At 32.0% G+C, this 144,179-nt stretch overlaps 4 protein-coding genes and 2 long non-coding RNA genes across 6 annotated transcripts; 2 read left to right on the top strand and 4 right to left on the bottom strand.

Annotated features, from left to right (window-relative positions):
* Positions 1–3,586: 3,586 nt before the first annotated feature.
* Positions 3,587–9,628, bottom strand: LOC134682906 (kelch-like protein 24a). Its single transcript, XM_063541819.1, has 3 exons — positions 9,522–9,628; positions 8,297–8,465; positions 3,587–6,110 (listed from the first exon to the last, which is right to left on the bottom strand). The coding sequence occupies exons 2-3, from the start codon at positions 8,462–8,464 to the stop codon at positions 4,560–4,562; spliced, it is 1,719 nt and encodes a 572-aa protein (XP_063397889.1). The 5' UTR covers position 8,465; positions 9,522–9,628; the 3' UTR covers positions 3,587–4,559.
* Positions 9,629–9,979: 351 nt separating this feature from the next.
* Positions 9,980–20,423, top strand: LOC134683886 (uncharacterized). Its single transcript, XR_010101105.1, has 3 exons — positions 9,980–10,135; positions 17,815–17,953; positions 20,340–20,423. It is a non-coding gene; the product is annotated as an uncharacterized LOC134683886 (long non-coding RNA).
* A 7,814-nt stretch (positions 20,424–28,237) lies between these two features.
* Positions 28,238–38,604, bottom strand: LOC134682907 (uncharacterized). Its single transcript, XR_010100929.1, has 4 exons — positions 38,460–38,604; positions 32,488–32,626; positions 29,813–29,862; positions 28,238–28,306 (listed from the first exon to the last, which is right to left on the bottom strand). It is a non-coding gene; the product is annotated as an uncharacterized LOC134682907 (long non-coding RNA).
* A 132-nt stretch (positions 38,605–38,736) lies between these two features.
* On the top strand, positions 38,737–51,868 carry LOC134682908 (isocitrate dehydrogenase [NADP] cytoplasmic-like). The gene is made up of 12 exons (XM_063541820.1): positions 38,737–38,770; positions 38,857–38,896; positions 40,985–41,091; positions 41,898–41,984; positions 42,819–42,979; positions 43,920–44,066; positions 44,334–44,401; positions 44,974–45,042; positions 45,465–45,616; positions 46,822–46,962; positions 47,671–47,833; positions 50,319–51,868. The coding sequence occupies exons 1-12, from the start codon at positions 38,755–38,757 to the stop codon at positions 50,398–50,400; spliced, it is 1,233 nt and encodes a 410-aa protein (XP_063397890.1). The 5' UTR covers positions 38,737–38,754; the 3' UTR covers positions 50,401–51,868.
* An 8,906-nt stretch (positions 51,869–60,774) lies between these two features.
* Positions 60,775–73,649, bottom strand: LOC134682909 (uncharacterized). Its single transcript, XM_063541821.1, has 7 exons — positions 73,523–73,649; positions 70,190–71,505; positions 69,296–69,344; positions 68,305–68,555; positions 67,086–67,231; positions 65,167–65,318; positions 60,775–61,735 (listed from the first exon to the last, which is right to left on the bottom strand). The coding sequence occupies exons 1-7, from the start codon at positions 73,563–73,565 to the stop codon at positions 61,041–61,043; spliced, it is 2,652 nt and encodes an 883-aa protein (XP_063397891.1). The 5' UTR covers positions 73,566–73,649; the 3' UTR covers positions 60,775–61,040.
* Positions 73,650–107,419: 33,770 nt separating this feature from the next.
* LOC134683887 (uncharacterized) lies at positions 107,420–131,443 on the bottom strand. Its single transcript, XM_063543192.1, has 3 exons — positions 131,313–131,443; positions 122,879–123,049; positions 107,420–108,316 (listed from the first exon to the last, which is right to left on the bottom strand). Exons 1-3 carry the CDS (start codon positions 131,419–131,421, stop codon positions 107,685–107,687), a joined length of 912 nt encoding a protein of 303 aa, XP_063399262.1. The 5' UTR covers positions 131,422–131,443; the 3' UTR covers positions 107,420–107,684.
* Between the last annotated feature and the right edge of the window lie 12,736 nt (positions 131,444–144,179).

Raw genomic sequence — 144,179 nt, forward strand, 5'->3', positions numbered from 1 at the left:
TTGTTATTATTAGTTTTATTATAATCATTACAATTCAATCATAGCGTAATGTATAGAAGGGAGATAACCGTGAAAGATCTACAAGTATAAATAGATAACACCTAGTTTTCTTTTTGGTTCCAAGTAACACAAATTTTAAAATACAAGGCCGAAATAAACAAATGACATATCTTTTGATAATTTAAATCAAGATAAACTCTGCAGACATAGCTTCTCTAAGTGACTATATAAAGTATATGCACGACAAACAACGTACCAGAAAATTGAATACATATTGTGCAGGCCTACAACGATACAACACAAGTATATCAATATCTAGAATTTAAAGCATTAAGATACAAAATACATGATATATGTTTTATTTTCAGAAGCGTAATATATAACAGATATATAAACATGTAACATCTAGTCTTCTGTTTCATTTATTATACACATAAATCTTTAAAAATCTATGTCAAAAATCAATAATTGTCATATTTTAAAGAAAAAAACAACTTTACGACAAAAGAGATGATTTTAGATTTTCAATTGTCAACTTTCCTTTTCTTTATAGCAAGATTCCTGCAGCGCCTACGGAGTATATATCTCCCAATTGATACGATATTCCAGTTCTGGATTTTCCTATAATGATTTTCTTGATAGATGGTTGCTGTTCAAAGGAAGCTATCAAACCAAGAGTTCCAGATGGTGAAGTCGAAATCATCCCTTTGTAAATTTTACGGACGCCATGTCTTTTTTCAGCTGTGGCGTTGTCAGTTTATTTCGATTAATAAGTTTGAATATCCCTCTGGTATCTTTCGCACATTTTTTGAAGATACATTCTTATCAGAATACACTCCACATGTGTAGACTCTTACACAGAATAAATTAAATGATAAAAAACGGAGTTTTCTTGAAATGTTTTAAATGTCACAAACGCTAGGTATTTTCATGAAGTTGAATAATATGATTTATATGTTCATATAATAAGAAAGCGTACTCGTGAAATTGGATTTTTCTAGGTCTGTTTGATTTCATAAAATATCTGTTTTTTAAGTTTAACTTTGATTCATTGTTTTTCTTTTTAATAACTGAACACGGCTAAGTCAAGCGTAGTCCATCTTTGGCTCAGGGGTTCAATTGAAGGGCACTACATCCAATGAGGTCAAATTCTTCGTTGGCTAGTTAATAATGCATCAAGTATGCTTCTTAGCTTTTTTTTGAAAAAAATAATCCAAACTGGCTTCTAAAAGCGAATAATTATTTCACTATAGTATATGCGTTTATATTTATATCTCGTAGCTTACACCCCTTTAAATGAATAAACAATATCTTAAACAATTGTTTAATTATGACCACCACAAACTGGATAAATCATTGTACATGAAAATTAACTATATTTGTTTCAAAATTTTGTAATCTCTATATACATACTATTTTGTAGTTATCAAAGGTACCATGCTTATACTTTGATACGCAAGATGCGCTTTCGTCTACATCTGTATATACACAAGATCCATCAGTGACGCAGATCAAAATACTTAGAAAGCCAAACAAGTACAAAGTTTTTGAGGACCCAAAATTCCAAAATGGTGTGCTTAATATAGCCAAGGTAAGCTATGCCTTTGATTAAAACTTCCTTCGTGTTTCGAATACTTCATACTTTAACAATGTAGACTTTGAAAATAAACATGAAAACATAATTCACATTCCTGCGATTTCGCAGATGAGTTTTAGTACGCTAATTTCTGCTGCAAGTGTATCTTTATGAAAACATGCGATATTATTATTAACAAATGGGCAATTGCCACATTTATTCACATTGACTTGATTCAAACGCTCAAATTTAATTTGATATGTTATATATGCTATAATAGTAAACGGCAATGAATAACTAAAAAAGTTTCATAGACAAAAAAATGGGGAATGTGTTCATTAAACAATATCTTAAACAATTGTTAAATTGTGACCACCACAAACTGGATAAATCATTGTACATGAAAATTAACTACTAGTATATTTGTTTCAACATTTTGTAATCTCTATATTCATACTATTTTATAGTTATCAAAGGTACCATGCTTATACTTTGATACGCAAGATGCGAGTTTCGTCTTCATCTGTATATACACAAGATCCATCAGTGACGCAGATCAAAATACTTAGAAAGCCAAACAAGTACAAAGTTTATTGAGGACCCAAAATTCCAAAATGGTGTGCCTAATATAGCCAAGGTAAGCTATGCCTTTGATAAAAACTTCCTTCGTGTTTCGAATACTTCATACTTTAACAATGTAGACTTTGAAAATAAACATGAAAACATAATTCACATTCCTTTTATTTCGCAGATGAGTTTAAGTACGCTAATTTCTGCTGCAAGTGTATCTTTAGGAAAACATGCGATATTACTATTAACAAATGGGCAGTTGCAACATTTGATCACATTGACTTGATTCAACCTCTCAAATTTAATTTCATATGCTATATAAGTTATAATAGTAAATGGCAATGCATAACTACAAAAGCTTCATAGAAAAAAATAAATGGGGAACGTGTTCATTAAACACAGATGAAGCCCCTGCTCGCATATCATATAAAGTTTTAATGGGACATAACTGATGAACGGTAAAAGTGACGCTACCACATGTATACTTGATCTGGGTTTGGTGGTTATAAGTATTGTGTATATTAAGTTTCATAACATTTGGTTGAGGCAAATGTTAGTTAGAGAACAGAATGAAAAAAAATCTTTTATGAGTGGATTCAACAAACATAAATAAAATACCAAAACAATCAAGCAATGAATGAGATCGTTAGATTTGATATATGCCTTTTTGAGCGTCTTTGTTAGATAGTTTTTTTTTATTGTGATTTATAGAATAACTAATGATCGAATAATTAAAAAAAAAAAATATTCAACGAGTGACCGAACAACACATTATTTATTACCAGTGTTGTTCGGTCACGAGTTGAATTTTTTTCGATAATTTTATTAGAAACTGTTATTCCATTGTTTACATTGGCAAATGGCTTTTTTTTCTGAAATTAAAGTAAAAAATGTAAGGAACTATATATATTTTCAAGCATTCACAATTTGTTCTGATCCGACGCCATGACAACGCCTATTATTGTATGACGTTTACTTCAGATATGAAATTATCGCTTTTTATTTCATGGGAAATCAACGTAAACCTTTGCAACCAATGTAATAACAAGATTATAATAACACAATGTTGAGTGCTGTCCCCCTATTTTTGACATTTATATGGAATCTGATACGATTGTCATACAAGTGAAAGGTTAAGCTAGTTATAAAACCAGGTTTAATCTAAAATTTTCTACATAAGAAAATGGCTGTACAAAGTCAGGAATATGACAGTTGTTATCCTTTTTTTCCATTTATGAAGGGGATAACTGTAGAACAGTTTAAGTGACGCCACCAATATCAAACTTGATCTGTATTTTGTGGTCATAAGCATTATTATATAAATATCTTAATATTTGGTTAAAACAAACTAAAGTAAGAGAACTGAAACGAAAAATTCAGCAAGTTTTCCAATTTTAACTAATATAATGTAAAATGCTATGAAATCATATTTGTTGTATGTTATCTATTATGCATAGAACTGAAGCTGATATAAACAACACAAGAAATACAAATTAGGTGCACGAATCAATTACATTTACAATTTGAACAAAAACATGTATAACAAATACGAATATCTCCCACCTTGCCTTGCAGCACCGTCCATTGGTGGCCTTAGCAGTTAAGTTAAATATCCAATACATTGACAATTTATTTTATAAGGAACTTTTTCATGTTGGGGTGTGTCTGATTCTATGGAACCAGACTGTAAATCCAATATATATATGTATATTTGTGTGCAGTTCATTCATGTTCAAACTGAGTTTACGTCCAACAAAAGGTATGCACAATAGTGAAGGGCTCATTTTTCATTTACACTCCGATTTTCTTAACAATCGGTTTGAGAGATCACCCTTAAACTTAAACGTCTTTACTAAAAAAAAAAATTGGAAACATTAATAAATTTTCAGCCCTATTTTGTCACAACCACTTTTGTTAACCAAATGAAAAGCAAGTATAAGTGGTTACTGTTGTGGTTACAGATAGGGTATTTCCCAAACACAAATCGACCCCTAAGGGACTGAATTCCTAAATTTATTCTCTGTCACATTAAGCCAATATATTAGGACCACAATTACTAAAAACGTTGCTCCTAACTATGTATGAAATATTCAGATACAGTATAGACTGCTCATAACTATATGGACGATTGTGCACCACATTTTTAAAAGTGTTCATGCGTTTAAAATATAACATGTAACGGTGTTCTGTGTATAAAAACTGCATAAAAAGAAAAATGAATCGAAAATGGAAAAGGTTTTAAATAGTGGCAACGGGATGCTGTTATGCAACAGCGTATTCGCCTTTGCATCTACATGTGTAATACACACATGTGTCAATTTCAGATCAAGGCATTGAATCTAAGACAGTTTGTTTCAACTCCATCTGAGGTGGGTGTCTCTTTTATTTGCAGATATCATTTAGCATATAATTGTTAAAATGTTGCCATAGTTGTTCCACATTCAGTTGTGAGGTGATCGCGCATCACTATGGCCTTAGTGAAACAAAAGTGGGATACAGAAATTGGTAGTGTTTCTTGCATTGGTATAACAATTTCGGATTTTAGATCATACAGCATCATGTCTTTTCGTGAACTGAACGAAACCTCTCCGCCGCAAATCAAGATCTTGTCCTCAAAACAGCACGCTCCAAATCCTTTCCTATCAAAATTAGTTATCTTCGATATTGGTCGTGTGCTGTCTATTTCGGAACATTTCAAAACGGTTCCATCCTTACAAACAACTATCATCTGCTCTTTGTAGTTGACCGCTTTGGAATTTAGTCGTGCAAAATCTGGTAACTTATACGAAACTGTGTAGCTTTGTTCCGATTCGCAGTTAAAACATTGAATCGCATCGGAAAGTGTGCTTTCGGACAGAAACCCGCCAAATAAATATACTTTCTTTCCAACACAAGTGTGAGCTGGTGATCTAACAGGTTTATTCAATCTAGTTCTACAGCATATCCATGTATTCGTGGCAATATTGAATCTCAAAACACTATTCGTGCACCCCTGGTCGTCCTTACCGCCAAATACGTAGACGTTATCGAAGGCATACATCACGTGATATTGTTTTTCCTTTGGTAAATGTTGAAGCTGATGCCACTCATTCTTTTGGCCATCAAATTTTAAAAAGACAGTTTTCCCGCCAGTTCCTTTATACGGTCCGGGTCCGGAACCACCTGACACATAAATGTCGAGGCCTCTCGAACACATGGCAAAATTATAACCAGGGTCTAATGGCAATGGTTTTAGAGAAAACCAAATCTTTTGTGGAAAACTAAACCCCATAACACTGCAGTTATTTCCACCCTCACTGCCTCCAATTACCATTAATACATCGTCTGCTGGTGTAGAAAACCCACCATCATCTTGCAAATTAGAATTGTGACGCGATCTCAAGTCTTCTATCATTCGCAATATATCATGATTGGTAGAGAATTGTTCAATCTTGATAGCCTCTTCGTATATGTCTTTCGCAGACACTCTAATTTTCATCATAGCCTCGCATAGTTTTGAGAAACATTGAATACGATTTTCGAAATCCGCAACTATCCAGGAAAATGAGACTTGACAAAATAAACCACTTCTATCTACAACATTTATATTATCAGATTCCAAAATAGATATAAGAGTATCAACTGTACCTATTTCATCAAGTTTGGCTTCACTGTTAGCAATTTCGGCAAAATGTTTAAGAATTAAAGATCGTGCTATCTCGGCCAGATCTGCAGTTTCGCCATGATTCTGTGCAACCTGCCAAACATGTACACAGTTAGACTTGTCAGCATGTTTACTTAGAAACTGCTTGCATATCGTATGGAGAGACTTTATTTGCATCATGTGGCCCACATGGAGAAGGATGTCAGCATTACCCATGTTAACCACCCTAGGTTCACCAGTATAAATAAACTTTAACAAATCTGAGCAACTGTCTTCATCTAATAGCATACCATCCAGGGAAACTCGACCAGTTTTTGTTTCCTGAAATAATAAATTGCAAGATTTAATTGGTCATAAAACAGGTCATTTCTCATAAAAAAAATATCAAGTAACTCATAACACAAACATACTATTGATGTATGAACAATAAGATTACCTGATAGTGCTAACAATACAATTGATTTATAAACAAAGTACCTGATAGTGCAACCGAAGCATACCATTGGTGTTTGAACAGAGAACCTGTATGCCAAAAACCACACAATTGCTTTTCTTGACAAAGAACCTGATAGCACAAACAACACCACTGTTTTACCAAAAAATTACCTGATAGCACCAATTGGTTGGCCATCACATTTAAAAACAAAAGCAGTTTCCCCGCTTGTTCTTTTATACGGTCCTAAACCGGAACAACCTGAAACATGCATGTCTAGGCCTTAAGGATAGTGCAAACCATACCATTGATTTATAAACCTACGAGGTACATTATAAAACAACCATCAAACTATATATATACTTTGGACACGAGCACCAATGCAAGGACATTAATTGTCGAAATACGCCTCTAAAGCAGTAAAACTAGAACCGATATTGTTATTACTTTTTTTTTTAAATTACGTTTCTTTATGTCTATGATTCATCCTGGGACTTTTATAAAATGTTTTGAATTATAATAGTCCCAGATGCATCCCAGTGTTAGATGCTATTTTAGCTTTGTAAACATAGTCATTTTCTAATTCCAATAAAACATCGGGTGCACGTGATAGACGCTGTGAATAGTATGTTAATATATTAATTATGTTCCAGATTGAAGTTAAAAAATTATATTCTCAATTATTATAGTATTATGAATGTGAACAATCTGACAATGTCGGTGATCAAAATGATATGCTTGCTACGCTAGAAAATCAAATACAATTATTCTTTTCTTTTTTATTCAATCGGAAACGAATCCTCATCAGTGATTTTTTAACCAGAATCATCATACATGACGTTCAAAAACGCAGCCTCGCCCGATCGAAATGACATAGTAAATAAGAAAGTAACAAAACTGTCTGCTCTTACATGTAATTCTTTGATGGTTATTGGATTACTTATTTGAGCAAAATTTAAGTCCTTAACGACAAACGCGCATTTTTTAAATTATAATTCATTTTTTCTTCATCTGGTCTAAATGAGATGATGGTTGAGTCTTAAAAATGCTCGCCAAACTGGAACTTCAAGACCTACAGTCAGGGCAGAAGCTAATATTTCGCCAGTACAAAGTGGTTGAGGGGCTGGTTTCAGCTATAGAACCCGATATATATTTTAAAAAGCACAACCTAAAAGAACACTTACTGCCCAAGCAATGACAATTATCAGACAATAAATATTGTGGAAAAACAAGTTATGAAAAAAGTGTTTTGAAATTTCAACGAGCAAAACACCATGATATTCAAATTAATTCTCGTAAAAAAACAGTGATCGCGTAGAACAACCTTGAAGGCACTGTAGAGGAGGGTTTGAATGGGGTTAAATGATAAAAGAATAATGCCCTTAAAAAATGAAGATTAGAGAATAACGGGCAAAAAAATTAAGATTAGCGAAAAAAGGGGTTAATTTTTTGAAGATTAAAGAAAAAAGGGGTTAAATTTTTGAAGATTAGAGAAAAAAAAGGTTAAATTTTTGAAGATTAGAGAAAAAAGGGGTGAAAATTAAATGTTTACAGAAGAACAGATCCCCCATCCCCCATCCCCCATCCAGACCATCGTAGAGAGCTTCAAAACTGCTCTCGTGCACGGTCAATAACTCGACGGCGCTCTCTTTCCATCTCTACCGTTGTTATAAAGCCAGTATCGGTACATATAAAGTGTTCACACAGAAACACCTGTTGACAGATACTAAAGGAGCATGCAGACTCTTCCACTGTGACTTCTCGATTATATTAATCTATGTTGAGCAGCTGCAATGTTTGTAATAGTACCTTGTGTTTTATTCCTTTTTATCAAGTGAATAAGCACAGGAAATGGAAATAACATTTATATAGTGAGTCACTCCGATGATGTCATGTAATACCAGGTTTGGGCTTGAATTATGTATACTGAAGTATAAACGACCACATCTTTATTAAGAAGTAGAGAAAACGTTGACAACAGTTTCCTTGTATACAATGAGTGGAGTAAAATTTCAAACTACAGAGACACAAGGAGCAACTGGACGGCATATGTACAAATTGCTTAAATAATTACCTCTAGTCCACTATCAAACATGATTTCAAAGTACTCTGACAGGGCGGCTAAGATGACTCTATGGCACTTGAATTCTCTGCCATTTACGGATATCGTAAAATCGGCATATTTATCATCAATCTTAAGATTCCATAAACCTTTAGCTAAATCTGTACTATACGTCGCCATGCTGAAAGAATAACATACATTGCTAGTACATCTTTATATCAGGGGAAAGGGTGTTCACCTGAGATATATCCACTTCACAACTATCTTATCATATTTTGAATAACAAAACACACAACCTTTAAATAATTTGCAAACAATATACCTATTGCTATCATGGTTACATTAATTCACAGCGAGATAAATATTTTTGACAAATATCTGGAGCATTTACAACAGTACTGGTTTTATTGCATCTGTGAAAAAAAATCAATCGACACCTGCATGCGTCTGTGCATGATTAGTTTCAGACTCTTGATATTTAATCAGCATCACTTTGAAAATTCGTGTATTTTCCCTCAAATTGCTTACACAATTTCTCGCCTTTAACATCTATATATCATGAACATGAAAATAATGCATGTCACACATTACGAAGTAAGTAATTAGTATCAAAATGAATATATCCTATCACCGCGCTTGAGGTTCCGCCTTGACTGAGGACATTGAGCGTACATTGAGTCTACATTTTTTACATCCAGTCGACAGAAGTATGGTTTTAAAGAATTTTGGGCATCCCAAATAATGAATAATTATGTTTCTCTCCTGTCGATATAGAAAAGCTAACAAATTCAAAATAAAGAAATAAAACTAAGTTTACACAAAATTATATACGATATATACTCGATAAACCTGAAACATTGAAAAAATAGTAAAAATTGATATATATTTAAATTATTGAGAAAATATCTCAGTCATTGGAACTAAAATTCTGTGACAATCAATTTTATGTTGGATATTAATTGTCAAACAATTGGCAATCTAAGTAACGAGCAGTCAATAAGTAAATTATTGTACATTTGTTTCAACTGAAAGTGAAAGTAGAATTTCAAAACGAAAGTAAGTACAGTGCACATAATTTCATTGTTGGACATCTGAGACTACTATAACACATGTGTTATAGTAGTCTCTGTGGACATCTAAGAGAAATTTCGTTTAAAACTAACTATTTCAAGGTCATAAAAACAGTAAGAACAAAGCAATAATTAAATAAAAACTTCTTTAAAAGATATACATTTACCTTTTTTGAGTGTTTGTTGATTATTCTTTAGTTATTTCCCTTTGTGTACATTAAGAAATGGGTACACACAGGCTTTCGAGGCATGAGCGTCTTTTTTATGTTCTGTTTTACTAAAGTTTTCAAAATCAAACTTTTATCTTATTTTTATTCAATTCATTTAAAATTACAATTGCATGATATAAATATTTGCTTAACAGCAAATGAAAAATATTTATTTATTCACTACCCTTTTGGCTCCTCTTTTTTTTTGTAGGTCGGATTCGATTCCAGCCAATCACGTCAACGAACACGTAGATCAAAGTTCACATCCTGTCTGCTCACGTTTGACAAGCCGATTCAGTTACATTGAGGTATATAATATACAAGGTTATAGATATTGTAACCCGGACTATAACCTTGTATTTGTGCGCATGCGCGACCGGTACTGGGCGGATCCGGTAATTTCTACTTTCACTTTTTGAAAAAAATCTCCTATGTGGAGATAGATTTGTACGCTTTTATTTACATTAATCTGCGAAAGAAAATACACGTCGTGCTCAGTTGTTGAAGTGGCTTTCTTCCCAGTACTTCAGAGCACACATAACGTCTAAAACGTAAAAAAAACCATGTGAAAGGTTTGCAAAATAATGCATTGTAGCAATGAAAACATACATGATCAACTTTAAATGCAAAATAACATTTAAAACTAGGAAAGGAGGCTAACCCCCCCCCCCCCCCCCCCCCCCTTCTTTTCCTTTTCCAACTAAAAAATGTGATTTGGTTCAAAAGAGTCCGACAATAAATTCTTTTTATGTGTATTTATCATGTCAGTGTGCATAGGAGGTGACCAAATGATTTCTTGCGGCGTCAAGAAAGTCTTAAAAATATTGTTATGGATCGTGCATGTATGAGGGGGGATAGGGCCTTTATCAGGACTCCAGGATCTGGTGTTTTTAGGCTCAGGGTTTCGGGATCTATTAAGAGATACAGGAATTCTTTTTTTGAATTACTAGTACTGGATGTCAGAATTTAGATTTATTTAAATTCGGGATTTCATGTTGAAGGGATCAGGACCCCTCCTACCCCTAGTCATGTATGAGGGTGATACTTGTAATCCCTGGGAAATCGGGAAATCACAAATAACCGTTAGAAAAAATTGGCAAATGACGTTTATAACAGTAATTTTTGGTGCATGACTATAAAAAAGTACACATTCCTTTAGGTGATATCAAAATCAATTAATTTTGACACTGTCTAGAGTGGATAAATATCGTATTGCAAAAGATTATGTGGTGAAATCTGTTTCTCTGTCTTCATGTCGTCACAATGGGAATTTCAGATAATAGCCTGAAAATTTGACGTCATAATCAAATATTGACCAATGAACAACTAAGATCAAACTAACCACACCTAGATTAAATGAAAATAATCATCAGGTCGGGAATGCCATAAAACGAGTTAAAAAAATCTTCATAGTAAAAAAAATATTTATTTTTTATCACCAATGTAAACATATATCACCATTGTATATATATATCACCATTACAAACATCTATCACCAGTGTATATATCTATCATCCTACTGTTTTTATATATATCACCAATATAAATATCTATCACCTCACTTTATTTATCACTACACTATATATTACCAATATATTAAAATCTCGAAACTGAATATATCTAACATCACTCTGTATATTTATCAACACTAAAAATCTATCAACACACTGTATAATAATCACCATTCTGTATCAGTCACCACTTTGTACAACACTGTATATCTCTATCACCATGCTATATATTTATCACCATTCTGTATTAATCACCACTTTTTACAACACTGTATATATCTATCACCATGCTATATATTTATCACCACTCTATAAATCTATCAACATATGTTTATATTTAAAACCGCTGTATATATTTATCACCATTCTGTATTTATCACCACTCTGTAAAAGGCTGTATATATATTCTGTCACCATACTTTATATATCTGTCACCAGACTTAGTATTTCTGTCAATACACTTAACATATCCATCACCACACTTTATATATCAATCACTTGGCTATATATATCTATCACCTGATCTATTTATATATCAATCACCTCACTATATATATCTGCCACCATACTTTATATATATGTCACCACACTTAATATATATGTCACTTCACTATATATATCTGTCACCATACTTTATATATCTGTCACCATACTTTATATATCTGTCATTACACTTAACATATCCTTCACCACACTTTATATATCCATCACCTCACTATATATATCTATCACCTCACTTTATATATCTATCACTACTCTTTATATATCTGTCACCAGACTATATATCTATCCCCACACTTTATATATTCATCACCTCACTATATATCTGTCACCATACTTTATATATATGTCACCAGACTTTATTTATCTGTCACCATACTTTATATATCTGTCACCATACTTTATATATCTGTCACCATACTTTATATATCTGTCATTACACTTAACATATCCATCACCACACTTTATATATCCATCACCTCACTATATATATCTATCACCTCACTTTATATATCTATCACTTCTCTTTATATATCTGTCACCAGACTATATATCTATCCCCACACTTTATATATTCATCACCTCACTATATATCTGTCACCATACTTTATATATATATGTCACCAGACTTTATTTATCTGTCACTATACTTTATATATCTGTCACCATACTTTATATATCTGTCACAATACTTTATATATTCATTGTGTAATCATACGTTTTTTTATTGAGTTAAGTCTGCAAATTGATATTTTATCGTGTGTTTTTCTATGTTGTGATGTTATGCTATTGTTTCAGAAAAAGGGAGAAGGTTTGGATCCATTAAAACGTTTAATCCCGCTGCAAATGTTTGCACCTGTCCTAAGTCAGGAATCTGATGTACAGTAGTTGTCGTTTGTTTATGTAATATATATGTGTTTCTCTTTTCTTGTTTTGTTTATATAGATTAGACCGTTGGTTTTCCCGTTTGAATGGTTTTACACTAGTAATTTTGGGGCCCTTTATAGCTTGTTGTTCGGTGTGAGCCGAGGCTCCGTGTTGAAGGCCGTACTTTAACCTATAATGGTTTACTTTTTAAATTGTTATTTGGATGGAGAGCTGTCTCATTGGCACTCACACCACATCTTCCTATATCTATTTATATATCTGTCACCTCACTATGTATATCCTTCACCACACTTTATATATCTGCCACCTCACTATATATAACTGTCATCAAACTATATATATCTGTCACCAGACTTTATTTATCTGTCACCATACTTTATATATCTGTCAACATACTTTATATATCTGTCACCAGACTTTATTTATCTGTCACCATACTTTATATATCTGTCACCATACTTTATATATCTGTCACCATACATTATATATCTGTCACCATACTTTATATATCTGTCACCACACTTTATATATCTGTCACCTCACTATATATAACTGTCACCTCACTTTATATATCTATCACTATACTTTATATATCTGTCACCAGACTTTATATATCTATCCCCACACTTTATATATCCATCACCTTACTATATATCTGTCACCATACTTTACATATCTGTCACCAGACTTTATATTTTTGTCATTATCAAACCGCAATTTTTATATGTGTGTATGTCAAACAAATTTTGTTGTATAATGGTCTAAAAACAGCACAAACAACAAACAAAAACACCAAAAAAGTGAAAAAGTATATTTAAACAAAACGCATTTAACTAACAGGTCGAACAACTGATGTTCTTTTACCCTGCTGACTGCCATTGGCGATTGTCAAATTAAATTGATCACAAGATGTAACAAAATGGATCTTAATTTAAATTTAATACTAAACAGAAATTTTTTTTGTTAACTTGTGGCCAAGATGTTGTGCTACAAACATATGGTGTCAATATTTCTTTAGTACACCAGATCCGGATTTCGACAATAAATGTCTCTTCAGTGATGTTGGGGATCGAAACGGTATTTGGAAGGCCATTTCAACAGTTCCCTCATTTTTAGAAAAAATACCCTAATTTTTTTAATAACTCTTGAATTTTAAGAGTCAATATAGGATGAACGGATCATATAAACCGGAGGGAAAATATGATACATGCCCAAACAAAAAATATAAAGGAGTCTAAATTGAAAGCTACCTTCAAACCTATGATTGCGTTGGATAAAAACCACAATTTTTATAGGTGTGCATGTCAAACAAATTTCGTTGTAGAAGGGTCTAAAAACAGCACAAACAACATTTTCCAAAAGACCAAAACAGTGAAAAAGTATATTTAAACAAAATGCATTTGACTAACAAGTCGAACAACTGATGTTCTTTAACCCTGCTGACTGCCATTGGCGATTGCCAAATAAAATTGATCACATGATGTAACAAAATGGATCTTAATATAAATATAATACTAAACAGAAAAAAAAATTGTTAACTTGTGGCCAAGATGTTGTGCCACAAACATATGGTGTCAATATTTCCTTAGTACACCAGATCCGGTTTTCGACAATAAATGTCTCTTCAGTGATGTTATGTTTCAAAACGGTACTTGGAAGGCCATATCAACAGTACCCTCATTTTTAGAAAAAGTACCCTCATTTTTTGATAACTCTTGAATTTAAAGAGTCAATATAGGATGAACGGATCATATAAACCAGAGGGAAAATCACTATATATATCAATCACCACACTTTATATGTCTGTCACTAGTCTTTATATATCTGTCACTACACTTTACATGTCCATCACCACACTTTATATATCGATCACCTCACTATATATATCTATCACCTCACTTTATATATCTGTCACCATACTTTATATATCTGTCACTATACTTTATATATCTGTCATAACACTTTATATATCCATCACCTCACTATATATATCTGTCACCATACTTTATATATCTGTCACTATACTTTATATATCTGTCACCATACTTAACATATCTTTCACCAGACTTAATATTTCTGTCAATACACTTAACAAATCCATCACCACACTTTATATATCAATCACCTCACTATATATATCTATAACCTGATCACTTTATAAATCAATCATCTCACTATATATATCTGTCACCATACTTTATATATATGTCACCACACTTTATATATCCATCACCTCACTATATATATCTGTCACCATACTTTATATATCTGTCACTATACTTTAAAAATCTGTTATTACACTTCACATATCCATCACCACACTTTATATATCCATCACCTCACTATATATATATCTATCACCTCACTTTATATATCTATCACTACTCTTTATATATCTGTCACAAGACTATAAATCTATCCCACACTTTATGTATCCATCACCTCACTATATATATGTCACCACACTTTATATATCCATCACCTCACTATATATATCTGTCACCATACTTTATATATCTGTCACTATACTTTAAAAATCTGTTATTACACTTCACATATCCATCACCACACTTTATATATCCATCACCTCACTATATATATATCTATCACCTCACTTTATATATCTATCACTACTCTTTATATATCTGTCACAAGACTATATATCTATCCCACACTTTATATATCAATCACCTCACTATATATATCTGTCACCACACTTAACATATTCATCATCAGACTTTATATATCTGTCACCATACTTTATATATCTGTCACCACACCTTATATAACTGTCACCATACTTTTTATATCTATCACCACACCTTATATATCTGTCACCAGACTTTTTATATCTATCACCATTCTATATATATCTATCACCACACCTTATTTATCCATCACCAGACATTATATATCCATCACGTTACTATATATATATCTCTCACCTCACTTTATATATCTGTCACCATACTTTATATATCTGTCACTATACTTTAAAAATCTGTCATTACACTTCACATATCCATCATCACACTTTATATATCCATCACCTCACTATATATATCTATCACCTCACTTTATATATCTATCACTACTCTTTATATATCTGTCACAAGACTATAAATCTATCCCACACTTTATATATCCATCACCTCACTATATATCTGTCACCATACTTTATATATCCATCACCTCACTATATATATCTGTCACCATACTTAACATATCTTTCACCAGACTTAATATTTCTGTCAATACACTTAACAAATCCATCACCACACTTTATATATCAATCACCTCACTATATATATCTATAACCTGATCACTTTATAAATCAATCATCTCACTATATATATCTGTCACCATACTTTATATATATGTCACCACACTTTATATATCCATCACCTCACTATATATATCTGTCACCATACTTTATATATCTGTCACTATGCTTTAAAAATCAAATCTGTTATTACACTTCACATATCCATCACCACACTTTATATATCCATCACCTCACTATATATATATCTATCACCTCACTTTAAATATCTATCACTACTCTTTATATATCTGTCACAAGACTATAAATCTATCCCACACTTTATTTATCCATCACCTCACTATATATCTGTCACCATACTTTATATATCCATCACCTCACTATATATATCTGCCACCATACTTTATATATCTGTCACCAGACTTTATTTTTTTGTCAATACACTTAACATATCCATCACCACACTTTATATATCAATAACCTCACTATATATATCCATCTCCACACTTTATATGTCTGTCACCAGACTTAATATATCTGTCACCACACTTAACATGTCCATCACCACACTTTATATGTCTGTCACCAGACTTAATATATCTGTCACCACACTTAACATGTCCATCACCACACTTTATATATCAATCACCTCACTATATATATCTGTCACCAGACTTTATATATCCATCACCTTACTGTATATATCTGTCACCAGACTTTATATATCAATCACCTCACTATATATATCTGTCACCACACTTAACATATTCATCATCAGACTTTATATATCTGTCACCATACTTTATATATCTGTCACCACACCTTATATAACTGTCACCATACTTTTTATATCTATCACCACACCTTATATATCTGTCACCAGACTTTTTATATCTATCACCATTCTATATATATATGTCACCACACCTTATATATCCATCACCAGACATTATATATCCATCACGTTACTATATATATATCTATCACCTCACTTTATATATCTATCACTACACTTTATATATCTGTCACCAGACTTTAAATATCTATCCCTACATTTAAAATATCTGTCACCACACTTTATATATCTGTCACCACACTTTATATATCTGTGACCACACCTTATATATCTGTCACCAGACTTTATATATCTATCACCACACTTTATTTATCTGTCACTACACTTTATATATCTGTCACCACACCTTATATATGTCACCAGACTTTCTGTATCTATCACCACACCTTATTTATCTGTCACCACACTTTATTTATCTATCACCACACTTTTTATATCACCAAACCTTATATATATGTCACCATACTTTATATATATATGTCACCCCACTTTATATATCTGTCTCCACACTTTATATAAATTTTCACCTCACTTTTTATATCTGTCACCACACATTATATATACATCACCACACCTTATACACATTACCACACCTTATATATCTATCACCTCACTTAATATATCTTTCACCTTAATTTATATATCTATTTCCTCATTTTATATATATATGACATCCCTGAAAATATTTTTTTTACCTCACTGTTGATAATTTTTCACCATATTTTATATATGTATCCCCTCCACATATGTATCTTTTAACTAAATACACTGCTTAAATCAATCAATCACAACACCATTGATATATATGTCACCACACAGTATGTATATATATATATATCATCCTTTGGTTTATATATCATCACACTGTAATATATCTTTATACTATTCAGTGGATCCTTTACCTCACTGTATATACACATAACCCCAGTCCACACTTATCACCTATCTATATCTATATATCACCATCATATCATATTTATAGTAACACAATGATTATATCTATCATCATTCTTTATCTTTTTTTCACAAGACTGTATACTATAACTTGTTGTATCTCCTATAAGTCAGAGAAATGTACTGGTCATTGTATAATTTACAGTGGAAGGAGATATGCAGATATGCAATGTCCACTGAGATATGTTTGTATAAGCTTGCATACTTATCATGTAGCAATTATCAAATTGATTATTTATATTTGTGTTCTTCTTACAGAAATACCAAACAACATTTTGCAGGGATTTAGAGGTCATTAGTGAAAAAGGAAGAAAGGAAATGGGTACATCTAATTTTAAATGAAATAACAAGAATAGTTGAATAATTAACAACCAAGCAGCACTCAGCAATAGTGATGGTAAAGTATTTTTATAAAATTATACTCAAAAAAAGATATATACAGTGTGGTGGTTTATATATTCCTCCATTGCTACAGTCGCTGCATTCATCACCACACTCTCCATATATATCCCAACAGTCTCAATAGGTACCCCAATACTATGACTATCTATCACTACAGTCTCAATATCTACCCCCATACTATGATTATCTATCACTACAGTCTCAATAGCTATACCCATACTATGATTATCTATCACTACAGTCTCAATAGCTATCCCCATACTATGATTATCTATCACTACACTCTCCATTCAGATGCCAACAGTCATTATGTATATATCATAATAGTCTCTATGTATATATCAGGATAATACAAAAGCTTCCCCTTTACTTTATTTATCAATCACCTCACTTTATATATCAATCACCACACTCTCTATATATATCCCCATACTCTCTATATCTACCCCAAAAGTCTCTCAGTATATCTCCACATAATAAACACCTTAGATTACCTTACATTATTTATCAATCACCTAACTTTATGTATCAATCACCACACTCTATATATATATCCCCAACTCTCTTTATCTGCCTCAAAAGTCTCTCTGTATATATTTCCACACAATAAACAACTATCACCTTACTTTATTTATCAATCACCTCACTTTATGTATCAATCACCATACTCTATATATATATCCCCAACTCTCTTTATCTGCCTCAAAAGTCTCTCTGTATATATCTCCACACAATAAACAACTATCACCTTACTTTATTTTTCAATCACCTCACTTTATATATCAATCACCACACACTCTCTATATATATTCCCATACTTTCCATATCTATCCCCACAGTTTCTATGTTTATGACCACATTATAAACACCTATCACCTTACTTTATTTATCAATCACCTCACTACATATATCAATCACCACATACTCTCTATATATATCTCCATTCTCTCTATATTTACCCAAAATTCTCTATGTATATCTCCACACAATATACCATATCACCTTACTGGAAATACCAATAACCTCACTTTGTAAATCAATTGCTCATTTCATATGTATCACCTCACTCAGAATATCTATCAGTTCACTGTTAATATTTTCACCTCAATTTATACATTATGTCTTTCACACCACTGGGTATATCTCTCAAATGCCTATTTATTCCAACTTGAAAATGGATATGAGTACGATAATAATCCATGTTTCTGTACAGCAATCTGTTTATGTTAATTTAGATTTTAAACTTAAAATGACTCAATGTGACACCTATCATTGTTATTATTTTTTTTCTTCAGAAAAGTGAAAAAAGATTTATGATAGATAGAAAATAGGAGAAAAGGAAAAGGTAATCTTCATTGAAATTTAAAGTATTATACATATGTATGTTAAGAGTTAATTAGCAAAGTATTATACATATGTATGTAAAGAGTTAGGTAGCAAAGTATTATACATATGTATGTAAAGAGTTAGGTAGCAAAGTATTATACATATGTATGTAAAGAGTTAATAAGCAATTAAACAATCCTGGTTGAAATGAAATATTTTAAAAGAAATGTTTTTTAAAGTATAACCGCTCCAACTTGGCATGCAATATTTTATGTAAATATCATGTCAGGTATCTTTTCAATAAAAGTAGCAAATATGATATACTAACTGTGGGTCAATGATAGTGACATTCAAAATGTGTAAACCTTATAAATATATTGTTTCAGTGTTATTGCACTTGTAGCATTGTCTACAGTATACATCTGCTGGCACACACATAATGTATATACCACCACATATTATGTATCAACTGCCACACATTACATAATTATGACCACATATAATATATCTACCGCCACACATAATCAATCAACACACTGTGTACATCTATCACCACATTATGTTTGTCTATCACCACACTATTGTTTATCACCACACTATTGTCTATCACCACACTTTGTTTGTCTATCACCACACTATGTTTGTCTATCACCACACTATGTTTGTCTATCACCACACTGTTTGTCTATCACCACACTATCTTTGTCTATCACCACACTACGTTTGTCTATCACCACACTATGTTTGTCTCTCACCACTCTATTGTTGTCTATCACCACACATTATATTTTAATCATCACAGTTGTAAAGCAAAGAAAAGTAATTACCCAAGAAAAAAATGATTTGAACTTTTCATTTAAATGATTGGTATCACAAATGAATTTTATTTCTATAAGTTTTACATTTTGATATTGTCTTGGGATTCTGCCATTGCAAGGATAAAACACTCCTATGTGTCCTTAGATGGAAAACAAATAACAACTTTTTAGGGCTTTTAAATTTTGTATTGTTTTGAATAATTATTTATCCAACTGAACCATATTGTTATGTTTTAGGTTAAACAAGATTTAGTGCCTGCCACACAATTAAGAAAGAATTAGAGGCAAGAATGTTTACAGAACAGAGGAGATTATTTGTACTCCACTTAGATTTGTGTTTTAGTTATATTCAATTAGTATTAAAGAGTTATGTACAAAAAATCCTGTTATATTATGTTCTTTTAAAAATACTTTATGTCAATTCTCCTTCTCATGCTTGGGGTTCTTTGGTAACATGGGATACTCTTAGTAAAGTGACAAATGCATATCTTTTTTAACCTTTTTCTAACATGTGTATCTGTAACAACTAGTAAATTCAGAAGCAGTTTTAATATACCTTTATACTTGATAACCCTTAAACGTAATGTAGCTCCTAGGAAAGTTAGTGTTTAGTATTCCTTTTATAGGGGAGTCATATTCAGTGCCAAACAATTATTATTGAAGGAGCTATTCCCCTTGGAAATATAAATTATACGAAAAATTGCATGGAAAGCCTTTTCAAATCTACATCTTTCATAGGATTGCTACGAAATTTATATTGAAGGTTTATCTTAGCAATTATTAGGGTTAGATTGAAATTCATTTCAAATCCACTATTTCACCATGAGTAATGTCCCTTGGAAATAAAATTTTTATAGGAAATTGTCTTATACATGTTTTATATCAAATGCACTTTTGGCAATTACAGAATGATTATACATCAGACTAAACTGGATTGATTTTAACCTACTCACTTTCTGAATGTGTTGTCTACACTAATGACATGGTTGGTTTTCTCCTTTTGAACTACATTATACAATATGGTATGTGTTTTGCCATTGTTGAAAGTCTCCATTGGATAGTTATCTTCTTGATAATCATACCACATTTCAAGTTTTTAAGTCCTAAGCATGTGTGAAACAATGTTTAATTGAAAGATTACTTCAAGATTTTCTTCATGTATTAGAATAACACATGATATGGGTATTCTTCCATGACACAAAAAAAGAACATGCAGAGCAAAAAGAATATGCTTGATTTGTATGAAGTAAAATAAAAAATTACAGAGCTCCTAGGAAAAGCAGAAATGGAACGTCCCTGATCAAAGGCAAAATCAAAAGCTCAAACACATCAAACATAATGCATAGGAGGTGAAATAAATAAATACTGAACTCCGAAGAAAATTCAAAAAGGAAAGCAATCAAATGGCAAAATCAAATGATGAAATACATCAAATGAATAAACAACAACGGTTATATTCCTGATGTCGTACCTGCATTCTCAAATGCAGAAAATGGTGGATTTAACCTGGTTTTATAGCGCTGCATGTATTCTTAAGTATTGTCTAATTGTTAGGTACGTGAATGTATTGTCTTTGGTTCTTTAAAGTTATCTGAATGTAAATAGTCTGTGGTTTTTAAAACAGTCTTTGTATTTCTGTGGTTGTAAGATACATCTAGTCTTTTTATTGTCTGTGAATCCCATATACAGTCTGTATATGTTTTGTTTATGGTTATGAGATATAGGCAGTTGGTATTGTTCCGAATTCTAGGAACCAGTTTGTATCAGCCGTGGTTCTCAGTATTTTTTTGTATATTTGTATGTACTGAAACCATTGAAGAATTTACACAGTTAATTAGTTAAAACTTGTTTGTTACTCAAAAGACGTTATTTCATGATTTGGGTAATACTTGGAAATTTATTATAAGGTGAAATATCTAATCCAGAAAGACATTAGTCGAAAGAGTTGATCTTTTCATACTAGCATTGAGAAAATCAAGTCTTAATTATTCAAAGCAAAAAAATCATAAAGGTACCGGTAGATATTTTTAACTTGTTTGTAGTTAATGGAATCTACACGGTCTTTGCTGTCTTTTGATAATACACGTTTGTTCATAACACATGTGCACGAACAAATCTAAGGGTAATTTGGAAAAAAATACAAAAAACTAGTCATGCGTTTTTAACTTTATTTGCCGAACATTGATATACAGTTTTCATGAAGAAAATGTCTTGATAATACACTTTTGTTCACAACACACGAACAAATCTATGGACACTGGCGAAAAATACGAAAAACTACAGTCATGCATTTTAACTTATTTGCCGAACATTAATATACAGTTTTATGGAGAAAATATAAAGCTAAGATGATTTCGTCATAGTTCTTTACACGTATATATGCCGTATTCATCATTTTCCTGAGCTATTATTAGTTGCTGATAATAAATGGCTATTTATAAAAAAAAAAAACTTCTACCATTTGATTGAAAAAGTAGTATAGCGATTCAAAAAGTCACAACTATCAATCGATTTGAAGGGAACATACAGCAGATGCAGTTATTCAAAACCTCGCAGAAGTTAAGCTTAAGAGAGGCGATCGATACCAAAGGGACTTACAAACTGAGAAGTAGAAAATAAAGGGACAACGCCAGAGATAAAAAAGAAAAAGACCAAATCACAAACACAAACAACAGTTTAAAAAAAACATAAAAAACCTAAAGACTTAGCAACACAAACCACACCAAAAATCTTCACTAAACATATCTTTCTCCGTGGGTGGTTTAGAATTATTGAAAAAGACTGATATTTGTTAATAATAGAGATGAAGATAAAAAGATAAACAAAATATATATGTTTTGGAGTACCAACCAGAAGCCGCAAATATCTAGAGGATTTGGTTTTTAACTGAAGATAGTCATTTTATTTAAGCAAATTGTCGACTCTCTCATATACACGGATCGTTGAATGTTCAAGGCATGATTTAAGCTCAGATCTGGTTGTGATATAAAATTACTTAACAGAGGTAACTTGCTATTGAATGAAGATAATTTCACTCTTATGGAATTTAATTAAGTATTACCTCTTCCGACTACCATATTTGTTTGTTACAAAATCATTCGCTGGAACAACTTTTCCACGTTTTCTGAGTACTTGATTTTTTTTATGGTATATATATTGATTGATTCCTGTTGCATAAAATTGAGAATGGAAATGGGGAATGTGTCAAAGAGACAACAACCCGACAAAATAAAAAACAACACCAGAAGGTCACCAACAGGTCTTCAATGTAGCGAGAAATTCCAGCACCCGGAGGCGTCCTTCAGCTGGCCCCTAAACAAATGTATACTAGTCCAGTGATAATGAACGCCATACTAATTTCCAAATCGTACACAAGAAACTAAAATTAAAATACTAGTAATACAAGACTAACAAAGGTCAGACGCTCCTGACTTGGGACAGGCGCAAAAATGCGGCGGGGTTAAACATGTTTGTGAGATCTCAACCCTCCCCTATATCTGTAACCAATGTAGAAAAGTAAACGCATAACAATACGCACATTAAAATTCAGTTCAAGAGAAGTCCGAGTCTGATGTCAGAAGATGTAACCAAAGAAAATAAACAAAATGACAATAATACATAAATAACCACAGACTACTAGCAGTTAACTGACATCCCAGTTCCAGACTTCGATTAAACTGACTGAATGATTATGATTTCATCATATGAACATCAGGCACAATCCTTCCCGTAAGGGGTTTAGTATCATACCATCATAACATATATGAGAAGAACATAAAAAGTAAAATCACAAAAATACTGAACTCAGAGGAAAATCAATTAGTAAAGTCCATAATCACATGGCCATATTCCTGACTTGGTACAGGCATTTTCAATACGTGTCATGCCAACAACTGTTTTTAGAATAAATGGTCAACGCCCAGCGACGAATCTTTCACGCACAGAAGTCAGTAGTAAAATTAGTTAGAAGTTGAACTTGATACGTGTACATTTGTCATGATACATGTGAATAAACTTTAAAAAAAAATATATGAATAAACTTTGTTATTTGTTAAAACATACAAGATACAAGATTTGAAGAAGTTTTCAATATATTTTTCTGTTTGTTTGCATTCAGTTATTCTATCAGTAATCATAGAAATGGAGGTATAGCATTAACACATTTGTTTGACTAAAAATCAATTTAGCGTCTGTCCGATGTTCAGATTTATAACATATTTTACAATGGAATGAAGAAAATATCTTAATTGCTTACAACACTCTGTTAAATGTTTCGATGAATGATGATACTTTAAAAACTATAACCTGTCGATCTTAAATGATCTTGAAGTTTGATGTGCGAACACCAGCTAACATATGATTTACACCTATAATGTTGGACTTTTTCAATACCATGGTGAAAAAGGGTTAAGTACTATATGGACAACTGATATAACTGTCGCATAATTGATTAAAAATTACTCCCCAACTTGGAACAAGTGTACCTGCTATTCAAAAAAGGAACACAGTCTGAAACGGCGTATTAAATTGAAGCAATATCGGTTATTCTGAAGACAAATCCTTTCTTGATTTAAATCAATACGACTGAGAGAACAGCCGTTCGTGTAACTGTATATTAACTACTTAAGATTTAACCTAATTTATATAATAATTGAGATATAAGTCATGCCAAAACGAATTTACCTTAAAGATAACTACAATTATATTTTGAGCTTGCGTATCTGTTAATTTCAGGCTTTTCATGGGAATATAAGTGTTTCTCCAAGTGCATAAAGTATACGCTATAAAAATCTGATAAAAGAATGAGATGCTTAAAGATTATATGGTAAGATGGTTAAGATTATGAGAAGGTATAAATTATTGTAATAAAGGGTTTTCAGAATTTATGGATAAATATTGGCAAGAATGTGTATAAACCGCAAAATCCTTCTCACTATACAAATCCTTAACACTGTGTATCTCTCAAATAAACCTATAATTGTAAAATACGTTCATGCTTCGGTAATGGAACCCACATACAATGCTGACCCAAAAATCTACTACAATATAAATTGCACTACACCATTAGAAAGTTAACATTATGCCAAAAGATTATTTCATTTCGGTTAGGAGTTTTAGAGTAGATGGTGACAATTACAACGAGTAATATAATGAGCAGATACATGTCCTACAAAAGTAAACACAAAGACAACTTGAAGATAAAATTACAGATAAAGAACTAACGATTTACGTTTTGTGGGTGGTGCCAACATAAACGATACGATAGTTTGTGCACATTCACAAATTATGACCATAATCCTGCAATTTGTATTATATCAAATGTACTCAAAGGATTATAGGTGTTGTTTCTCGAATTCAAGCTCATACTGCCTACTGTACAAATTCTGACCATTATCCTGCAATTTGTATTATATCAAATGTACTCAAAGGATTGTAGGTGTTGTTTTTCGAATTCAAGCACATACTGCCTACTGTATAAATGTACATTGATAGATTTCAGTTATACCCAAGTATCTATATAGCTCCTGTAGTCGGTAAACTCCCAACAGTGATCCTTTACAATAAAGGTTATGGTTATCCATGTGAAATTGTTTAACATATAATCCCTTATTATAATGATTTTGTATTATCATTGTGGCATATATCAAACTCATTCGTTCAGTGTATACATTCAAGTTTGTGGTTATATGTCTTTTGATTAAGTTAACCCATTTTAATTCATATTTCATAGTGAGTCTTTCTATGTTGTGATGTAACACTGTTGTTAAGTTAAGGGTTAAGCTTGGTACCTATCAAAAAAAAAAAATTCCGCTGCATTTGTTATTCGCCTGTCCTCATTAGGTACCTGATGTTCAGTGGTTGTTGTTTGTTAACGTGGTTCATAAGTGTTTCTCGTTTTTTCATTTAGATAAATTCGTTTGTGTTCCCATTTGAATGGTTCACACTAATGAGTTTGGGCCCTATATAGCTTGCCGTTCGGTGTGCGCCAAAACTCTGTGTTGAAGCCCGAACTTTGACTTAAACATGTTATAATTGGTTACTCTTCAACTTGGGACTTGAATTGAGATTTGTCTCATATCACATCTTGTTATATCTATATATGAAGGATTGTAGATGTTCCTTCTCAACACTTACATCCTCCTAATTATAAAAAAAAAAGAAGATATGGTATGATTGTCAATGAGACAACTCTCCACAAGAGACCAAATCGACACAGAAAATAACAACTTAAGGTCACCATACTGCCTTCAACTATGAGCACAAACCACAGCTTTATAATTTTCCTGGAAATATTTCATATTTGTTTTTTTATATGTCTTGTAGTTAGTAAAATACAAAATGTGTATGAAGGATGGTAGATTATCTATCTCAAATATGAACGCTTGCAGCCTACTGCATAAAGGTTTATGGAAAGATTTGATCCTTACTAATGTACTTCAGATTTTCTATTTATGAGTTTGACTGTTCCTCTTGTATATTTCGTTCCTCTTTTATATATCTCTTGCAGTTGGGAAAATACCAAAAATGTATGAAGAATTGTAGATTTTTCCTCTCAAATATCAACACTTGCAGCCTACTGTATAAATGTTTGTGGAAAGATTTCATCCTTACCAATGTACCTATATATCCCTTGCAGTTAGTAAAATATCAAATGTGTATGAAGCATTGTAGATGTCCTCAAAGGTTGACACTTGCAGCCTACTGAATAAATTTTCATGGAGAATTTCAACACATACAGCCTACTCTATAAGTGTCTTTTGGATATATTTCACCCTGACTAGAGTACCTATGCATGTCTAACAGTCGATAACATATAAAATGTGCATATAAAAGATTGTAGATGTTCCCTCTGGAATAATCTGAATATTTTCGGAAACCAATGACTCTATTTTATGAGCTTCATATATAATTATTTCAAGATTTTCCAAGTCTCCATATCATAAGACTGTTTACATTTTCTTATCATCATCATAGACACAATATTTATTTCTTGTCAATAAAGAGATGAGGAATTTCATTATATATACAGAAAAGCAATCATATAGGATTGTTGCTGGACAATTGTCACATTGATACAAAGTAAAAGTATTGATTAAATTTTAGAACTTTTATTTTATGAAAATAAAACTTAAGGTAGATCACCAGTATATATTTTTTGAGACAGAATTTTTTTATAATTTGCCAAAATGAAGATTTTACTATGCTCTTTTCAAAAATTTAATAAAAAGTATGGGTCACCGTGCTATTTTTCAAGCTATGAGTCGTTGGAAATTGCCAAAATTTGGTTAGTTTGTTCATGAAAAAACACATTAGTGTGCATAAAAAAAAATCTATGAGATAGAATTTTGAAATAAATTGTGAGAAGAAAGGTTTCATTATATATTTTAAGAAAATAAAAAGAAAACATGGTGTCACCGAACTTGTTTTCTTGCTACAAGTAAATATAAAAAATTTCCCTATTAGCCCAGTATAAATTTTGTACTAAAAGAGTTATCTCCCCTTAAATGGCTCCTTTGAAAAAAATGATTTTAAAACCAAAGAAAATGATATTTGTTAAAATATTTTGTATAATACAATTAATTAACAAGTTTTCTATAAATAGAAAAAACTTCTGACAATTAAATTGCAAATCTGTCTCCAAATTTGCAGATTAAGGCAAACAACTAGACCGATTTTGTACTGGGATTGTACAATCCAAGATGGCGGTATACCATCAATCTACCTTAAATAACATAGAACGAAAGATCCACTAAACTCAATACATTGTACAATTCTAGATATTCCAATATATAAATGCATGAACAACGTATATACATTCTTAACTACACAATAAAACTGTTTTCATTTGATTTTAAACAGCCAGGAATCTGTTTACTTTCACCTTTTAGATATAACATTTTATACATAGAATATAAAATGTATTCCTGTAAATGAATTCTATGTTTGTTACTTTAATGATAACCATTTTCCGAGTAGTAAAAAGTTCATCTTAAATGCATTTTAAATCATTGCACGTCTTCAATATATAAGAACACAGTTCAGTTGTCCTCCACATTGCAGATATTTATCCAAGAACAAATTACAATATTAATTAATTATAACAAAAACACAGATCTTAGCACAGTAAAATAGTCTCCCCTGTTCTGTAAAGAATGCTTGTTCGTATTCTTTCTTAATTGTGAGGCCGGCACTAAATCTTTAACCTACAAAATAATATATGGTTCAGTTGAATAAATAATAAGTCCAATACAATACAGAATTTCAATGCCTCAAACAGTTGTTATTTATTTTCCATCTAAGAATAAAGAGGAGTGTTTCATCAGTGCAAAAACAGAACATAATCCCAAGATTGTATCAAATTGTAAAATTTGTAATGCAGAAATACAATTCTTTTGTGAGACCAATCATTTAAATGAAAAGTTAAAATTATTTTTTTCTTTACTAATGACTTTACACAGAACCATGACTCAAATGATTTACCTTTTTGTTTTATGAAATGACAATGTGAGAGAAAACAAGGCTTCATCATAACTTTTTCTTTTTATCAAGTATTGGTAATAAGAATGTGTTGGTGAATATGTAAACTGTGATGATTAAAATATATAGTGTTGTGATAGACAAACATACTGAAGTGATAGACATACATAGTGTGGTGATAGGTAAACAAAGCATGGTGATAGACAATAGTGTGGTGATAGACAAACATACTCAAGTGATAGACAAACAAAGTGTGGTGATAGACATGGTGACAGACAAACATAGTGTGGTGATAGACAGACTTAGTGTCGTGATAGACATACATAGTGTGGTGATAGAAAAACATAGTGCGGTGAAAGACAATAGTGTGGTAATGGACAACAGTGTGGTGATAGACAAACATAGTGTGGTGAAAGACAATAGTGTGGTGATAGACCACAGTGTGGTGATAGACAAAAATATTGTGGTGATAAATACACAGACTGTGGTGAATGATTTATGTAGTGTGGTGATTAATCATGTGTGGCGGTAGATATATTATATGTGGCCATAATTATACTAGATATATAATATGTGGTGGTATATACGTTATGTGTGTGCCAGCAGAAGTATCATGTAGACCTAGTTACAAGTACAATAACACTGACACAATATATTTTTAAGGTTTACTCATCTTGAATGTTAGAATCTTTGACTGACAGTTAGTATACCATATTTGCTCCTTTTATTGAAAAGATATCTGACATGATATTTACATAAAATATTGAACGATATGTTGGAGCAGCTATTCTTTAAAAATAATTTCTTTTAAATTATTTCATTTCAACCAGGATTGTTTAATTGCTTATTAACTCTTTACATACATATGCATAATACTTTGCTAATTAACTCTTTACATACATATGTATAATACTTTGCTAATTAACTCTTTACATCATGTGTATAATACTTTGCTAATTAACTCTTTACATACATATGTAAAGAGTAAAGTGTTGGTGTTGATATGAATACCAATTATTTGGTAATTTTTTATAAATTTCCTGTTTACACATTTTTTTGGAATTTTGGATCCTTAATACTCTTCAACTTTGTATTTGTTTGGTTTTTAACTGTTTTGATATGAGCGTCACTGATGAGTCTTATGTAGACGAAACTTGCGTCTGGCGTACTAAATTATAATCCTGGTACCTTTGATAACTATGAGTAATACTTTTAATTTCAATGAAGATTACCTTTTCCTTTTCTTCTATGTTCTATCTTTCAAAAATCTAGTTTCATTTTTCTGAAGAAAAAAATAATAACAGTGAGGTGTCACATTGAGTCATTTTAAGTTTAAAATCTAAATAAACATAAACAGATTTCTGTACAAAACGGTGGATTATTATCATGCTCATATCTACTTTTAAAATGATATAAATAGGGCTTTGAAAGATATACCCAGTGGTGTGATAGAAATAAAATATAAATTGAGGTGAAAATATACAGTGAGGTGATTGATCAATAAAGTAAAGGTGTTTAATATGTAGAAATATACATAGAGACTGTTGGGGTCGATATAGAGAGAGGGTTATAGATATAAAGAGTGAGTGGTGATTGATGTATAAAGTGAGGTGATTGATAAATAAAATGAAGTGATAGGTGTTTATGATGTGGTCATTAATATAAAGACTGTGGAGATACATATTGAGAGTATGGGGATATATATATAAAGTGTGTGGTGATTGATATATAAAGTGAGGTGATGGATAGATAAAGTAAGGTGATAGATAGACATGATAGATAAAGTAAGGTGATAGGTATTTATAATGTGGTCATAAACATAGAGACTGTGGGGATACATATCGAGAGTATGGGGATAGATATAGAGAGTGTGTGGTGATTGATACCGGTATATAAAATTAGACAATGGATAAATAAAGAAAAGTGATTGGTGTTTGTTATTTGGTTATAAACATAGAGACTATGGGGTAGATATAGAGAGTTTGGGATAGATATAGAGAGTGTGTGGTGATTGATGTATAAAGTGAGGTGATTGATGTATAAAGTGAGGTGATTGATTAAAAAAAGTAAGGTGGTAGGTTTTTATGATGTGGTCATAAACATAGAGACTGTGGGAATACATATCGAGAGTATGGGGATATATATAGAAAGTGTGTGGTGATTGATATATAAAATTATATGATGGATACATAAAGGAAAGTGATTGGTGTTTGTTATTTGGTCATAAACATAGAGACTATGGGGGTAGATATAGAGAGTTTGGGGATAGATATAGAGAGTGTGTGGTGATTGATGTATAAAGTGAGGTGATTGATTAAAAAAGTAAGGTGGTAGGTGTTTATGATGTGGTTAGAAACATAGAGACTGTGGGAATACATATCGAGAGTATGGGGATATATATAGAAAGTGTGTGGTGATTGATATATAAAGTGAGGTGATGGATAAATAAAGTAAGGTGATAGGTGTTGATAATGTGGTCATAAACATAGAGACTGTGGGTATAGATATTGACAGTGTGGTGAGTGACACAGAGATTATGAGGATATATATAGAGAGTGTGTTGATTGCTATATAAAGTGAGGTTATTGATAATAAAATGTGGTGATAGGTGTTTATTATGTGAAGATATACAGAGAGACTTTTGGGGTAGACAAAAAGAGTGGGGGATAGATATAGAGAGTGTGTGAGTGGTGATTGATATATAAAGTGAGGTGATTGATAAATAAAGTAAGATGATGGGTGTTTATTTTATGGGGATAGATATAAAAAGTGTGTGGTGATTTATATATAAAGTGAGGTGATGGATAAATAAAGTAAAGTGATTGGTGTTTGTTATTTGGTCATAAACATAGAGACTGTGGGATAGATATCCAAAGTATGGGGATAGATATAAAAAGTGTGTGGTGATTAATATATAAACTGAGGTGATTGATAAATAAAGTGAGGTGACAGGTATTTATGATGTGGTCATAAACATAGACTGTTGGGATATACATTGAAAGTTTGGTGATTGATATATAAAGTGAGGTGATTGATAAATGAAGTGAGGTGATATGTGTTTATTATTTGAAGATATACAGATAGACTTTTGGGGTAGATAAAGAGAGTTGGGGATAGATATATAGAGAGTGTGTGTGTGGTGATTGAGAAATAAAGTAAGATGATAGAGGTTTATTGTGTGGAGATATGCAGAGAGATTTTTGGGGCAGATATAGGGAGTTGGGGATATATATATAGAGTGTGGTGATTGATATATACAGTAAGGTTAGTGATAAATAAAGTGAGGTGATAGGTGTTTATTATGGAAACATACACAGATAGACTTTTGGGGTAGATAAAGAGAGTTGGGATAGATGTATAGAGAGTGTGTGTGTGGTGATTGAGAAATAAAGTAAGATGATAGGGGTTTATTGTGTGGAGATATGCAGAGAGACTACTGGGGTAGATATAGAGAGTATGGGGATATATATAGAGAGTGTGGTGATTGATATATAAAGTGAGGTGATTGATAAATAAAGTAAAGGGGAAGCTTTTGTATTATCCTGATATATACATAGAGACTATTATGATATATACATAATGACTGTTGGCATCGGAATGGAGAGTGTAGTGATAGATAATCATAGTATGGGGATAGCTATTGAGACTGTTGTGATAGATAATTATAGTATGGAGATAGCTATTGAGACTGTAGTGATAGATAATCATAGTATGGGGGTAGCTATTGAGACTGTAGTGATAGATAATCATAGTATGGGGGTACCTATTGAGACTGTTGGGATATATATGGAGAGTGTGGTGATGAATACAGGGACTGTAGCAATGGAGGAATATATAAAACTCCACACTATATATATTTTTTTTCAAGTTATCTTTTTTCAAGTATCATTTTCTAAAAATACTTTACCATCACTATAACTGAGTGCTGCTTGGTTGTAAATCATTTAACTATTCTTGTTATTTCATTTAAAATTAGATGTATCCATGTTCTTTCTTTCATTTTCAGCAACGACCTCTAAATCCCTGCAAAATGTCGTTTGGTATTTCTGTAAGAAGAAAAAAAATATAAATAATGAATTTGAGAATCGCTACATGATAAGTATACACGCTTATACAAACATTTTTCAGTAGACATTGCATATCTGCATATCTCCTTTCACAGTAAATTATACATTGACCAGTATATTTCTCTCACTTATAGAATATACAAGTTATAGTATACAGTCTGGTGAAAAATAGATACAGAATGATGATAGATATAATCATTGTGTTACTATAAATATGATAAGATGGTGATAAATAGATATAGATAGGTGATAAGTGTGAAATTAGTTATAGTGGGGTTATGTGTATATACAGTGAGGTAAAGAATACACAGAACAGTATTAAGATATATACAGTGTGATGATATATAAACAAAAGGATAATATAACCAAAAATTTGCAAATTTTTGGTTCTTCCCTCGCCGGGATTCGAACCCATGCTACTGTGATATCGTGACACCAAATCGCCTGCACTGCAGCCGTCCCGCTAGACCACACGACCACCTGGGCTCTCAAATAAAGAGCTTTCAGTGGGCATGTGTTACCTTTCCACGTCAGTTTTAATCTAGCGGCGTACTACAGTACATGATATATAAGGCATGAAGATGTTATTTACAGATCTAACATTGTTGGGTTGATGTTTAGACGAGTTGTATATACATTATGTACACAGCCATGTATCACCATCATTGATAGCGATCCGATGGATACATCTGTTGTAGAGTTGTCACTGACTCAGACGTTCTAATATATATATATATATATAACTCGTCTAAACATCAACCCAACAATGTTAGATCTGTAAATTTGCTTTCGCAAATTTTTGGTTCTTCCCTCGCCGGGATTCGAACCCATGCTACTGTGATATCGTGACACCAAATCGCCTGCACTGCAGCCGTCCATATATATATATATATATATATATATACAACTCGTCTAAACATCAACCCAACAATGTTAGATCTGTAAATTTGCACTGCAGCCGTCCCGCTAGACCACACGACCACCTGGGCTCTCAAAAAAGAGCTTTCGGTGGGCATATGTTACCTTTCCACGTCAGTTTTAATCTAGCGGCGTACTACAGTACATGATATATAAGGCATGAAGATGTGATTGTTTACAGATCAGCTAAATTATCTATAGTAAAGGATCCTACAAATTAATGTAAGATACAGTCACAGAAAATAATTATATTCATAAGTACGTCTATATATATATATATATCAATGGTCTTGTGATTGATTTAAACAGTGCAGTTAGTTAAAAGATACATATGTGGAGGGGATACATATATAAAATATGGTGAAAAAATATCAACAGTGAGGTCAATAAAATATTTTCAGTGATGTCATACATATATAAATGAGGAGAAAGATAAAGGTGAAAGATATATAAAGTGAGATGACAGATATACACATTGTGGTGACAGATACACAGTGTGGTGATATATGTATAAAGTGAGGTGATAGAGATATAAAATGTAGTGAAAGATGTACATTGTATTGATAGATATATTGAATAAGGTGATAGATATATAAACAGAGGTGGTATATTAATAAAATGAGGTCTTACTTATATAGAATGAAGTGATATATATACAAAGTGTGGTGACATATATACAGCGTGTTGATAGATATATGAAGTGTTGTGACATATGATCAGTTAGGTGATAGATGTATAAAGTGTGATGATAGATATATAAAGTGTGATGATAGATTTATAAAGTGTGGTGATAGATATATTTAGTTTGGTGATAAATATATTAAGTGTAGTTACTGTGATAAATATATAAAGTGAGGTGATAGATATATGTAGTGACGTGATGGATATATATAGTGTGATCATGGATACGTTAAGTGTAGTGATAGATATATAAAGTATGGTGACAGATATATAAGGTGTGGTGATAGATATATAAAGTCTGGTGACAGATATATAATGTGTAGTGACAGATGAACAGAATAGTGACAAATGAACAGTGTGGTGATAGATGTATAAAGTTTAGTGACAGATAAATATAAAGTGAGGTGATTTGTTTATGAAGTATGGTGATAGATATATAAAGTGAGGTGATAGATATATAAGATGTGGTGATGTGTATCAGGTGTGGTGATGTGTATAAGGTGTGGTGATGTATATATAATGGGTGATGACAGATATAAAAAGTGTGGTGAAAGATTTATGAAGTATGGTGACAGACATATATGGTGTGGTGACATATATATACAGTATGGTGACACATTTATATAGTGTGGTGATAGATATATAAAGTGTGGTAACAGATAAATAAAGTGGAGTGACAGATACATAAATTGTGGTGATAGATATATAAAAAGTCGTGAAAGATATGTAAAGTGTGGGAATAGATATATAAAGTCTGGTGACATATATATAGAGTGTAGTTAGAGATATATAAAGTGAGGTGATAGATATATATAGTGAGGTGATTGATATATATAGTGTGGTGATGGAGATGTTAAGTGTGGTGACAGATATATAAAGTGTGGTGATAGATATATAAAGTCTAGTGACAGATATATAGAGTGTTGTGACAGATATATAAAGTGAGTAGATAGATATAGATATAGTGGGGCGAGTGATATATAAAGTGTGATCATGAATATGTTAAGTGTAGTGACAGATATATAAATAATGGTACATATATATAAAGTGTGGTGATAGATTTATAAAGTAGTGATAGATATATAAAGTGAGGTGATAGAAAAATATACATTGAGGTGATGGATACATAAAGTGTGGTGATGGATATATATAGTGTGGTCACAGATGTTAAAAGTGTGGTGAAAGATTTATGAAGTGTGGTGGCAGATATATAAAGTGTTGTGACAGATATATAAAATATTGTGACACATATATAAAGTGTGGTGAGATATATAAAGTGTGGTAACAGATAAATAAAGTGTGGTGATAAATATATAAAGTGTGGTAACAGATAAATAAAGTGTGGTGATAGATATATAAAGTCTGGTGACAGGTATATAAGGTTTGATGCAGATACTTAAAGTGTTGTGATAGATATATAAAGCATGGTGACAGATATGCAAAGTGTGGGGATAGATATATAAAGTCTGGTGACAGATATATTAAGTGTAATGATAGATATATAAAGTGAGGTGATAAATATATATTGTGAGGTGATTGATATATGAAGGGTGATGATGGATATGTTAAGTGTGGTGACAGATATATTAAGTGTGGTGATAGATATATAAAGTCTGGTGACAGATATATTGTGTGTTGTGACAGATATATAAAGTGTGGTGACAGATATATAAAGAGCGGTGATAGATATATAAAGTGTGTTGATTGATATATAAAGTGTAATTATAGATATATAAAGAGAGGTGATAGATATTTTTAGTGAGGTGATTGATATATAAAGTGTGGTGATGGATATGTTAAGTGTGGTGACAGATATATAAGGTGTGGTGACAGATATATAAAGTGGGTTGATAGATATACAGTGACATGATGGATATATAAAGTGTGGTGGCAGATATATAAAGTGTGGTGAAAGATATATAAAGTATGGTGATAGATATATAAAGTGTGGTGACAGATATATAAAGTGTGGTGAAAGATATATAAAGTATGGTGATAGATATATAAAGTGTGGTGACAGATATATAAAGTGTGCTGATTGATTTAAAAAGTGTGGTAACAGATATATAAAGTGTGCTGATTGATATATAAAGTGTGGTGACAGATATATAAAGTATGGTGATAGATATATAAAGTGTGGTGATAGATATATAAAGTTTTGTGACAGATATATAAAGTGGTGATAGATATATAAATTGTGGTGATGGATATGTCAAGTGTAATGACAGATATATAAAGTATGGTGATAGATATACAAAGAGTGGTGACAGATATATAAAATGTGGTGACAGATATATAAAGTATGGTGACAGATATATAAAGTGTGCCGACTGATATATAAAGTTTGGTGAAAGATATATAAAGTGTGGTGACAGATATAGAAAGTTCAGTGACAGATATATAAAGTGTGGTGGCAGATATATAAAGTGTGGTGGCAGAATATAAAGTGTGGTGACAGATATATAAAGTAGTGATAGATATATAAAGTGTGGTTATGGATATGTCAAGTGTAATGACAGATATACAAAGTGTGGTGACAGATATATAATGTCTGGTGATAGATATATAAAGTGTGGTGACAGAATATAAAGTGTGGTGACAGATATATATAAAGTGTGGTGACAGATATATATTAAGTGTGGTGACAGATATATAAAGTGTTGTGACGGAGTCTGGTGACATATATATATAAAGTGTGGTGACAGATATATAAAGTGTGGTGACAGATATTATGGTGACAAATATATAAAGTCTGGTGACAGATATATGAAGTGTGGTGACGGATATATAAAATGTGGTGACAGATATAAAAAGTGTGGTGACAGATATATAAAGTCTGGTGACATATATATATAAAGTGTGGTGACAGATATATAAAGTCTGGTGACATAAATATGTATATATATAAAGTGTGGTGACAGATATATAAAGTATGGTGACATATATATAAAGTCTGGTGAAATATATGATAAAGCGTATATAACATGGCAAAATCCGTATCACATGCCGCATCACCCTCGATCAATATCATAAAGTGACAGAAGAGATAAATCAAGTGAGGTCCTAGATATATAGCAATTATCTATCATATTGAATACACCTTAATTATTGGTAATCCTGGCTGACCCGACTGCATAGAACTTATGACGAATACAACAATCATGACAATCATTTTTCCTTTGTGGCTTCAGTTTTTTTTTTATTTCAAAATTTTACTACAACCTGTGTGATATCCAGTTATGGTGGACACATAGTGATAAGGTGCAGTGGCGGATCCAGGGGTGGGTTCAGGGGGGTTGGAACCCCCCTTTTTTTAACGATCAATGCATTGGAATGGTGACTTATAGTTGGACCCCCCTTTTTTAAATGGCTGGTTTCGCCCCTGATAAGATGTATGAAAAATTACCATCAACATCAAACCACTCTCGTTTTACAAGATTTGTTACATTTTTCACCATATAGGTTTCAAGTTTCAAGTCCTAACACAAATCTATCTATCTAGGCTATTATTTGAAATTCCCATTGTGACGACATGAAGACAGAGAAACAGATTTCACCACATAATCTTTTGCAATACGATATTTATCCACTCTTGACAGTGTCAAAATTAATTGATTTTGATATCACCTAAAGGAATGTGTACTTTTTTATAGTCATGCACCAAAAATTACTGTTATAAACGTCATTTGCCAATTTTTTTTAACGGTTATTTGTGATTTCCCGATTTCCCAGGGATTACAAGTATCACCCTCATACATGACCAGGGGTAGGAGGGGTCCTGATCCCTTAAACATGAAATCCCGAATTTAAATAAATTTAAATTCGGACATCCAGTACTAGTAATTCAAAAAAAGAATTCCTGTATCTCTTAATAGATCCCGAAACCCTGAGCCTAAAAACACCAGATCCTGGAGTCCTGATAAAGGCCCTATCCCCCCTCATACATGCACGATCCATAACAATATTTTTAAGACTTTCTTGACGCCGCAAGAAATCATTTGGTCACCTCCTATGCACACTGACATGATAAATACACATAAAAAGAATTTATTGTCGGACTCTTTTGAACCAAATCACATTTTTTAGTTGGAAAAGGAAAAGAAGGGGGGGGGGGGGGGGGGGGGGGTAGCCTCCTTTCCTAGTTTTAAATGTTATTTTGCATTTAAAGTTGATCATGTATGTTTTCATTGCTACAATGCATTATTTTGCATACCTTTCACATGTTTTTTTTACGTTTTAGACGTTATGTGTGCTCTGAAGTACTGGGAAGAGAGCCACTTCAACAACTGAGCACGACGTGTATTTTCTTTCGCAGATAAATGTAAATAAAAGCGTACAAATCTATCTCCACATAGAAGATTTTTTTTCAAAAAGTGAAAGTAGAAATTACCGGATCCGCCCAGTACCGGTCGCGCATGCGCACAAATACAAGGTTACAGTCCGGGTTACAATATCTATAACCTTGTATATTATATACCTCGAGGTAGTTACATTACATATTTCAGAAAATGGGAAAAATTAAAGGTAAAATGGCAAAAAAATTATGAAAAAAAGTGAATTTGCTCATTTATTTTTATGAAGATGCTTCATATCTGCATTTTATTTTACAGGAGGTCCAGTGGTCGAAATGAATGGAGATGAGATGACGCGGTGAGTAGGATACACATATCAGCTGACATAACGAAACAATCTGTTAGGGTTTATTATATAGGACACTGCTTTAACTTGAGGAAAATTTCAATAACGGTGCTGGCATTTTCCCAGTGCCCAGACTTAAAAAAAAACTGATTTTGATTTTAAAAATAAAGTTACACTATAACTGATTTGGGCTTTTTCCATAAAAAGCGACCCCCCCCCCCCCCCCCCCCAAAAAAAAAAATGCTGGCATTTTCAGACTTTTTATGTTCACTATTTTTCTAGTCTTAAATTGGGACAAATTCTTCAAGTAGCTGCAGCTCAATCATCAATGTACATGTACTTATAGATTATCATTGATCGTCTCAACGAGATCGATTTTTTCGCTCGAGCTGGGATGACATAGGCAATGGAGTTAAGATAACCAATGATAATCTGTTTATTGCTATTTTACTTATGACGATGTTTTGTTTTCCATTTCATGTCAATTTCGTAAGCAATGCCACATGCCTGCTTAGTTTCTTGCAATAATTTTCCATCTCAAGCGAGTAGCATGATATATATATGAAAAATTATCTAAAAAAAAGATCAAAGGAAAATTGCACAAATTAGAGATAAAACTAGTTAGCGCTGCTAGAAGACTCAGACTAAAACAAAATAAGACTATAAAATACTCAGCCTACCATTATTTGTATGCAGAAATATATTGAACAAACTCAGACTACCATTTATCATGTTTATAGAAAATTGTGATGCCAATGGACTTTTTTTTACTTTAAAAAAAATACTTTATATAAATTAAACATACATACAAATTTAAGAGAATAGGATAAATATTTTACATCATAATATTAACGTGTGGAATGTGATATTTTTGAATGAGGATAATTACTACTACTTGAAATATTATTGTGATTTTCTCTTTTATTATGTTTATTGGCAAAAGATGTTTTCAAGAATAATTGTCTTGTGTGCGTGTTCATATTGAAGTTGTGCATTATATGTTGGTACCAATTCCATTTTGCTTCATAGATAGATTAGCATAAAAATAAATATGTAGCCTGGTCAGTTCAATAAAAATATATTGATTTCTGATTGAATTCATTACATAAGACTTGAAAATAAAGAAAAACAGCAGTTTTGTTATCACTTGGGTGATTAAATGGATATCAACAGTGCATGTGCCAGTTGTTAGTTTCAATTAAGGTGATTAAAAAGGTGTCAACAATACACATGGCATAAATTGATTTTCGAAATAAAGAAAACAACATCAAGCATCATACTTAACATATTCTGCTAGTAGTCCAAATTTTGTATGGTCCGATTTTGTGAGGCTGATTATGTTATAGGCATCATGGATTCCTAATCAGTATACTCTGGACAGTTTCCAAGAACAAATTCCAATCTGTTCTCAATAAACATCTTAACATTTGAATAAATTCTACAATGTGTATAGTTTGAACCAAAATGTATAGAAAAAAGACAGAAGAAAAAGAAATTACATTGAAATTTATATTTTTGTATGTTAGTCACTGCAAGGATTCCTTGTTCACTGTAAATAGAAATTAGATCCTACGTAGAGGCGGCATTTACATAGTAAAATCAGTGCACGGCATGTAATCATTAGTACAATGATGAGGTGAATTTTCTATCGTAGAGGATCTCACAAGTTAAGGTGGGATGCAGTCATAAAAACAATTATCATGATTATATTATAAGTATGTCTGTTACAGTAGACAAAAGCTGTAAAACTGATTTCATATTTTCATGTACATTGTATGTCTGCCTATTTTATATATATAAAAAAGAAGTCAAGATGTGGTATGATTGCCAATTGATGAGACAACTGTCCACAAGAGACCAAAATGACACACAAATCAACAACTATAGGTCACTGTACACCTTCAACAATGAGCTAAGCTCATACCGCATAGTCAGCTATAAAAGGCCCCAATAAGACAATGTAAAACAATTCAAACGAGAAAACTAACAACCTTATTATCTACACAAGTCTAAAATGAAAACAACATTCAAACCTATGATTGTGTTGGATAAATGTACATGCAATATCTTCATTATTTAGTTTTTTCCTTAAATTTGTAGCATCATCTGGGACTTGATTAAAGAGAAATTGGTCCTACCATTTGTTGACCTTGAACTACATGAATATGACCTAAGTATACAGAACAGAGATGCAACGGATGATCAAGGTACATTTCTTCACTTGTACAAAGTTCTATCTGACAAATGTTTCTCTTTTTGCTGCAGAAAATTTAAGTGACAAAAACTCTGGTACATAATATTTCAATATATATATACATAAAATATGTGAAGACTAGTCAACAGTTTAATTTAGGAAGAAGTGTATTATGAGTGGTTGGTTTGAAAGATAAGTCTTTGATGTCACAGTGATTGTGTACACAATGTAATTATAATTGTTATTTCAGGCAGGGATTGTATTTTATTCATTTAAAGCTGTTTGAGTCTTGTTGCTTACATTTGTAATACCAGGTGTGGATCCAGGGGGGTTCCAGGGTTGGAACTCCCTTTTTGGAAGATCAATGCATTTGAATGGGTTAATTAGTAACTGCTGACCGCCATTGGCGATTGCCAAATAAAATTGATCACAAGATGTAACAAAATGGATCTTAATCATGTTAATATAAATTTAATACTAAACAGAAAACAACAAACTCACAAGTGGCCTTGATGTCATGCCACAAACATGAGGTGTCAATATTTTAGTGTAATATATATATATATATATATATATATATGTACAGGTTCCAGCCCCGGCGCCGGGGAGGAAGTTACGAATCAAATCTACTCTAACATCGTTAGGTTGATTTTATAGGCACTTTATATATATCATGTATATATATCTTTATTTTCATATTTTAGTACCTATCTGTTGTGACTTTTATTTAATTGCATCAATGCAGTAAAAATTAAAAGCCATTGTACAATGGAGTCAGACTTACGAGTATGTTTCACTTATAATTTTTTTTGTTTACAGTGACCATTGATGCTGCTCATGCTATACAGAAATACAATGTAGGAATTAAGTGTGCAACCATTACACCTGATGAGAAAAGAGTGGAGGGTAAGGCATTGATTTAGACTAGTTAGTCATTGTTAGTAGTTATCAATTACAAGAAATTTCATGTTCAAACTCTTTCATTTTATGTTTTTATGCCCAACTTAAGGAAGTTATTGATCTTTACTGTCTGTGTCTGTCCGTCTGTCTGTCCCCCTTTAGCTTATTTGTTTTGGTTGAGGTAGATTTTAATGAAGTTTAAGTCCAATCGACTTGAAACTTAGTTAGTGCACATGTTACCTATGATCATGATATTTCTAATTTAAATGCCAAATTAGAATTTTGACCCCAATTTTATCATTTTATGGTTCACTGAGCATAGAAAACAATAGTGAGAGTAAAGCATCCTTTTACTACGGACTAGTTCTTGTTTGTCCTTGTTAGATGTTTACTTCAACAATATTTGTGTGTTTTGTTTGATGAATGAGCATAATGAATTACCAAAACCAAGGCTAACCTCTGTAGCAGAGGGGGCATTAAGCATGTTAAGGTTTACCCTTGTCCGTCTGTAGATTCCAAAATTGGCTTCCGTTTTCTAACGTGTGTTTGCCTCAACCAAAAGTTATGCAATATATACAGGCTTAATACCACTAAACTCAGATCAAGTACCTCAATTTTTGGGTTACGTCACTTTTATGGTTCTTGAGTTATGTCTGTTTAAAATGTTGTGTAATGCAAGCGGGGGCATCATCAGTCATCTGTTTCCATGGGGACACATTCTCCATTTATTTTTTAGTTGTTTTCTATTGATTCTGGTGATTTGAAAAAATAATGCATATCTACTCTCATAATCTACATAAATTTATTAATATAAGTTAATGTAACTTAATTTTTTTTCAGAGTTTAAATTGAAGAAGATGTGGAAATCTCCAAATGGCACAATACGTAATATTCTTGGAGGTACTGTATTTCGTGAGGCTATCATTTGTAAAAACATACCCAGACTGGTTCCAGGTTGGAAGAAAAGTATTGTTATAGGACGTCATGCTTATGGAGATCAGGTAATCTACGATATCTAGTTTTAAAATTTCATAAAAAGAATATTCAGTTTGTGAATATTTTCATAGGCAAATTTATACAAAAGCTCCAATACCAGCCATTTGAAACTAAAAAAATATGAGATTATGTTATAAAGATTTATGTAACATTTCCTGCATGTTCTGAGGAATAATGATGTCTACATATATACATTAAAGAAATGATGTCTGATTGCCAATGAAACAACAATCAACCAAAGTCAAATTGAAGTGAATTATAGCAACCTAAGGCCACTTAACGCCTGACAAAAAACTACAATGAGCAAAAGCCATACTTCATTGTCTGCTATTAAAGGCGCTGATATGACAATGTGAAACAATTTAAACAAAAAGACAGTTTTATGACAAAACAATAAAAGAAAAAAATTTTGGAAGACACCAACAAACTCTAATCACTCCTGACTTGGAACAGGCACATATAAGAATTTAACAGAATGAAAATGTTCGTGAGCGCTCAACCTTTCCCTTACCTGGGACAGTGTTGTAACCACAGAGTATGAGATTATAGTAAAAAACAGTGTGCAAAGTCTATAAAACAACTAATAAATTAATCATATAAAAATAAAAAGAAATAAGATTGCAAATGAGACAACTCTCCACAAGAGACCAAATGACAGAAATTAACCAATATATATGTTTTCAGTAAGGATTTCAACAATGAGTTAAACCCATATTGTTATCAGCTATAAAACGCCCTGAAATGACATGTTAAACCAATTTGAACTAGAAAACCAACGTCCCATTTTATGTACAAATTATAAATATTAAAACGAAAAACATATACCGTATGATAAACAGCAAGAAACGACTATCACTGAATTACAGGCTCCTGACTTTAAAGAGGCACATAAACAATGTGGTTAGGTTTAACTGATGATGATGATGATGTCTTTTCTGTATTCAGTATAAAGCCACAGATTTTGTTGTACCAGGTGCTGGTAAATTAGAGATGAAGTTCACACCATCTAATGGTGGCGAAGAAATGAAATACACTGTTTTTGATTTCCAAGATGGAGGAGGAGTTGCTATGGGAATGTATAACACAGATAAGGTAAGAAACTGTACACAAGGTCATTATGGCATACAGCAATAGCATTAGACAATGTTGATAATTGTTTCTTATATCTGTGGAGTATACATATTTGGTTAATCATTTACACCCAGTCACGAAAAAGAAAAATGGAGGATGAAAATTATCAAAAATTATTAAAAATTGATGTAGATTGTGCTTTGCTTTTTAAACAGATGAGAGTACACATGTACATTATATTTTAGCTTGAGTGTATCAAATAATCAAGTTTTGATTTGTTTTTTCCAGAGTATAACAGACTTTGCCCATTGTTCCTTCACATTTGCCTTACAGAAAGAATGGCCATTGTATCTAAGGTAAAGTATATAATTAGTTTATTTTATGAAAAAAAATTAAAGCATTTTTTTTTTATAATCGTATGCATCTTATTGGAGAAGAACAGAAGTACAGTTATTGAACACAATAATGCACCAATAAATATAAAATTCAATGTACATATGTATTCAGTAAATTAAGAGAATACATCTAGAGTAAATTAAAATGATGAACAAAGTTCATCTCAAAGATTTTGAAATGTAAAAAAATGTGTTCATAGTTTTGATTGCAAGAACTTTTTTCTTCTTTACAATAATAACTACATGAAAAATACATGGTGTTCCCATATATATTCCTGCAGTTAAATTTTTGAAACTTTGTTCATCCTAATCTTTTCTAGATTGAACTTCATCTGAAACTCGTAAACCCAAACTTTTGAAAGCAAAAAAAAATCAGTATTAACACCTGAATAACATGAATAAGTCTCACAGGATCTATATGACCAAACATTACAAGAATAGCCAGATTCTTATCAAACATTATTTTGATCAAGTAATATTTTATGCTGATGTATAATGCTCTCACTAATATGTTCTTCATTTTATTACTTTAGTACAAAGAATACTATCTTGAAGAAATACGATGGAAGATTTAAAGATATATTCCAGGAAATTTATGACAGGTGAGTAAATATATTCATTTCATGACAACCCCTATTAAAGTCAATTATGCAATTGTCTCCCTTAGCATTGCTGCAGAGGCAAAAAGATTTTTTTTATGTTGGTTAAAAAAGAAAAAAATATATTTGCCTTGACAAATATCCTTCTTCATGTACATGTACTTATGCATTGCAAAATTAACATAGTTGAAAATTTTCTTTAAATGTTTGAACATTTTGAAGATTTTATATTGAAAAATAAATAATTCTTTAGAAGGAGCTATATTTCGAGACAATACTGATTTCATGTATATCCAAGAACAAATATCATGTTTATGCAAAACAAATCTTTTACAAGTGGGAATTATTCATGTTCTTTCAGTATTTTACTATTCCTAGTCTAAAAGAAAAATTATTCATAATTGTGTTATATTTTATCTTGACAGTCAGTATAAGAAAAAGTTTGAAGATAAGAAAATATGGTATGAACACAGACTTATTGATGATATGGTAGCTTATGCCATGAAATCAGAAGGAGGCTTTGTTTGGGCCTGTAAAAATTATGATGGTGACGTTCAATCAGATTCTGTAGCTCAAGGTAGGTTCTATTCTTGTTCTGTTTTCACAAGAAACACAATAATATAAAGTTAAGAATCATTATAATGCATGAAACATTTCTTGTAACAATCGTTTTGATTGGATAATATTACCTATTTCCATGGCATCAATAATCAAAAGATGCTATGAAAATGTACACAAAAATGCAGTGGACGTATAATGGCAGATTTTAAATGTTTGATTTGACATTGTTTTCTGTCAGTTTCATTAAAATCAATTACAATACAGGTAGCTCCTTAATGTATGTATTTGTGCCAAACGGTGCTTTAAAAACCTTGATATGCAAATAAAAGGTCATAACTGTAAACATATTCAAGATGTCACATTTACTATAAATTGAATTCTAATATGACGTCCTTATTACACTTTGTAAACAAAGACGTGTTCTAATGAGCATAAAAAATATGTTTGACACATGCACACGAACTTACTGTGTACATTAATGTTATTTACATCGTTGTCCTTTAAAATGTATACATCTATAAAGCAGCTAGCATAAAATTTTATTATATATTTTTATAAAACAACATATATTTACCCTTCTCGTATTTTTAAACTTATCAAATATGAACATGATGAAATGTAATGCACAGACTCCTCGGGGAGGAAACAGGAAAAGCCAAACATTTTTACGGTATTTTCGTACGCTTCGACCTACAAAATTACTGTATTTGTCCTATTAGAATTGAAATAATTTCTTCGTGTTATGCTCTATGCTTATTTTAACATGGGTAGGCATTATATTTGACCACATTTTACACCTCGCTAACGCTCAGTGTAAAATATCGATAAATATAATGCCTACCCATGTTAAAATGAGCATAGAGCATGACATGAAGGATTTTTTTCTTACATATTTCATAAAAAATCGTAGAGGAATGCACATTCATTCAATTTGATGTTCAGTTAAAATTTTGGTGATAGATCTAGAGTACAATAATTAAATCAACATCAAAAAAGGTATTGGTTGGCCGTATTAGCAATTCTCTACAGTATATTTACAAACAATCCTTGTTAGTTTTCAATTCTTTATAGATTTCAAAGCTAGAAAGTTTTTATTATTGATCAAATTCAACAACACTAACAATTACATGAAAAGTCTATAAATAATTGATAGCAATATGGCAAATATAGTTGTGAACTGTTAAAAACCTATTAATTTACAACCTATTTATTTATTTTCAGGCTTTGGATCCCTTGGAATGATGACCAGTGTATTGATCTGCCCTGATGGTAAATCTATTGAATCAGAAGCTGCCCATGGGACTGTCACTAGACATTACAGATTCCATCAACAGAACAAAGAGACATCAACTAACTCTGTTGGTAAGATCTCAAATGTTTAAAAATAAATCATGATTCTTGCTATGATCTTTTATAAAAATTAAAAGTATTTAAAGATAAGATATTTTATGCATTTTACATGTTATAATACACCAAATTAAAACTTTTAAAATTAACATTATGTGCAGAATTTTCTCACTGTGTTGAAGACCCACTTTGGCCTCACGCTGTTATCTACTCTTTGTTTGGGTCGTTAACTCTTGGACATATTCCCCATTTCCATTCTCAATTTTAATTTTGATAGGAATATTGGAACAATTTCAGTTTTTCTTTCAATAAGTTAAGTAAAAGTTATGTCCCTTGTAGTGTTTAAAACTGGGTATTTGTATTTTGAGTCAAACTACACACATTTGGAAACCTTTCAAGGTAACAAGAGTAAAGAATAACTCTAAATTAGGCCATAAAAAAGAATAGGTTTGTTTGCCTAAACCCTACCTACCCAGAAAAAAGCTGCCTACTCAAAATTTTATTGTCCTGATTTAAAGAAGTTTTTTTTAATCAGATAGGCATGAAGACTAATAAACACACGATTCTTCAATTTCTTTTTTTTTATAAAAATAAAATGCCTACCTACCTACCCACTGTGTCAACCTTTGGGTAGGGTTTGGGAAAACCAAAATATTTTAATTGTGACACCTCAATGTAAAGAAATTAAAAAGATGCAAAGAATTTTTTTTTTTTTTATTCTAGCATCCATATTTGCATGGACAAGAGGATTAGCACATAGAGCTAAAATAGATGAGAATTCTGAGCTGAAGAAATTTGTTGAAAGTTTAGAAGCAGCCTGTGTTGGTGTTATAGAGGCTGGAAAGATGACAAAAGATTTAGCTATCTGTATCAAAGGAATGGACAGGTAAATTCACTAGGAAAATTTCAAATAAACAGGTATAAAGTAGTTACTGTGGATTTATTATTATTCATTTGATACCAATTTTCTTGGGTTTCATGGGTATAAGTGAACCACGAATTACAAATTTTTCTATGGATTTGTGTCCAAAGATTGACAAAACCATGAATCAAATATCCACGAATTTGCAAGTTTTCCTCAATCCAAGAAAATTGATACCCATGAAAACAAATGAATTCACAGTATCTTTTATCTGTGGATTGTACTATTTATAAATAGGGAGATGTGGTTTGAATGCCAATACGCTCACTACCCACATCACCCACCAGAGTTCAAATGAAGTGGATGTAAACAATTATACTAAACTGTACAGCCTTCAATAATATGAAAAAATCACATTACTTTAAGTCAACCATTAAAATCTCTGACAAAAAAAAATTGAAACAATTTTTACAAGAAAACTAACAGCCTAATTTATAACAAATTAATTTCACGAAAAAACAAATATGATAGACATGAACAAACAACAATAACTGAACTATTATAGACCACTCACTTGATACATATAGAATGTATTTGAATTAACCTATTTGCTGCTGTTTCAGAAAAAAATCTCCCTAATTTGTATAATGAGGCAACTGTCCATAGTTTTTGGGAAGCTTTTATTTTACGTTTAAAAAGTCATTAAAATTTGTGTTCAGTGTTTGTAAGCTTTGTTTCTTCTGATATATTCTCCCTTGTCTACTTTTATTTATGTAACAAACATGCACACAGTTACAAAACTTTTCTTATAACTCTATTGCTCTGAGGAGAGGGCATTGAAGTGTTTTAATTAAACATAACTTAAAAAAATACAATTGAACACAACACATAAATATAACATGAAATATTATAGAATTAAACACAGTTTTGCTAGAAGTTATTGGTGTGTAAAATGGGGCGATTAACTCACAAACTATAAAAGTCCAAAGGACTTTTTGGGCATTCAAGTTAAGTTTGTGAGTAAGAGCCACAGTTTACACATCAATAACCTAATGTGTTTAATCCATATAATTCTTTAGCCAAATATTTGCGACTATTTATTCACATGTTGTTATTTACTGGCTACTATGATTATATTCAAATGCACGAGTGACATGTCCTAACTTATGAGTTATGGCCGCCATATTGACTATCTAAAACCCATGAATGTGGGAGCAATGCAACCAAATCTAAAATAAAGTAGTAACTACCTCCAAACATCATTTTAATGAGATATCAGAATTTGAAGCTTACAAGTAATGAAATAGTCTTTTGTTTGAATGTTTTCATTCATACATGTATGACGTTTGGTTTTGAGTGACATAACTTATCCAAATCATTCATGAAATTTCACAGATTTTTTTAAAATCATTGTAATTTTATACATTTTCAAAGCTGTCATGCATTATTGCTTTTTTGTTCTATATTCATAAAAGAGGGATGAAAGATACTAAAGGGACAGTCAAACTCATAAATCTTAAACAAACTGACAACGCCAAGGCTAAAAATGAAAAAGACAAACAGAAAAACAATAGTACACACGACACAACATAGAAAACTAAAGAATAAACAACACGAACCCCACCAAAAACTAGGGGTGATCTCAGGTGCTCCGAAAGGGTAAGCAGATCCTGCTCCACATGTGGCACCCGTCGTGTTGCTTATGTGATTTCAAATCTGGTAAATAGTCTAATTCGGTAGGTCACATTCATAAGAATAGAAACAACTGATATGAATTTGTTTTTCAATGTCAATTTGCTGAAAATCCCAAGATCCCTGCATGCATGTGTATTGTGCATTAATAGATCAGTGAAGGTTACAAAAGTAGATTCGGAACATGGTTTATCGAATTGTAAACCAAGTGAAAAATTCTAATTGACCAAACTTATTCAAGTATTAATAGATATTCAAATCTTATAAGAAATATCAAATATAACACAAATACATCATAAAAAAATGAAATTCTGTATAACCTGTAATAATTATACCCCCGCTTTAAAAAAGAGGGGGTATACTGTTTTACCTCTGTCTGTCCTTCCGTCAGTCAATCCGTCCGTCCCATGAATATTTTTCGTCACATTTTTCTCAGACACTACAATACAAGGATTTCTGAAATAAGGTTTCAGGGTTTATCTTTACCGTGTGATGCGTTTTCAGATTGATCACTTGACAACTTCCTGTTTACTGAACACTTGTATGATTTTACACATGATAGCCAAGTTGAAAATTTTCATCACATTTTTCTCAGGAACTTCAATACTAGGATTTCTGAAATTTGGTTTCAGGATTTATATAAGTCAGCTATACCGTGCGATGCGTTTTCAGATTTATCACTCGACAACTTCCTGTTTACCGAACACTTGCATATTTTTACACTATTTATATTGTCCACATGCGGCGGGGGTATCATCAGTGAGTAGTAGCTCGCAGTTTCACTTGTTCACCAATCACCATGTAATTTATTTTTCAGTGTGGTAAGAAAAGACTACCTAAACACCTTTGAATTCATTGACGCAGTAGCAGAGGATTTACAGAAAAGATTACAGAGTTGACTAGAAGATAGCAAACTTTAGGGACTTACAATTTAAGGGTGATCATTCTAAGTGTTCAAAACATACCATTGTCACTGCCCAATGGCCAAGTAGTCAGACTGACCTTCATTAGACATATTTAAAACTAACACATTCCTGTATTTATTTGACAAAGCTATTCATGCATTTTGCCATGACCTCTTCTTTTAATGGAAAAGCTGTAATCAACCTTTCAAACATTTTTTGCTTTTTATTATTTATAAAAGGGCAGATTTTTTTTTCTATCTGAAATTGTTTCTGGGATGCAATTTCATTTTATAGCATAATCATGTATAAAAGTGTATGCCTGTTTTTCTAGTACTATACATGTTGTTGAAAACACATATTAATGATTTTTAAAGTGTTTTGCAAGTAAAAATAGCAGATATGATTTGTGTGTTACCTGTTTAAAACAGAAACCTTTCTGTTAATGTGATTTAATAAGCATTATTATTGATAGACTTGATTTTAAATGATTATCTATGTTGTGGTATAAATATTATGATTGTTAAGAATGATTGTATACTATTTATCTTTTCTTTAAGATTTTTTTTTAACTTTTAAGTATACATGCTGGAAATTCATGTGATTTATTTTGGGTAGTTACTTTATTATTTAGATGTTTTAATTTTTTTTTAAACTCTTATATGTTTGATACATAAAGCTTTTAAATGGCAGATTTTAAATCAAGCTTTACATATTTTAATATTACTTAACTTAAATTTAAATTTGTAAGAATATTTAGTCATTTTAATTTATCGGATTGCATATTGTAATTTGCTTTTAAAATATGTTGTTGTTATAATTACTTCTTCAGTATTAACCAGATTAATAATATATAAATGAATAATGTGATGAAATTGTGCAATCATGTTCTTTTTAAGATAAATTTATGTAAATCAAAATTGATTGTGTATAAATGGCATTTGTTTGTGTATGTGATTATTTTCTAAAAATTATTAAATGATAACACAGATTTAAATATGTATGGCATTTTTCATATCCTTAATGTCAGAACAAAATAATTATGTTAAAATATTTTTTATGAACTTAGTAATATTTTCATATTAATTGTGTGAATTCTGTTTACAAAAACAAATTATGAACGTAAAACAGACGCTACAACTTCGTTTTTATTCTACAATATTTTCATACTAAAACTATTTTCTTTCATTGAAGGACATTAAATAATTAATTTTGAATGATCCAAGCTTCAGGCTTTCTGTTATTACATGTTTAAAATGAATTAATTGATAAATACTGCAATAAATGATAAAAAATTGCTTTTAAGATATAAGCAGTAAACATGTGTTGTGTTTTTTTTATGGGTGTTTTTGTGTATTATTTGAATTTGTTAATGGTGTGAATGTTTTCATTAGTTATTACAAGGCAATCTTTTCAGTACACTGTGATGATCTAAAAATTATTTTAAAATAAAAGTTTAATTCTATTTTCATTGATTTTTCTATTCATAATGAAGACACAGATCTAGTTTAGGAAGCTTGCTTGTCAGGTTTTGGAATTTTGGTAAGATTTTCGGAATCCTCTGGTTTTATCCATTTGAAAGCCTTAACAAATTTTGCCAGGGGACCCCCATTTTTGTCGAGCCTTCGACTTTAGTCGAAAAAGCGAGACTAAGCGATCCTACTTTCAGTCGTCGTCGGTGTCGTCGTCGGCGGCGTCCACAAATATTCACTCTGTGGTTAAAGTTTTTGAAATTTTAATAACTTTCCTAAACTATACTGGATTTCTACCAAACTTGGACAGAAGCTTGTTTATGATCATAAGATAGTATCCAGAAGTAAATTTTGTAAAAATAAAATTCCATTTTTTCCGTATTTTACTTATAAATGGACTTAGTTTTTTCTGCGGGGAAACATTTCATTCACTCTGTGGTTAAAGTTTTTAGAATTTTTATAACTTTCTTAAACTATCCTTGGTTTGTACCAAACTTGGACAGAAGCTTGTTTATGATCATAAGATAGTATCCAAAGTAAATTTTGTAAAAATAAAATTCCATTTTTTCCGTATTTTACTTATAAATGGACTTAGTTTTTTTCTGAGGGGAAACATTACATTCACTCTGTGGTTAAAGTTTTTAGAATTTTAATAACTTTCTTAAACTATCCTTGGTTTGTACAAAACTTGGACAGAAGCTTGTTTATGATCATAAGATAGCATCCAGAAGTAAATTTTGTAAAAAAAAAAATCCATTTTTTCTTTATTTACTTTTAAATGGACTTAGTTTTTCTGTGGGGAAACATTACATTCACTCTGTGGTTAAAGTTTTTAGAATTTTAATAACTTTCTTAAACTATCCTTGGTTTGTACCAAACTTGGACAGAAGCTTATTTATGATCATAAGATAGTATCCAGAAGTAAATTTTGTAAAAAGATAACTCCATTTTTTCTGTATTTTACTTTAAAATGGACTTAGATTTTCTTCCAGTTAATACTTCATACAGTCTGCAGTTAAAGTTTTCAAAACATTTATTAGATTCATTAACTATCCTAGATTTTTACCAAACTTGGACAGAAGCTTCTTACAATCAAAAGATAGTATCAAGAGGAATATTTTTATTGATTTTTTTCCTAATTTTTGTTGAGCCTGTGATTTACAGCAAAAGTAGGCGAGACACTGGGTTCCGCGTTTTACAAATTTTTCTTTTTATAATTCTTTAACATGTATAATGATAAACTGTCTGTTAAAGTCTTATAAAATTTTAATTACTTTTTAATGGTTTTTGAGGACTTAAACTTGTCAATGATAAAGCTAAGTGAAGTCAAGAGAGAACATTTTCCCGCCAAAATTTCAATGGCTTATATCTCGAAAACAAGCACGGTGACCTATATAATTGTTTTGCTCTTTTGATTCCTTTATTAATCCCCTATCAATATATGCTAGTGTTTTTAAAAGTTAATTACTTTGAAACTGAGAAGCCAGCTCCCTTAAGGTTTCTAACATGAAAAAAATATGACTCTTACTTATATAATAATGTGTCCATAGTACACGGATGCCCGACTTGCACTATCAGTTTCTATGTTCAGTGGACCATGAAATTGGGATAAAAACTTTTATTTGGCATTAATATCAGAAAGATATTAAAGCAAACATGTGTACTAAGTTTCAAGTTGTTCGGACTTCAACTTCAAACTACCTTGATCAAAAACTTTAACGTGAAGCAGGAAAGAAAGCAAACATATGCACAAACGGGCGCACAGATCAGAAAACATAATGCCCCTCTACTTTACTATGTTTAGTGGTATTTAGCATGACATATATATTACTATTCTAATATTCACATGCAGTGATAAAGTCATAATGAATTTGCAACAAACCTCATTTATTCCGACTTGAACATGGGATTAACAAAGGAGAAGGTCCGGTAAGGGCTAATATTGGCCTCAAATTTCAGGTTCATCTAACCAAAGATTTTGGACACTTTTAAACACTTAAGTGTCTATTTCTATTGATTTGATTAGTTTTTGTGAAAGATTTCAACTGATTCTTCCATAAAAAATGCTCTGATTCATGCTTTTGGTTTTTGTCATAAATGGAAGTGTCCACATCTGTGTTCATCCTAAACCTTTCTATATGTTATGTATTATCATGAAATACAACTTACATTTCCATATTATGAATGAACACGAATGCAGTCACTTTCATTTAAGATGGAAACCGTCTAAAAGGAGTAGGTCCGGTAAGGACTGATTTTGGCCTCAAATTTCATGTTCATCTAACAAATGATTTTGTCTTTTATTTTACTCAAGATTCATTTAGGATAAGGTATGTTTTTAATAACAATGCATGATAGATAAGCAATACTGTTATAGTATGCAAATTTTCATTTGGAAGAGTGTCTGTTTTACATCTGTTATATAAGCCATTTCAATTGATATTTAACAGAGCGTCCTTCTATCTTGTAAGTACAACTGTTGCAGGTTAGGGTAAAGGTTGGTGCCTGTTAAAACCTTAGGCGTTTCTTGGTTCTTGTTTTTTTTTTATACGTAAGACTTGGTTTTCCTGTTTGAATGGTTTTAGAATAGTAACTTGTAAATGAGGCCCTTAATATCAAGCTGTTTCAGTGTGATCTCTGTGTTGAAGGCCGTACTTTGAACTATATTGGTTTCCTAATTTTACCCCCGCTTTAAAAAAAGGGGGGGTATACTGTTTTATCTCTGTCTGTCCTTCCTTCAGTCTGTCAGTCCGTCCGTCCCATGAATATTTTTCTTCGCATTTTTCTCAGGAACTACAATACAAGGATTTCTGAAATTTGGTTTCAGGGTTTATCTAAGTCAGCTACACTGTGTGATGCATTTTCAGATTGATCACTCGACAACTTCCTGTTTACCTAACACTTGTATGATTTTACACATGTTCATCAGTGAGTAGTAGCTCGCAGTTTCACTTGTTCACCATGTAATTTAGGGGGGGGGGGGGGTAATCATCAGTGAGCAGTAGCTCGCAGTTTCACTTGTTATTACAAATTATTACTTGGATGGAGAGTTGTCTCATTGACATTCTAACAATAACTTCATTATACAAGTAACCCTGTTTAAAAAGACACTAGCGGTAATAAATTGGACTCAGTTGAAGCTTCACAAGACAACATCAACGATTTTACACCTCATATTTTTGTTGGAATGTGATGAACATATGTGTTCCTGAGAAAAACCATTGACCTGATTTTCAGTGGTTTTTTTTTTTGATAGAAGACTAAATCTTAATCAAATCCTTCATCAAAAGAACCTCACCTAAATGCCAAACAAAATTTGTTCTAGCAATGTGTTTAAACTTCTCAAATGAAAGTTTTCCTGTATATACCATTAATCCATTAGAGTTCATAGATAAAACAGCAGATATAATAGGTATACAGACATGACAGACAGGTTTTAACATTATTAAGGATATAAAAGAAACATAATCCAAATGCTTTGATTCAATATTTTAATAAAATTGTACAGAACAGAAGAGGTTACATTCAATTCTATCAAAAAACCTATAAAAGTAATTTACCAACACATTTGTAGGGAACAAAATTCTTGTACATCAGATAATATAAGCTAGTAAAATTTGATAGGATGCAATGTAACTGATTATAATTAAATCAATAAAAATTTAAATTCTTAACAACAACTTAACAAACATATCAAACATCTGGCATCATGGTTCAGTCAAATACCACATCTGATGTCTGGAAAGAACATACCAGATAATGCACTGATTACTCATTCAATATTGTGATTTCATTTATTTTCGATGGTACATAAACCAACTTTTCTGGGTACAGGAACAAATTGTTTGATAGTTTTCATCATACTAGATAATTTATTTTGTGGTTTTTAAATTTCATCTTTACCTTAGGCTTTTGGAAATGCTTATGTTATTGAACATTTTAAAAAACTTGTGTTTTACCTATGCAAACAGAACAGATGATAAATAAGTTCCCAACGAAGTTATGAATCCATAATAAATATAGATGTGTATTATTATGGTGTGTATAACCAGTTGAAACAATTTAAAGTAAAGTTTTAAAGATAGTCAGATATAATTTTTGAGCTTGATACATGTATAGTTGTGTTATAAATATTCTAATGGTTATATATAATTAGAATCCTTATAACTTTGTTATACGTAGGTATATATATCCATATTAATTAAAAACCTCAACACTCAAATAGTCCTTAATAACCATACTTATAAATTACAACCTGCAGACATAACATTATATAATAATAAATTTGTTTTCACAATTGCATTCATGGTTTAACAATTACATTTTGTGAATCCACTATACTTTGGACTTTATAAAACATAATATCCATTATTGCATTGATGTCATACACAAACATTCTATTCCATAAAGTCTTATCAACATCTTTCAAGATACATTGGACTTTGTGATACATAATGTCCACAATTAAAAAGGTGTCATACACAAACATTCTACTCAATATATATATTCTGAGCTATCATCATCTTTCTGGGAATTCATTTGACTATATCCATAATTGAAGTCTTACACAAACATTCTGCTCAATTAGACAGACCTATCTACATCTTTCAAGGATTACATTGGACTTTAAATACATAATAACCACACTTTTATTGATGACTTACTCAAAGAGTCTGAGCTATATAAATGAGTGCATGAAACTTCATTATAAATAAGCAGAAATGAAAATATTCTTAAGGGTATAGGTTTAAAGGTAAGATGTCTCTTAGTGCCTATTTTTGAATAAAAAACAAACTTGCTTACAATTCAATAACTTCTGCTAATTTTAATTATTACACGTATTTCAAAATAATGCTTATGCGTTCATTTAAAGAGGTAGAGTATAATGAGATAGTTTCCATAATTTCAGCAGATAAACAAAAGTATTATAGTTTTTCTTTAGAATATGTGGCTGGTTTCATCACTATTCATGGGATACTTACTTTCATAGATTTTGTGGCTTGACTTCACTTGTATAAACAGTAAATTATAAAGAGGTTACCCTAGGACAAGGAACATAACTCTAACACATCACTAGAACTCTTGTTCCAACATTTTCATGAATATAGATTGCAAGCTTCTAAGTAAGACAGATTATTTGTCATTTGTTTCACATTCAGTTGAAATGGTTAATTACAAAATTACAAATGCAGTTGAAGAGTAACTCCCTTAACCCAGGTGTTGAAATTCAAACCACAAAATTAGGTAACCACAATAAACATTTTTTCCTCTATCCCCCAAAAATAAATGAGTCTACATCTGCTGTACATTCTATAAAACACAATCACTCGTAACTTTTGAAAACCTTTTATAACATATACCCAACTCTAAATATTATATAACATCTGGGGAAAACCACTTGCTACTTATTTGTTAATCTATCACATTGATAATGAATGGATCTGTGTATTAACCACTGAACTACTCTCCCCCCCTTTTCCCTCCAAAAAAAAAAGGAAAAGAAAGACAAACCATAACATAACAAAATCAAAACAACTTTTATAATATTACCTTGTGTATATGTGGACAAAATAGTATGCATTTAAATTAAACGAAAGTATGAGATAAGCTTCTTTACATAACATTGTGGTTATAACCGTTATAAATATAAACAATTTCATGAAACTATTCTGACAAAAGCCTCCTTTAGATTCACTCTTATTTTAGTCTTGAATGTATTTTTTTCAAATTTAACAGGTGCTGCTTGCATAGCCTTTTAAATTCCTAAAATCTTACTCAAATGCTAATGAAGAAATGTCATAATGAATTAAAATGTTCTAAACTGTTTTTCTGTACTAAAAAAAAAGATATTAATGAAAAAACATGATGAAAAATATAAAATGACATGTACACTGTGCATTATACAAAAAGATTATGTTTCACTTTAACAAAAAGGGAGTTTCTAGGCTAACAATCTTACTGAAGGGCAATACATATACCCCCAAGATCAGATATAGCTGAGAATATTCCTCAAGTTGAAAGACCAAAGATATTGCTATTTTCCTTAGCAACATCAAAGACATTGGCATAGGACATCATTGTGTACCATTGTACTTGTCTGCAAACAACCTTTCTCTATCCAGTCGCTTGAGACAGAAAATATTTACACAAAAAGATCAAAGAAACAATTTGAGAAAATAGTATTATAATGTTCCGTATATATATGAGAAAGAACTGGAAGGTAATGGGATTACTTGATGACTCATATGCAAATATTGAGTAAATTCATTTAGACATGTTCATCCTATTTGAGAAAATGTTTATCAACATAATGTGTATTAGTATTTAAGTTTGTATATTTTTGTGATCCTGCTAGATTCTTAGGGAAAGGACTTACTTAACAAAAAGGACACTTTTGTTCAAAACTGTAAAGTTTCAATAATGAAATCTGTTACATTTTGTCAGTATGTTGATATTCTAATAAAAAATAGTTAGAAACCAAAGTTGACTACTTTTTGGTGTTCAGTACCACCTTCAGTACTATTGCCTTATTGTGGCAGTCAGTTATTATTAGTGGAAGAAGCAGCGATGCGTGGAGAGAACTTAACTGACCTGTAGGAAAATGACAATCATAATCAAGATTGGATTCAAATGTGTCTTTTGTATGCAGGGTACCAATTGACAACCTTGGTGTTGACTGGCTAGTAAAACTGTTAATGAACTACATAAACTACCCTATCACCAAGATCATTAGATCACTAAGATAAAAAAGTAAAAATGTAAATGATAAAATGAGGTTCAACCCTCCGAACATACATGTGTACATGTATATTACAAGCATTATTTCTTTTTATCATGATCTGAATATTAACAATAATGATCATTGTTCAATATTTACCACTTAAAGTCCATGCAACCTCTTGAAATGTAGGTGTAAATCACTCACTTTTCCAACCATATTGGTTTTATATGTAGGTTCCTTTTTATCCTATGGTTTGGGAAAGCTTTTCAGAAAACACAATCTTATACCTGCCAGGACATAACACATACAAACTTTATAGGCAGAATTTATTCCGGAGTTAATGCTAAATACACTGGGTTGACTGTAAAAGCTAATTACAGAATGACCCTTTTCGGCCTTCTCAGACTTCTCTTTTTGACCCCTGAGAACAATAAAGTTATAAAAATTTTTTTAGAAGATAATATATTTTGCACACATTTTCTTATATATATGAGAACAAAAGAATGAAGTGGAACTCTAAAAACTAATAAGTAATAACTAGATTTTTCATCTGCAGAATCATGTGTATATTGATTTTATGGAGATCAGCTGATGGAGAAAGCCAAAGTACAGCAGTGGTGAAATAAGATGACAGGAATCCAGTTTACTGTACTATAAATTGCTAGTGTGTACTGTATTGCTGATGGATTCCTGATATATAATTCTATTTTATGAAACATGTCAGTTGACAACAATACCTTGTGTACACGATACACAGTGACACACATATAGTTATGATATATGATAATCTATGACAAACCTGGTGAAGGGGGATATACAGTGACACACACATAGTGATGATGGTGAAATACTATAACAAGTGGAATGAAATTAAATACATGTATATGTATGGGACTATTTATTGCCCTGAAAGGAAACAAAGTGCAGACTAACTATACAAGAGTGCTGTAATAAAAGCAAAAGATATACATATGGCACCTCATTTAATCTCCTATAACTATCATAATCTTGTACACACTTATTAACTAGCATGATATTTTACCTCTTTTATCAGAATCAAGAGAATTGTAGTATTGTATGACTATCCAATTAGACCAAAACTATTGAAAGTATGTTCAAAAGTATTTATAAAATTTTACTACTATGTGAATTTTTATGAATGTATCTACCTGATCAAAACAGACTGTTGGCCATGTTGTTTCAACAAATAATAGGTGATCATAGGTACATTTGTAATACATAATTTGTAAAAAAAAAAAAAAAGAAAAAATTACAATTTTTGTTTGGCATTGTTGCAAATCCTTTGCATGGTTTAATCCTTTGAGATGCTAATTACAATTGCCATATATATACATTGTATATGTACTAATAAATAAAATTTTGACAAATAGCCAGTTGAGATATATCTTACACAATGTCATATTTACCATGTTTACTATGTACATGTATCACATTTACATCACAATTTATCACATCTTTTAAACTGCATATATACAGCAAACAAAGGTTATTAAACACTTAATAAATATAAACACTGTCAATTCAAAAACTATTGCCAGATTTTTATTATTGCGGTTGGGTGAGTATTGCAATAATTTAAACTCACATTCTCAACTCGATACATATATCTATACATGCTATATGCAGATTTGCATGAAATGACAATAACTGTTTTTTGCATTTTTGTTCATTCTTCAAAAATGGCAATAATAATGCGTACAATAATTTCTGAATTGACAATAATTGAAATAAAGGGAATAATTATCAGCACTACATGTATTATAATCATTTGTACTTGTAATTCTTCATCTTTTTATAAGGAATAACACTAAATATTACTATTGGTTCACGTCATACATTCATAATTGCTGATCTTATTCTCGTTGTTGGCACATATGTATTTCTCACATATTTCTACTGATACTGTACTTATCTATTTCATTCTCTCTCCATTAATAACACCCTATTTCATTACAACAAAAATCCAAAGTACTATAAAATATGTCAAACTGTTTCAAAGAATTGTTTTGTTTTAGTATAGAGAAATTCATTCACTGTTTTTTTTATTATCTTGCACTAAAAATATTTATAATTGAGAAAATATAATCCTTAGGCATAATTTCATATGGGCCTTTTTGACAAATTTTCAGCATCATTAATTCCCCCCCCCCCCCCCCCCCCCCCCCAAAAAAAAAATCATTAACATGATTGATCCTATCAACAAGAGAAAATCGACATTTCTGTACTTTTAAAGATCAACATAAAATATCACTTAACAATAACAAAAGTAACAGTAAAACAATCAAGATATAACTGTGAATGTATCAATAAGTTCGACCTCTTAACTGAATTCATCCTCCTTAAAAAGTACAGGAAATAGTTTCATACACTCACTAACAGTAGTAACATCAATGTGATCGTCATGTGATCTTCTTTACAACCAATCATTCACTCAGTATGTTATACTCTATTAAATACTCAGGATAAGCCTGAGCACTATCAAATATAACAAATATTTTAGGGGAATGAATGTGATCAACACATGAGTCATAGTACCTCCCTGACGGATCGTCTGCAAACAAAGGAGGAGGCTTTCTGTAATTAGCATTTCCACCGGTATATTTTCCAACAAGGACTCGACTGAGAATCATTCTATGCATGGGTTTTTCTTCCTGTATTTCAGGCATGACCATTGGTGGAGGAGCAGGATTTGATTGGTAAACAACTTGTGGTTGACCATATTGTGAATTGACAATAACAGAAGGCGATTGAGAACCAACTGCCCTCTGTCCACTAGCACCATTGTTTTGTGTTGAGACTTGTTGTCCAGCCTGTATGTTGGTGTAAAGTAAACAATTACCCTGGGATGTATTCGATGAAGTACTAGGACGTGTGTATACTCGTAATTGTTGGAAATTTTGTGATGCACTATTATTATTTGGCTGTTGTCCGAATTGTCCTGGTCCTAGGTTCATTGATAGAGGGTTCACCATTATTGGCACCATTAGACCTGTCCCTCCGTGTATATGGAAATGAGCCGGAGGTGGAACGGGCATGAATGGTCTCGGTAATCGATTACGTCGAGTTGGTTTGTCTGTGTACTGATGTGAATAATTGGCATTTACAGCAAAGTAACAACCTGAAAAAGACAAATTTTATTTATTTGGTTTTACAACAAAATATTTGTATCAAAACTTACGTTAAATACTATGCAAAGATGGTTATTACTGTTGAAACATAAATTGGGAATGTGTCAATAGGACACAGATAATTCCCTCGCTTTCCTATTGTATAGAGGAACATAACTTAGGAACAGTAAAAGTGACGCTACCAAAATTTATACTTTATTTGAATTTTTGGTAATAGGTATTGTGTATAAATTTCATAACATTTGAAAAGGCAAACTGATAAAGTAAGAGAAGGAATACTAAAAGTCAAACATTTTTTTTCCATTTATTAAGGGGCATAACTCTAGAACAGTAAATGTGACACTACCAAAAATACAAAATTCAAACTTGATCTGTGTTTTGTGGCAATAGGCAATGTGTAAAAGTTTCGTAATATTGGGTTGAGACAAACTTAAAGTCATAAGAAACGAGCGAGTGGTGAAAAATAATGTTTATCCAATTCTTGAACCAATGCATGTATTTATCATAAACTTAGTCCTCTGTGCACAATTTTATTATTTTTTTATGCAAATATATCTTAAAATCTTCATTTTTTTTTCTCTCTGTTTGTAATGATTTAACAAATATGGCTGCTCATTAAATGCTGTGTTTTGAAGCCGAAGTTTACTGATTGTCACCTTATAGTATAAAACAAATAACAAAAAGCATGGGTATTGAGCACGTGTTAAACATGTATAATCCGATAATTGTTTATTTCAATGACAGATCCATGCGTATTGCGATCACCAAAGTTTTGCGAGGAGTGTCACACTCAGGTCACTATGCATACAACAATTTGTGTCCAGCGAATAATGAAAAATGAGTAAAATTCTTCTAAATGTGGACGAATTAAAGAATTTTCCTCAGAAAAAAATATATGTACATAAGTTGTATAATGAAAACTATCCATTTAGTATTAAAAAAAAAATGCATATTTTTTTTTAATTTGAGGTTTCATATGACTTTAAGTTAGATACAGGTAAATAATAATTCAGAAATTTTTCCATTTATCTTTATAAATGGAAAAATTTCTGAATTATTAGTTTCCGGTAACTAACTTAAAGTCATAACTCTAGAACCTTTATAGTGACTCAACCAACATTCAAATTGATCTGTATTTTGTGGTATAAGCATTATCTATAAGTTTCATAACATTTGGTTGAGACAAGCTTTTGAGAAGGGAAACCAACTTTGGGACGTACATACGTATAGACAGACAAGGGTAAAACTTAATGTCCCCTCCAACACAACAGGAGCATAAAAATATAACAACTATGCTATAACCAGATGCTTCGCAGGGCGTAGCTTTATACGACCGCAGAGGTTGAACCCTGAACGGTTGGGGAAAGTATAGACACAACATTCAAGCTGGATTCCGCTCTAAATTTGGATTGTGATTTAATAGTTGACACAGCATAGGTTTCTGACACAGAATGAATGTGTTCTAATGAACTTAAATTTTTTGTTTTCTCTTAGAGCAATTCACTATGCTGTTGAATATTAATCCTCTCAAAAAAATGTTTGAAGAAATTTTCTTTTTATTTATGAAATTTCAAATGAGAAAAATTGAACCCATTTTTTTAATCACATCCCCCTTTCCCTTTTTCCAAAACTAATCTCAATTAAAATATTCTAATGGAGTTTGCAACAATAACTACTCATTTAAATACATCATAAAATATTAAGATGTAAAAAAAACTGCTTGTTATCACTGAATGGTAAAGATTATTTAAATTTATCAGTTGGTAGTATAAAGTGAATATACATTGTATATTGTATATAACAAAGATTTAAGTTGATTCTGGACAAAGAAAGATAACTCCAATCAAAAAAAAATTTGCTATTTCACAAAATTGTGAAATTAGATATTTCTTAATCTTGCAATAAGATATTTCTTGCTTACTATTCTGGACAAAGAAAGATAACTCTAATTAAAAAAAAATTTGCTATTTCACAATATTGTGAAATTAGATATTTCTTGCCATTGCACAATACTGTGCAATTGAAAAGACTTGCTATTGCACAATACTTAATATAATAATTTTTGATCCTGATTAGGACCAACTTGAAAACTGGGCCCATAATCAAAAATCTAAGTACATGTTTAGATTCAGCATATCAAAGAGGCCCAAGAATTTATTTTTTGTTAAAATCAAACTTAGTTTAATTTTGGACCCTTTGGACCTTCTTAATGTAGGCCATTTTGAAAATGGGACCAAAAATGAAGAATCTACTTACACAGTTAGATTTAGAACCCCATTTATTAAATTTTTGATGAAATCAAATAAAGTTTAATTTTGGACCCAGATTTGGACCAACTTGAAAACTGGGCCAATAATCAAGAATCTAAGTACATTTTTAGATTCAACATATCAAAGAACCCAACCGATTCATTTTTTGTCAAAATCAAACTAAGTTTAATTTTGGACCCTTTGGACCTTAATGTAGACCAATTTGAAAACATGACCAAAAGTTAAGAATCTACATACACAGTTAGATTCGGCATATCAAAGAACCCCACTTATTCAATTTTGATGAAATCAAACAAAGTTTAATTTTGGACCCTTTGGGCCCCTCTTTCCTAAACTGTTGGGACCAAAATCCCAAAATCAATACCAACCTTCCTTTTATGGTCATAAACCTTGTGTTTAAATTTCATAGATTTCTATTTACTTATACTCACGCTATGGTGCGAAAACCAAGAAAAATGCTTATTTGGGTCCCTTTTTGGCCCCTAATTCCTAACCTGTTGGGACCTAAACTCCCAAAATCAATACCAATCTTCCTTTTGTGGTCATAAACATTGTGTTTGAATTTCATTGATTTCTATTTACTTAACCTAAAGTTATTGTGCAAAAACCAAGAATAATGCTTATTTGGGCCCTTTTTTGGCCCCTAATTCCTAAACTGTTGAAACCATAACTCCCAAAATCAATCTCAACCTTTCTTTTGTGGTCATAAACCTTGTGTCAAAATTTCATAGATTTCTATTAACTTAAACTAAAGTTATAGTGCGAAAACCAAGAAAATGCTTATTTGGGCCCTTTTTGGCCCCTAATTCCTAAAATGTTGGGACCAAAACTCCCAAAATCAATACCAACCTTCCTTTTATGGTCATAAACCTTGTGTTTAAATTTCATAGATTTCTATTCACTTTTACTAAAGTTAGAGTGCGAAAACTAAAAGTATTCGGACGACGACGACGACGACGACGACGAAGACGACGACGACAACGCCAACGTGATAGCAATATACGACGAAAATTTTTTCAAAATTTGCGGTCGTATAAAAATGGAGATACAATTGTTCAATCTTGAAGACAGTTCTGTTCAAGATTCATAAAAGATTCAGCATGGTCAGAATTGGTTAATATTAAAAATTGATTATCTTATATTAATTTCACCTTGACCATAGACTGTTCCATTCTTTCCACAGACTCTCCAATCAAATCCTTTCTTACATATGGATTCAACAATTGCTGCTTGAGTGCCATGGAACAGTTTTCTTTCTTCAACATCAATCCCATCATTCTCTTGAATCATTTCAGATCTTTTTCTACAAAGAAAAAGTTATTAACTATTAAAAACAAATATATTCAGTGTTTTTAAGAAAATCAAATATTTTCTAATTCATGACAATGACATGTGTAAATTTTATCCTTTTAACTGAATATACCAGTTCTCTGACAAAGAAACTACCAGACAGGCCTCCAGAAATCTGTATCCAATATTTTTCTTACTATTTTGTGTTTACCTTTTATACCCAACATGAGCTTCAATAATGAATTCAGAGTGAAATTAGAACCATTTTCAAAGAAGAATGGTAATTTATCGAAATTTTACGAACAACAGATTTTTCTAAATATACATTTGATAGGATAATATGAATCATAGCTGTTTCTGTTTTCTGACCAAAAGTCTGAAGTGTTTCAATGAATCGCAGTAAGACTGGCAGATTTAGATTAAAGCCAGTTTGCTTCAATGAGGGGGAGATCAGCCTATTAATTGCATAAATTCCTAAATTGCTCTTCATTATTGATTTTTTTTAAATAGATATAGGAAGATGTGGTGTGAGTGCCAATGAGACAACTCTCCATCCAAATAACATGCTTTAATATGAACACAAATGTGTCATTTAAGGAGGCTCGAGGGTATAAAAATTTCAGAAAAAAATTAAACATTTGTTTTTCATTACAAATTTAATTTGTTACCTTTTGTAGTTGTTACTTTATCATATGGTACAAAAATCATTCAAAACAATCAATTCGTGTTGGCCCCAGATGACTTTTAAGATGTATACATCATTGAAAAAGTTCCAAATTATCTCCCTTTGGTGGAAAAATACCATTTTTTGGCTTTAAAATTGAAATATCTTTTTCAACTCATCGGTGACCTATATTTTTTAATATAATTCCCATATAAGCTGTACTTAAACTAAATTATAGTAAAATTTGAGCAATTTTTGTAATAAATTTCTTTTTTTATTTCGATATTAACTTTATTTCTTCTATTACTTCAACAGAAAAATTCCACTTTTACAAAAATGTATGCTTCTCTCGAAGGCAGATTGTGAGCGCAAATGAACGGTGACCCCACTTTTTTATTTTATTTTTCTATTAACTTTAAGATAAAGTTCATTTATAGAAAAATATAGAGAAATCCTATATAAATGATTTAGACCCGCGAACCCCCTTAACAATATTTACTGATGATTGTGCAGCACAACCAGTGACAAAGAACTTGAAATTGGTTATATGAATTAATTTATACTTCAATTAAAGATTTCTTGCTGTTGTGCAATACACTGTGCCGTTGCACAATACTTACATGACTTAGTAAATCTGTTGTCATACTTAAAACAAATAAAGTTAAATTTCTTCTCAATGTCATATTTGAAATTTACAAAAATTAATAGGGAGATTACATCAATAACTATAAATAGTTCACCAATTTTCATGAGAACTGCTGAAAGCATTTTTAAGTTATTGCCCCAAAAATGGAAAATCCACCTTTTTTTTAATGAATAAAACCCCATTAATCAGAAATGTAAAATTATTAAATTCTAATTTATAAACAATTCACCAAAGTTTCCTGAGAACTGCTGAAAGTATTTGCTAGTTATTGTCGGAAAACTGGAAAATCCCCTTTTTTTTGTAACTCAGAAACGCAAAATGAAAAATTTATTAAAATAAAAAAGAAGCTGACATGTCTATAGAATGATAGATATAAACAGTTCACCCAAATTTCTTGTAAGTTGTTGCTTTTGGGTTAATGTCAGAAAACTGGAAAATCTATCCAGTTATCAAACAAAATAATTACTTACACATTAAAAAATTGCCAGAGTATAGGGTTTTGAATTCTGGAAACTTTACAAATATCAGCTAAGGGGAATTTCATTGATTCATGGAACTTAAATACCACATCTACATATTCTGGAGATTCAGGTTCCAAGGCAATTAAATCATGTGTCTGTAAATAGAAATAAAGAAACAATCAATAAATGCCATGCATGTACCAGTGTCAATAAACATTTAGTTGCATGCCTTGTAATGCAAGTATAAATTTATCTTAAATGCAGTTTCACTTTTTCTCTATCTTTCTTTGTCATGATCAAGAACCAGCACAAAGAGGGATAACTCCATTTGGTCAATTTTACTTGTCTCTGTTTTCCTGTTTCATTTTGAAAGTTTTGTTTACATGAAGATACAAAACAAATACTGTGTTTAAATTCAAGGTATCCCAAACTCTGTCTGACCGACAAAATGCCAGGCAAAAAGTCATTAGGTCAGACAGAACTTTTAAGATTTTTGATTGAATATAGAGTAGAAAAGTTCAAATTTCTACTTCGGTCAGACAAACTCTAAAACAGATTGGAACAGACTGTAAATTCAGATATTATTTTGTTGTGATCCAGAAAAACATTTATTTCTTAATCTGTAAGACTAATAAGATATAACATAACCAAATTCAATGAAAACAGGGATTTCTCCATATTTTTCAAGTTATGAGGTGAAATTGGTTGATTTTCTGTAAAATGAGAGTGACAAGCTTCTACTTGGTACTGTATTACTCCGAAGTCAGGAAACCTAAGATGATAATCTCAACCACTTTGGTGTGAGCCCTACCTTTATATTGCCTTACCAAATTTACAATGGCCAACACAATAACAAGTTAGTTATGAAAGAAATCATCCAGTAAGAGCTCATTTAGAGATTTTATAAGTTCAGCTTATCATGCTTATTGTGCCCCAAAAGCATGTTACCCAATCACTCTTTTTTTTAATTTTTTTTGTGTGATATAAATAGTAAGCTCTGAATTTAAAGACTGATAAATGTATTGTCTAGCATTGCTAATGTTATCCATTTCCTATTTTCATTAAAATGAAAACAGTTAAGCAGTCTTCATTGAAAACTTTTTAATCCACAAGCTACGAAAATTTTAGTTGAATTCTGTTGGCTTGTAGAGCAGAATTTCAAATCCAAAAGCAATTTTACAAGCCTGGGCTTGTGGTCCTGTGCTAGGGGTGACAACGTGGATCATACCTTTTTCCTGTCCATAACAGTCCAGTTGTCAGGTAGATCTTTATTTCTCTCCAGTTTATTGTCAGCTGTACAGCCTGTGGACCTATTTTCTGGCACAGACGGTACTTCTTGTGAGTTAATATTGTGTCCACTGTCCTCTGATGATGAGGCATTCTTAAGTATCATATTAGCAATATAGTCTATATAATCATCATCAAGTTTTGTCTCTAATATATCTACAACCATCTTTGGTAAAGACTGATTCAATTCACCTGAGAAAAAAAGAACATGCCACAATGTGCATTCTTTAAAATGTTTATTGATTAAATTAAAAAACTTATAAGCATGATAAGACATCCTATTTATAAAATTAATATTCAATGATAAATAATACATTTCAATTCCAAATCAACCATTAAGCATAAAAAGATTCTTTCAAATTTTTAATTGGAGGCTATAATTGATAAGGTGGTGGGAATGTGGCTCCAATTATTGCCTTTTAACATAAAACAATATTTCAGCTCTTTGCAGTAAATCTAGTTTTCAAACTTTTTTATTTGTTATATGTCATTGTATGTGGCAAACTTAAGTTAGAATTCAGCAATTTTTCAATTTATAAAGGGGCATAACTCTAGCACAGTAAAAATGACAACACCAAAATTCAAATCTGTTTTTGTGGTATTAAGCATTTTATATAAGTTTCATAACATTTGATCGATGCAAACTATAGTTAGAGAACAGGTACACACTTTGGGACCAATGGACTGACGGAAGGATGTACAGACTGACAGGGTAAAACTTAACGCCCCCTCCACTACCATGACTTTGGCAGGCTTGCAAGGGCTTTCCAAATATGATGTGACAATGTAAAATCTTAAATTCATTTTGAAAGAAAGTTGAACAAATTCATGCAAAGATTCTTCTCACTTTGTTTTATAATATTGTATCGTACATTTTCATATCTTTCTACATTATTTAGAAAGAAACATGTATGATATTGGTGCATACATACCAATTGGAAAGTAACTGTTACAGCCAGGTTTCAGACAATGTAAAGTTTCCTGAAAAAAAACATTAAAAGGAGTTATTTATTTACAAATCTTTACATCATATATATATGATGCACATCCACATCAATTTATTTTAAAACTTGTAAACAAATTACACATTGTTAAATGCAAATAACATTTAATTTAACAAGAATTTATTTTCAAGTGTTTATCATGTTTATAGCTGATTGTTCCTAACATGACACATGATGAAGCAGGATCTGTTAAATGATTACAATAATCATGATAATGGATTCATGTTTATATAAATGTCAGAATACTCTTTTTGCATAATATACAATGTGCATGTACAACTGGTAAACTGTAGTTTCATCAGAACTATTTCATGTATTTGTATTAGAGTGATGTCATGTTTTTATTATGTTTTTAAACTAAATAAAATCATGTTGTCTTTATACATGTAATACATTTATGTATAAATTGGTATAGACAGATAAAGGTGGACTGAATTCCTATTCTTTTTGACTATGTGTACTACTGACCATGAACATTTAAAAAGTTATAATATGATCTTAAAAACACAATTTTTTTTGTTTTAATTTTACACTTTCACATTCGTTTTCATGATATTCAAATTCATGAAATACATTTTGTACATAATTTTACTAATCATGAAGACTTCCAAAAAATTCTTTTGTTTATTTAGTCTACTTTCACTTTCTAATTACATGAAATATATATAATTAAAACATTTATGTAACAAAATGAGAGGTTCCAATACATGCAAGTCCTATATCATGTATATAAAAGGTGGATTCCAATCATATGTCCCCATACAAAAGCATTTATTATATTAAACAAAAAGAGGGGTTCCTTATATTTAAAAAATGACCTACTTTTGCTTTTCCTGTCAATACAACCTTGACCTTTTCTTCAAGACATGTGGTACAAGAAGGATGGCCTTGAAGACAACGTGACAGTTTAAGACCGAGCAGAGACATCTGACATTGACTACATTTCTCACTTCCCCAGGATGAGGATTGCGTCTCTTCACTACTCTGGTGATAAAGATATCGGGTTTGTTTCTTTGGAGGCAGTATTTTATCATCAGATTTTGATTTGAGATTTTGTTCAGATAATGTTCGTTTGATTCCAACAGCTGGAGGTGATGTCTTTAATTCTTGGTCCCCAGATGATGTAGTTTTACACAATTTTGAATGTGATGACAAAGAATTGTTTGAACTATTAAGAAAATCAAGATCCTGGAGTAATTCATCACAAATATCAGTCACTGTTTTGTTGGGTGAGGATGAAAACGATGGATTACAATTAACGGAATTTGTCCCTGATGTTGAAAGATTTGATTGACTTGCATGGTCTGACGGGTTCCAAATCCCTTGTTGACTTTGCATTTTATCATGTGACTCTTTCAAAGTCAATGTTTGCTGATAATGCACACTATTGCATATTGTTTGTTGGGCCATAGATTGTGTTGATTGATCATTATTTTGATGCTGAGTTTGTTGTGGGCCTGCACTTGTCATAGAACTATATACTGACTGAGTGCAGTCTTGTTTGATCTGGTAACTTGACACTGAATCAATTGGTTGTAATGTTTGGTTATAAGATTTTAAAACTCTTATCTGACTAGGCAGTTTTTTTCTTCCCTGTGTAGAATTTCCAGTAGATAAAATATCTGATATATTGAAAGACTGTGGTTTAGAGCAACAGTTTGATGGTTGTGTTTGGTCAGAGTTGTATAGTCTTGGCATTGACAGTATACTTCCACCATTGTCTGGTCCTTTTATAGCGAATGGATCGTCGCTACCAGTATCTTCGTCATCATCATCATCTTCATCGTAATCGTCTTCTGAGGATCCTTCTTCTGAACTGTCAGTGATGTCATCATATTTTGCTTTAGATGACAAATCCAGTGGAGCATGATCAATGGCTGACATTGAAGAATTTGTGTTTGAACATGGTGTCTGATCAACCGAAGGTGGTGTTGGATTGTCAGTTAAACGTAAAGTCAAATCTAAATTTGATGAAATACTCAGGCTGCGATTAAAACTTGTGTCACATGGTTTACTTTCAGACTTGATATTCTCTGCAGAAGGTTTCTCTTCTTCCTTAACATGTATTGTTTCTGAGACAAATATGATGTCTAAGTCTTCGTTTCTCTCTTCACGTAGAATCTCAACATCACTATCATCTACAAAATTTATAAAAATAATATATAATTATCAGGATGGTAAAAATTGGTTTGACTAGCTGTAACTTTTTAGTTTATTAAATCGTAAATTGACATTCTCAAAACAATTTTGAGATCTACAGTTGTTAATTTCTGTGTCATTTTGGTCTCTTGTGGACGGTTGTCTCATTGGCAATCATACCACATCTTCTTTTTTAAACAATGTACACAATATATGCTAATGCAAAATGGCATCATGCTGCGTTTTTCTATTGCATGATCCCATACTTGATTGGATGTCATAAATGTGCTGATTGAATGGTGATTGCAGAGACCTTGTACCCTGTAGAAGAATTGAAAAATAGACATTGATGACTTTTTCATATTCTATAATATTTTTTCTCTTTACATGCTTTATGAAATACATTTTTGTGTACAATGGTGTTATTAAAGATCCATTTTGAAACATTATTTCTGTCAAAAATTCTCAATATCCAATTTATCAACTTCAACATGTTCAAGGACCCATAACTCATGTATCTCATCATACTCATGAACAGTAAAAGTGAAAATTGTTGATATCCTTTGGACCAAACAACCTTCATTATTTTAATCAAATCAACATATTAAAATTTGAACTGTTGCCAGCTTGTCCTACTGCCATACTTCACTCAATTATTTAAACAAAATTATTTTCTGCTACAAATGTATTAAGTGACAGTATCATATATTTGACAAAATGAAATGAAAATATCTGTTTAAACATGTATGTTAAAGGGAATGTATTTATTCATCATGTTAATATCTAACATGTCTAAAGATCCCCCAAAAAATTGACACATAGGCCATGGAATGTGTGGAACTATCATCACTTTTAAATATATATAGTAGGTTTAAATTATTGGAGATATATAGGAAGTCTAACTGGTTAATTAAGATAAGATCTTTTTTTACCCTGTTGCTTGGTAATCTTAGCAGTACCATTCATTTATTTTCATAACTTTTCTCAATACCTTCACATGTTTACTTTTAAATTGGCGGAATTTATTTTGGTGAATTTGTTCTATCTGCAAAAATAAGCGAAAATTTACAACCTGCAATACGGTATATCATGATGTATGACCAGGTGAAGGGATGACACTTACATGTCTAAGTGTAGTGTACAAGGATCTCGGACACAGGGTTTACGAGTGAAAGACAAAGAGCTTATACATAGTACATAATGTAGTGGACCTGTGAGCTGCTTAAATGGATGGTTGTAGATTTGGTTGACTTAGGGAAGACTTTCTTTGACTCAGTCAGTTAGATCCAGAGTTTGTGAGAGTTTAAATCCCCCAGGTATACATACTATATAAAAAGAAGATGTGGTATGATTGCCAATGAGACAACTATCCACAAAATACCAAAATGACACAGACATTAACAACTATAGGTCACTGTACGGCCTTCAACAATGAGCAAAGCCCATATCACATAGTCAACTGTCTATGTATAGTCCGAAATTACTCTGAAGTTCAACGGCTGTTTTGCCAGACAAGCTGGGCCACGGTTTGTCTGGCAAAACAGCCGTTGGACGTCAGAGTAATCTCGGACTATCCATGTAATTTCACAATACATGTAACGAAAATCTGTGAAATACAAATTAATTTGGTATTTGATTAAATCAGAATTTAGTACAATTGAAACGTTCTCCTTACCAATCAATGAAATCATTGTTGAAAAATTATTAGTATCAGCTGATTACTCCTTCCCTTGTTTCAGGTTTTTGGGCAAATTGCACAATGGATGAAAGGGTTATCAGTGAACTGGTGACTAGTTTACAAGTGTTATTATTCCTCGGGTATGTCTAAAACCAATGAGAGGAAACTGAATGAGGTCCAAGACTCAAATGTTGGACGTCATTCACACTAATTGATCAGTTATTGTTTATTTTCATTTCCTCGCACGAGTTGACATCAAGAGATAAATCGCAAAAATGACCATCCCTTCACCACTATTATCTTGAAACTTACTTGTTTAAAACCTGATATTTACTTACTGTCTGAATCAATTAATATAGGGGTGTCTATTGAGGAAGTCATAATGTTCCCCTATGTAATAAAACCCCAAATATTTTGGATTTTTTCTTCCGAGAAAATTCAATCATTTTACAGGAAGTTAGTTATATCACGTGATACCTATGACATACTTGGCGGTCGTTACAAATACCGAAATACCAAACATTCGACAGTTTTCAATATGTTTTATCGGCTGTTTCGACAATGGTAATGGTAATGCATAAAGTTTAGGCCTACTATAACCATGCATTTTAGTAGTTTCAGATTCAATGAAACATCTTTGTCCAGTTACATACATATGATACACTACTGTAGTGAACAAATAAACCTGGCTATCAGCCTTATTATAATTCTTACTATTGAAATCCTTGGATATCATTGTTGAAGGCCGTACAGTGACCTATAGTTGTTAATGTCTGTGTCATTTTGGTATTTTGTGGATAGTTGTCTCATTGGCAATCATACCACATCTTCTTTTTATATAGTATGTATACCTGGGGGATTTAAACTCTCACAATTACGATGCGGCATATAAAAGCTGTACAAAAATCATTAATGAATTTGAACAAGTGAAATGATATTTCAATTTAAGCAGCTGTTTGATTCAATTGTGTCAAGATAAGCTAAGAATCATTGCTGATGATATTTTCACTTGCAAGTGAATAATTCGACATCATCATTGAATCCGTATTCATGTGACCATCGATCCGAGCCTTTAATTAAACCCCTTAGCTAGCGATGGTTTACGTATAAACTAGGCGTGTTCATGTATTAAAAAGGAAAATAATGTCAACATTGAAAGTGAAACAATATTGCCAACTCGACTATTTCCTTCGTTAAAATAGCAAAATAAACGGAAGAAAAATATTGACCATTTTGTATATGTTCGTGTTATATGGGACACGTGCATGGAGGTCATAAAATAATATGTTTAAATCAAATATTTAACTATTATGAATGGGTGTCGTACGTAGGAGGTCCACCGGAGTTTTAAGCGAGGATTTCTTGGCATTTACGGTAAACCACTTGGTGAAGGCTGATTGTAACATAATACGGCATTTTTCCTTTCAAGTTTTTACGTGATAATCTGCTTAATAGTTCGGTTTTTGAAAACCCATGGTTTAATATAAAGATTTACATGTATATGTTATTCCATGAAAAAGAATCATGACGTACTTTGTTTTTACAACTTCATGACACACACAGAGTATACAAGACACTACATACGAAGAACTTGACCGTGTTATCACGCAGGACGAAATTTTGAAATGTATTTCCAAATTGAAACGTGGGAAAAGTCATGGAATTGACGAAATTTTGAACGAAATGTTTATTGAATATAAGGATGTGCTGATTCCGTTCTTAGAGGAAATGTTCAACAGGGTATTGTCTTCTGGTTACTTTCCGACAACATGGACAGTTGCGATACGTGTTCCAGTTTTTAAAAAAGGCGATTCGTCTGATCCTGTAAACTATCGCGGCATAAGTTTGGTTAGTAATTCGGCCAAATTGTTCACGTCCATTATGAATATGAGATTATTACTTTGGTACGATACCTATGACATTATAACTGATGCACAGTTTGGATTTCGTCCGGGCAGCAGTACAGTTGATGCGATGTTTAGTTTATTAACTGTCATTCAGAAAACACTCTCCAGTAAGAATCGTTTGTATTGCTGTTTTGTAGACTACAACCAGGCGTTCGATACAATATGTAGACTGAGTTTATGGTTGAAATTGTCAAAAATTGGTATAACAGGGAAACTTTTATCATTACTAAAATCAATGTATTCAAATGTAAAATCATGTGTACGAATTGATGGTTTTTATTCAGAGCAGTTCACGAGTACAGTAGGCTTAATGCAAGGGGAAGTACTCTCTCCAATCCTTTTTTCATTGTACTTGAACGATTTTGAAATGGAATTTTTAAATAACGGTAATGTACCGTATGAAATACAAGAATTGTCTCTATTTTTGCTTATGTGTGCCGATGATATGATACTATGTTCTGATTCTGTAAAAGGTTTACAAGATATGTTGGACACACTTTTATTGTACACTAAAAAAATGGGGTTTAACTGTGAACAATGCTAAAACAAAAATTATGGTATTTAGAAATGGTGGTAATGTGAGGGTTGAAGAAAAGTGGTATTTTGATGGTCGTGTTATTGACATTGTTGATGAATTTTGTTATTTAGGTTTTCTGTTGAATTATAACGGAAAATTTTTGAAAACTCAAAAACAATTAGCTGAGCAAGGCAGGAAAACTGTATTTGCCTTGAAATCAAAAGTGTCATTTCATATTTGAATGTTTTTACGTACCTTAATTTGTTTGATACATATATAAGTAGTATTTTATGCTATGGCAGTGAGATATGGGGCTTTCATAAAGCTCCGGATATTGAAAAAGTTCAGTTAGATTTTTGCAAAAATATTTTAGGTGTCAAACAATGTACAACGAATGTAATGGTGTATTATGAACTTGGTAGATTTCCTTTGATATATTATAGATTGTATAATATTATAAGATACTGGTTTAAACTTTTATCAACTAATAATTTTATTCTTCAAAATTGTTACAAAGAGCAGGTACGGAATCAATGTAATAACAGAAATAGTTGGATTTATCAACTGAAGTATTTATTGTTTAATTTGGGTCTGAATGACTTCTGGTATAACCAAGATAATTTAGTTGTAAATGACACTAAGTATTTTAAGTATTTTGTCAAAACTAGAATATTTGATCAAGCTTATCAATATTTGAATCAATTACTGGATGGCTCGCCAAAGTGTTTTTTTTTATATCAATACTGTGTAAATAATGTTCGTTTACAATTTTACCTTACTAAACATGTGAATTTTAGAGTGTATCTAACTAGAATAAGATTGTCTTCACATAACTTATTTGTTGAAATAGTACGATATCACGGGGTTAATAGATCAGAAAGAAAATGCACTCTCTGTACTTTAAATACGATAGAAGACGAGTTTCATTTTATTTTACAGTGTGATTGTTATAATGAAATTAGGAGGCAGTATATTAAGCCATATTATTATAAGCGTCCATCGTCATTTAAGCTTATACAGTTGTTTGGCACAGAAAATGTAAAAGACATATGTAACCTTTGTAAATATCTTTTCCATGCATTTAAACGTAGAACAGACATGTTATAAGTTACCAATACTTAATATAGATTATTACTCTTCTCGGATGTATTCATTTATCAGTTATGTATGTTTTGTGTCTTTATTTCTGATATATTGTATTTGCATATATATTATATTTGTACTGATGAGCATCATTTGCTCAAAGTAATAAAGAATTGAATTGAATTGAATGTAGATTGGCGGAGCTTGGACTATGGTTTAATCTGATATTTTTTTTTAATGCTGAACCATGATTGAAACTCCACCTCTTTGTTACGCCTGATTGACAGTTTAATAGTGAATGCACGAGGACAAGGATTTTGTTTTGTTTCACAATAGGATTTCTTCTTACTGGGAATTCTCAGGCTGACTTCATAAATTTCATTGGGGAACAGTTTTTTTCTAAAGATTTTTTTCTAACAAAAAAGAGCAGGAATATTTTGTTCTAAACATTCCCAGACCCCGATAAAAAATCAAATGGTATGTGCCTAAATGGGAACCCGAGTCGTTTTTAAATTCAGAAAAAATAACTTTTTATCATGTCTGATGTATCGTATTCCCAACTGGATCGATTTCTTCGTGCGTGAGCTTAGCAGTGGGCTAAACGCCACTCCGTCTGTTTTGTAATAGTTAAAATAACATCACTAGGCCACTTTTGAATGATGTTAAAAAACGTATATACCACGCCTGCGGTTTCGTGGTTTAAAATATATATATGTTAACTCGTAAAAGCCTGGTATATATAATACTTGGATATACAAAAAATATAAAGTGAAAACGACGAGTAATTTTTTTATCATCTACAATATGAAAAAAAAACTGAACTAGACACATCAATTGCACGTGGTTGCTATCTATTTATATCTATATTTATGTTTATATTGGATATTATGACCGTTGGCAGTCTGCAATAATTAATTAAATGGCGTGTAGACTGAAATATTTTTAGTACACTAACATGCAGCAACAGACCCTGTGAATATATATTTAGCGAAGCCAGATTTGTTTAAATTGTCCAAAAAAATGATTGTTCCAAACAAACCCATGAAGCAATCGCCTCTATGACTCTCCGCTCAAAACTATACACAGAGACACACGTTAGCAGATTTCAAATATCCGCAGGCTGAGCAACGACAGTTAGAACCATTCCAGGACTGAAGCAAACTCTTAAAATGAGAAAAAAATATTTTCAGTCCTGAAATGGGTTTTGCAAGCTATTGCAGAATGAAACGGTGCATATATCTGAATGATCTCTTATCGTATATAGAGGGGGTAAGAGGGGTCCTAATCCCGAAATCCCGGGCATAAAAACATGAAATCCCGAAATTTAAATCCCGGTATCCCGAAATTCGAAAAATGAATTCCTCGATCCCGAAAGGACCAATCCCGAAATCCTGAGCTTAAAAACACCCGATCCCGGAGTCCCGGGTATAAAGATAATACCCCCCTTTATATACGAGCGAGTATTTACCTCAATAGTATGTTCAGAATGTTTATAGACCTAAAATTACATGTTTAGTCCTTTAGATTGACTAAGTAATTCAAACACGCTGTAAGACTAAAGCAGGGGCGGATCAAGCCATTAAAAAAGGGGGTCCCCAACTTGGGTTAAAAAAGGGGTTGCAATCATATGTCCCCATTAAAATACATGAATCGTGTAAAAAGGGAGATTCCAACCTCCGGAACCCTCCCCATGATCAGACACTGTAAAGTGCCATTTTCCTAATTCTTTTCACCTGCAGAGTTATATATATACCTTTGCCACATCTATACAAAACGGGGTGCTCCCTTCTATACCGTTTCTTATACATTAGAATTAGTGTCTGTGGAGAAGTGGCACGCTTTAGAAAACAAAAGTTAAAGTTATACTTAATATAAAAAATATGTTAATCAGTAACTGCATACTTGTGCTTAAAAACAAATAATGCAATTCAGGTGAAATCATAATTCCGCAATAAAATATTGTTAATATTATGTGTGAAAAAATTGAATTAAAGTTATGTCCAATATTATCACTAAGGTTACCGGAACATAGTTATTCTATGCACTGATAACCTTTCATATAGTTCGGCCAAATAATTCAGGAAGAGATGACTTCACTATATATTGAGGTGAAAAGACTTAGAAAATTATTAGTTTAAAGTTCTAAGTCTGAGAAAAATATTATTCATCAAGAATCTGATGTTCATTAGTTTTCGTTTGTAGATGTAGTTAATAAGTATTTCTCGTTTTCCCATTTGAATGGTTTTACACTAGTTCTGTTTGGGACTAGTGCCTTTATAGCTGGCTGTTCGGTGTGAGCTCCGTGTTGAATATCGTTTTTTGACCTAATGGTTTACTTTTACAAATTGCGACTTGGATGATAATGTTGTCTCATTGGCACTCATACCACATCATCTTATATATATATATATATATATGGCATATTCTCTTGTAAATTGTGATATATGAAAAAAAAACTACCATACTTGGTGGCCTTGTGCTGTTTTCGGCTCTTTAGTCGGGATACGTTATCTCTTTGACGCATTCCCCGATTCCATTTTCAATCTTAATGTCTTTTTAATGACACAACTATAAGTCATATTGTTTAAAAAATATATATGCACAAGGATCTCTATATTATTTTAAATACATAAGAATTATTAATATGCATATTGTAACTTATATTGAAATTGTTTCAAATTTGAGGCATCATACCTGCATTTCCTTTACCTAAGTCAGCAGTGCGGATGGAGTGAAAACACATTTAGAATGAAAAAAAAAATGATTATAAAATATCGACGAGTAGAAAGACAAACTGCAAAGTAGAACCAAATTGCCAACTTTTTAAATAAAAAAACTTATATCACCTTATGGGAGCGACACCGGATGTTCACTACTAGCTGAAGAGAAGAGAGGTTGTGAAATGTTGATATCACAGAGGAAAAAAATCAATGTTTATTTATGCATTTGTTATAAGAATGAAAATGTTCGGGCCAAATGTCGGGTTCATTTCGACATAATTACTACAACAGATTTGACATACTCCATTTATTGGCTTTCTTCGATTTGTTTAAAACTATCAAGATTTTTTTTCGAAATCAAAATGGGCCATCTGAAAAGTTGATATTGACATGTTTTGTCCAAGCATTCTAAGGCAAATCTTTGATTTCTGTTGTCTATCGGGTTATTCTCTGTCAGAGGATATATATAGACTCTTACATTGATACCATCGAGATAGTTAAATTATCAATTTTAAAGTCCGAGCCGCCTCGGCGAGGACTTTAAAATTTATAATTTAACTATCGAGATTGGATAAATCCGATAATCCACGAGTAACTATGTAAGAATCTGTTTCTCTAATGATTAAAATGCATATTCTTTTTTTGTTAACCGAAAATCCCCTCGAGTGCCTTTCACATTGCACGAAGTTGTCAATTTCATTAACACCTGTTAGCATATTTTGATTCCTTCAGTTAGATTAAAAGGTCATGACCCTTAAAATCATCCAATGATCTTTTGAGATCACCAGCAACCACACGTTGATTAAATTTTTTTATACTATGGGTTCGGAAAGGGATAAATTTCCATAGAATTAGAGAAAATTATATAACAGAATGGTCCTGGAAAGGACTCGCATGATGATAATGTTCATGTGTGCTTGTTTTGATTGAAAATTGATGCAAAATGTTTTAGGCAACTTGAAATAGTATTTACCACCATTTAACAAAAGTGTGAATACAGATATACACAAAGGTTCTCATATAAAACAATGCAAGGACAGATAGATTGATGTTCATATTATATATGAATATTTGAGAACTATACGTTTTTTGTGCATTCTGGTCCATTAACTGTGACAAAGGATGACTATTATAAAAGGGTACAAGTATTGTAGTGTAATGGCAAAATACAGATATAGTTTTATTGAAATTTGCGCACATATGATTCCTTGTCTAAGGTCAGATTAACCATTGACCATGTATAATTTTATCAGCCCTCCAATGTGGGTCCTTGTATGAGGCTGGCTTAACCATTGCCACTGGTCCTGTGTGGTATCACATCAGCTCTCCAATGTTTCAGTGTCCTCGTCTGAGGTGAGCTTAACCATTGGAACTGTGTGGTTTAAAAGCTCTCCGATGTTTGTCTTTGTCTGAGGTTAGCTTATCCATTGGTCCTCTGTGGTATCACATCAGCTCTCCAATGTTTCAGTGTCCTCGTCTGAGGTTAGCTTAACCATTGGAACTGTGTGGTTTAACAGCTCTCCAATGTTTGTCTTTGTCTGAGGTTAGCTTATCCATTGGTCCTCTGTGGTATCACATCAGCTCTCCAATGTTTCAGTGTCCTCGTCTGAGGTGAGCTTAACCATTGGAACTGTGTGGTTTAAAAGCTCTCCGATGTTTGTCTTTGTCTGAGGTTAGCTTATCCATTGGTCCTCTGTGGTATCACATCAGCTCTCCAATGTTTCAGTGTCCTCGTCTGAGGTTAGCTTAACCATTGGAACTGTGTGGTTTAACAGCTCTCCAATGTTTGTCTTTGTCTGAGGTTAGCTTATCCATTGGTCCTCTGTGGTATCACATCAGCTCTCCAATGTTTCAGTGTCCTCGTCTGAGGTGAGCTTAACCATTGGAACTGTGTGGTTTAACAGCTCTCCAATGTTTGTCCTTGTCTGAGGTGCACTTAACCATTTGTCCTTTCGGTGCCTTTTATAGCTAACTATGCGACAAGGCCGTTCGATGACATATATATGTTGATTTATTTTACTCTCGTTGTTTAATGCGTTGGATACGTAGTGACAGACCTCTGATATAAAACTATCCCAAAAGTCTGGTAATATATAGCTTTCATCTCATTTATCATATTGTTTCTATTGAAATGTTTATCAAAAGCTCGAAGCTCTGCCATATATAGAGATTGTATCTTACTCAGATGTCCTTGATCAGTGTTCCCACAGATACACGTTTTGATTGATCCCCAGACGGCAGATCAAAACGACCGATATAATCTGTGGCACTTATTGATGAAAAACTCTTAACAAGCGTAGAGATCTCCAAAGTCGGCTAACTCCGATGAACCGTTCTGCGTAGTTAAATACAACGGTACTCTGACTATAGTGCTGTGAGTTTTTTGTACAGAATTGTTAAGAAAATTGTGAACAAGATACGAAATCATTCTCTGGAGATAATAGAACAAATGTACGTTCATTTACAGTCAGATCATGAATTATATTCCTCATACACAAATTTTCAAAGAAAATACTCTGATGAAAATATAACAATTCTATCAATAAGGGGCTGCATGTATAAATCTAAATGCACTCATATGGTTTCAAAGTGTTCATTTGATGACACCAAAACCCATGGACGAAATCACTTTGTGAAGATCGTGCTATCCACTTTTATTATCTGTTTTGTTTACAATGCCCTACAAGGTTGGTCTTTTTACTAGTAAAGTTTGAATCATTTAACATGCACTAACGAGTTTTCTGTAGACGAAAACATGCGTCAGGGTAACTTAATTAAGGGTTTGTACCTGAGTGTTTGTACCTGATTTATTGTATCTATTGTATCGTTTTTTCTTCAGTTTTTGTATTTCCTACCCTTTAGATATCAACTTATAATTTGTCGGTATTATCAAAGTAGAAGGATGCATCTTATTCCTTGTTCAACCCAACTACATGTTTATCTGGTTGTCACAAGCCGAGAGGCTCATCATCTTGTAATTATTACTCTTTTTGTGCCATTTGAATAATTTGTGCAATTGATGACAGATTATTGATATTTTGGGTTTTATTTTTGAAACACTTTTTGGAGATTGGCACATTGATAGACACCTTTGCATTGCTGCTCCTTATATTTCCCCTGGATATATGAGCTGTCTCAATGAGATTTAGCTCATTTAATGAATGGCTATTATTTATTTTGATTTTATTGAAACATAAAACTAATTTTTGACTCCTCACATTGAATAATCCGCGAAGCGGATTATGTAAAATGTGAAGAGTCAAAAATTAGTTTAATGGTTCAATAAAATCAAAATAAATTATTGCCATTCATTATAAATAAATTTCTATCAAAAATAAGGCCCAAAGAGCTTTTTATTAACAATAACAACCGTACACACATGTTGGCGAATGAATACACAACGTCAGAGTGGGCGTGTCGCTATCAAAATTGACAACGTTGAAAATAAAACTAATAATTTTAACCAATCAGAAGACAGTAAAAACACCAAATTTATTTATATAGGAAATGGTACATACGTGCATCTGTCACCATGGTTTACAGCATCGCTATTTTTAAGATGGTCTATCTTGTATGTAAATGGACCGCGGAAGAGTTGATCTGTCTACATATATAATATTCCAATTGAAAGGAGAGTTTCCATAATTTAATAGGTGTAAGCAACATAAATGAACAATAATAACAAATGAATTTATATAAAAAGCAAAACAAAATGTTAAAAAAATGCTTAATTAAGATATACAATACAATAAAAACATAATATTCTAAGAAACATTCTCTCTACAATGTCATATAGATGACAAGACTTCTATACATAAATAAAAAATATGTACATATTCAAATTATTCGATACGATACTCTCAAAAAAGTATTTTACATTAGCAAAAAACCAAGGAGTAAACAAAGACTCACAAAACCAAAGGACATTTACATATTCAACAGTTATAAATAAAAAGAAAGAAACAACACGAACTACACTAAAAAACCAGTCGTGAAATCAGGTGCTCCAGAAGGGTCAGTATTTCCTGCACCGTATACGGCACCCGTCGTTTTATTTCTTTGTTCAGTTCGGTAATGATGGAAGGTTATTATGACTGGGGATGAATATCATATATGATTTCTGACACACTTTTAGGCAACAGCAGTATACCGCTGTTAAAAATCCATAAAATCGATTTAAAATAATCAAACAAATCCGGGTTACAAACATCTTTTTGTCGACATATAATCGCTGCAATGGGCGCGTTTAGACTGTTGGACAGTTTAATTGGTCTAGTATTGTGATGACGATTACGTTTAAAATATGTTGATATTGTGTTTTATCCAAAATTTGCAACCCTATTTGTTATAAAACAAGCAACATTTATCAGGTTGGTACATTGCTTTTTGGACTTTTTTTAAGTTTTGGCTTTAGTTGTCCGTTTATTTTTTGTGTATGATCCAAGTGAATCAATAATGAATATAGAAGAACTGGACACACAAAACGTCTTGTTTTCTACATGATTTTATCAACAGGAAGATATTAAAAATCATAAAGTTTAAGAGTAAGTATTAAGTACAACCTAATTTGGACTAAGACTACATGACAATATGACTATATTTGACTATAATTGGATTCGAGCGTCAATTTTGAGTCTTTTGTAGACGAAACGCGCGTCTGGCGTATATACTAAATTTAGTCCTGGTATCTATGATGAGTTTATTTAGTTTCTTTTGTTTTCTGTGTTGTGTGTCCTATTCTATTATATAAAATATAAAAAAAGGATCGTTTAAAATAATCTAGACCGAAGGTTGCAACAGACATACAACATCATGATAAGTGTATATGCTTTACAATTAAAGAGAGAAAGGGTAGATAAAACAAGTACTTGAAGAGCGAAATTTAGCACAGTGACCGAAAGAAAAGACAGAAAGCTTATGAGACAAACAAAGAACAACATAGCACTACACAGAAAACGAAACATTAACGGAATATGTCGATCTACGCATCATTGAATATTGATATCTATTGATATATGTAGGACTCTAAAGTGCGATGGGGACGTTAAGGTAAGATGGTCACTATAAATTGCGATGGTCTACGCTAAAGTGCGATGCTTCTATATGCTAAAGTTCGATGGTCCGCGAAAATATAGACGTTAGAAAACGTAGTTTGATAATGACGTTATACACACCAAAATTGAACATTCCGGAAGATTGATTAGGAAAATTTGATTATTAACAACTTTTACACCAAATGTCAAAGACTTACTAGTTATTGATTTATTCAAACTTAACCGTTGTTTTTCGATCATTACTATATAAATACAAAATAGTATACGCATACTTATCCTGCTTCTATTTGAAACAAACACTTGAATCATTGTTTATGTGGCAGTTTACTCTGCGATCCCCGTTAAAATGCTGTCGATTTTAATGAAAAGTAACGTCGGTAAAATAGTGATTCATGTGTGAATTATAAACTGTCTGCTAAACCATTAGTTTGTACTGTACATTGCAGAATAAAAAATGTATTGGTACTCGCTGCAAAAAAGGAGAAAGCTCGGCGAACATTGCCTTTCTCTCGCATTTAAATTAAAGCTTATATTCTGACATTGAACGCATTTTGTATTTGTAATTTTCAATGACGACTGTAAGGGAGGTTATCACATTAGTGATAGACTGTGTGAACTGCAATTTACACCAATTATCTAAATATTCAATACGCTCCGAAATGTTAAAAATTCATTTTACATGAAAAATAATATTTTGAAACACATAAATTAAGAAATAATTCCTTCATGTCATGCTCTATGCTCATTTTAACATGGGTAGGCATTATATTTGTCGATATTGTACACTGAGCGTTAGCGAGGTGTAAAATGTGGTCAAATATAATGCCTACCCATGTTAAAATGAGCATATAGCATGACATGAAGAAATTATTTCGATTCTAATATGACAAATAAAATAGATTTATAGGTCGAAGCGTACGAAAATACCGTAAGGATGTCTGGCTGTTCCCGTGTCCTCCCCGAGGAGCCTGTATATTACATTTCATATTTGATAAGTTTAAAAACTACGAGTAGGGAAAATATATATGTTGTTTGATAAAAATATATAATAAAAGTTAATGTTAGCTGCTTAAATGTAAATATTTAAAAGGATAACGATGGAAACAACGTAAATATAACAGTAAGTCCGTGCGCATGTGTCAAACATATTTTTTGTGCTCATTAGAACATGGCTTTTTTAACAAAGCGTAATAAGGACGTCATATTAGAATTACCTTTTTAGCAATTATAACGTGGTCGGTCTCCTGAATTTAGAAATCACTTAAGACTATCGGTAAATTATTTAGCTTATCACATATCATGCATATATATTATACCTTAGCATACTAGCTTTTGCAAAAAGACTATTTTTTAACCACGATCTTTCAATCCCTCGAATCTTACCCTTTTGGTCTATCACACTTAAACGTGGTATACCGTCGTACTTAATTAAGGATGTACTTAGGTGAGGTTTTGGAATATTAAAGTGTCAAATGTTTGGACTCCTTGGTGTTTTTCCGTACGATTCAAAGTAAATTTTTTTGCCCCATATCACCTATTTATCTTTTAGTATAAGACTTAATAGCTCATAAAACGTCATTTGACAAAATTTCTTTCTGTTGATTTGAGACCCAAATATAAATACCAATGCAAATATAAGATAAAAGTCCGAGTCAGCCTTTTCCCGCCATATTTTATAAATCAAATATCTCGTATCCCTTAACTAATGCTCTTGCAGCTTAAAGTATCAACTTTGAATTCTTGATTTATCTAACTTATACATGTATCACCTAAGTACATCCTTAAGCGAACAAAAATATCCATCGCACTTAAGCGTAAGACACCATCGTACTTTAACGTAGACCGTCGCACTTAAGAGTGACCATCGCACTTTAGAGTACCATCGCACTTTAGAGGCCTACATATATGAAGCCTGAATGTTTCACCATGGATAATAAGTAGTGTTGTCAACGGTTAACCGGTTAACCGGTTAATCGGTCGAACGACCGAATACCGAATACCAAAAACGCTAACCGGTTAACCGGACTTTTTACAATTTCGATAGATTTGATAAAAATTTGTGTTGAAAATCAAATCATTAAATAGTTATGTTTTATTTAAAAATTGTTGTCGTGGTAATAAGTTGGACAGATCAATTGTCCAGTATATTGATTGCTATTGTTAATCCTGAAAACATAAAATTAATTAGAGTTCGGGACAGGATCTTTAAGAAACATAATTAGTAAACATGTTTTTTTAACAGTTACTTTAAATCAGTAATGAGATTTAATTTTACTAATTACTTCATTATTATTTAGTTTTCGATCTAATTTTGTGTAAACCTACATTTAAATGTGCAACCTCCGTAGTGCAAAGGTCACTTTAAATTCAAAAATTGTGAAATGCAAACCAATGTTAGTGTACTCAATGTATACGTGAAAGTACGAGAAACATGCTTAAAGAAACAAGCAAACATAGTGAAGAAACAGGTCGTACAGCATGTACAATGACCTATAGTTGTTAATTTCTGGGTCATTTTGGTCTCTTGTGAAGAATTGTCTTATTGGTAATCATACCACATCTACTTTTTTTGTAACTAATCATTTCAAATTGTAACACAACCCATTATTTTCGGAGACAACAAGAGAAAAGGAAAGAATAATAGGTTTCAGACATATGACATATTCAATTCTACGAGATTAAGATTTTTTTTTTGATTTTCTAATATGAAGTTGGTACAAACGCTATAGTTGATACGGTGTATTTGATTATCAAAAGTCAAACTTCGCCAGGAATCCTCACAGACAAGCATTATAATGCTAAAGGAAAAACTTCAATTCTAAAAGCGTATTTAAGACTTGGATGAAAGGGTTGTCAAATTGACACTCATACCACATCTTATATCTATGTGTAGGGTTCTATTGATAAGACTTTCAAACACCTACTGAAATTACCGGTTAACCGGTTAATCGGTCGAACGATTATCCGAGTAACCGGTTAGGCAAAAGTGTACGATTTGACAACACTAATAATAAGTGAAGTTACGAGGGTTCATTATCTGTAATTTGGCATGAACCCAATACGGATTGTGTACCCCAAATACAGGACAAAGTTTGCCAACTGATGTCACATTCTTGAAGACATAGAATATTGAATCATCTTGTCTCAACGAAAACTCATTTCTCTGTCTGTTTATGAACAATTTAAATTTTCCGTGAACTTTTTTTCCGACTGTGTTATTATTGAAGGGCCCCAAACTTTTTCGATGAAAAGGATCATCAGCATACAAGTATACGCTATTATTATCTGCATTTTTAGCAAGATGGAAAGACCATCCACTCACGTTGTTGTTTCCTACGTAGTAATACCTATCTACTTTAGAACGTTCTGCCAAACCTACCTCTAGGACAAGACTTGTACTAGTTAATGCTTTGATTATTGTATATGTATAGTTCACTTCATAGTAAATTAATTCATTGTTTCCTACGCAAATGTCTGAAATCGTTCCGTCAAAATTATTTAACTGTGAGTCAGCACTTTTTGAAGTGAAGATGGTTTGGATGTTACTTATGATCGTTCTATCAGCAGATATAAACACGTCCTTATGCAACGCTTTTCGACTAAATTTCATTTCTAATTGATCATCATAACCTGAAATAAACAACAAATACAAAGTCAGTCTATGCGGTATTCTATCTACTAGTCAATTGATATTGCAAGCTTCGGTGTCGTACATTTTACAATACGTTATGTTGAAGGTTTAACTGTAAGTTGAGTCTGAGTGATAATCAATCGAATCGTCAAAATGTTAATTTTGAATTTAACATGCTTAGTTGAATGTGTGTCATGTTTTCTTGTTGTTGCTGCACTTGTGATAGCATAAGGGTCAGACTAGATTTTTTTATGATCACATGCTTATTTGACATTATGATGGGTTAACACTGCATTTAGACAATATACGTATAGTGTCTTGAAATATGAAATTTATTTGTATGAGGCTTAGAAACGGGAAAATGCGAGGTTCATTTTCCCGCTTCGTGCCGAATACAAATAAATTTCATATTTCAAGACACTATACGTATATTGTTTTTATACTGAAATCGAAAAAAAAAAATGAAAAATGAAAAAAAAATGTAACAAAAATTGTTAAAAAAAGTGTTTGGAATTTCCCTCTTGAGGTACCATTTTGGGGTATTTCCCTATGAGCGTAGTCCAGGTGGTAAGACATTGGCGTATTAAAAAGGGAAAATGAACTTAATTAATAACATTTGATAAACATGATATATAAATAACCAATTTGAAGACATAAAAGTTTAAATTGAAAAAAGTGTGACCATTGTTACTTTACGTTGTCATGGTCGTGACGTGATGTTGTTGATGAAATACAATAAGGAGGCGGGGCTTATAGGTCAGTTGGGGTCATTGACGTATAACGTTTATACGTATAGCTTTATCTGTACAGTAAACTAGCTGATTGCAGTATAAAATGTAATATCTAACATGTCATAACTTTAACATGCTAAATGTTCAATTTCGATTGCTATAAATAAAATGAAATGGGTAAACTTAATTATATTGACTAGTACAAGAAATAAATATCATGCTACGATAGTACTAATTATTATCAGTTTATCTTCTATTGTATTGACACCTGGCGGCAAAATGCTTAGTTTGACACGACTTATAATAAGTTTGCATAACGTTATGTTTAGATTGATATTTGATGCCTTTGGATAATATGCTACTGCTTTGTAAGAATTTCTTAAAAAGAACATAAAACATTTCGATGTCAAGGTGATATATGAATATATGTTTGAATAAAAAATGATTAGATCAAAGCACACAAATAGGACTTGAAATAGTCAGTTTGACCTGATGCAGTTGGATTTAATGTTACAGAAATCCAAATCTGATGGAGATATTTTCAGAATCATTCACAGTTGTGTTATACTGAAGCTTAATGCTGCTGACTTAAAAAAAAGTGCTAGTTGAAGATCATATTAGGATAAATTTAAAACAATGAGTCGACTACATGACACTATTAAGAGAGTAAATATTGTTAACACCAATAGATTATGCTGAATAAATAGTAGTGAAAGACCTTAATGTATCTCTTAAATGAGGCGATCTGACAAGGCATATTTTTCAACGCCTGAAATTGCAAAAAATATGAACTTTATTACGCTGGACGCGTGTTTCGTCTATATAAGACTCATCAATGACGCTTATAATTATCCAAAAGTCATAATGCCAAACAGGAACAAAGCTGAAGAGCATTGAGGACACAACATACCAAATATATGGGAAATATTTCAGCATAACCAGAAAAAATAAAAAAATACATTGATTTTAGATGTTTTCATATTCCATGTCTTCCTTCTCCATTCATCAAAAACAATAACAATAGCAATGCAAGAAGAATGTCCACAATTCTATCTCTCTTCTTTTTATTAACGTTATATTAAAAAAATAAGACTTGAATTTTTAACTTGGTAAGTGTTTCATGTTTGACATAGTCATACCTGTACATTTGCCTCTAGAACAAGTCTTGCTGTCAAATGTTTCATTTTTCCTACATAGCTTAGTATTGCTCATTTGTCGTTTTATTCGTATTTGTACGCCATTGCCACAAGTAACACTGCATTGATACCAAGAGCTCCATGACGACCAGTAACAATTTATTTCATTTGCATCTTGACCTGAGAATAGAGAAAATTTAAAGTTCTCTGGATTGTTAAGAAATGAAAAATTACCAACAAGCAAATTTTATGCGTCCGAATCGCTTTTCAGGACATACCATCACCAGGCGAATATTTGAAAGGCTATATCGAATACTCATACTCGTAAAATTATTAACTTATACAACTTTAAAAAATATATTTATTGTACTTGATTTTCACAAGAGAAGTTATCGTGGATTTATCAGTTAGATATACAACATACACTCATCACATAATTAATTTCCGGTTTATAAAACTTCGAATTTTTCGAAAAACTAAGGATTTTCTTACCCCAGTTAAAGATTACCTTAGCCGTATTTGGCACAACTTTTTGGAATTTTAGATCCTCAATGCTCTTCAACTTTTAAGTTGTGTGTCTCAATAAAAAGTTTGATATGAGCGTCACTGATGAGTCTTATGTAGACGTCTGGCGTACTAAATTATAATCCTGGTACATTTGATAACTATATCATTCTTATCAGCTTGTTTGCCTAAAGTAAACGATGGAAATGCAATTACTTAAGGTTAAGGTTCATGTAAAATTACAAAATTCGAACAGAAGCACGATTATATATAATACTTACATTTAGTTTTTGGTAATATTTCCCTTGTTACTAAGAATGTGACAACACCTGTTAGAACTACGGCAATCAAAGAACAAACTATGACAAGACATAACAACCGCAATGAGATATGAATTCTTTGAGGTCTAGGTGGCAAACAGGGTAGTGCAATGTGGACAGCATTGAAAGTATCGACCCTTTGTTCTGAATGTGCTTCTTCGTACTCTGTTGGGTGATATTCTGCAACCACCTCCTCGTTCTCTGTTGAATGATATTCTGCAACCACCTCCTCATACTCTGTTGAATGATATTCTGCGACTACCTCCTCGTACTCTGTTGGGTGATATTCTGCAACCAACTCCTCGTACTCTGTTTGATGATATTCGGCAACCAACCCATCGTACTCTGTTGAATGATATTCTGCGACTACCACCTCGTACTCTGTTGGGTGATATTCTTCAACCAACTCCTCGTACTCTGTTTGATGATATTCGGCAACCAACCCCTCGTACTGTGTTGCATTATATTCTGGAAGAACTTCCTCATACTGTGAATTGGCTATATTTGATCGAAAACTGCTGTTTGTTTGAACATTTTGCTGAGCATTTAACATCGCAGTTTCTTATCACCCATAAGCTTTAAAACAAAACAGTCGCTGTTATTTTAGTTTGCAAATACAAGTACCATATTTGTCTGCTACATATATACGATAAGAAAAACCTGGTGTTTAAATACAAAATTTGATACTTAAATAAATTCTTCAAAGATACCAGGATTAGATTTTGTATTTACGGCAGACGCTCGTTTCGTCTAAAAAAGACTCATCAGTGACGCTTGAATCCAAAAAAGTAAAAAAAAGGCCAAATAAATTACGAATTTTAAGAGCATTAAGGACCAAAATTCTTAAAATTTTGCCAAATACACATTAGGTAATCTATTCCTGATGTAGAAAATCCTTAGTATTTCAAAGTTCAAAGTTTTGTAAACAGTTATTTTACAAATATGACCATATCAAAGATAATTCATGTCAGCACAGACCAATGGGCAGGTGATACCCTCGTGAAATTAAAACTTCACCAGCAGTGGCATCGACCCAGTGGTTGTAAATAAACTTATCATAGATACCAGGATAAAATTTTGTATTTACGCCAGACGCGCGTTTTGTCTTCAAAAAACTCATCAGTGAGACTCGTATCCAAAAAAAAAATAAAATAAAAAGACAAAATAAATAATTTAGCTTTTACAGTGCACATATTCACCTATATTGATCTATTTAAAAACGTAGTTGTGTTCATTTTGTTTACCTCTTTTTATTTAGCTTGTTAGTGTTGTTTAAATCATAGCGAAATATTTAAATTTGACATATAACTTAATTTGCCCACTTTGCAATCTTAGCTTTGCATGCCATATCTTTTTAAAGATAGCAATATACTTAATATGTAGTACTGTATGTAGTACTATATGCCTTATTTGTTGTTTAAGTGTTTCCTTTTTTCATATGTTAAGTATATGCATGCTACATCTTACATACATATACAAAAAAGTGATCTCCCCTTGACAACAAAATGTAAGTCTGCATCAGAATTTGAAATATCTAAGTATCATATAATATCTTTTAAATGTTTTTCTTTTCATGTCTTTTTGTTTATTTTATGTATACATATTTTATACCAAATAAAGATCTTTGTTTCTAGGCCTTTATGTGATGTATTCTTGAAGCTATTTGAGATTCATGTAAACAGTCCTGATATTTCAACTAAAGTATTCATTTCTTTATGTTGGCAAATTTTCAGTTTCGATAGTTTGAAGACATATTATCTTGACGGAGGGTCAACTATTAAAATAATGTCTTATACTTGTCAAGGACTTCATTTGAGAGCAAAAAGAAGGGACGTTTTAAATTATCTGCTTTCAAAATATTTCAATATATATTGTCTTCAAGACACAAATATATAGAACTATATGGAATTCTGATAAGAAACAGTGGGAGGGGTCAATGCATTTTCAATTCTTTGCATAATCAACGAGGAGTTGCTATCCTATAGGAATATATCGTCCGTGTACATTTACGCCAAACAATTGTCATTTCCAAAAGAAAAATAGATTTTGAAAATTGCTTTGCAACTTTTAAGGTTATTTGATTTGGAAAATGCAACAAAAATCTTTTGAAGTCACTTCATAAAGATTATTTTCTAAATGAGATTTGAAATTTGTAATTTTCATGAGATTATATTATTTGAATTGACGAGGTTATTGAAAAAAGTAATACCAAACAAATGTTAAATGGACAGGAATTAAAAAATATAGTCAAGAAAAAGTATCTGTAAAATGGGGATTGAAATGGGGTTTTAGTAACTTCAAAATAAATGGATATTTATTTTTGATTTGAATTGGATAGAACGTTCAACCTAAATTAAGCTCGCTGAATCTAAGGGAAAAAAATCTTATACAAAAATTGTCCAGCCCAGTCGCTTATATCATTTGGTAAAATAATTATTTATAGTCTTAAATCAAATCAAAATTGAGTCATCTGGTGCTATCCATCCTAAGTCCAGATGACAAGGTACTACGTAAACTCAATAGTTAAACTGATGCATTTGTTTGGGATGGTATATCTGACAAAATAAATTAAGAGCTTAACGAATACTACAGATGTGGTTTAAAAATTATTCAATACAAGGGCTAAAATTTACTGGTGTTTGGATAAAATTGCAACATGCTACACAAATTTGTTTTGCTGAGTTGGGTTACCTTAAATTGTGAAAGAAATTTTGTATGCATGCAAATTTTGTTTGAGGTAGTAATTTCTGAATCTATATGGAATATTGAGCATATTCATTGACAGATTGATTGATTGATTGTTGTTGTTTTAACGGCAATGTTTAGCACCGTATTTAGAATATTTTGTTGGCGGCCAGTTTGCATTGGTGGAGGTAGCCGGAATGCCCGGAGAAAACAACAAACCTTCAAATGGAAAACTGACAATCCTAGTCAATAAATAATGGTGTCGAGTGCATCCACAAGAGCGGGATTCGAGCTAATTACCTCAGTGTTGACTGTCTAGTGATTACAGTAGTAGCTACTAAGACCAGTCGGCAACCGAGACCCTTCTTGAGCATATTGAAATTGAAAATGTCTGTGTTTATTATAAAAGTTGGGCACAAAATGGTGTATTGCTGTGAATGAACTTTTAGATGAGCAAGGAAACATATTGTCCTTTCGAAATTTTGAAAGGCTATACAAATTTAAACCGATATGCCTAACATTTTAATGGATTAAAATAGCGTTACGAAAAGGTTATAATTTATGGGTATCAACACTGAACGGGGAAGTCAAACACGGAAAAAAATTGACGGAGGTAGAAGTTGTCTCTATAAGATTGGTTGACTGATTGTTAGAGTTTAACATCACTGTAATTGTATAGTTGAGATCAGTTTATATTTGACGAGGAAATCGCTATACCCGAGGAGAACCACCAACCTTTGGCTTGAAAACTGACAATACTTGTCAATTACGGTGTGAGTCAAACACACCTGCTTATTGATTTTAAACTGTTAACCTCAGTTTTGAAAGTCTAATGCTACCATAGCTGAGCTGTTAAGGATACACGACCACCGAGCCCCCTACCTATAGAGGGAATAGAATCACTTTCCCAATTGGATATATTCAATCTTCAAAAAAAAATCTAAAAAAAATCATATCGTCAGTTTCATAACCGTTGAAGTGTTTATATGTCATTGATGAAAAAATGCGGAATCAATTGTAATGTTTAATATTCAACCGATAAGATTGACATGACTGAGCTTATTTTTAAGTTATGTGATACGATACAGAAATGGAAACACAATACAACATACCAAACAATTAGATCTGAGAGGTTAAGCAGCGTCTGTTGTTCGAGCTATAGGAGTAATTTCCATATATAACTTTTAAATTTCTACTAAAGATGAAGAACTGGATCTTCCATCACTGTATTGGATACATAAACTACATAAGTGTCCATAAAAACAACGGTATATTGATGGGTCTTCCAAGTGCTCCACGAAACCTCTTTATAAATTACTTACATCTATTTTATCAGCAATCAATACCAGGCTCTAAAGTTATTGGGACACTGTCTACTAGTATTTTAGACGTGGGGTGAATCAGATGTGGATACTAAACAAATCCAAAGATCTATAAGAGCACATGCAATCAAATAAAGGCAATAGTAGTATACCGCTGTTCGAAATTCATAAATTGATTGAGAAAAAGAAAATGTATTCGGATTACAAACGAAATATAACTAGTATGTTATATACATATTCACTTTCAGGGATCTACAATCTGTCAATACTTTTATCTTGACATTGCACACAGTCATGTTTCTCCATGACTGTTTATGACTTCTTTACACTGAATTCATTGTATGTTGGATGTGTACGGATTGATTATATCTTCGATGCATGATTTGTTTTATTAGTTGTTAGTGGCTTTGAACTAGCTGTCAGCTAATTGCGAGTACTCAGTACCTAGTGTCTTTTTGCTGGGATGTACAAGAAACCGACCACGTCGTCCACTTTTTATTTTGTACATCTGATGAGTAAGCCCTTTTCAACTGATTTTTATTGTTCGTTCTTATTTTGTACTGTAATACCACTGTCCAAGTTTGGGGAGGTTTGGGATTCCGCTAATATGTTCAACCCCGTCACATTATTTATGTATGTGCCTGTCCTAAGTCAGGAACCTGTAATTCAGTGGTTGTCGTTTGTTTATTTGTTTCATATTTGTTTTTCATTCATTTGTTTTTTTACATAAAAATGGTCGTTAGTTTTCTCGTTTTAATTTTTTTACATTTTCATTTCGGGGCCTTTTATAGCTGACTATGCGGTATAGGCTTTCCTCATTGTTGGATGCCGGGCTGTGACATATAGTTATCAATGTTAGTGTCATTTGTTTTCCTGTGGAGATTTGTCTCATTGCTAATCATACCACATCTTCTTTTTTTTTTTTATAAAAAAACTGAGGGAAATGCATTGAATATAAGAGGACAACAGATACACAACATCAAAATGTAACACTCACACAAACGAACTATAATATAACAATGGTCATTTTCCTGACTTTGTACAGTACATTTTAAGACAAAATGGTGGGTTGAATAATAAGATGCTCTCATCGAGAAATAGTATTAAAACAGTTTACTTTTCTACACTTTACACAAGTATTTCCCTCTGATTCAAACAAAAAATTCTGTGAAACTGACATTATCAAGATGCTTGATTTCTTTATTGATAACATATTTGTTTGGAGGACGTGTTTTTTAACAGACTGTCGGAATTCCAATGGGAACCAATTGTGCCCCTCTTCTTGCCGACTTGTGTCTTTATTTTTATGAGGCTGACTTCATATAGGAACATCTTAGGAAAAAAGAAAAAAAAATACCAACATCCTTCAACTATAAATATGATTTTGTCTCACTAAATAATACAAACTGTGGTCACTATATATATATTGAACGAACCTGTCCCAACGAACTAGAGATAGAGGATACTACAGATACAGTTAAGTCTGCCTCATATCTCGACTTACATCTAGAAATTGACAATGATGCCCGGTTAAAAACAAAACACTACAACACAAGACATGATTTCAGCTTCACAACTGTCCGTTTCTATGTAGCAACATTCTATCAGCGCCTGCATACGGAGTATATATCTCCTAACTGATACGATATACCCGGGCTTGTATTTCCTATCATGTTTTTTTTATAAAGGATAGCTGACCACAAGGAAACTAATAAACCAAGAGTTCCAACTGGTGAAATTGAAATAAAAATAAGTAACAAAACTAACATTAAAATTGAAACCAGGAAATCATACAACAAAACTTCAATTGACCACTTGAATATATTGATACAGGAAGTTATATGATTGAGATTAACTTTTGTTGTATTATATAAATGACTTCAATACAATGTAGTAAACGAAACCGGCAAATATTTTAACGCATGAATCTAACCTAAACATCGTAAGTACAAAATAAATCTTCAAATATTTGAACAGCATTTTGCCAACTGATACGTTTTGATTTGATATATAATGTATCTAAACAAGCTTAACATGTAATTTTGTCTTTACATAATCTGATGCAGTTTGAAACAAGTTTAAAATAGAAACCTACAGTAGATTTTAAAGAACGTTTATGAACAAGAAGACGTTTCGACTTACCCAAACTTTACGACTGCTAGTATGTAAGTATTTAAAACGGAAGAAGACTATGAAAAATTCAATGGAAAGCACTTCATTCTTTTTACAACAAAACGTGAGACACAAACAGATTAACAATCAGTGCCCGTAGGTTAAAAGCTATTTATGGAAATGCTTTCTAAGAAAGCACTTAATTTAAGGAAACTCTAACCTATTAGTTATTTTTGTTTATTGCTTAGAATAGATGATTATTGTAAATGTTTAAAATCCACATATACTCTCAAAATCAAGAGATAGGAGGGGTAGTAACATATTTCATTTTATCCATATGGCTCAATCTCGTTAGTGTGGGTACCAAAACGTACTAATAATTTTTGTACGCATCAAATATATGTTTTTTTCTTGTTATTCGTGTACTTCCTATGTTGCATACTTACATGAATAATATGGAAAGATATATGACTTAAATAATCGGCCTAGTGTCTACCTTAATAAATCATTGTGTATTCAAAATGACCGAAGAATGGTTGTTGACTAAGATATGGGACACAATGTCTGATGTTGATTGTGATTTTTTTTAGCATAGATCTTTCGGCTGTGTTAAACTTAAAACATGCAGTCTAGTCCAGTCCTAACGCAAACGTTATACACAGGGTATTTGGTAAAGAGAGTATATTAAGCTATGCATAACTCTATCTTTATTCAGTACATCTTCATTTTTCTGTGGCAATTCAATTACCAAGACCTTTATCCCATACAGCTTCTATTACAGAATCTAATTATTACATGTATTTAGATTTGTTGTCGTCCTGAAAATGATAAAACATGTATTACTGATCGTTGAGAAAACAGTGGTTAATCAATCAATTTCATTCAAAGTCCTTTTCATATCCAGATGGAAGTTTTGCATTAAAATACTTTTTTCTTCCTATGATCATGATGATCGTCCATCAAAGCCACTGTTTCATTTGGGTTACTTTCACATTTATTTGAACTTTTAAGTTGATTACATATTTCAAAATAGGTTGACGCACCAACATGTTTAAATGATAAAAACAAACTTTTGTAGGAATGCGTTCATGCAATAAAAAAGCATATAGCACACGGTAATTAGAGAAAGGTATTTGTGGGAGTATTACTTTGTTTAGTTAAAACTTAAGTAAAAGTATGCATACGCCGTTATAATGTTTCTTAACGAAGCAAAATCATGTAAAATATAAGTTTAAGGAACCCTTAAATTAATGTTTTATGCTCACAATGTGATGTTTTTCGCCGACTTCTAATGACATATTTTAAATAACTGTTTGCAAAAGTATAAATTATTCAATATATTAAGGAGGTTTTTATCCCAAGCATAGGTAACATTAGCCGTATTTGCGACAACTTTTAGGAAATTATGGGTCCTCCTTGCTCTTCAACTTTATACTTGATTGGATTATTAACTGTTTTGATCTGAAAATTACTAATGGGTTTATTTTATGTAGAGGAAACGCACGTCTGGCGTATCAAATCATAAGCCTGATAATTGTGATTGCTCTTTACACTTAATCCTTTGGATGTTGGATGTTTCCTGAAACCTTAGTCTTAATGGCATGCTTTTATGTAAGTTGTTATTGTCTTCGTACTAGCTGTCAGTACCTGTGAGTACTCTCAGATTTGTACTTTCTGTTTGTGTTGTTGTTGGGATGTTTAAATATCCTACGAGGGTTGGTCCTTGTTGATGATAAAATTTTATCTGCTTTTATCGATGTAGGAGTGAATTTGGCACCAGCTTATATGTTTAACCCGCCACATCACGTGTGTGCCATTCCTTAGTTAGGAGCATATTATTTAAAAGTGGTTGTCGTTTGTTGCTGTTTATCATATTTGGTTTGTTTGTACATAACTTTGTTAAAAAATAAGAACGTCAGTTTTCTTGTTTGAATTATTTTGCATTTATTATTTTATAGCCATTTATAGGTGACTATGCATATACGTTTTGCTCATTGTTGAAGGCTGTACGATGATTAAAATTTTTCAACTTGTTTGTAATTTGGTTGAAAATTGACTAATTGTCAAGCACACCACTTCTTCTTATCAATATAGCATACGAATTAATCCAAAAAGATGTCAACAGAAAAAGTGTAGTAAAGTTTAAATCTGATAATGACGTCAACCAACAGTTGATGTCGTTAATAATAATGTCAAATGATGTGGTATTAACATTAACCTCCGTATCTACTTTCTTATTTTAGGAACTGTAATATCGTGTGAAAGAGCTAAAAAATTTGAAACCTCATCTTAATGCAAGCAATCAAAATCTTCAAAAATGATTTTATGTTGAACTTCAAAAAGTATGGATGAAATACATTACAGTCTTATCTAATTGTATTATTAACTGTATGAAAAGAGATAAATTTATACGACGACTGAACACAGTTGAAAGCAAGAAAACAGTACAGCTTACATGTTTTATATATTGAATGTTTTTTTAACTTGAGATACACAATTTAAGAGGAATACTTAACCGTAAAGATTTCAACTTATCCGCTATAATATGATATTGACATTTAAAACAGGAATGTGTCTCTTAAAGAAGTCATGATCTTCAAGTGTCTGTGGATATGTAACAGAATGAGGACCCACACATGTTCCTACCCACTGCATTATAAATGTGCCTGTTGAAAGTCAGGAGCCTGTAACTCAGTGACATTTGTTGGTTGACTCTATAATTCAATTGAGAATGAAGACGAGGAATCTTTTTATTTGGATTATTTTGCATGTTTTCATGTCATGTTCTCATGTCAGGGACCTTAAACGAGGCGAACGATATCATAGGACATTAAAACTGACAACGCCATGCATGGTATAAAGAAAGCAGATCAGTGATAAATAGTACATAAAAAAACAACATAGAAAACTAAAGACTGAGCTATACCAACCTACCAAAGAAATGAGGGTGATCTCAGCTTCTTCAGAAACGGTAAGCAGATTGCGGTGATAGTTACTTAAATCCCAGTTATTTGGAATACGTTAATTTTGTGTACTAAGTAAAATGTATTTCTCTATCAAACAGTATCGTAATATAATGTTGTCAGCCTCGTATATCTTACTGTAACTGAGTGGTAAAATAAGAGAGAGGCGAAAGATACCAGAGGGACAGTCAAACTCATAGATTGAATATAAACTGACAACTCAATGGCCAAAAATTGAAAAAAACACAAACAGACTCATAAACGTACACAAGTCACAACAAAGAAAAGAAAAGATTAACCAACTGAGTTGATCTTAAGTGCACCAGAAGGGTCAGCAGATCCTGCTTCACATATGGCAACCGTCCTGCTACTCTTGTTTGTATAAAACCGGTAACTAGTCTAATTCGGTAGGCCACATTCGTGGTGAAAAGGGAAGTGGATTGCACTTACGACATAAGAAGCATATTCGATATCATCTGGGAAACGGTTATTCAATAAAGGTCAACCTACTCGTGATGGTGTCTGTTTAATTTACGAAGGAATGATTTCAACTTCACCATTTGGAACTCTGGGTTTGATAGCTTCCTTGTGAGCAGCAACTCTTTTTCAGGGAAATTAGGATAGGAAATACACGTCTGGGAGAAAAAAGTAAAAATAAAAAAATACTAAATTCCAGGAAAAATTTAATCGTACAGTATCTAATCAAATGGCAAAATCAAATAACAAAACACATACAACGAATGAACAACAACTTTCGAGATATATACTCCATATGTAGGCGCTCCTGGAATATTGCAACATAGAAATGGAAAGTTCACAATTGGGAAGCTGAAATCATCTCGTTTGTCGAATAGATTTGTTTTCAACCGACCATCATTGTAAATTATTTCTACGTAAGTCACGATATGAGAAAATAACATTCCCTCTTTAACAAAAACTATGTACGACACTATTTATCAATATACGATAATTCAGGCAAAACCTAAAAAAGAGACAGATGGTACTACAGCAATAGTTCATCTACTTAATGGAACACAAATTGGCAACAGATAGTTGTATAACAGTTTAGTGAATGATTTATCGTATTAAAAAAATTATGAAAAAATGATACAAGGTCCCAGTTAAATTGCTAAAACAAAGACATTAGGATTAAGGTGACAATGACACAAATAGATATAAAATACTAATACTTTCAAAACAAAATAATTACTATGAAAATAGTAAGCCTTAACATATAAAATTATTGGACAAACATCATTGTACTCAAATATTGTTCCCTGTAAACGAAGGGTGATAGATACCAGATGGACATTCAAGCTCATATGTCGAAAATAAACAGACAACACCATGGCTGAAAATGACAAAAGACCAATAGACAAACAATAGACATAAAAATTAACAAAAACACAGCATATAAAACTAAAGACTGAGTAACATAAACCTAAACAAAAACTGAGGTAATTCTCAGGTGCTCCTAAGGGATAAGCAGATCCTACAACACAAGTGACAACCGTCGTGTTGCTCATATTATTTCAACTCGGTATTAAGTATAAAAGTACAAATCTCTGAATCTTTATCTAGGTTGTGTTTATATTAAGTCCAGTTCTTGTATTTATTTTTAATTTTCAGCTCTTCGTCATTTTGTATGAAATATTGAATATTCCAATAGTTTGGCATCGCGTCTGCTGCAGTACAGCCCTTGGATGGTGTAAACTTCCCAAAAAAACCGTGTATGGTGTAATGGTGTAAGGTGTATGGTGCAATGGTGTAAGGTGCATGGTCCTATGGTGTATGGTGTAAGGGGAATGGTGTAATGGTGTATGAGGAATAGTGTGATCGTGTAACGTGCAATCGGGAATGGTGTGACTGAATGGTAATTTAAATGGCTTACTCCAAAACAATCGATCCTTGCTGGTAGACTGTTTTTCCACGATGATATCAGTCACTAATCCCGTGTCGGTACTTCGATACTTGCAACATACAGATACCGTTAAATCGAAATATTCCTTTACAAAATTTTGACAATATATTTTAGTAAATAATCTATAGGTCTATTTCCTTGACAGTGTTTCACTTGTTATTTGCATTTCATATGTTTCGTCTAAATTATCACTGATAAAAGAGCTATCAAAATGCAAATATGTGGATTAGAATTGTTACCGTTTATGCTCTTTTGTGTGCTACATTTTTTTTATCTGTTCCATCTGGATTATATTCTAATATTCTAATGCTGGTAACTGGAAGTTGACTTTAATTATTTAAAAAAACCAGGCGGAAGATATAAAGAAGACCTTACTTGAAGAGAAACCAACAAAAACAGAAAATAACAACAAAAGACAAATACCTTTCTGCACAAACTAAACAAAAACCCGTATTTAATCTAATGAGTTCCGGAATATACAGATCCCGTAATGGTTAACTTTTAAAAATTTTGATTTAAAAGGAAAGATGTCTCATAGACACTCATACCACATGTAATATCTAACTTAATATTTTTTACCCGTGGAAAGAAAAAGAACAAAATATCCTCTCTAAATTATCTTGTGATGTTACACAGTCCATGCTGAATATCAAATGTAAAGCTTTAATAAGCTTTCTCATCACTCTTAGACTAATGATTGCCACTTATTTTTCAACAAACATGATTTCGTTGTATTTGATATAACAGTTATTCATCACATTTTGGTGTAATTTTATTTATTGAAAAATTTGCATTTCCAACTCAAGAAATGATAATTACAAAAATAAACTAATTAGACATGGTTAAAAGCATTTATAATATATATATATACATAGCTCTTAATTCTGGTACCTTTGATAACTATTAAGACACATTTATCCCTTTGTTCTTATGTAATGAATCACATTTAATGACTGAACAAAAAAAAAACAACACTTTCCTAGATATTTTTCACAAAACTGGAAGATATCAAGACGAAACACCCTTTAAATGTGATACAAGTCTGCTTACTTCCTTGAGCTAAATCCAACTTTTATAGAGTCTGATGAAGTCGTCTTTTTAACCCATATTTTACAATTTATCATGGTAATAAGTAAACAAAAATAAAATAACTCTTGTAAACGAAACGATGAGTTGAAATGGAATATCCGTTTCACTGATAGTATCGGATATATTCCTTATGTCGTAACTACAAACAGAGTTCATATAGCTAAAATCCTTTAAACATTTATTAAAAGAAAAAGGTAATATAAAAATAGTTAATGTATACGATGTGTATTATTTCCCATCTTTTGAAGACCACCAACAAGTCAGGACGATACTGACACAATTTTTCTTTGAAAAATCTTAAAGTAAGGGGTTTGCTTTGTTCTGTAATGATCTGTTATGATTACAATAGTTTGTGTGGTTAAACGTTTTAACTGTTTTGAAACACAGAAAATAGGATAGAGTTATATATCTAACGGTTGTTTTATAAACTTTATAATTATTAATTTCAACAGTGTTATTCAAAACCCTAGTTCTTTTCCGAAACCATATTCAAATATGTACATGCCCATATGTATCTTCCTAAATTGTATAGTTACTACCCCGAAATATAACGTACGACGTTCTTCATTCATTTTTTTTGAACATAAGTTAAGCCGTTCGTTTCTTGTTTATATTGTTTAACATTGTCATTCCGGGTTCTTTTATAACTGACTATCCTTTTCTTATTGTGGAAGGCCTTACGGTAACCTATAGTTGTTATTGGGTTATAGAACCTAAACCACAAGAATGTTGAACCTTATCGAATGAGGGAATGTTCTTTTGGATATACAGTATAAATATTCATATCCTTTATCTAGACACAACCGACAGCATAGATACGCTGAATCAAATTTCTCGAGTAGGAACAGTGGCTGGCTGTCATTTTGGTCTGTTGTGGAGAGTTGTCTCATTGGTCATCATACCACATCTTCTTTTTTATATTCATTATATGTAGGCAAAAGAGCTCACTAAAAATGCAAAATTATAAGTGTTGTATGTCAATATAGTATATAGAGTTTTTGGTGGATGAAGCTGCTGTTGGTCGTATCTTTATATGCAGTGGGATATCAACAGAGTAGAAGTCGGCGCTCATGTGATAACATGAAATATCGTTAATCTTTTTGTGTAAGTTTTAAGTTCTTTTAATGTTCTAAAATCCTTTGAAAAAAAATGTTTTTCATACCCTTTTTTGTGGAATATTGGGGTAAAAATCCTTTTCAACTTCTTAATTGATTTGGATTTTCAACTGTTTGATTTGCATTAAGCGCCACTGGTTAGTGATCTGTTGAACAAAAACGCGCGTCCTGCGTACTGAATTATAAACCTGGTATCTGTGATATGTTTTCACCACCACTGGTACGATGCTACTACTAGTTAAGGTTTGTTTTATAATTTATTACCAACACATAAGTCTGCGATTGTTTACTGACTAAAATCCAGTACTGTGTATTGAAGATTTTGCCATCTCCTTTTATCTTCTGTTTTTATTACATTGCTTTGTTTGAATGAGGAAGTTTAATTGTTCTTACCGTTTGTCATACGCTGAATAGTCTCTATGCAGACGAAACACGCGACAGTGGTACTTAAATATAAGTCTGGTGGTTATTTAAGCATCATGTTCTTTGCACCTCAAATTGTGTATCTATTATACTGTTATTTGCTTGCATTGTATCCTTCATTTTTTAACTTTTTTTCTTTATTTTGTCCAGAAATATTTAAATTGGAGGGGATGACATGTAAGAACTAAATTAAGCCAACTACATTTTTTGTGAGCCTGACACATATCAGGAGCCTCGTTACTCAATGTTTTGTGCAGTTTGAATAATGTATGTTGTTTGCAGATTGTTGTTGTTTTTGGTTTTAGGAAAAACTTTTTGAAATATAGTGATTTGCACATTGATAGACACTTTTATGTTGTTGCCCTCTAATTTTTTTCTTAGTTATATGAGCTGTATCAATGAGATTTACTTCACATTTTATTCATATCAAAAATGGTACACAAGTGTATATTTATACTTAGATTTGGAGCAAAGCTAATTTTAAAAGGAATCTATCTCATATGTACTTAAACCGTGGATGAGGTGATCCGTGAAAGGATAAACTTGCTATTCCAATTGCATCACTAAAACGAGTTATAATACTTTTATTAATGTTAGCAACATCAATGGAAAATGATAATAAATGAAAGTGTCTATAAAGCAATACATAAAATGTTTAGTATCCTAAGTAAGATTAACAATATAGTATAAAACAAAAGATTAAATAAAAATCTCTTCAAAATGTTAAATAGATGACAAAACAGCTAAATAATGAAATCAAATTAGTTTCAAAATTAAGAAAAGTGTTACAGGTGAAATGTTGTATCAAGACGACAAAGCAGTTGTGTAGATCGATCTACTTTTAGGGAGGCAAACAATTTAAGGCCTGGCAGTCAAGACTTCAGATTTGTTGGGTAATCTTAAATGCATGTCTTGAGTGAATGAATGAAGACCATAATCGGTGTTTCAGACAGTTTTCCGTATTTATAGGGCAGTAAGTCGAACTGTATCCAGGGTTGACTGATTAACCATTAGTTACTCAACAAGCAATTACAAATACTTAGGGTGTGAGCATATTCTAGGAAAGGGCAGACATTTTGTCGTGAAACGGCTCACCCGCAAACCACTGAAAACAGCTACAAGGGTTTATTAATTTTCGCCCTCCACTAAATACATATATGTATTGAACGTAACAATTCCCACACCTGATATGCTAAATTAAGCTAAGGTGTTACTGTCTTATGCAATACCATCTGGCATGATTATACTTTAGTTACCCATTCAACTCTGGATTTATTTAGGACGAAATGGATCGCATAGTGACTGCCATTGTGAAAAGAGATCATTATGAATGGGAACCAAGATATTGCTTAACAATAATTTCCAATGCAAGCTACTCATTTATACTGCATATCCAAAAGAGCATTCCCTCATTCGATATGGTTCAACATTCTAATGGTATAGGTTCTATAACCCACGTTTATCCTTTGCGTAATAATGTTTAATGCTGAATAGTATAATGATAACTTGATATTTATTTTTATGAAAAACTACATTTTTGTAGACGTTTAAAGTTAATAAATGACAGAGAGGACTTATATTCTATTCGTCTTGAGGGGGTAAAGTTATTTTTTAATTAAGGCTCTGTTGAAATAGAAATAAAAAGAAATACATGAACGATTTGATTTTATTTAAGTTTATTATCCCACATGTCTTTGTTTAGTAATACATTTAGTGTAACCTAGGAAGATTATATAAATAAAATTGGATGTGGAATCTACGTTCATGAGACAGCTCAACTACAAAAATAACAACAAAGATATGAAAAAGGAATACATTAAAAATATCATTCCTTGACTTGGTACAGGTATTTTCGTACGTATGACAGGCGCATACAAATCCATTGTATTGACGACAATGTGTTAACAAAAAAAAACCCAAACGGGATACAAGAAATTATTTTACGACAAACCTGAACTTTTTGGAAATTTGGATCCCCAATGCTCTTCAACTCTGCAGTTGTTTGGCTTTATAGATATGTTGATATGAGCGTCACTAATGAGTCTTATGAAGACGAAACGCGCGTCTTGCGTACTAAATTATAATCCTGGAACTTTTGATAACTCTGTACATATCATATTTTCTTTTCAAATTTCTTAAATATGTATTTTGTCAATCATGTATAACAAAGAAGTTGAAAAATATGCATTTTGTTCTTAAAACAGAGAGAAATCATAAATTGACGAAATTGACAAGTTGGTAAATTTGACACAGAAAAGCATAACAAACACCTTCCTATAATTTTTTTAATTAAACTTTATTCAGGTTGGTACACTTCATCTTTATTGAAAGTATGAAAAAAAAAGTTTAATTGTAGAACTTTGATTTTTCTCCCAGATAAAAGCCCCAAAAATATGTAAATATTGATGAAAAATGGAAAAAAGATCAACGTTAGATAATTTCAAAGGTCTCGGCATAAAAAGAAGTGCACCACCATATGATTTTTTCTTCTCCAAATATTTTGTACAGTCTAATAAACCCAAAAATCAGTTTAAAAAAACAAGTTGAATTCTAGAAATATTTGCTCCTCGGAGGTGTATATCCTTAAGTTATATTTTCATTTATTGTTGAACAAAATGAATTAATATTTATTATATGAGAAAGGACACCAAACCGTGTTTGTAAATTATCTGAACATAAACGGAATAGCAACCTGCTAAAGAGAGTATAGTACGACCTGATCAAAACCCAGGCTATATCAATATGAATGACCTATTTAGGTATCTCGTCAGTGTTTTTGTTTTTCGTCATTGCTTAATTTGATTAAAATGTTGGTTTCTTTGAATTGAATTCGCTAAATATTTAAATCTTGGCATATGAATTGGATAAAGTTTTAGACTTGTTTGGTGCTATCTCATATTTTATGAAATGCAATAAGAAAGAGTAACTTTTATCAATTAAATCTAAAAGATAAAACAGACATACAACTTCATGTTTAGTATAAATCCTTTACAATTGTTTGAAACATTGAAGATCATTATAAAATACTAACATAATTTATAATAGTACACATACAATTTTACTCTAAAAATAAGAAGATACAGGAGGTGGGTTAAAACCAATAATGATGATAGTCAGTCAGCATTATGACTAAGAGAAAAAAAAATGATCAGACGACACAAAAAGGTTAAATCACACCACACAGGAAATAAATCATTGTGGAACATAAAGACATTATTCAACGCATCATTGAATATTAATATCCATAGAGTATCTTTATTGAATGTTTTACCACGGATAATAGGTAAAGTTTCGAGGATTCATTAATTGTAATTTGACATTAACACTGCTGGAACCGTACACCGCGAAAACAGGACAAAGTTTCACATGTGAGGTCACATTCTTGAATATATGGAATATCGATTCATCTTGCTTTAGCGAAAATTCATTTCGCCGTCTGTTTACGAAAAACATAAATTTCCCATGAACTTTTGTACCAACTATATTATTACTGATTGATTCCAAAACTCGGTTATAATCAGTATCTTGTGAATACAAGTACACGTTGTCAACAACTGAACCCCTTGCTAGGTGAAAAGACCATCCGCTCACGTTGCTGGTCCCAACGTAGAAATACCTATCAACCTTTGAACGTTCGGCCAGACCTACCTCTAGAACAAGATTATTTGCAGATAATTTGTTAACTATTGTATATGTATAGTTAACTTCGTAGTACATTAATTCATTGTTTCCTACACACATGTCTGAAATCGTTCCCTTATAGTTCTGTAACTGTGCATCAGCGCTGTGTGTAGTATCTATGATATGGACGTTACTGATAATTGTATTATCAGCTGATATAAAGAGGTTTTTGTGTAAGTATGTTCGACTAAATCTCATGTCTGATATATCATCATCACCTAAAATAACAAAAGAATACAATTTAAGTCAGACAATAAACATTGTATTCGAGATGCCAATATATTTATATAGAAAGCCTCGGGTGTCAAAAATGAAAGACATTTAAAATGTTATGCGTCATGATGCATTGATTTATCAAAATGCTCATTGTAAATTATGGAATGCTACGATCAATGTGTGATATGTTTACCTGTGATTGCTAGTGTTTAAGTTGAGATGTAATGATAAGTCTATGTGTTCATAATAATATGCGTATCACACATTACGATAAGTTGAAACTACCGTTTAGCCGGTTATTTTCGCAGGTGCAAATTTTTGCGATTTAGGGTCAACAAAGGATAGCAAAACATTTAGCGGATTCTTTAATCCCAATCCCAATGATTGTTTTACTTGCATGACGTGTCATCTTTTGCTAATGTTGTGATAAGTTTATCACTAGAATACCGGTACTTACATATCTGTCAAAGGTGTACAAAACTCTGTTAATGTGACGGTTAATTATCTATGAAATTGATTGGACCTTTGATGTCATAAAATTATTATCAGTGACTTGCAACTGTTATATAAATTGATTAATAAGGATAAAATACAAGACAGGGTACCTTACTTTAATGAATTTTGCGTTATTAAAATTTGCTGTTACAAAATATAAGAAATTATTATAAATTAAGGAATGTATTTCCCTCATGCAAAGCTCTGATTCCTTTCACGAATTTGACTATACTTTTTGGACCTTTTGGATTATAGCTCTTCATCTTTTATATAAGCTTTGGATTTCAAATATTTTGGCCACGAGCATCACTGAAGAGAAATGTTTTGTAGAAATGCGCATCTGGTGCAACAAAATTGGTACTGTTGATTTAATTACTACCACTGGGTCGATGCCTCTGCTGGTGGACTATTAGTCCCCGAGGGTATCACCAGCCCAGTAGCCAGTACTTCGGTACTGGCATGAAAATAGGGACTTTTGCGTTATTAGAATTTGCTGTTACAAAATATAAGAAATTATTATAAATTAAGGCATGTATCTCCCTCATGCAAAGCTCTGATTCCTTTCACGAATTTGACTATACTTTTTGGACCTTTTGGATTATAGCTCTTCATCTTTTATATAAGCTTTGGATTTCAAATATTTTGGCCACGAGCATCACTGAAGAGACATGTTTGTCGAAATGCGCATCTGGTGCAACAAAATTGTTACCATTGATTTTATTACAGTCTTATATTATTAAATATTTTATAATGTAACTAATTTACTAGTTAACACCTGACAGCCAGGGAACAATGACCATTTGCATTTATTTTGTTTAAAACAACAAACCATAACTTGAGCTATTAAGTCTTATGTTAAAAGATAAAAAGGTTTCATGGGGCAAAATATTTTGTGTCGTATGAAAAAACACCAAGGAGTCCGAACATTTGACACTTATTTCAAAACTTATTTCAAAATCTCACCTACGCACATACTTAAAAAGTAATCATAATTCCATAGTAGGTTTACTGTACGATACGTTGACTTAAAACTGTATGATATAAATTTGAAAGTATATTATGTTGACATTCGACAGCAAAATGCTAAATATAACACGACTAATCAGAAGTTTAATATCGTTATGTTGAGATTTAATTATAAGATTGCAATACTTTATTTAGAAATGAAAAAAAATAAAGTGCAAAGTTAAAATTCCAGAAAGAGCACTTAAACATTTTGATGTTCAGTAAGAAAACGACAATGATACGTCCATTTTTTTATATTTTTTTTTTTAGATCAAATAGAAATAGAGTAACTTAAAGTTTAACAGAAGCGGAGTTGGTCTTGAATTGAAGCACAAATCTTAAAGTTACAGAAACATAACGTAAATTCCTATTAAATGGTTGAAAAGATCAAACAGATTTTTTTTAAGCTAGCTGATTTCAAAACAATGCTAATTTCAGATCGTGTTATGATGAATTGAAATAGATTATGGGACAGCATGATACATTTATGAGAATTGAGTATTCTGCTATATAAATTTAGGTGAAATACATTGATATACGTATTTTTTTGTTATAGCAGGAACAAAATTCGAAAGTTCTTAAATTCTAATAAAATTAACTTAATCCAACATCAGTGAAACAATCACCGGTCTTTTTATACCAAAGGAAGAAACTGCCCAATCACGAATCACCTCTAACGACCAGGGCATATTTTTCAAAATATCACCATTTAAATAATTGAGGTAAACCAACATTTGAACTCCTAAGGTAGAAAACAGAAAGAGTGATTCTAGATGCATCAGCTACACACTCTTGAACCTAATGAACTGAATGAGAATCAAAACAAAGGGAAATAATCCTGAATTTTATTCTATTTGTTTTGATTTAAGAATTGATATGTACAATAGGCTGCAATCATATTTTTATAGACATTGAACATTAAAATGCAAAATTTCATATTTTTTTACCTGGTTGGTTGCATGCGTCTGGTGAAGCTAATTTTGAAAAATATTGCATGAGAATATAACTTATAACAATTATTTATAAACACTCATTAGTATGTTTAAGTTACATTCTCAGGCCCTTATATTATATAATTGAGCCAATGCATCAGTTTATGTACAAACTATTCCACGCCTAGATAGATTGCATGTTAATTGTTGCTTTTTTGTAGACACTATATACAGGCACTCGTCAATGGCATTCAGCAGGGTTAACGAACCTCAGTTGATTAACCTGTTAGTCAAATTCATTTATATTATTCGTGAGGAATATGTTGTTTGTGCTGTGTTTAGACCCCTCTACCACGACATTCGTTTTACATGGACACATGGGGAGGGGTGGGGTGGGGGGGGGGGGCTCGTATTATGTTTTCCCACCGGTATATATAATCCATTCATCATATTGCGACTCTTTTTAAAAAATCGAGAGTCTATCCTTAATTTAGTTCAATTATATGGCCTTCCAAATACCGTTTCGATCACTAACATCATCGAACAGACCTAAATTGTCAAAATCCGGATATGGTGCACATATTTTTGAACTTATGTTTGTGACATACAAACTTTGCCACAAATTTATTCTTTTCTGTATGCATGGTAATAAATTCATGTATAAAGATCAAATTTCGTTATATCGTGTGATCAATTTATTTGACAATCGTCAATTGCAGTCAGCAGGGTTAACGAACAGCCGTTGTTCGACTTGTTTGTCGAATGCATTTTGTTAAAATATGCTTTTTCACTTTTTGGGTCTTTTGGACAAAATTGTTTGTGCAGTATTCAGACCCCTCTGCAACGATAGGTTTGAACGTAGTTTTCAATTTAGACCTGTCTAATTCTTTCGTTTGGGCTTGTGTCAGTCAGCAAGGTTTACGAACGTCAGTTATTCGATCCGTTTGTCCAAAGTGTTTTAATGAAATCTTCTTTTGCACTTTTTTTGTCTTTTCGAAAATGTTTTATGTGCTGTTTTAAGACCCATCAACCCCTAAATTTGTTTAACATAAACACGTATAAAAATTGCGATTTTTATCCAACGCAATCATAGGTTGGAGCGTCGTTTTCAATTTGGACTTGTTTCATTGTTTTGTTTGAGTTTGTATTGTATTTTCCCTCCGATTTATATAATCCGTTCATCCTATTTCGACTCTTTGAAATTATAGATTCTATCTTAAATTTAGGTAAATTATATGGCCATTCACTGTTGTAATGAGCCATAAAACCTATGTAATGTTTAAAACATTTTTAGGATGGTGCAAGCTTCTTAACTGATATTCAGTCTGACCTTTTTTTATGCACAATCAAACTGTTGAAGGATAACTGTGATCCCAAATATCTTTAATTAATTATAGTTTTCATTTTTTTGTTATTTTTGTTGTTTTGTACCCTATTTAGCATGTTTAGGCGTTGATATATATATATATATATATATATATATGCAGGCGATTTGGTGTCACGATATCACAGTAGCATGGGTTCGAATCCCGGCGAGGGATGAACCAAAAATTTGCGAAAGCAAATTTACAGATCTAACATTGTTGGGTTGATGTTTAGACGAGTTGTATATACATTATGTACACAGCCATGTATCACCATCATTGATGGCGATCCGATGGATACATCTGTTGTAGGGTTGTCACTGACTCAGACGTACTTATGAATATAATTATTTTCTGTGACTGTATCTTACATTAATTTGTAGGATCCTTTACTATAGATAATTTAGCTGATCTGTAACCATAACATCTTCATGCCTTATATATCATGTACTGTAGTACGCCGCTAGATTAAAACTGACGTGGAAAGGTAACATATGGCCACCGAAAGCTCTTTTTTTGAGAGCCCAGGTGGTCGTGTGGTCTAGCGGGACGGCTGCAGTGCAGGCGATTTGGTGTCACGATATCACAGTAGCATGGGTTCGAATCCCGGCGAGGGATGAACCAAAAATTTGCGAAAGCAAATTTACAGATCTAACATTGTTGGGTTGATGTTTAGACGAGTTATATATATATATATATATATATATATATATATATAACTCTTCTAACCATTAACCCAACAATGTTAGATCTGTAAATCTGCTTTCACCAACTTTTGGTTCTTCCCTCGCTGGGATTCGAACCATTGCTACTGAGATATCGTGTCACCAAATTGCCTGCACTGTAACCGGTGCATTAGACCACACGACCACCTGGGCTTCATAGTTCGAATCCCGGCAAGGGAAGAACCAAACATTTGCGAAAGCAAATTTACAGATCTAACATTGTTGGGTTGATGTTTGGATAAGTTGTATACTAGTATACATAATATACATAGCCATTTATCACCATCATTGCTGGTGATCCGATGGATAGAACTGTTGTAGAGTTGTCACTGGCTCAGACGTACTTATGATTTGGTGTCACGATATCTCAGTAGCATGGGTTCGAATCTCGGCGAAGAAAGAACAAAAAAATTACGAAAGCAAATTTACAGATCTAACATTGTTGGGTTATACGAGTTGTATACATAATGTACACAGCCATATATCACCATCACTGCTGGTGATCCGATGGATAAATCTGTTGTAGAGTTGTCACTGGCTCATACGTATATATATTGGACCTGTTAGTCAAATGCGGTTTTTTTTAAATATAATTTTCCCCCTTTTTTGGTCTTTTGGAAAATGTTGTTGTGCTGTACTCAGACCCTTCTACAGCGAAATATTGTTTTACACGTAAAAAAATTGCGATTTTTATCCAACGCAATCGTAGGTTTGAACGTAGTTTTAAATTTAGACTTGTTTTTATTTTTTCGTATGGGCTTGTATCATATTTTCCCTCCAGTTCATATGATCCGTTCATTCTATAGACTCTTAAAATTAAGTCTATCTAAAAATGAGGGTACATTATATATGGCCTTCCAAATACCGTTTTGATCCCTCACATCACTGAAGAGACATTTATTGTCGAAATCCGGATCTTGTTTAAAAAAAAATAATGACACCTTATGTTTGTGGCATAACATCTTGGCCACTAGTTAATTGTTTTCTGTTTAGTTTAAAAGTTATATTAAGATCCATTTTGTTACATCTTGTGATTTATTTTATTTGGCAATCGCCAATGGCAGTCAGCAGGGTTAAAGAACACCAGTTGTTCGACCTGTTAGTGATAGCGTTTTGTTTAAATATACCTTTTCACTTTTTTGGTCTTTTGGAAGATGTTGTTTGTGCTGTCTAAAGACCCTTCTACAACAAAATTATGTTTTACATGCACACGTATAAAAATTGCGGTTTATATCCAAAGCAATCATAGTGTTATGTCGTTGTTCTCCTCTTATATTTAATGCGTTGCCCTCGGTTTTAGTTTGTTAACCCCGATTTTGTTTTATGTCAATGGATTTATGAGTTTTGAACAGCGGTATACTACTGTTGCCTTTATTTACTTGTTTGTGTAAATACAAAACAAAAGAGGGCAGGGTTACGCATACAATATGGACACTTGTTTATTCTTTACATATTATAGACAAAAATCCTCCATGAAATCACATGCCATCGGCTTAAATGGAGATTTGTGGATGATAAATATATACTACAAATATAGAGCTTGAAATTCTAAGATTTTAAGTATGATGATGGATGGCTGTGTAACGTCCAATGGCCATTTTAATACATGTCAAGGACGATAACATGTAAATGTGATATAAATAGGAAATCCAATGTGTGGCAGACCAAAAAGCTGAGCCATAATTAATTCGTTATATTTTCCAAAAAACAGTCCTAAGGAACTAAGGAAGACATGTCACATACCCTTCAAAGTACTCCCGGGGCGAGAAGTCTTTGCTCTTACTCCTTACATTAAATGCCGCGTGCTGAGAATAGAAATTTTACGGTCATTAATATGACTCGCTGAAACGAACCTACTTCCTCTGTATCCGCATCCGAAACGAGTATTCTTCTGTTCTAATATTAAAGTTGTAATTTGTTTTACTTCACTGAGGAAGCAGAATCATATGAATTTTTGTCATAGACAAATTTATAGAGATTGGGTGTTACTCACATTCAATCCATTTGAATACGGAAAATGTCTTTTTTTTAGATTTAAATGTTAAAATCATCTCTCAGATAAACTAGATGCTCTTAAGAGCCTGTGTCGCTCACCTTGGTCTATGTGCACATTAAACAAAGGAAACAGATGCATTCATGTCAAAATTGTGTTTTGGTGATGGTGATGTGCTTGCAAAGATTTACAAAAGCTACCAAATAAATGAAAATTGTAAAAAAATGACTATAAAGAGCAGTTACTCCTTGAGAGGTCAAATGGTCATGTTGAATTATTTGTAGATCTTATTTTGCTGAACATTATTGCTGTTAACAGTTTATCTCTATCTACAATGGAGTTCAAGATATTAACAAAAAACTGCAAAATTTCCTTAAAAAATTACCAATTGGGGGCAGCAACCCAACAACCAGTTGTCCAATTCATTTGAAAATTTAACCGCAGATAATAATTGACCTGATTAGCTATTGTATCCCCTGACATATTTGCTCTAAATGATTTGGTTTAAGAGTTATAAGCCAAACTCTACATTGTCCTCCAATGTTCTACCTTAAGCAATGGCATCATCATGGTTGGTTGGTTGGTCGTGTCACCGAACACATTTTGTAAACTAGATACCCCAATGATCATTGTGGCCAAGTTTGGTTAAATTTGGACGAGTAGTTTCAGAGGAGTAGGTTTTTGTAGAAGATTACACAAATTTATGAAAAATTGGTAAAAAATACTTTATAGGGTAATAACTCCTTAAGGGATCAACTGACCATTTTGGTTATTTGACTTTTCTTTATATCTTACTCTGCTAAACATTATTGCTGTTCACAGTTTACCTCTATCTAAAATAATATTCAAGATAATAACCAAAAATGGCAAAATTTCCTTAAAATTACCAATTTAGTGGCCACAGCCCAATAATAGGTTTATTCGATTCATCTGAAAATTTCAGGGCAGATAGATCTTTACCTGATAATCAATTTTACTGCATGTAAGATTTGCTCTAAATGCTTTGGTTTGACCCAGTAGTTTCAGAGGAGAAGATTTTTGTAAAAGTTAACAGACGACGCCGGACGACGACGACGACGACGGACGACTGACGAAGGACGCAAAGTGATGAGAAAAGCTTAATCGGTCCTTCGAGAGAGTGTACAATATTAAATAATATTTTCCTGTTTGTTAAGTGTTACATTCTCTTTGACAAGATAATTAAGTGTCAAAATTCAGGAACGTTTTCAATTTTCTAGAACAGGAAATTAATAAGCAATTCAAAATCAAGCCTTTCTGTAAAACTAAACTTGTTTCACATTTTTGCTTATTCAGAGTAAATATCAAGGTGTGTTAATATTTAGAAATTTTTAATTGATGTTTATATTAATGTTTCATGTTCTGTCCGACTCGGCTTCTGTTAAAATCATTATTTATTTAGGTGGACGATAAACATTTTATTACTAGATTTATTATGTCTGTGGTAGAGACGGCAATGTTTTCTTAACCGTCTCATGACTTGGTGCACGTGTTAAATTTTCAATCTTTGTCAGGTTTATTCAGTCAGTTGCATTGATAAGATAGTAACAGTATAGAAGTGCAAACAATTCAAATCAATATTACTAGTATTTGGTTATTTCATAACTTTTTAACTACTTCTTAAAAATGCCGCCAGTTCGTAAAAAGCGTGTTTCCAGTAAGAAAAGTAAGAAAAGTGACACACCAGTTATACAGAATTCTAATACAGAATTGACACTTGACGAAGTTAAAGGAAAACTAAGAAAGCAAGGCATCAGGGCTCCATCAACTTTCACAAAAGAGCAGTTATTGGAACTATTAAATGAGAATTCAGGACAGGATAATACAGTTATGCCCGAAATTCCAGCATTAACTCAACTTACCACCAGTTTAAACAACATGGAGCAAACTGTTCAAAATCAAGGAACTTTAATTCAGTCGCTATTAGTTAGAGAATCAAATATCATTAGTCAACCTGCATTCGTGAGTGATATAAATAATGGAGTACATCATGATACAGGATCTTATCACACTACCAAGGTTTCCTCAGGCATGTTTCCGCATGTTCAAGCAGTGGCACCGAACGTTCGGAAGCAGATTTTAGAAGGCAAGTACATTAATCTGGCTACCCTTCTTAACAATCAAGAAAACGTACAAGATTACAAAACCGTTGATGAATCTGACGGGTCCGTATTGTTAATCAAACATCGCGATCCCCGCCTTCAAAGAAACTTGTCTATACAAGAGTTTCTAGAAGCTTTTAATATTTACAAAAATATTATCTGTGAAAAGCAAGACCGACGAATCGAATTCGATATGTATATTCAAGATATCATTGATATCTCTGCAAGATATAAAGGTCCCGTTTTCTACGAGTATCACAAGGCTTTCGCAAATAAGGTAGCTGCTATCAAACTGACCCATGGTAAAGTTGTAGATTGGTCCATCAGAGACGAAAAACTCTATTCATCCACCACAAGTGGACAAATAATTAAAGAATGTGAAACATGCGGTAGTCTTGGGCATCTCACAGCTGTTTGTCAAACGTTACCAAGCTTTGGTCAATCGAATAATCGACCGAAACCAACTTATAATCAAACTCATTTTCAGAAATCACAAGTTGGGAGTAACGATCGTGTTGATTCCAATACAGATATACGAGGACGCCCTGTTCTTTTCTTTCGTGGTCGGGAAGTGTGTAACAATTTCTTATCAGGAAAATGTTTCAAGGGGACAAAATGTTCATTCGCCCATGTTAATACTAGATCATCTACTGGTGCTACTCCGAACAATGGGCCGTCACAAGAACAAGCGCAGGCCAAGAATTGACTAGTGTCTACGCCTATTGATATCGATCAACTTGAATTTGAACTTACACATTATCCAGATAAAAATTTTGTTTTTAATTTAATTAATGGACTTCGATATGGTTTTGACACAGGCATAAACGTACTACCAAGTAAATCTTTGGAATGTAAGAATTTATTGTCTACCAAGAAATTTCCCGATGATGTTACGAAACTGGTAGATGACGTACTTCGTAAAGGATACCTTATTGGACCATTTACAAAACCTCCGTTTGATACTTATAGAATTAGTCCGATAGGTATTGTTGAAGGAAAATATTCAAAAAAGAAAAGATTAATTCTAGACCTCTCGGCTCCTCACAACAATGATGAGCATCACAGCATCAACGATTTGATAAATAAGGAAGACTATTCATTAACCTATGTAAGAATTGACGACGCTATAAATATAATTAAGTCATTAGGAATTAAAAGTCAATTATGTAAGTGTGACGTAACCGATGCATTCAAATTAATACCTGTACATAATTCTTTATGGCGATTTTATGGATTAAAATGGAATGACATTTACTATTTTTATACTCGTTTAGCATTTGGTTGCCGTTCAAGTCCCAAGATATTCGATACATTATCAGTGGCAATATGTTGGATCTTACAAAATAATTACGGTTTGCGGCACGTGTTACATTTGTTAGACGATTTTCTCCTGATTAACAATCCTTACGTAGATGCTACAAGGAATATGAACACAATGTTATATGTATTTAATAGTTTAAAGATTCCTCTCAGCGCTCATAAAACAGTTGGTCCATCTACTTCATTAGAATATCTCGGCATAATTCTCGATTCAATGCATATGATTGCTAAATTACCTGATGAGAAGCTTGTTAGAATTAAGGATATTTTATACAGCTATCTTAATAGACGTTCATGTACTAAGCGTGAAATGTTAAGTTTATTGGGTCATCTCAATTATGCATGTAAAGTAATTATACCAGGGAGATCGTTTGTGTCGTATTTATTGACATTAGCACACTCCGTTAAAGAACTTTATCATCACGTTACAATTACAAAGGGATGTAGAGATGACATGGCAATGTGGTTTAAATTCCTAAGTCAGTGGAATGGTATATCATTTTTTATCAGCGATAACGTTATTAATGCGTCCGATTTTCATTTATTCACGGATGCTTCATCAACAATCGGATACGGAGGTTATTTTAGGAAAAGGTGGTTTCAAGGCAGTTGGCCCGACGATTTTATTCGGTCCGATGAGGAGTCTTTCTCAATGGCTTACTTAGAATTGTATCCGATTGTTATATCTGCTATTTTATGGGGGCATGAATGGTCTACTAAACGCATTCTTTTTCATTGTGATAATATGTCTAGTGTGTACATTATTAATAAGGGTCGTTCAAAGTGTAACGTGATTATGAATCTTGTTCGCCGTTTAACTTGGTGTGCGGCTAAATTTAATTTTGTTGTACATGCTGTACATGTACCAGGGAAAGAAAATAACATAGCAGATGCTCTTTCTCGTTACCAGATGAAGCGGTTTCGACAATTGGCTCCAGAAGCTTCGCCAAATCCATGCACCTGCCCTCCTCATTCCGAAATTGTGTGGAGTTAGACCAAGCAGTCGACAGCTTATGGAATAAAAGTATCAACGTGAATACCCGCAATGTTTATTCAACAGGATATAAATGTTTTATTCAATTTTGTGGCAATCATATCACTGGATTCAACTCAAGGACTTTCAATATGTCTAAAGTTTCGGAAGATTTATTGATCTATTTCGTGGCCCACTGCCAATCAGTGTTAAAACTGAAATATTCAACAATCAAATTATATCTCGCTGGAGTTCGTTTTCATGGAGTTAATTTTGATAATGTGAACCCACTTTGTGATAAATTTGGTCATACATACCAACGCTTGCAAAATGTGTTAAATGGAGTTAAAAAATCTGAGAGTAAGCCATTACGACAAAAGTTACCAATAACGTTTAAAATTTTACAGGAAATAGTAACTTGTTTGCAATGTGGATTTTTCAATCATGATTATATGGATTTAACATTTCAAACAGCGTGTGTTCTGGCATTTTATGGTTTTCTGAGATGCAATGAGTTTACATGTAGAACTGTGTTTGATCCAGATTCAAATTTATGCGTTTCTGACATAAATTTCGTTTCAGAATGCGAAGTAACTGTTAATTTAAAAGCTACAAAGACAGATATATTCCGACAAGGTATTATAATTTCCTTGTTCAAGATAGAGGGCGTCGTTTGTCCGTATAAATTGCTACCCCAGCTGATGAGTGTAAGATTAAACCTAAACGCAAAGCAGAATGATTCGTTTCTCGTTGAAGAAACCGGAAAACCACTTTCCCGGAACTTTTTTATAAGCAAGCTGAAAACAATACTCATAGCATTAGGATATAGTGACAAGGATTATAGCGGACATTCTTTTCGATCAGGTGCGGCCACAAGTGCTAGTTCTCAAGGTATTGAGGACAGCATGATACAAACACTGGGACGTTGGAAATCAGATTGTTTTAAACGTTACATTAGAACTTCCAAATTGGATATTAAATCCGCGCTGGAAAAGATTAAATGACAAGATACAATGCCGAAAACGTTTTTTACCATCGGTTATAACTTTGTAATTTGTCCTCCATCCTAGCCTTGTGTCTTTTCTTCTCACGTTGATCTCAATATTGTGGTTAAGGATTTTTATATTGACATTAATTTTTCTCTAGATCAACTTTAATTTTAACAAGACACAAGGCTTCATCAGGCACAACATCTTCAATCTTTTTGGGTTACTCAATATGCAACTTGGGCAGGCAACATAACGTTACATATTTCGTTTTGGGCTATGATATTTTATTTTGGCCAAATATAATATCGTTTCCCCAAAACATTTCTGAGTAGTTAGGGTGCCTACGTGCCTTAACGAGGAATAGTCTCATCTTGATTGCTCAACAGCTCTATTTCACGTCGGTCTATGCCCACAAAGATTTACTCTTATGCGGTACCACGTGAAAAATCAAGTAAGGCTATACCGCTCGGGAACGGCTTGCTAAAGTACTCTGAGACAAGTAGACTGGTAGTCGTACACACACGTGTATGCAAATACCCCTATGGTGACGCATTTCTGTCAAAGATATGTGGCTAGCTCAGGCACAGTATTTTAGCGGCAAATTATCCTTAATTATCTGAGAACACACTATCATTTTATGTACATACTGTGTGTTTTGTGTCAACTGCAGGTAGCATGTAATTTGTTTTGTTCTTGATTTACAATATGACAGAACTGAGTGAATTACATGATACTAGAGAAAAAATATCCTCAAGCATTATCACAGTGTGCCGCGCACACTGCTCGGATAGTTAAGTATAATGTTGGCGTCAGTTAGTTTACATTCATCGCTTTTTATTCACTGACGCCAAGGAAGTTTTCTGTAACATAACGTGTTGCCCTTAAGCCCAAATATTTGTATAATAAAAATAATTATTTTATTATGTTTTATATTCTTTCAGTACTCAAACAATCAGACTGGGTATCTTGAAATACTTCCTGCTGGACGTTTACAGGCTTTATATCAACAATAACTACTTTCGTAATTATGGTATATTGTCTGTGATCGTTCTTATAGACGGTCATTAAAAGCTATCAATTATCTGCGGTCAAGGTTAATTTATATGTATTTGTACATATCTCTAATCATTGTTCACGCCTGTAATTCTCTTATCAAAGGTCTATTAAGGTCAACGCATTGAGGTTTTATTAGTTAATTGGCTTTGGTCTGCTGTGTCGGTATTAACTTTGGATCATACGCTTGATGTGTATTTATTATGTTTGAAACATGTTGTATAAATTAGAAATTTTTAATTGATGTTTATATTAATGTTTCATGTTCTGTCCGACTCGGCTTCTGTTAAAATCATTATTTATTTAGGTGGACGATAAACATTTTATTACTAGATTTATTATGTCTGTGGTAGAGACGGCAATGTTTTCTTAACCGTCTCATGACTTGGTGCACGTGTTAAATTTTCAATCTTTGTCAGGTTTATTCAGTCAGTTGCATTGATAAGATAGTAACAGTATAGAAGTGCAAACAATTCAAATCAACCCTCCAGCCGCCCCAACACCGCCGATTATTATGAAGATGTTGTGCCTTTATGGTTCACGTTATGTTACTATAATAAATGATCAGGCCAGACATTTATGAACATTTTCTGAGTAGTTAGGGTGCCTACGTGCCTTAACGAGGAATAGTCTCATCTTGATTGCTCAACAGCTCTATTTCACGTCGGTCTATGCCCACAAAGATTTACTCTTATGCGGTACCACGTGAAAAATCAAGTAAGGCTATACCGCTCGGGAACGGCTTGCTAAAGTACTCTGAGACAAGTAGACTGGTAGTCGTACACACACGTGTATGCAAATACCCCTATGGTGACGCATTTCTGTCAAAGATATGTGGCTAGCTCAGGCACAGTATTTTAGCGGCAAATTATCCTTAATTATCTGAGAACACACTATCATTTTATGTACATACTGTGTGTTTTGTGTCAACTGCAGGTAGCATGTAATTTGTTTTGTTCTTGATTTACAATATGACAGAACTGAGTGAATTACATGATACTAGAGAAAAAATATCCTCAAGCATTCACACAGTGTGCCGCGCACACTGCTCGGATAGTTAAGTATAATGTTGGCGTCAGTTAGTTTACATTCATCGCTTTTTATTCACTGACGCCAAGGAAGTTTTCTGTAACATAACGTGTTGCCCTTAAGCCCAAATATTTGTATAATAAAAATAATTATTTTATTATGTTTTATATTCTTTCAGTACTCAAACAATCAGACTGGGTATCTTGAAATACTTCCTGCTGGACGTTTACAGGCTTTATATCAACAATAACTACTTTCGTAATTATGGTATATTGTCTGTGATCGTTCTTATAGACGGTCATTAAAAGCTATCAATTATCTGCGGTCAAGGTTAATTTATATGTATTTGTACATATCTCTAATCATTGTTCGCGCCTGTAATTCTCTTATCAAAGGTCTATTAAGGTCAACGCATTGAGGTTTTATTAGTTAATTGGCTTTGGTCTGCTGTGTCGGTATTAACTTTGGATCATACGCTTGATGTGTATTTATTATGTTTGAAACATGTTGTATAAATGTCATATTTATCTTTATATATATTATTATTAATGATGACATTTCATTACCAAAGCATGGATCTGAAGTACAGGTTCGGACGTTGAATGTTTCATTGTATTTACAAAGCATCGATGTATTCATATGCTGTCTGACTCTGACTTGTTCGCCTTTACCACAGGTAATGCTACATCCCGACCAGGAACTCCATGTCGTCCAATAGCATTCATTCTTTGACTCATCTGAAACGTAAACAACGCATTAATTGAAATTGAATAAAGAAGAGGACAAATGTAATATCGCAGTTGAACATGATCTATGTTTTCATATGCCATTACGATCAACCTTAGTCTAATTAAATGTTATTTTCTGTATCAAATAACCGTTACAAATACTAATCTTCACAATGCCTTCGACTATCACTATACCTTCAATATCTATTGGTATGCATTTTGTTATATGTATAGCCGACTTTAAATAAATCTTTTATGCTTTATATCTACAAAACAACTTATAGAGAACCTATCTCCAAAGAGATCTGAGCTGTTTGAAATAGAACTTAAGTTAACGCAGACGTAACCCCGTGACACACCCCATCCAATAAACAGGGAAAACAACATCTAATACGTATACTAAAAGTTTAGTTCAAGACGATAATCTGATAGAATCATATGCTCAAAGTCAACAAATGTACCGGAGTATACATTGCTGCTGTGGTTTTATTCATTTAGTAGTTAGCTTTTAACTAGAATTCAGTATCTTTGAGTAATGTCTGATCCGTTTGTGTATCTGTTATTTTTTGTTAGTTGTTTTTGTGCTTCGTGGCGATCAAATTGGACAAAACCTATTCCAATCATTTTTACAATTTTTTATAATGAGCTGTTACGACACTGTAACAAAATAGATGAGTATTGAGCTCTTTCAAATACGTTTATTCTAGAATGGTACTAGTATCTCTTTGAAATTCTTTTTTTCCTATTTGAATATAAAAAGAGGCATACAAAATATTTTGTAAATCAATTATTATATATTAAAAGTTACACAGATATTTTTGTACTAACGTTGATCTTCCTATCATATCAGGCCTATGAGTTTATGTGGTTACAACGGTAACATCGACCGAATTCTTTAACCGCCCAATACTAATAGTTCAATCAAGTCGAAGTTCAAATTTTATGTATATAAATAACTGTTGTTCTTTGTGCCTCTATGAGTAGGTTTTTCTTGTGTTTCACAAATCGCAATTGAAAATGTAATGATCATTGCGCTTCGTTGTAATATACTGTCCTCGACATATTTGTAAAATTGACATACACCAGATCGAAATCTTATGAATTGTTTGTTTATCTCTGTTCAAAATCGTAGGGAACTTACTGATTCCATAACAGCTCAAAGCTCAATTTAATATTTCGAAAAGCCCAATACATTTCCTGTAATTGATCATTTATAAAAAAAAAAAAGTACAAATTAGGTGACCACATGTGTCATCACTGAATACTTCTTCTGTATAACAATCATGTTCAATGATTATCTTCTCTTTAACAACATTAGTTAAATCATTTGTATGACTGCTGCTAGATTTATTTCATGGTGTTTATGAAGTTTTAAACTAAAGATGTATATGATAGTACATAACTTCCAACGCATGATCAGGTAAGGATTATTAATAGGGAGACGGATTTATAAAAGTTTTTCCAAACTTGTTTCCGAATTCATGTAACATTGTAATATTTGTCTTGACATTTTTCAATAATAAATACTGTTTAAACTAAGGATTATTCAACTCTTTTAACAATTTAAGTTCATCGAAACCTTCAAACTATTTTACGGCTATATTTTTCATGATCCTAAAAATAACTGGCTAAAATGTTATACAACTTCTCTTGGAGTCAAATTTGTCAAAGTTATCGGTCTACCACTCTTCAGTGTTGTAAGACAATTTGGATTATTCAATATAATTTTGAATGCGTGCGCATTTACTCAATTAATCAAAGGTTGCATTGATATGGTCACGGTTTCAAAAAGAGGGGCGACAGATACAAAAGGAATATTCAAACTCATAAATCGAAAATTAATTGACAACGCCATGGCAAAAAAAGAAAAAGACAATCAGAAAAAACAATTGTACACAAAACACAACATAGAAAACTTAAGACTTAGCAACACGAACCCCACCAACAACTTGGGGATCCAAGGTGCTCCGGGCGGGTACTCAGATCCTGCTCCACATGTGGTATGTTGTGTTCGTTCTTGTAATAATTAACTGATAAAAAAGTTAACAGTCGGGAAAAAAACGTTTTGAATTTAAATCAGTATTTTTCAGTCGTATCTAAAATTGAAAATATGCTTTATTCTAGAAAATAAAAATCTCGACTAATGTTTTTGTAAATATTGTCTATTTTGAAACAAACAAGTTTATGTAAAAGATGCAACACGTCTGCTATTTCTTAAATACCTTAAACAATGATTGTATGTTTCTAACTTGATTGCATCATTTATTTAAAGACTTAGTGGGAGTGTCGTTCCATTAATAAGTTTATTATATTGGGAGTTTCCAATAATGTTTGCATATATGTCATTTTTCTTGGCGTTTCCAAAATAACATTTATATATAATGTTTGGTAATTAAAATGATATAATGAAAAACTTACAAAAAATACATGCTATTATTGTGTATGCAAAATCTTGCATTTATTGTAAATATTTTGGAAATTTTTTGAACTGTATTATGTTAGTGATACAAATATGTGTATTTGTTGGTGAAATAAGTAGGCAGATAATAATTATATATGAAATATATGGTATGGGAGATAACTCTAAAAAAAAATGCATTGCAAGTGTACATGCAAATTCATTTATTGTAAATATATTGAATATAGGTTGGACTTTTATTATGTTGTATAACATAAATGAAATCGGTGAACTGTACAGCAAACTAAATATTCAGAAATTTGAAGACAATAATATAAATATATATTTTCCCCATAAAGTATGTCTATTCGTTTAGTTTCATTAAACGCAAACGGTATGGGAGATAAGTCAAAACGAAATGCATTATTTCAATGGTGTCAAAAAAAGAATTTTGATTTTATATGTTTGCAAGAAACTCATTGCACAAAATTTGTTGAAAATGAATGGAAAAAAGAATGGGGAGGTTTAAGTTTTTGGTGTAACGGGACTTCCGTTTCCAAAGGGGTAGCAATTTTAGTGAAACCAAATTTAGATATAAACATTACTGAAAAATATAAAGATGCAGAGGGAAGGAAATTAATAGTTGAATTCAAATTAGATTCAAACGAAACTATTAGAATTTTTAATGTCTACGCCCCTAATAATGGCATAGAAAGAAAACATTTCTTTAATAAGTTAAAAATAGATAAAGAAAATGATATTGTAAATTACGTTATGGGAGATTTTAATTGTTGTCTAAATAGGAAATTAGATAGAAAACATATGCCCAAACGTGGCGATGCGGGAAATTATGAACTAAAAAATTTCATTGAAAAAAATGAATTGACGGACTTTTGGCGTCTCAGATATCCAAACAAAAAACAATATACATTTTCAAGGGGTCAATCATACTCGAGAATAGATTATATATTCACCAGTGAGAATATCGATTGTAGAGTAAACAATGCAAAAATTGTTTATTTTCCCTTCAGCGATCACGACGGCGTAACAATTACTATGAACATCGTCGAACCAGAAAGAGGCCCGGGTTACTGGAAAATGAACAATAGTATAATTAAAACCGACCTTTTCAAAAATACTTTTGAAACATTTTGGAAATCTTGGAAACTTAACATAAATAATTTTAAAGATAAAAAGGAGTTCTGGGATTTAACAAAAACTAAAATAAAGGACATAACAATAACGGTTTCAAAGAAACTTAGATTAAATGAAAATGAAGTTAAAAATTGGGAAGATAAATTAGAAAATCTGTTAGAAAATGATGGAACACAAAAAAATCTGAATGAGGTTGAAAAACTAAAAAAAGATATATATAAATATTACGAACAAAAAGCAGAAGCAGCACGCATAAGATCAAAAATAAATTGGTATGAAAAAGGTGAAAAATCCACAAATTATTTTTTCAGATTAGAACAAATTTAAAACGAGGAAAAGAAAAACTATGGTCAAAAATAAAAGCCGAAAATGGCACATACAAAAATAATATTAATGAAATCTTAGGCGAGCAATTAAAATATTATGAGAAACTTTTTACCTCGGGGGGTTGTAATAGAGAGGCTGGGGGAAAATTACTATATAATGTAAGTAAAACTCTATCTGAAGCAGAAAAACGGTTATGTGATAGTGAAATTACAAAAGATGAAATTTTCAAAGCAATTAAATTAATGAAAAGGGATAAATCACCAGGGGAAGATGGCATAACTGCAGAATTTTATCAGGAATATTGGTTTTTGATACAGGATGAGCTTACGCAAATATTAAAAGAAACCTTTTTTGATAAAACACTTTCCGAATCGCAGAGACTTGGAATGATAAGCCTATTATATAAAAGTGGGGAGAGGGAGGATATTAAAAACTGGCGACCTATAACATTATTAAATGTAGACTATAAAATTTGCTCAAAAATTCTGGCTGAACGTTTGAAAATAGTTCTACCATCAATTATAGAAACAGATCAAAAAGGGTTTGTTAAGGGCAGAAATATTTTTGATTCTAATAGAATGCTGCAAGATATTTTCGATTTTATAGATATGGAAGACGAGGAAGGATCAATCCTTTTTCTTGATCAAACAAAAGCTTTTGACTATGCAGAATGGGAATGGTTAGATGCATGTTTAGAAAAATTTCAATTTGGGGAAAATTTTCGGGAATGGGTTAAAATGTTACTAAAAAATGCTAAAACTTGTTTAATGACTAACGGTTTTCAATCAAGATACGTCCCAATTTCTAGATCAATCCGTCAGGGCTGTCCAATATCGCCGATGGTTTACATTTTACAAGCAGAGCCGATGGCAGCCACAATTAGGGCTAATCCGAAAATTCAAGGAATAAATTTACCCCACCCTGACATAGAAAATGAAAAGAAAGAGGTTAAGATTAACATGTTTGCAGACGATACACAATTTTTTAATAGAACAGAGGAATCAATAGAGGAAACATTCAAGGTTTTAGAAATATATGAGAAAGCATCGGGTGCTAAGATAAATTATGAAAAGACTGTAGGGGTATATTTGGGTCGTTGGAAAAATAAAACACCAAAATATAAAAAAATTAGGTGGTCTAGCGAACCAATTAAAGCATTGGGAGTCATGCATGGATATAGTGTTGATATAGAAGCTATATGGTTAGAAAAAATAAAGAAGATTAAGGCGTGTCTTGAGGTTTGGAAATCTCGTGACCTAACATTGAAGGACAGAGTCTTAATATTAAAATCATTGATCATTTCTAAAATAGGGTTCGAAATCGAAATGCGAGGTATACCTGAAAAATATAAAAAAGAAATAAACAATGTCATGTGGAATTTTATATGGGAGGGGAAAGTAAATATAATTAAAAGGGACGTGTGTTGCTTACCGTTAGAAGAAGGGGGGATTGATATGATCAATATAGACTCGTTCATTAAATCCAAACAAATCAAAAGTATGCAAAAGATTTTAAGATCAAACACCGATAACTGGAACACAATAGCCAAATGGTGGCTACAGAAGTTTGATATCAAATATAATTGTAATAATTTTTTAGCAAAGTGTTCGAACTTACGAGGATTGCAAATGGAAAATTTTCCAAAATACTATCTTGAGTTAATTAAAACGTGGTCAAAATGTTTAAGTATACAAAGTCCAATAAATAAAAACGATATCCTAAACCAACAACTTTTTGGAAACATAAAAATTCAATACAATAAAAAACCTATTTTTTTCCCTAACTTCGGAAAAAGTGGAATTCATACAATAAAAGATATTTGGGATGAAGAAACGAAAAACATCAAAAGCGACAACTTTATATACAATACTCTTAAAGATAAGAGAAACTGGATCTCGGAATGGGTAAGGCTGAAATTAGCTATTCCTAAATTGTTCAAGGACAGACTAAAAAGCGTCCACGTTGATCCAGAACCCCCCAAAAATGGTTATTATATTAAAAATACATTTGAATTTTACGATAAACAGAATAAAGTAGTAATCCCAAGTGAGATATCTTTGAAATTAATCCAATATTCGTTAAATTTAGATATAGTTCCAAACTGTCAAATAAAATGGAATATTCAGTATAATTCGGAATTACCGTGGAAAAAGATCTGGATAAATTTAAATAAAAGTATGTCCTCTAGGAAAGCAAATCAAATTAGCTGGAAAATTGTTCATAACATTATCTATACGGAGCAAAAACTATTTAGAATGGGCAAATCAAATAATGGCAAATGCCATTTTTGTAAAACAGAAAACGAAACTCTCACACACCTTTTTCACAACTGTAACATTATAATGGTTGTTTGGGAACACATTTTTGATGCGCTTAAAACATATAATGTACTAAATAACACAGTATATATTCCATTGAGCGAAGAACTTATCATGCTAGGAATGTACGATTACAAAAAAAAGTACAATGTCATAACTAATACGATTATGAATACAGTTAAATGGATTATTTGGAAATGTAGGAATATAATCAAATATCAGTCTAAAAGTTTTACTTCCAGCCAATTGATAGCATATGCAAAACGGGAACTGGGAAGTTTAATTGAATCTATGGACAAATCATTATCATCCAAAAAAGAAAATTTTGCAGCTGAAATAAAACTTATAATAAATCTTATACATTAGTAAGTGACGAAATAATTTGTACTTACTTTCTTTTCCTTTTTAGAACAAAATACATCCAACGATAGAAATATACAATACACGCATTTACAAGGTCGAGCATGTGACCTATAAAACCACTTACCGACACATAACAATGTAATCCAGGTGTCAAAAGTACAAAAAATTAAATGCCAATTATATAAGTAAAGGTAAATTATTGTGTAGATTGTAGTGTGTTTTGGGGGACTTTTATTAATGTATTTTATTTACTGTAGAATATTGTGAACATTTTATACGCAAACTCAATCAGTGTAATTAATATGAATGTATAACTTATGTATGGAAAAAAATATTAAATAGATTTTTTTTTATGATAGAGTCCACCGTTTATCCCTGGACGTTGGATCATTGTAAACACAGGGCCCCTTGAAAAATGATATTACGATTTATGACATGTTTTGATTTCGTCTCGAAAATACCCAATTAAAGATATTTCTCGAACTATTTTCTTGCAATTATATATTGTGTCATCCTTTATACCTTTATTCGTATTTATAATTATATGTTCAAAAATCATTCACCATCTCCAACATATTCGTAAAAGAAGAAAACATTTACTTGTATATTGTTAATCTGCGGTTTACATGTTGTAATGTACTATTATATTATTTATTTATTTATGTTTTTTCTCTGCTTGTTTTTGCGTTTGTTTGTACTATATTCCTGTCACAAAGTCATGGTAGTGTTGTCTTTTTTTCGTTAAATGTCCTCTACCAAGTCAGGAATATTGCAGTGTCAAAGGCCGTTTCTATAAAATTGAGAATGGAAATGGGGAATGTGTCAAAGAGACAAAAACCCGACCAAAATAAAAAACAACAGCAGAAGGTCACCAACAGGTCTTCAATGTAGCGAGAAATTCCCGCACCCGGAGGCGTCCTTCAGCTGGCCCCTAAACAAATATATACTAGTTCAGTGATAATGAACGCCATACTAATTTCCAAATTGTACACAAGAAACTAATATAAAAATAATACAAGACTAACAAAGGCCAGAGGCTCCTGACTTGGGACAGGCGCAAAAATGCGGCGGGGTTAAACATGTTTGTGAGATCTCAACCCTCCCCCTATACCTCTAACCAATGTAGAAAAATAAACGCATAACAATACGCACATTAAAATTCAGTTCAAGAGAAGTCCGAGTCTGATGTCAGAAGATGTAACCAAAGAAAATAAACAAAATGACAATAATACATAAATAACAACAGACTACTAGCAGTTAACTGACATGTCAGCTCCAGACTTTAATTAAACTGACTGAAAGATTATGATTTCATCATATGAACCTCAGGCACAATCCTTCCCGTTAGGGGTTTAGTATCATACCATCATAACATATATGAGAAGAACATAACCCGTGTCATGCCAACAACTGTTTTTAGAATAAATGTCTTTAGTTCCGACGCAAAGACCTTATCAGTGACTCAATATTAACGCCAAAATATGCAATCTTTAATGATTTGACAACAGTATCGTAATTATATCCCTTCTTAATCAGTCTGTATGTTTGCGTTTGCTTTTGTTGTAGTTCAGTGTTTCTGTTGTTCCGTTGTTTTCCTCTGATAATTGATGTGTTTCCCTCAGTTTAAGTTTGTTACCAAGATTTACTTTTGCTTACTCGAATTATGACTATTGAACAGCGGTATACTACTGTTGTCTTATTGTATACTTACACTGTGTAACAGAAAATCTCTCCTTTGTGATGAAGAATGTGACAACACCTGTTACAACCAATGCGACCAACATGCAAATAATGATAAGTAATAACAACCACAGTGACATTTGAATCTTTTGTCGACCATGCTTTTCTGATTGTGTGGGCATATTAGTAGATGATAAATTCGGATCGTCATTTGGAGGATCTTGATCATAAACTGAAGACAGTTTATCGTATGTGTTATCAGTTGCAAACACTTCAATATAATCTGTGTCAGTAATTTCTGTATTGAAACTTTTGTTGGTATAAATGTTTGGCTTAGTGTTTGCCATCGTGGTTTCTTATCAGCATTAAACTACAAAAACAAAGAAATTTGTTATGTTAAATACAATTAACCTTACCGGTGGCTTTTCATTACACATGCATAAATGCTATGAAATGTGAGATAAAAATGAGTATAAAAATAAATCGTCGTAGACAGACATTCTAACAATTTTTGACATAGAACGTCGATATTTGATACCACCATCTATCAAATCAATCTTTTCGGTCTAAACCTTATTATACGCCCGTCAATATTTTGACGCGATGTATTATGATATACAAATGTCCGGCGTTCGTTCGTCTGTCATTCCATCCTTCTGTATGTTTGTCTGTCTGTCTGACGTCTACAAGTCGCACCGTAACTTGAATACCACTTATTCAGATTTCATGAAACTTTACATAGTTGTTTTCTGTGATGATCAAATGATTTTTGATTTAGTTAAGTCTGCCAATTGACATTTTATCGTATGTTTTCTATGTTGTGATGTTATGCTATTGTTTCAGAAAAAGGGAAAAGGTTTAGACCATTAAAACATTTAATCCCGCTGCAAATGTTTGCACCTGTCCTAAGTCAGGAATCTGATGTACAGTAGTTGTCGTTTGTTGAATATTAATATATACGTGTTTCTCGTTTCTCGTTTTGTTTATATAGATTAGACCGTTGGTTTTCCCGTTTGAATGGTTTTACACTATTAATTTTGGGGCCCTTTATAGCTTGTTGTTCGGTGTGAGCCAAGGCTCCGTGTTGAAGGCCGTACTTTAACCTATAATGGTTTACTTTTTAAATTGTTATTTGGATGGAGAGTTGTCTCATTGGCACTCACACCACATCTTCCTTTATCTATTCATATTTTTTGGTGAAACTAAGATTGTTACCTTTTGAGTTACGGGACTTTATAATTAAAGCAGGGGTATCGTGCTGTATCTAAAAAAAGATCTATGATTATTGCTTAAAACTTTACACACTTCTGATTTTTTTTTTAATCTGAAGATATGTTTACTATTTTGTGATTATTCAAAATTTTATTTAAGAAGTATTGATTTGTTTTGTAAAAAAGGAGGGTTTTCATATGTTGAGCCGTATCTAAAAAACCATTAATGATGATTGATTATAAATTTACTCACTTACTCACAAAGTTATATTAATCTAAAGATATTATACTTTTTGGTGATGTTAAAAAAATTAATTTCAGAGTTATTAAGGGTTTTTTTTTAAAGAAAAAGGGGGGGGGGGGGTCATATGTCAAGTTGTATCTCAATTATTTTTTTTTATGATTATTACTTAAAACTTTACAAACATCTAAGTTATATTCATTGAAAGATTTGTATACTTTTAGGTGATGATTCAAAACTTTATTTTCACATGTCCCGCCGTATCTCAAAAACCATTAATGAATATTGTTTAAAACTTTACACACTTCTTAGTTATAATAATCTTCTGTTCTGTATACTTGTTGGTAATGATTCAAAATCTTATTTTAGAGTTATTGAATTCTTTTTTGTAAACAAAAAGCGGGTTTTCAAATGTCCCACCGTATCTCAAAAACCATTAATGATTATTACTTAAAACTGGACACACTTCTTAGTTATATTGATCTTCCGATCTGTATATTTTTAGGTAACGATTCAAAACTTTAATTTAGATTAATTGATTTTTTTGGGGGGTGGAGGTTCACATGTCGTGCCGTATCTCAAAAACAATTTTATGATTATTGCTTAAAACTTTAAGTTTTATTCATCTTTAGATCTGTATACTTTTTGGTGATGATTCAAAATCTTATTTTAAAGTTATTGAGGTTTGGTAAAAAACAAGTTTTTTTTTCAAATCTAAGAAACTATTGATTCTTATTGCATAAAACTTCACACACAAGACGGAGAGCGTAGCATGCGCTCGTGGCGCATCTGTATATTTTGAAATTGTTCTAAGACATTTTGCTAAGTCGTTTATATTTTCAATGATTTAAAATATTTCTATACTATATATTCGCCTTTCGAAATCTGGTCGGGTGTACACTTTATTAAATTATTCGACATAAAAGTGACATGTGAACAAATATCTGAACCCATCTAGCATTTTATTTTGTTTTCCATTACCAATATCTTGGATTCCACTTCTAGAAGAATATAAGTCACCCATGGTACTATAAAAACAATTATCTGAAGTGTTTTATGGTTTTTTTTCTGTCTGTAAGTTTTTGCAGGGTTTTGTTTACGTCCATGTTCAATTAAGGAATTTAGACTTCGTTTATATAATTTCAATTAGCAACGATTGCATCAAAATAAATGGACCCTAAAGCCGATCGAATTGGTCACTTTCAAACTATTTAAAAATAAGTATAAAAAATGTAGTATGCTAGACAACTCTCAAACATATCACAAAAGAAGTAGAGCAAACAACTTGAGGTCACTGTGCGGTTTCAATAATGAGCAAAACCCATACCGCAAAATAAGCTATGATAGTTTGTCCTTTCTGTATGGCCTGCACATTTTATAATGGTGGGCGTTTTAAAATTTGACACTTTGTACATTACGTGCAGATAAGTTCGTTCCACGATTTGATGTGGATTTGTCATTCTTTGATGTTGTTATCACATTGATTAATGAGGTAAAACCACGTGACCATTTAGGAAATAATATTTTTTTAAACCGATCTCCATTTCATTGTTTTATCTGAATCTAAGCTTTTTTGTTTCTCGGATGAGTATAGCCGAATTAGAGTTCAAAGTAAAGTTCGAGTTACTGTTCAGAGTTATTTGATGTGAAAAGGGGGCTGATGGTACATTATAGGGAACCAGCAGATAAAAAGAGAAAGTACTATACTAACACTACCAATCTTTATGGCGTAAGGGGCAATAATCCTAACCACTTGGTTGCCCATTTTTCTTATCTGAAAGAAGGTTACAAGTTTACCATGTCAAAAAAAATAATTCGGTAATGTTATGCAATAAAAGTCCACCTATCAGTCAAGTACTTAACAATTAAGAAAAAGAAATATTTAAAAGTTTGCTTCAGACATTATCTCTTTATCATACAAAAGCTTCTGCCAAAATAATATATAACTCTATAAAGGAAAGGCTTGACAAAGTGATTGATATGAAACAAACTTTTATCACTTAGTATACCTACTTGTTGAAAAAACTAAGTCCGATTATCAAATTAAAATAAACATTTTAAAATTTTTATTCGGATATCATTGTTGCTAAAAAAGAAAGCTTCTGTTCAAATTTCATAAAATTCGAAAAATATTTGACAAATTGACTTATTTGTTAAAAAATTGTTAACCATAGACTGAACCTATATGCTAACGATTCCAACCCCATTAGCGACAACTAAATCTAAGATCGTTGTGACCTACTTCAGCGAAAAATTAAATCGCAGCCTTGACACAAATCAAACGACTATATTGTCAATAAATAAGATACTTTTAATAACCAACACTTTATACGATAGAGATGAATGGAAGAATCGAGCCAAGGGACAACCGTAAATTCTTTATGATAAAAATTCTCTGGTTTATGCACGTATGATCATTTGAACATATCCGAATCTTAATCTTTTATTTCTTTAATTGTGTTCACTTGCAGACCTCGCATTAACTTTTAAAATCACATTTTTTTGGATATATCTGTTTCCCCGATGACGACGGATATGTTATAATTGTCGTAACCGCAATCTTCTTCTCCAATGTGACCTATCGTATTAAACTTATCACCGGGTTTATACTCAAATGAGCAAAACCATAAGTGTCACAATTGACCGTTTCAGAATATCATGCCTCCTGGGTAATATTTCCAAAAGCGAACACCAAAACGTTATCATTGGTTTAAAAAGTTCTGAAGAATGGAAAATCAACCAACGATGTAACGTTATTTTCATTTTGGTGTACGAACAACGATATATTCCTTAAGATTCTGAAAAAACCCATGTCTTAGGATTTGCGCATCGATAGTAACATAATGTTCGTATACGAAGGGTATATCATACAATCGTGTTGGCAAAAAGTTCGCATTGACAAATAGCCCTTGTCTTTGTCAATGCGTCCATTATCAAATGTTATACATATTCTATGAATAGAAACCTCTGAATGTTTAAATATATTATTGAACAACGAACTTGCATTTAGACTTTTAAATAATTTGATATTCTTGTCATTAATTCTCGATCTTTTGTTCTTTTAAACATTCATGTGTTTCCATATATTCGAAACAAAACCGGATATATATTCAAATACTCTATGGTATTGCTTTTGTGAAATTTTGCAGTGGAAATCGTAATATCTAGTAATTGTTTTTAAAGGTAAAATACTTTTATATAATGCACAATAACCCTTAACAAATCCATTTGAATAAAAAGTCTGTACGTAAGGTCAGATTTAAAAGATAAAATGTGTATTACTTATGTCGGATATTTTTTTTAATTTTGACATTCTAAGAACTTGTATGTATTTCTGAAAACTACGTTATGTATTTTATAGATACAAACAACAGCTTTAAAAAATATTAAAAAAAGTTTTGAAAGTGGAGGCCTTTTGTATAGAATTTGATTTAATTCTTCAATCGATGGAAAGTATCTCAAGTCAACTATTGGTACAGACTTCACTCTACCAGTGCTCGATAATTTAATATTGGTTTTTACTGTTTACCGACAAATTATTGCAAACTGATTCATGACCTTTTGTTTGATCATAGTTGACCCTATTTGAAATAAAAGGACCTAATTGGTTGTTTAATTCCTATCATAATGTCACCTTGGAGCATGCTTGATTCACATACTATAAATATGCCAAATTTAAATACAAATTGACCAGTTCTCGATAATGCATTAAAAAACTCAGAATAAAAATAAAATATAAACTATAATGTCTATTTGATAAAATGAACATCTTTCTGAAAATTGACATTTAAATTTTACTGAAATGGTAATATATTCATAGAAATTCAAAGATTCTAAAATTTATCAAAATGTTTATTGTTTGGAAAACAAAAACTCTGTAAAAACATGTTCATAGGTCATTATTCCTTAGATTGTACACAAACATTGCGGTACCATGGCTCATCAGTGACAAATACAACATATATGTTGTTTACATAAAAATGGCGGCGGTCAAGTGAATATAACTGTAGGAATCACATCATTTGAATTGTTAATGAATTTGCAATCGATCTATGTTATTTTAACTACTAAATATTAAGTTAAAGTTTTTGTTTAAACTTGATTCCATGAGAAATCTTTTCAACTTCGATTCACCACTGTCGATTTATCCACTGATATTAATTTCCCGTTAAGTTTAGATCATGCGAAATGTATATTTTCTGTAAAGACCCTTTTCAGGTATAAATACACAAAAGAAATGAATAAAAAATGTTGTATTTTCATTAAAAAAATAATTTCTGTAGCGCATTATCGAGCACTGGTAGTTATCGAGCACTGGTCAGGGGAGTCTAATGTGTATGTACATTATTCTTACTGCTACTGCATCCGTATTTATAGTACTTGATGAATGAATTAAATGTATTGTGACAGCGTTTTGTTTTTTCAATATTAATTGTCACTTTACCTTTGAACAAAATGATCTACATACCTTTAAAACTTTAGCTGTTTTCGTACTCGGCTGACAAGTCAAAACACACTATTCCTTCGATAAGGTGAATGCATTTAAGGAATTGTCATGCTATATATGGATATGTTTTTGACAAAATATTGTGTGTCTCATTATATCAGTTATTTAAACTCGTAACAGTTTATAACTAACAGGTTATTATCTGCTTTTTGGGAAGAGGACAGATCAATGCCACAACGTTTGTTTACTTTTGCTTTTTATTCGTCCTTATTCTGTGGTGGCTTATTTTGAAGTTCTGTGTAATGTTACAGTAAGATATAGAGAGTTAATCAGTGAAATTTTTTCATAATTATGTTTCGAGGATATGAGTTTACAGTAAGAGTGTTTTATTGCACGGTGAAATAGCAGTATTATATCATTCCAAATATTTCGAATTCAACCAGGTGCACACATTTTTAACTTAGAATCAAACTTGCTTCTCTCTAAATTTAATAAAACATCAAATAAATACTTTGACAATATTCTATCAACAATTAAACATAATTTATAGTCTAACCAATTATGACACTTCTCACAAACCCCAAGAATAAACGCAACTGGTTTTCTGATAAAACACTGATAATGCATTTACCAATAAAGACGACTTCTCAACAGAACATGTGTGACATAGATGACAATACGGTGTGTGCTATAAACATGGGTTGAAACCTATGAATAAGAAATAACGTTATAACGCGTTGGTTAATTGCGATCATTTCATGGAAATGCGAATAGGAATCCATGTTTAAAACGAGTGTGGCCAAGTTAAAAGGAACATATCCGTGATTGGTCATACCTGTGAAATTCAATTTAATTCATGCGATCAACATAATCGTAAAATGTTGAATTGCTTGAGAAAAAATGGTCTATAAAATAGATGACATATATAGGATCGTACTTGTTTAGCAAATTCTATTTTAAGAAATCCGGAATGAAGTCTGAACTACATAAAAAGGATGCAAGCAATGCATCATAATTGGTTTTCATAAGAATGAGAGCACCGATCGTCGCAAAAAATTTTGTATATTGTAATTATAAATCATCCAGCGACTATTTTTATTTGAATTTTAAACAAAAGAAATGTATATCCTATGGCCAATTTTTGTATATAACAAAATATGATTAACCTTTTTCAAACTGTTCTTGTAAAAGATTGACGAATAGTTGTATGTAAGGTTTAATAGACAATAACATTAATTATTTTATTAAACGCAATACAGCTTATAGTATATTCATTATTACAATAAATGCAACAGACACAAACGTTGAGATGAAATAATTTACATATCTTAATAATGACTTAAACAAATCTTTTCAAATATAGAACAAATAGATGACAACATTGTCTGTTGTTTAAATGTTTTATTAACTTTAACATATAGTTGTAAAGATATTTGACAATAATTGATATTGAAAATATAATATTAACACAGAATCTATTCATGATTAAAATGAATATTTGTTCATATATGAACGACGTAATGAATACGATCTTTTATAATTAACATTTGACTTAATTTGGTTGAAAATGATCGCTACCAACAAGAAACTATTCGACACTGAAATTCAGATATTGACATATGTATTTGATGTATATATGTTGTTTACATTTGGTTATTTGAAGGATGCGGGAGTGTTTAAGAAAAATTACCAGTTTGACCCACCAAGTATCAAAATAAGGAAAAATATGTTTTTCAAGATTCATAAATGAAAAGCTGATAAAAACATGAAATGCTTTTGTTGAAAGAAGGAGCTTTTGTAAATGACTTTTGAAATTGTTTAAATGAAAAATGGTTTGGGGGAAAATTGAATTAAAAAAATGGATTGAATAGTTTTTAGAACTTATCTATACTTTACTGTATGCTGTATGCGAGATAGTTACAGACAGTCAAAACATTCAATTAAGCGTTTGCCCGTCGAATGGCTGGGGCATTTTGAAGATTCGGGGAGGGAAACCAACATTTCGGGGTCTTTCATAGTTGACTTTGCGGTATGGGCTTTGCTAATTGTTGAAGGCCGTACGGTGACCTATATTTGTTAATTTCTGTATCAGTTTGGTTTCTTGTGAACAGTTGTCTCATTGGGAATCATACCTCCTTTTCGATTTGAAAGTTACCTATTTAAATGTAGATACTGGTATCTCAATTCGTCCCAAGGGTTATCTTTCCATACTGAATATTAATGATAATTTATAAACTTGACAGTTGTTATGTTAAAGATAATGCATATTTTAAGGTTTTCTTGTAGAAAAAACCGAGGTGTGTTCAACGACAAGAAATATGCCTTAGCTGACTTAAGTACCGCAAAAATAAATGTGTTTTTATAATGCCCGCGTCACACTATCCCGATTTTTTATATACGATGGACACTCGAATGCGAAAATTGTAAGTTCGCACGAAGTTGGTCCCGATCTCGTTAAAATACCAAAAAGTGACCGAAGCAAGTACGATGAATAACGAAGTCTATACGATGGTGCCGGAATTATATACGATAGCAAAAGATGGACATACGAAGGTTAACTGAAGACGGTTATTTAAGCTTTATATTTCAGTCGAAGCCTACACGATGGATCACGAAGGCTACACGATGTATTACGAGTCTACACGATGGATTACGATGATGGCGCGATGGCCATACGATGTCATAAACAAATAAAGTGTCCATATTTGTCCCCAATATGTTACATACGAGGGGATGCCATGCTCGGCACTGCCTTGTTTAAATTGGGAAATGTGTGCACTAGTCTGAATAATCAGCCATAATTATGCCCATGTCTACTGATCTATCTTAAAGGTAAGGTAATAGGTTCGTTGATCCCTCTTATTCAAAAAGAGCTCTTTCAAGGAGAATATCATGATATTACAGACAAAAGGAAGGATGTTGGGAAAGCAACAAATGCGGCAAAATATGACATATAGAAAACAAAATGGTTATGGAGTAAACATTCGTGTGACAACAACTCAGACGATACATAAAAAATCAGAATAATGAAGAAAAAGTTGGTTTCATCATATACGTGTACCTGCAGTGTTAGTGTACGAGGCGCGTTTATGATTTTCATTATGTTACTTGCTATGAAAAATTGACAAAAATAATATTAAAATATTAATATATTATTTATATTAAAAGTAAATCCTGAGCCTGTAACATCTGCTCATCTTGTTTAATTTGATTAATAGAAACAACACTGTCGCCTTTCTTGTTCTCATACAATCATATTATATGAGCTCCATGTTGTGTGAACGTCTTTTTTAACTGTCGTATTAGACTGACCAGTGCATATCGCGCATGGCACTTAAATGTATTTTAGCGCGAAAATTAAATTACATTTAGCTAGATTTATTGCCGTCGTAGTTTCATCTTGTCGCCTTCGTACTTCACGAAGTCGTGTTGCCATCATACGACCTTCGGGTAGATTCGTGATTCATTCTTGTAGACATCGTAATGTCAAAACTGCACGATTGAAACGATGGAATCACGAATGCAATACGATGTTCAAAGATGCATTCCCGGTAATATTACGATGGTGGGAATGGTGATACGAACTCAATACGAACCCTCAACATCGGACGCACCTTCGCGGATTTTTTAACATGTTAAAAAATTTAGAACCCTTTCCGAAGTTTTCCCCGATGGCTAGAAAAAGTGGCCGATGGTTCTACGATGGTTGAAGATGTCACTACGAATAGCCCGATCTGGATATGATCAGTCCCAATTTTGAAAATTTCCATAACCGTGTTGCCATCGACGTAAAAATCGGGACAGTGTGACGCGGGCATAAAGATTTGCAAAAGTTAGCACCCTATTTTACCGACCACACAAAAAATGTCGTTATTGTATATTGTTGTATAAATTTTAAAAGTAAAGAGAAATTGAACCCAATCATATCCTGCATGCGACTTCAAAGATAAGTTTAACGCTCAGAAGCTCTCTGATATTTAACTAAATGTGTTGAATATCATATACTGATATAGTTGTTTTTGTCAATTTACATAGCAATCGTTACACTTTGGTTGTTTTATAATAAAAAAAGTAATTGATTTTGTTCCCTAAATATTATATTAATCAAATTAAAATCAAATCTACAACAAATGAAACATTTTATTTTCAAAAGTGGTTGCCATAAATTTAATATACAATATGTTTCAATTGAGCAAAGTAATTAAAATTAAAATTAGCGGTTTAATATAAGTGTGTATTTTAACTTTCAGAAAGCTTGCCATTATCACAACTGTAGTGTTATTATTTGAAATATGAAAAATTCAATTCAAAGATAATTCTTTTCAAGCCAAATATATTTTTTCATTTATATGGAATGTTGTGTGCATACCTTTAAAACCTATAATGCTATATAGGTGTGTCTTTATGAAAAGATTGTATATCATGATATATTCACTTTTTAAACTACAAACTAATCTTAGACAAGACATATTATATATCTGTAAAATTAAACACTATGTAGTAATATGTTTATTATGCAATTATCTCAACGGTTTAAAGTTGTTTCCTTTTTTATGTGGTAACGTCTCATTTAAGTCCAAAAGATGTTGGTCACCATTTCAATATATTCTATACCTTAGCTGTATTTAGAACAACTTTTTGGATTGAATTTTGTACCCTCAATGCTCTTCAACTTTGTACTTGTTTGGCTTTATAAATATTTTGATATGAGCGTCACTGATCAGTCGTATGTAGACGAAACGCGCGTCTGGTGTTCTGAATTATAATCCTGGTACCTTTGATAACTACTATAAATATTGTATGGGTCCCCTTTCTGTTCATAGTACGCAATGATATTATCAAATCTTTTGAATTTGACCATTCGAAATCAAACAATGACATATTTATTGTGGCAAAATTGTTGTACTTTAGGTCAAAAAAATTCTTCAACATTTTTTTCCTTACTGTCTAACAACTAAGCTGAAACATGTTTCTCTAATACTAACTTAATTCATAACTATAGTTTGGTGCATACCAAACATAATATGTAAAAGGCCAGAAAATGCAAAGCAAGGTAATCCATGTTCATTCTGATTTAACCACAAAATGTAAGCAGACACAAAAAAGTAAACGCCCTTTTTATTATTTTTTTTAAAAGTAACGGATGACTGTATTTTCTCTGTTTTTTTGTAAAATTCGTTGAACGGGCTGTTAGTTGACTTCTGTCCATATGACAGAATGGATGATTGATTTTGTACGAAGCATTTTTATACGCGATGATTTATTTCGTTTATCTATTTCTTATTTCATCAGATTTGTATAATTCAATTAGAACATTTCTTTCAATGATCTGGTTTGACATTCCATAGAAATTTTTAAATCTTGTAAAGAGGGATTCAGAAATATTGTTTATGAGAAAATGATAATTAGCGATGATGAAGACTCTATGACGGTCCGGTCTGATTTCAGTTTATTTTTTCTTCTTCGTGACTTATCTATTTTGGATGTACGTTTATGCCAATTCATATGGCGTCTGTTTTTTCCTAATTTTGCGTGTAGACCTGTGCACTTTTAGAACTTTTCTTAAATATGTAGGTACTGTTCTAATGACCTTTAATGATCATATTAAGTTAAGGTTGATGACTAAACAAGTACTCAGAGTTGTCTATCTTAATACCATAAATATCTAAGTTGTTTTACATTGCTGTACTCATCAGTTCTTCTGAAGCAAGTATAAAAAAATAAGGATCCATTTGACGAACCCCTCTTATATATTGAAGAAATTCGAAAAATTACCATTATTTATCAGGCAACTTTCGATATTGAAATATAAAGATTTGACCCAATACCAGAAAGCAAACCAAAAGATTAAAAAAAAATAAAAATAAAAAAAAATAAAGGCTCCAGACGCGGGACAGCCCTAAAAATGTAAAGCGAGGTTCAACTTGTTTTGTGCGATCTCAAACCTCTTCCTATACCTCAAGCCAATATGAAATAAACAAACACACAGCAATATGCACAGTAAACTAAGATTCAAGAATGCAGAGATGTAAGACTAGATGACAAAAGAAAGTAGGCAAATTGACAATCATAAACATATATAAACAAAGGACAACTAGCGTTATGACGTCAAGGTTTTTTTAATCGTTAATACACTGATATATACGGTTTTTAACCGTAGGGATTTCGTTTTGAAAAATACGTACTGCTCTCAAGTCTGGACATATAAACTTAATTAAGTTGAAGAATGTCATTCCCTCAATAACACGGTTTTTTTGGTAAATCATCTGTATATCTAAGGATATGTTGATTACATGCATGCATTTCTTTTGAACTTGCATTGGTATGTGTATATAATAGAAATGATTCGAATCTTTATTATAGGATACAAAAACATTGTAATGCTTGATTAAACCTTTTTCAATGCAATATACCTTAAATTTAGTTCGTCGTACGTTCATAAATATTTATGACATGTGGCCACTTGTCCGCACTTTAAACCCGTGCGGTCACCTTTCTGACCATCGACTCTCGCTACAGCCAGTAAAGAAGACGCGTGTATTCACGGATAATTAAATGTGTATATTGTAATTGGAATTGTGATATTATTGTTTTTATGTTTGTATTTGATACATACATTGATGTATTATATAGAATTAAAGGTTATAGCGAGTATATGTCGTTTGTTCTTTGTTAAGGCCATATACTATTAATTACTTTATATTCGGACGAACGTAGTGAGGAAGAATATAATGTAGGGTTGATTGACTTGTTATTACAATTGCTAACATACCTTGTATGATCATATCATATTACTACATGATATTTTTCATATCATATGTATTATTAGCTCAATAGGCTCGAGGGCTGATAAAACCTCGATATAAAAAATTACATGTTATGATCTTTTTATCATATGCTTCAACAATGGAGAAAAATATCTATTTAATATATTGATCCTTTTAAGTGATTCTCAAGTAACAGTTAAAAAAATTAAAAGTTAAGGACGTCATATAATTA

This window comes from Mytilus trossulus, chromosome 9 (genome assembly GCF_036588685.1).
Source record: "Mytilus trossulus isolate FHL-02 chromosome 9, PNRI_Mtr1.1.1.hap1, whole genome shotgun sequence".
NCBI classification, from domain to species: Eukaryota; Metazoa; Mollusca; class Bivalvia; order Mytilida; family Mytilidae; genus Mytilus; species Mytilus trossulus.

Coding starts and splice junctions, on each gene's coding strand:
- LOC134682906 (XM_063541819.1), bottom strand. CDS start 8,464: ATGGCGACGTATAGTACAGATTTAGCTAAAGGTTTATGGAATCTTAAG. Junction 6,111..8,296: donor TGTTTGATAGTGGACTAGAG/GTAATTATTTAA, acceptor TTATTATTTCAG/GAAACAAAAACTGGTCGAGT.
- LOC134682908 (XM_063541820.1), top strand. Junction 41,092..41,897: donor AGATGCAACGGATGATCAAG/GTACATTTCTTC, acceptor TTTTGTTTACAG/TGACCATTGATGCTGCTCAT. Junction 47,834..50,318: donor TGTATCAAAGGAATGGACAG/GTAAATTCACTA, acceptor TTTATTTTTCAG/TGTGGTAAGAAAAGACTACC.
- LOC134682909 (XM_063541821.1), bottom strand. CDS start 73,565: ATGACTTCCTCAATAGACACCCCTATATTAATTGATTCAGACA. Junction 71,506..73,522: donor TATATTAATTGATTCAGACA/GTAAGTAAATAT, acceptor TAAATTTTGTAG/ATGATAGTGATGTTGAGATT. Junction 65,319..67,085: donor CTCTGGCAATTTTTTAATGT/GTAAGTAATTAT, acceptor TTTTCTTTGTAG/AAAAAGATCTGAAATGATTC.
- LOC134683887 (XM_063543192.1), bottom strand. CDS start 131,421: ATGTCACTGTGGTTGTTATTACTTATCATTATTTGCATGTTGGTCGCA. Junction 123,050..131,312: donor GAGATTTTCTGTTACACAGT/GTAAGTATACAA, acceptor TTTACGTTTCAG/ATGAGTCAAAGAATGAATGC. Junction 108,317..122,878: donor TACTTCAGATCCATGCTTTG/GTAATGAAATGT, acceptor TTGTTATTTTAG/GTGATGATGATATATCAGAC.